Source organism: Hyperoodon ampullatus (assembly GCF_949752795.1).
Source record: "Hyperoodon ampullatus genome assembly, chromosome: 2".
Taxonomy (NCBI): domain Eukaryota; kingdom Metazoa; phylum Chordata; class Mammalia; order Artiodactyla; family Ziphiidae; genus Hyperoodon; species Hyperoodon ampullatus.
This window is the reverse complement of record NC_136915.1, coordinates 142794947-142939125: the sequence shown is the minus strand read 5'-3', so window position 1 is coordinate 142939125 and position 144179 is coordinate 142794947. Positions and strand designations below refer to the sequence as shown.

General features: G+C 39.3%; 1 protein-coding gene across 8 annotated transcripts; it reads left to right on the top strand.

Moving 5' to 3' along the window:
* Positions 1-54087: 54087 nt before the first annotated feature.
* RCOR3 (REST corepressor 3) lies at positions 54088-102486 on the top strand (the record flags this gene model as incomplete). 8 transcript variants are annotated; one of them, XM_079697050.1, is made up of 12 exons in its annotated part: positions 54088-54253; positions 54655-54711; positions 63212-63289; positions 65906-65958; positions 67608-67769; positions 68718-68842; positions 69606-69684; positions 79193-79411; positions 84835-84912; positions 92855-92912; positions 101441-101682; positions 102142-102486. In XM_079697050.1, the coding sequence occupies 12 exons, from the start codon at positions 54088-54090 to the stop codon at positions 102484-102486; spliced, it is 1662 nt and encodes a 553-aa protein (XP_079553176.1). The 8 variants fall into 8 exon arrangements, with proteins under 8 accessions (XP_079553176.1, XP_079553178.1, XP_079553177.1 ...); XM_079697052.1 differs by having other exon boundaries at positions 54088-54256; positions 102157-102486; XM_079697051.1 differs by having other exon boundaries at positions 54088-54256.
* Positions 102487-144179: the final 41693 nt, after the last annotated feature.

Genomic DNA, 144179 nt, shown 5'->3' with positions numbered 1-144179 from the left:
GGGTAGAGAAGAAAACAGGTGAGTGCTGTGGGAAAATAGAGCATTATGAGATAAGAGCCTCTATCAATAAAAATAGACGCAAACAGAATGAGCATTTACTGAAACTGTTTTCTAATAAGAGTGATTTAAAAACTAAGGCTATCAGTTCAAAGATGAAAAAATGTTAAAGAAGGAAACTGATCTTCAGACCTCCCACTTTATTCTGATGCTATAGCCTCTTTAGAATATCTTAAATAACGACTCTGCTACTTTGGATAATTTTTTCCCCACAAGAGTTAACAAAGATAAATAATTTACCTAAATATTTGGGATCAAAATCTAAGTGCTTTCCCTTAGGTTTTCAAGTTTCTAGAACTTTAATAAGTTAATGAGAAAATTGCATTTGGTAAGGCAATAAATTAATTATGTTTGGAAAAAATCAGGTTTCATGGGCTTCCGCTAGTATTAAAACTCTACAAAGTACTTTGCTTTTGATTTTTAAAATTTTACTTTTTGATTTTCATTTACTCATTCAACAAACTTTTTTGAGTACTAATACTATGGTATTAGTACATAGTACTAATAATATGGTATACCATAGTATTCATTAATATGAAGATGAGATCCCCATATAAGCAAAGGTGGAAGGGTTGGGGAGCAGTTGGTGTGGGAGAGAGAAAAATTAACATTTTAATGAGCACTTAGTGCCAGTCTCATTTACATACTGTATTCTATTTAACACAACAATCTTATGACCTAATTTGATCACTGAGAACAGAAACTAACACACTTCCTAAAGCTATGTTAAACATTCCTGGAAATGGACATACCTTCCTATCCCATGTTAGTCAGTGCTGAAAATAAGCAAAAATGACCTAACTACTCGCTCCAGGAAAATAAGAGTATGAGCCAACTAAAATAGGTTAATTCTAAGATTAACAACATACTTGTCCCACTGGGCCCAACAATTCAAAGCTATTATGTCATCATTTCTGCCCAATCTCAACTAGTTCTCCACCTTAAAAAACTTGCAGCCTAACTCTAAATCCTATAAATATCCTCCCTGGGCCTCTCTCTTCTGAGATATCCCTAAGTCTGTCAAGGTGATGTTCAACCTTACCACAGTAAATCCAATACACTTAGATTTGTTTGATCAATAGTTGTTTGCTTTTTCTGGTGGTCTTTTGGGGAGTCACAGTCAATATCACTGTTCTTTGATGAAGACATTTGCTCAAATTAATGCAGCTATTATGAGCTACATTCTTGAAGAACCAGGTGGTAAACACAGCTGTGACTGACTCTGAAGTTCATATTCTGTCCACAGGTGTATACATTTAGCCATAAGTGCTAGATGAGATAAAGGACACAGATTTTTACTGTAGATTCTCAGATGTTTACAAGCAAGCAACTTCAAAAGAGAAGGCAGCATTAAATATGGCAATCCATAAATGCAAGGGAAGTTCAAGTCCTTAAATCAAGTCAAAATGTACTTACAGCCATCTGCTCTTCACAGTGACACAGCAATAGATGCATAAATAAGTGACTCACAGACCTTAAAAGAATTGCCTGAATGAGTCCCATAAACAGAAGCAAACAAACAAGAACTGAAATCTAACTATTGATTGGTAACAATAATTAAAGCTCAGAATTTTGCACATGATCCTAAGAAAATGACATAAGCCCTCCTCTGTCAGTGTTCCAGGGGCTCATAATCTTAGACTTTTTGAGGCCTAAGTTTTTGAATGGTTATTGGAAATATAAAACAGCAAATAAAAATGCAAAAGTATTTAAGTTTCAAATGCATTGAACACACTGTGTTGACTTCAAAATGGAATATGGTGAGCCAACAAGTATGAGCCAACTAAGAAGACTGATTTCTGATTTGAGAAGACTCAAATCAACAGAATCAGAAATGAAAAACAAGAAGTAACAACCGACACTGCAGAAATACAAAGGATCATGAGAGATTACTACAAGCAACTCTATGCCAATAAAATGGACAACCTGGAAGAAATGGACAAATTCTTAGAAAAGCACAACCTGCCAAGACTGAATCAGGAAGAAATAGAAAATATAAAGAGACCAATCACAAGTACTGAAATTGAGACTGTGATTAAAAATCTTCCAAAAAACAAAAGCCCAGGACCACATGGCTTCAGGCGAATTCTATTAAACATTTACAGAAGAGCTAACACATATACTTCTCAAACACTTCCAAAATATAGCAGAGGGAGGAACAGAACACTCCCAAACTCATTCTATGAGGCCACCATCACCCTGATACCAAAACCAGACAAGGATGTCACAAAGAAAGAAAACTACAGGCCAATATCACTAATGAACATAGATGCAAAAATCCTCAACAAAATACCAGCAAACAGAATCCAACAGCACCTTAAAAGGATCATACACCATGATCGATTGATTTGATCCCAGGTATGCAAGGATTCTTCAATATATGCAAATCAATCAATGTGATACACCATATTAACAAATTGAAGGAGAAAAACCTATGATCATCTCAATAGATACAGAAAAAACTTTCGACAAAATTCAGCACCAATTCATGATAAAAACCCTCCAGAAAGTAGGCCTAGAGGGAACTTACCTCAACATAATAAAGGCCATATATGACAAACACACAGCCAACATCGTCCTCAATGGTGAAAAACTGAAACCATTTCCACTAAGATCAGGAACAGGACAAGGCTGCCCACTCTCACCACAATTATTCAGCATAGTTTTGGAAGTTTTAGCCACAGCAGCCAGAGAAGAAAAAGAAATAAAAGGCATCCAAACCAGAGAAGAAGAAGTAAAGCTGTCACTGTTTGCAGATGACATGATACTATATATAGAGAATCCTAAAGACTCTACCAGCAAACTACTAGAGCTAATCAATGAATTTGGTAAAGTAGCAGGATACAAAATTAATGCACAGAAATCTCTTGCATTACTATACACTAATGATGAAAAATCTAAGAGAAAAATTAAGGAAACACTCCCATTTACCATTGCAACAAAAAGAATAAAGTACTTGGGAAAAAACCTACCTAAGGAGACAAAAGACCTGTATGCAGAAAATTATAAGACACTGATGAAACAAATTAAAGATGATACAAACAGATGGAGAGATATACCATGTTCTTGAATTGGAAGAATCAACATTGTGAAAATGACTCTACTACCCAAAGCAATCTACAGATTCAATGCAATCCCTATCAAACTACCAATGGCATTTTTCACAGAACTAGAACAAAAAATTTTACAATTTGTATGGAAACACAAAAGATCCAGAATAGCCAAAGCAATCTTGAGAAAGAAAAAAGGAGTTGGAGGAATCAGGCTCCCTGACTTCAGACTATACTACAAAGCTACAGTAATCAAGACAGTATGGTACTGGCACAAAAACAGAAATATAGATCAATGGAACAGGATAGAAAGCCCAGAGGTAAACCCACGCACATATGGTTACCTTATTTTTGATAGAGGAGGCAAGAATATACAATGGAGAAAAGGCAGCCTCTTCAATAAGTGGTGCTGGGAAAACTGGACAGCTACATGTAAAAGAATGAAATTGGAACACTCCCTAACACCATACACAAAAATAAACTCAAAATGGATTAGAGACCAAATGTAAGTCCAGAAACTATAAAACTCTTACAGGAAAACATAAGCAGAACACTCTTTGACATAAATCACAGCAAAATCTTTTTTGACCCACTCCCTACAGTAATGAAAATAAAAAACAAAAATAAACAAATGGGACCTAATTAAACTTAAAAGCTTTTGCTCAGTAAAGGAAACCATGAACAAGATGAAAAGACAACCCTCATAATGAGAGAAAATATTTGCAAGTGAAGCAACTGACAAAGGATTAATCTCTAAAATATACAAACAGCCCATGCAGCTCAACATCAAAAAAACAAACAACCCAATCCAAAAATGGGCAGAAGACCTTAATAGACATTTCTCCAAAGAAGATATACAGATTGTCAACAAACACATGAAAGGATGCTCAACATCATTAATCATTAGAGAAATGCAAATCAAAACTGCAATGAGGTATCACCTTACACAGGTCAGCATGGCCATCATCAAAAAGTCTGCAAACAATAAAAGTGGAGAGGGTGTAGAGAAAAGGGAACCCTCTTGTACTGTTGGTGAGAATGTAAACTGATACTGCCACTATGGAGAACAGTATGGAGGTTCCTTAAAAAACTAAAAATAGAACTACCATACGACCCAGCAATCCCGCTACTGGGCATATACCTTGAGAAAACCATAATTCAAAAAGTGTCATGTATCACAATGTTCATTGCAGCTCTATTTACAATAGCCAGGGGGTGGAAGCAAGCGAAGTGTCCATTGACAGATGAATGGATAAAGAAGATGTGGCACATATATACAATGGAATATTACTCAGCCATAAAAAGAAATGAAATTGAGTTATTTGTCATGAGGTGGATGGACCTAGAGACTGTCATACAGAGTGAAGTAAGTCAGAAAGAGAAAAATAAATACCATATGCTAACACATATATATGGAATCTAAAATAATAAGGTTATGAAGAACCTAGGGGCCAGAGAGGAATAAATACGCAGACGTAGAGAATGGACTTGAGGACATGGGGAGTGGGAAGGGTAAGCTGGGACAAAGTGAGAGAGTGGCATGGACTTATATATATTAGCAAATGTAAAATAGATAGCTAGTGGGAAGCAGCTGAATAGCACAGGGAGATCATCTCAGTGCTTTGTGACCACCTAGAGGGGTGGGGTAGGGAGGGTTGGAGGGAGACACAAGAGGGAGGAGCTATGGGGATATATGTATATGTATAGCTGATTCACTTTGTTATAAAGCAGAAACTAACACACAATTGTAAAGCAATTATACTCCAATAAAGATGTTAAAAAAATAATTAATTAAAATAAATAAATAAAAGAAGGTAAAGAAGAGCCCAACATCTTAAAAGCAGAGTCTAATGAAGGAAAACAATTAACAATTTGCCAGAAAATAAAAGATATGTCCTGGATATGCTGGCTAAGGACTCCGAGCTCAGCCATTGGGATTCTAGGATCAGGATGAAAAGCTGGGGTCAAGCCATGTTGGGTACTGACATTCTGCCATTAAGGAGGGACCAAAGGGACACAGGCTGGGGGATGGGATAAGCAATTTCCACAGCAGGGAAAGTTTCTCTCAACTCCTCGTAAGGAGAAGCACCATGAAGTCAGTGTTATTAATATTGAAGAATGCAAACTGTATTTTTGACGAATGAGTTAATAACAATAACAACAACAATAGCTAATACTTTTATGTCACACTTGTTTTGTACCGGGCAGTGTTCTAAGCATTGTACACATACTAATTCGTTTAAGGTTCATTCTGTGAGTGCCTACGAGATAGGCACTATTATACTTATTTTACCTATGAGGAAACTGAGGCACAGAGAGTTTAAGTGATTCGTCCAGATCTTAATCTAGTAAATGGCAGAGCCAGGATGAATCAATCAATCAATTAATTAACAGTGAAGCCACTTGTGATACTCTGTCTTAGCAGACAGACACACATGCTATTTTCTACTCTAATAATGTAGAAATATGCTCTACACTCAGCTGTCCACTTTAGCCCCCGGTACTGAGTACTCAGTGTTCCTACGGAATGTAGGTATCTCTCCTTGCTCTTCAGTATTTTGTGATTATTTATCTCTTAGAAGGCACACAGTTTCTTGCATTTTTATCTCCCATTTCATTAGAATAACCTGAGCAGTCCTACTTAAACTGTGCTCTGAAAATGTCATTAGGTTAGTTGGCTAAAATTGATTTGTTATATTCTATTCACTTTCTGAATTATATTAGCCAACTTGAAGGATTATTTTTATTTTTTATATTTAGTATAAATTTTCTGTCTTGGAACAATCTCAAGCTTACAGAAAAGTTGTAAGCAGAATTCAAAGGCCTTTTCTTCCTGAACCATTTGAGAATAAGTTGACAACCTGATGCCACATCACCCCCCAAATATTTCAGTGTGTATTTCCTACAAACAAGAACAGCCTCCTACAGATCCACAATACAACCATCACAGAAAGTTAACAGACACTACACTCCCATTTAATCTCCAGACCCCAACTGTCCCATTAATGTCCTTTATAGGTATAGTTCACAGTCACGTACTGCATTTAGCTCTCCCTTCTCTAGTCTTCTTCAGCCTAGAACAATGCTTCAGTCTTTCCTTGACTTTCATGGTCTTGACACATTTGAAGATTACAGGGCAGTTATTTTACAGAATGTCTCCCAATGTCTGGTGTTTTCTCATGATTAAATTCAGCTGATGCATGCTTGGCAGCAATATTATGAAACAATGCTGTGATCTTCTGATTGCATTCTATCAGGGGTGCAGGATTTTGATTTATTACTTTACTGAGAAAGTCAGCCTTAATCATTTGATTAAGGTGATGTCTGCCAACTTCTCCACTGTAAATGTACTCTTCTCTTTCTAATAAATAAATAGTTCCTGTAGAGGCACTTTTTTTTCAAACATTATCAAAAGTTTTTATTTAATTAAATCCATTTTTTAAAAATTAAGCAGAAATTTTATTTCTAAACTCTTCAAAGATTATAACAAACACAAATAAAGTATCCTTTTAGAAGTGTCCCAAATTAAATCAAAGGTACATCATCAAAGTAAAACACTTGTGACATTAAGAATTCATTTAGGTTATAATATTTTCACATTACTTAAAAAAAATCATTTGCAGGGCTTCCCTGGTGGTGCAGTGGTTGAGAATCTGCCTGCTAATGCAGGGGACACGGGTTCGAGCCCTGGTCTGGGAAGATCCCACATGCCACGGAGCAACTAGGCCCATGAGCCACAACTACTGAGCTTGTGCTCCGTAACAAGAGAGGCCACAATAGTAAGAGGACCGCGCACGTGATGAAGAGTGGCCCCCACTTGCCACAACTAGAGAAAGCCCTCGCACAGAAACGAAGACCCAACACAGCCAAAAATAAATAAATAAACAAATGTGGGGTTAAAAAAAAAATCGTTTGCAATGTTCTATAGATCACATTTAAACATTGTTTTAAAGACGTGAAATTATTTAGTATTTAAAAATATTTTTACTTTATATTGGAGTATAGTTTAAAATGTTGTTTTAGTTTCAGGTGTACAGCAGAGTGATTCAGTTATACACATAAATCTATCTATTCTTTTTCAAATTCTTTTCCCATTAAGGTTATTGCAGAGTATTGAGCAGAGTTCCCTGTGCTGTACAGTAGGTCCTTGTTGGTTATCTATTTTAAATCTAAAATTTTAAGTATAGCAGTGCATACATGTGAATTCCAAACTCCCGATCTGTCCCTCCCACCTACTCTTCCCCCCTGGTAACTGTAAGTTCATTCTCTAAGTCTGTGAGTCTGTTTCTGTTTTGTAAATAAGTTTGTTTGTATCATTCTTTTAGATTCCCCATATAAGCGATATCATATGATATTTGTCTTTGTCTGACTTACTTCACTGAGTATGATAATCTCCAGGTCCATCCATGTTGCTGTAAATGGCATTATTTTGTTCTTTTTAATGGCTGAGTAATATTCCATCGTATATATGTACCACATCTTCTTTAACCATTCATCTGTCGATGGACATTTGCAAATATCCCATTCTTCATCAGACTTTCCATTTAGGAATTTACATTAGCATGGACTCATGACTTCCTCTTATATTCAAGGGGTTACCACCACTTAGATAACAGATGTCATTATCTTTCTGATGCTCAAATTAATCAGTGGGATCTCCTTTGAGCTGGCTTCTGTGCACCTTGGACATGATCCTATCATTCCCAGAACACTTGTACTCTCTGGCTCAATAAGATGTCCCAAAAGTTTTGACAGAGCCCTGAAATCATTCATCTCCAAGAAGCTCTGATTCTTTTGAGTAGAAAAGGATACTTAGAAACCTGGGTGAAAAGGGTGTTCATTGCTATTGGGGAGGGAGGGAGCAGGTGCTACTGCAAGGCGATGGCACACACACACACCTTCACATCTATATTTAATTCTATATTTATTTAATTAATTTAATTTATTATTTGTATTGAAATCCATGAGTTCACAAATATACAACCACAGTGTTCTTTTTAGTTTTCTTCCTTTCCACTAAACAATGAAAATTCTGACTCCTATTTTTTCTGGATATCTTTACTTTTTTGATCAATCCCCCTGTTTGTAATCCATCTCCCATTAGCATTGCCACGTCTCCCCTGCCTAACGCCCTCTTTATTCTGTTCAGGCTCTGGAACCTCTTGCCAGGCTTCCCTACGCTGGCACCCTTCTCACCCTGCTTGGCTCCAACACTCCCCTCTGGGATGCCCTTCACGTGAATGTCCTCCTCACCCAGATCAGCTGTAAAACCCACACTGTGCTGCCTCCAGACATAAAGGGCCCCCTCCCACTGGGGCTCTTCAATCTTCACACTGGATGGGAATGGGATCAAGTCCAGCTGGATGCTCTTTGCTGCTGCGTGGCCTTTGGTTCTACCCTCCCACCCCCCGCCCCAGGTCAGGCCCACTTTGCTCTGCATCTCATGACTTTACATCCCAACTCTTCAGAGAGCAGAAGGGAAACAAATTGATACATTTTCTAATGTTATTTAAATACATGGAAGTTGTTCAGAAGAAAAGGAACTCACTGGAGATGTTGGTTTAAAACTGTTTGAAAAAAGATATTCAACAATTCAAAGCAAGATTTGTGTTTTTTTTTTAATGAAAACAGTTATAACCATGAAGAAAATGTTTATTTCCCATGAAGATCTTATGTCAACCAATAAACAAAAATGTATTCATCATATATGACTTTGTAGAACTTTCCCTAATATTTGCACAGCCCCTGGCAAGAGTACTAATGGAGACTCACATACCAATAGAGAAAGTACTTGAAAGTTATACAACACATGAATAAGGTTTCAACTAAAATATGTTCTATCCTCTTACCTTGACAAATTACCTTTCATAACAACAAAAAAATTTTAATAACTAAAACTATGTTTCCATATGACCAAAAGTCAGCTAAATATCAAAAGCAACTGAAGTTAATTACTACTGGACGTGTCTGGGTGTTGTTCTTTTGATGAGCCAGTGATTACCAATGAAACAGAACAAAGGCATACACAATTCATTAATTACATTTTTTGTATGAAATTTACATTTCTAGTTTTCATTCTAGCAAAATCACTAATTACGTGGTCATAATCAAGATTTTCACATAATTTGCTTTTACTCTAAGTTATCCCAAATTAGATGACCTTTCTTGAACAAAAGAAGTTCTTATATAAGTTTTGGATTTTTTGTTTGTTTTTTTTTTTTTTACTAATTTCAATTTAGAGAAACTTTGCTGAGGTAACAGCACCTGAGGTAAAATCTCTAAAGCATTACTTAGATTCAGAAATAAATCATGAACTTTATGTATCATGTTCAAACATGATAAATTTGTTAACATAAATATAAATAAAATATAAATAAACTTATTGTAATAAATGTATGACAAATTATTGTAATTGTTAAATATTACAAAGTACTTTAATTTCATCACATAAATTATTATCATATAAAAATATTTTACCATCTCTTAAATCAATATTTATATCCAAGCTTTTACGTAAAGGATCAGTATCACATTTCACCCATGTTATATCTAGACCTACATATATATCAATCTAAGAGTAACGTGAATCATTTAATATTACAAAGTGTTTCTCAGATGCCATGTTCAATTGTTGTGAGCAAGAAAGCGGATGCTGAGTAATATTCCATTTTATTTATGTACCACATCTTCTTTATCCATTCCTCTGTTGATGGACATTTAGGTTGTTTCCATGACCTGGCTATTGTAAACAGTGCTGCAATGAACACTGGGGTGCATGTATCTTTTTTTTTTTTTTTTTTGCGGTACGCGGGTCTCTCACTGCTGTGGCCTCTCCTGTTGCGGAGCACAGGCTCCGGACGCGCAGGCTCAGCGGCCATGGCTCACGGGCCCAGCCGCTCCACGGCATGTGGGATCTTCCCGGACCGGGGCACGAACCCGTGTCCCCTGCATCGGCAGGTGGACTCTCAACCACTGCGCCACCAGGGAAGTCCTATATGTTTGAATTATGGTTTTCTCAGGGTATATGCCCAGTAGTGGGATTGCTGGGTCATGGGATAGCTCTATTTTTAGTTTTTTTTAAGGAACCTCCATACTGTTCTCCATAGTGGCTGTATCAGTTTACAGTCAAAAAGGAAATTGTGCCATTTGCAGAGACGTGGATGGACCTAGAGACTGTCATACAGAGTGAAATAAGTCAGAAAGAGAAAAACAAATATTGTATAATATCGCTATATTATTATTCCTATAATCTGAGAGTTAATTTGTTTTCTTTCTCTTACTTAGGAAATTTTACTGCTCAAATCCTTCCCTCAGAAATGCTGTTTGATTCTAATATTGGCAGTGGCACAACCTGTCACCTTCACTGCACTCAGATATGGTCAACTTTTATTTTGAGGGCATTGAGCAAGTTAGTCTTGAGGGAGGCTGTTTAGGATTACAGGTTCTGCTCTGCCACAGCTCAACAAATCACAAGTGACATACTGCCCATGGGTTACTTAACACATTTATATTTTGTGTGTATGATAAACGGAGCCCTCTGAGGCATATGGTCCAAGGCAAAGTCCCCTTTGTTGGAGTCTAAGGACAATAATGCTATACTGCCTACAGTGCCTTAAGTGCTGTGTAAAATATAAGATGAAATTATAAGACATGGCATGTTTCTTCATAAGAGTGTGAAATCTAACTGTGGAGGGGGAGAGTACTAGGATCTATATGTGAACAAACATAGTAAGACAGAAGTTGCACAAATGTCCAGAAAGATGACGCACTTTGTACCTATACACCTGCAGTATCCCCATGAGTCCCAGGCTACCTCAAGGGCAGGGGCTGTCGCAATAGTCATGGAGCCTTGCGGAACACCTGGTACAAAATCAATACACAGGAAACCCTGAGGATGAAAGAAAGGAGCATACAGCTCCTGAAATAATGAGATCAGTTTTCTGATGCCTTAAAAATAAGTCCTTCTCACCCCAATTTTTCCTCCATTTCTTTCTCTTTCTCTCATCTGCCCTCTTAATTCATCTTGCCCTCCACAAAGGCATATTCTTAGAAGTTAAACTTATCCACTCTCAAGTTTGACTCCAATGCATATTTGACATTTCCCCCCATTTGATGTTCTTTTAATTAATATTTACCATGAGCATGTTGTATATACTTGTATACATATTAAACTATTTCATTGACATTAGGGAATTTTTTCCTCTGCGTCCTGTGTGATTTCTATTTGTGATTTCATTTCTGTTCATGAAGTTTCTGACAAGGAAGTGAGTCATAGTAATCTTTAACTTTGTTAAACATTTTTACAACAAAGTAACATTCTTGAGATGACTTTGTAGTCTCACTGAAAACCGGAAGTGTTAATCATGCCTGGTATGGATGAGAAAACAAATAGCTAATGTGAAATGAAACCAAATCGTTGTTCATCTGTTTTGGAACAAAGAGCTATATGTGCACAAACACTCATATAACCACTTGCAGCTATGCTCTAATTCGCTCTCTTAAATGCCTGATATTTGACCCTATCTTGGTTTAGCTCTGCTTGCTTTAATTATGATCAAAAGCTGAGAGTCAAGAAATAATCCAGATATTTGTCAAGCACCCACAAATTTCATGGTACCATATGAGGTCCTCGGAACATGGCATACAGAAAGGGCAGTCCTTTTCTTAAAGACCTTATAATCTAGGAAGAAAGGAAATAAGAATATACAATTATAGTAACTACAAAATGAATAGGTCAAAGATTGCATTTGCAAGTTACAGAATGGGTTGAATAAATTCAAGTCTTACCTAAACCTGGGTTTGCACAAAAGTATACACAGAAGAAAAGAAAGAAGCCAACTAAGAGCATGATATACTCAATTTAATTTTTTTAACTTAAGGTACCACTTACAGTGAAATGCATAGGTCTTACGTGTACAATTTAATGAGTTTTAACAAATGTACACACCATGTAACAAAATAACAATTATGATATATAATATTTCCATCACCCCAGATAACATTGTAGAATCTATATAGTGATATTCCCTCTTTCATTCCTGATTTTAGAAATTTGTGTTTTCTCCTTTTCTTTTTGTCAGTCAATTTTATTACTTCTTTCAAAAAACTAACTTTCAACTGTTAATTATTCTCTATTGCTTTCTATTTTATTGATTTCTATTCTTTATTGTATTTTTTTCTTGTACTTTATTTGGTTTTAATTTGCTCCTGATTTTCTAGCTTCCTAAGGTAGAAACTGAGATCATTGACTTGAGAACTTTGCCATTTTCTATCAAAAGCATTAAAAAAATAAATTACTCTCTAAACATTTTTCATAACTTTAATGTTTTATTTTTTATTATCATTCAGTTTGAAATATTTTCTAGTTCCCTCTATGATTTTTTATGGTTTAGAGAAAAAAATGTGTTAACTTCCAAATATCTGGAGTTTCTGCAGATATTTTATTTGTAATTAATTTTTAATTTAATTCCATCATGTTCTGACAATATACTCTGTAAGATTTCAACCCTTTGAAATATACTGAGAATTATTTTATGACCCAGCATATGATCCAGCTTAGCAACCATTCCATATTCACTTTGAAAGAATTCATATTCTGCAGTTGTTGGGTGAAATAGTCTATAAATTTTAAACAAGTCAAGTTGGTTGATCTGTCTTCTATGTCCTTATAGATTCTTGTCTGCTTATTTTATCCACTTAATTACCGAGAGAGGGATGTTAAAAATTGTGGGGACTTCCCTGGCGGTCCAGTGGTTAAGACTCCACACTTCCAATGTAGGGGGCATGGGTTCGACTCCTGGTTGGGGAACTAAGATCCCATGTGCTACGTGGTGTGGTCAAAAAAAAATGTGGGTTCATTTATTTCTCCCTTTTGTTCTGCCAGTTTTGCTTCTCATATTTTGAAGTTCTGTTATTAGGTTTATAGATACTTAGGATTGTTATGTCTTACTAATGAATTAATCCTTTTATCATTATAAAACGTTCCTCCTTTACCATATGATCCAGCGATCCCACTCCTGGGCATATATCCGGAAAAGAAGAAAACTCTAATTCAAAAAACATATGTACCCCAATGTTCATAGCAGCACTATTTACAATAGCCAAGACATAGAAGAAACCTAAGCGTCCATCGACAGATAAGGATAAAGAAGATGTGGTATATATATACAAAGGAATATTACTCAGCCATAAAAAAGAATGAAATAATGCCATTTGCAGAAACATGGATGGACCTAGAGACTATCATACTTAGTGAAGTGAGTCAGAAAAAAAACAAATATCATATGATATCACTTATATGTGTTATCTAAAAAAATGATACAAATGAAATTTCTGTTTATAAAACAGAAATAGACTCACAGACATAAAAAACAAAGGGGAAGGGGAGGAAAGACAAATTAGGAGCTTGGGATTAACATACACACTTCTATATATAAAATAGATAAATGACAAGGATTTACTGTACAGCACAGGGAACTATATTCAATATCTTGCATTATAATAACCTATAATGGAAAAGAATCTGAAAAAGTTATATATATATAAAACTGAATCACTTTGTTGTACATCAAAAACTAATACAATGTTGTAAATGAACTATACTTCAATTTTAAAAAATGTTCCTCTTTATCTTTGGTGATATTTCTTTAAGTCTACTTTGATATCAATATAATCACATCTCTTTTCTTATGCTTATTATTTCATGGTGTATTTTTTCTCATCCTTTTACTTTGAACTTATCTGTGTATTTATATTCAAAGTACATTCTCTTGTAGACAGTTGGGTTTTTTTTTTAATCCATTGTGACAATCTTTTCCTTTTAATTGAAGTATTTAATCCAATTACAGTGAATCTAATCATTGATATAATAGTTGGAATTGAGTTTACCATCTTGCTTTTAGTTTTCTGTGTGCCACATCTATTATTTCATGTCTTCATCCTTTCCCTTTTGGCTTACTCAAATATTTTTAATATTACATTTCAATTCTTCCTTTGTTTTTGTTTGTTTGTTTTTGAGTTATTTTCAGTGGTTGTTCTAGGAATTACACTGTACATCTTTAACTTACTATGGCCTAGTTAAGGTTAATATTATACGATGTAAGAAGAGTATACAGTATGATTCCTTTCCTATCCCTCCATATTTTGTGCCATTTTGTGATGTATTTTATTTCTATATAAATCCCAGTATGCAATGTTACTATTTTTGCTTTAAATAATATTCTTTTTAAAATATAGTAAGCAGTCTAGTGTGTGTACTTGGAATCCCAGAAGGAAAGAGGACAGTGAATGAAGCAGAAAATACATTTGAAGGAATAATGGCTAAAATGTCCACAAATTTTGTGAAAAATGATGTATTTAGACACATATTTATCTAAGAAGCTTAGTGAACCCCAAGCTAGACAAATTCAAAAAACACACACACACACACATACCCCAAGCCGGAGAAAAAAAGATACATTACATACAGGGGAACAATGATAAGAAACATCAAATCAGCTAAATTGTCGCTAGACACAGTGGAGGCCAGAAGTCAGTGAACAGATCTTAAAGTGCTGAAAAAAAAACAAGAAAATGCTGTCAGAAGAGAGTTCTAAATGCAGTAAAAATACTTTTCAAAAATAAGAGAGAAAGTCTGGTTTCCCATATTTGTGGGGTGACGTGTTCAAGCAAATCCTTCCACATATCGTAATTATGAAATCTGGATGAAATATTTTAAAAAATCTATTATTTAAAGGCTTTCAGAAGAAACCAGATGAGAATTTATGCTTGAAAATCCACAAGTGAAATGAGTAAGAATATGAGTTTCTGGTGTTTGTGTCTTAAAATATTCCCCTAAACTCCATGTTTCCAGAAGCAGAAAACTTAGTCATTCAATGTGACAGAGGACAGAGTTCAAGGATGAAAGAATAGCTAGAAGTTTAGAAACACAATTCTAGAAGTGCAAAAGTGTCAAAATATGAACATAAATCTGCCCATATTACTGCTCAATGACTAACTTATGAGTGCCTGGGAGATACCAATGGGACAATAACTGTTTTAGCTCTGTCAAGTTAACTGCCTATTAAAATAAAAACCCAACAATCCTTAGAAAACTGTAAGAGTATCCAGCATGGCTACAATGTATTATCTACAATATTCAGTTTTCAACCAAACATTACTAGCTGTACAAAAAAACAGGAAAGCATGACCCACTCAGGAGGAAAACAAGTCAATAGGCAATGATCCCAAATGGGCCCAGATGTTATATATAGAAATCAAAGATATCAAAGCAAATTTTGTAAAGACTTAAATTGTGTTCAGAAGACCTTCAAGATGGCGGAGGAGTAAGACGTGGAGATCACCTTCCTCTCCACAAATACATCAAAAATACATCTACACGTGGAACAACTCCTAAAGAACACCTACTGAACGCTGGCAGAAGACCTCAGACTTCCCAAAAGGCAAGAAACTCCCCATGTACCTGGGTAGGGCAAAAGAAAAAAGAAAACACAGAGACAAAAGAATAGGGATGGGATCAGCACCTCAGGGAGGGAGCTGTGAAGGAGGAAAGGTTTCCACACACTAGGAAGCCCCTTCACTGGTGTAGACAGGGGGTAGATGGGGGGGAAGCTTAGGAGCCACGGAGGAGAGCGCAGCAATAGGGGTGCAGAGGGCAAAGCGGAGAGATTCCCACACAGAAGATGGGTGCCGACCAGCACTCACCAGCCCAAGAGGCTTCTCTGCTCACCCGCTGGGGGGGGTGCGGGCTGGGAGCTGAGGCTCGGGCTTCGGAGGTCGGATCCCAGGGAGAGGACTGGGGTTGGATGCGTGAACAAAGCCTGAAAGGGGCTAGTGCACCACAGCTAGCCAGGACGGAGTCCAGGAAAAAGTCTGGACATGCCTAAGAGGCAAGAGAACATTGTTTTGGGGTGCACAACGACAGGATATTCAGAGCACCACCTAAGGGAGCTCCAGAGACGGGCACGAGCCACGGCTATCAGTGTGGACACCAGAGATGGGCATGAAACGCTAAGGCTGCTACTGCAGCCAACAAGAAGCCTGTGTGCAAACACAGGTCACTATCCACACCTCCCCTCCCGGGAGCCTGTGCAGCCCACCACTGCCAGGGTCCTGTGATGCAAGGACAACTTCCCCAGGAGAACACACGGTTCGCCTCAGGCTGTTGCAATGTCATGCCGGCCACTGCCGCCACAGGCTCGCCCAGCATCCGTACCCCTCCCTCCCCACAGCCTGAGTGAGCCAGAGCCCCTAATCAGCCACTCCATTAACCCCCTCCTCTCTGGGCGAAGAACAGATGCCAGAGGGCGACCTACACGCAGAGGTGGGGCCAAATCCAAAGCTGAACGCCAGGAGCAGTGGATTAAATCTCCACAGTCAATTTGATGTACACTGCGTCTGTGGAATACCTGAATAGACAACGAATCATCCCCAAATTGAGGAAGTAGACTTTGGGAGCAACTGTAGACTTGGGGTTTGCTGTATGCGACTGACTACTTTCTGAGTTATATGTTTATCTTAGTTTAGTTTGTAGCACTCATTATCATTGGTGGATTTGTTTATTAGTTTGGCTGCTCTCCTCTTTTTTTATTACTTTTTAAAAATATATTTTTTTATTTTAATAAGTTTATTTTATTTTATTTTTCTTTCTTTCTTTTGTCCCTTTTCTTCTGAACCATGTGGCTTTGGTGCTCTGACCGGGTGTCAGGCCTGAGTCTCTGAGATGGGAGAACTGAGTTCAAGAGATTGGTCCACCAGAGACCTCCTGGCCCCACGTAATACCAATTGGCGAGAGCCCTCCCAGAGATCTCCATCTCAATGCTAAGACCCAGCTTCACTCAACGACCAGCAAGCTCCAGTGCTGAACACCCCATGCCAAACAACTAACAAGACATGAACACAACCCCATGCATTAGCAGAGAGGCTGCACAAAATCATAATAAGTTCACAGACACCCCAAAACACACGACCAGATGTGGTCCTGCCACCCAGAAAGACAAGATCCAGTCTCATCCACCAGAAAACAGGCACTAGTCCCCTCCACCAGGAAGCCTACACAACCCACTGAACCAACCTCACCCACTGGGGGTGGACACCAAAAACAGCAGGAGCTACGAACGAGCACCCTGTGAAAAGGAGACCCCAAACACAGTAAGTTAAGCAAAATGAGAAGACAGAGAAATACGCAGCAGATGAAGGAGCAAGGTAATAAGTCACCAGACCAAACAAATGAAGAGTAAATAGGAGAGAGGGGGAAGATGGCGGGAAGAGTAAGATGCGGAGATCACCTTCCTCCCCACAGATACATCAGAAATACATCTACACGTGGAACAACTCCTACAGAACACCTACTGAACGCTGGCAGAAGACCTCAGACCTCCCAAAAGGCAAGAAACTCCCCACATACCTGGGTAGGGCAAAAGAAAAAAGAAAAAACAGAGACAAAAGAATAGATACAGGACCTGCACCAGTGGGAGGGAGCTGTGAAGGAGGAAAGGTTTCCACACACTAGAAGCCCCTTTGCGGGCGGAGACTGCGGGTGGCGGAGGGGGGAAGCTTCGGAGCCACGGAGGAGAGCTCAGCAACAGGGTTGCGGAGGGCAAAGCAGAGAGATTCCCGCACAGAGGATCAGTGCCGACTGGCACTCACCAACCCGAGAGGCTTGTCTGCTCACCTGCCGGGGCGGGCGGGGGCAGGGAGCTGAGGCTCGGGCTTCCGTGGGATCACAGGGAGAGGACTGGTGGCGTGAACACAGCCTGAAGGGGCTAGCGCGCCACAGCTAGCCGGGAGGGAGTCCGGGAAAAAGTCTGGAGCTGCCGAAGAGGCAAGAGACTTTTTCTTCCCTCTTTGTTCCTGGTGCGCGAGGAGAGGGGATTAAGAGCGCTGCTTAAAGGAGCTCCAGAGACGGGCATGAGGCGCTAAGAACGCTGCTGCCACCACCACCAACCCTGTGTGTGAGCACAGCTGACTCTCCACACCTCCCTTCCGGGGAGCCTGTGCAGCCCGCCACTGCCAGGGTCCCGGGATCCAGGGACAACTTCCCGGAGAACGCACGGCACGCCTCAGGCTGTTGCAACGACACGCTGGCCTCTGCCGCCGCGGGCTCGCCCCACACACCGTGCCCCTCCCTCCCCCCGGCCTGAGTGAGCCAGAGTCCCCGAAGCGGCTGCTCCTTTAACCCTGTCTTGTCTGAGCGAAGAACAGACGCCCTCCGGCGACCTACACGCAGAGGTGGGGCCAAATCCAAAGCTGAGCCCCAGGAGCTGTGCGAACAAAGAAGAGAAAGGGAAATTTCTACCAGCAGCCTCAGGAGCAGCGGATTAAATCTCCACAATCAACTTGATGTACCCTGCATTGGGTGGAATACCTGAATAGACAACGAATCATCCCAAATTGAGGAGGTGGACGTGGAGAGCAAGATTTATTATTTTTTCCCCTTTTCCTCTTTTTGTGAGTGTGTATGTATATGCTTCTGTGTGAGATTTTGTCTGTATAGTTTTGCTTTCACCATTTATCCTAGCGTTCTGTCTGTCCGTTTTTGGTTTTTTTTTTTGTTGTTGTTGTTGTTGTTTTTGCTTTTCTTTTTACTTAAAAATTTTTTTCTTAATAATTACTTTTTATTTTAATAACTTTATTTTATTTTCTCTTACTTTATTTTATTTTATTTTATCTTCTTTCTTTCTTCCTTTCTACTTTTTCTCCCTTTTATTCTCAGCCGTATGGATGAAAGGCTCTTGGTGCTGCAGCCAGGAGTCAGTGCTGTGCCTCTGAGGTGGGAGAGCCAACTTCAGGACACTAGTCCACAAGAGACCTCCCAGCTCCACGTAATATCAAGTGGCAAAAATCTCCCACAGATCTCCATCTCAACACCAACACCCAGCTTCACTCAACGACCAGCAAGCTACAGTGCAGGACACCCTATGCCAAACAACTAGCAGGACAGGAACACAACCCCACCCATTAGCAGAGAGGCTGCCTAAAATCATAATAAGGCCACAGACACCCCAAAACACACAACCAGACGTGGATCTGCCCACCAGAAAGACAAGATCCAGCCTCATCCAAGAGAACACAGGCACTAGTCCCCTCCACCAGGAAACCTACACAACCCACTGAACCAACTTTAGCCACTGGGGACAGACACCAAAAATAACAGGAACTACAAACCTGCAGCCTGCAAAAAGAAGACCCCAAACACAGTAAGATAAGCAAAATGAGAAGACAGAAAAACACACAGCAGATGAAGGAGCAAGATAAAAACCCACCAGACCTAACAAATGAAGAGGAAATAGGCAGTCTACCTGAAAAAGAATTCAGAATAATGATAGTAAACATGATCCAAAATCTTGGGAAAAGAATAGAGAAAATGCAAGAAACATTTAACAAGGACCTAGAAGAACAAAAGAGGAAACAAGTAATGATGAACAAGACAATAAATGAAATTAAAAATACTCTAGAAGGGACCAATAGCAGAATAACTGAGGCAGAAGAATGGATAAGTGACCTGGAAAATAAAATAGTGGAAATAACTACTGCAGAGCAGAATAAAGAAAAAAGAATGAAAAGAACTGAGAACAGTCTCAGAGACCTCAGGGACAACATTAAACGCACCAACATTTGAATTATAGGGGTTCTAGAAGAGGAAGAGAAAAAGAAAGGGACTGAGAAAATATTTGAAGAGCTTATAGTTGAAAAATTCCTTAATATGGGAAAGGAAATAGTTAATCAAGTCCAGGAAGCACAGAGAGTCCCATACAGGATAAATCGAAGGAGAAAAACGCCAAGACACATATTAATCAAACTGTCAAAAATTAAATACAAAGAAAACATATTAAAAGCAGCAAGGGAAAAACATCAAATAACACACAAGAGAATCCCCATAAGGTTAACAGCAGATCTTTCAGCAGAAACTCTGCAAGCCAGAAGGGACTGGCAGGACATAATTAAAGTGATGAAGGAGAAAAACCTACAACAAAGATTACTCTACCCAGCAAGGATCTCATTCAGATTTGATGGAGAAATTAAAACGTTTACAGACAAGCAAAAGCTGAGAGAGTTCAGCACCACCAAACCAGCTTTACAACAAATGCTAAAGGAACTTCTCTAGGCAAGAAACACAAGAGAAGGAAAAGACATACAATAACAAACCCAAAACAATTAAGAAAATGGTAATAGGAACATACATATCGATAATTACCTTAAATGTAAATGGATTAAATGCTCCCACCAAAAGACACAGACTGGGTGAATGGATACAAAAACAAGATCCATATATATGCTGTCTACAAGAGATCCACTTCAGACCTAGGGACACATACAGACTGAAAGAGAGGGGATGGAAAAAGATATTCCATGCAAATGGAAACCAAAAGAAAGCTGGAGGAGCAATTCTCATATAAGACAAAACAGACTTTAAAATAAAGACTACTACAAGAGACAAAGAAGAACACTATATAATGATCAAGGGATCATTCCTAGAAGAAGATATAACAATAGTAAATATTTATGCACCCAACATAGGAGCACCTCAATACATAAGGCAAATACTAACAGCCATAAAATGGGAAGTCGACAATAACACATTCATATTAGGGGACTTTAACACCCCATTTTCACGAATGGACAGATCATCCAAAATGAAAATACATAAGGAAACACAAGCTTTAAATGATACATTAAACAAGATGGATGTAATTGATATTTATAGGACATTCCATTCAAAAACAACAGAATACACATTTTTCTCAACTGCTCATGGAACATTCTCCAGGATAGATCATATCTTGGGTCACAAATCAAGCCTTGGTAAATTTAAGAAAATTGAAATTGTATCAAGTATCTTTTCCAACTACAACACTATGAGACTACATATCAATTACAGGAAAAGATCTCTAAGAAATACAAACACATGGAGGCTAAACAATACACTACTTAATAACGAAGTGATCACTGAAGAAATCAAAGAGGAACTCAAAAAATACCTAGAAACAAATGACAATGGAGACACGACAACCCCAAACTTATGGGATGCAGCAAAAACCGTTCTAAGAGGGAACATTATAGCTATACAATCCTACCTTAAGAAACAGGAAACATCTCGAATAAACAACCTAACCTTGCACCTTAAGCAATTAGAGGAAGAAGAACAAAAAAACCCCAAAGTTAGCAGAAGGAAAGAAATCATAAAGATCAGATCAGAAAGAAATGAAGGAAATGATAGCAAAGATCAATAAAAGTAAAAGCTGGTTCTTTGAGAAGATAAACAAAATTGAAAAAACCATTAGCCAGACTCATCAAGAAAAAAAGGGAGAAGACTCAAATCAATAGAATTAGAAATGAAAAAGGAGAAGTAACAACTGACACTGCAGAAATACAAAAGATCATGAGAGATAACTACAAGCAACTCTATGCCAATAAAATGGACAACCTGGAAGAAATGGACAAATTCTTAGAAATGCACAACCTGCCAAGACTGAATCAGGAAGAAACAGAAAATATGAACAGACCAATCACAAGCACTGAAATTGAAACTGTGATTAAAAATCTTCCAACAAACAAAAGCCCAGGACCAGATGGCTTCACAGGCGAATTCTATCAAACATTTAGAGAAGAGCTAACACCCATCCTTCTCAAACTCTTCCAAACAATATCAGAGGAAGGAACACTCCCAAACTCATTCTACGAGGCCACCATCACCCTGATACCAAAACCAGACAAAGATGTCACAAAGAAAGAAAACTACAGGCCAATATCACTGATGAACATAGATGCAAAAATTCTCAACAAAATACTAGGAAACAGAATCCAACAGCACATTAAAAGGATCATACAGCATGATCAAGTGGGGTTTAATCCAGGAATGCAAGGATTCTTCAATATACGCAAATCAATCAATGTGATACACCACATTAACAAACTGAAGGAGAAAAACCATATGATCATCTCAGTAGATGCAGAGAAAGCTTTTGACAAAATTCAGCACCCATTTATGATAAAAACCCTGCAGAATGTAGGCATAGAGGGAACTTTCCTCAACATAATAAAGGCCATATATGACAAACCCACAGTCAACATTGTCCTCAATGGTGAAAAACTGAAAGAATTTCACTAAGATCAGGAAGAAGACAAGGTTGCCCACTCTCACCACTCTTATTCAACATAGTTTTGGAAGTTTTAGCCACAGCAATCAGAGAAGAAAAGGAAATAAAAGGAATCCAAATCAGAAAAGAAGAAGTAAAGCTGTCACTGTTTGCAGATGACATGATACTATACATAGAAAATCCTAAAGATGCTACCAGAAAACTACTAGAGCTAATCAATGAATTTGGTAACGTAGCAGGATACAAAATTAATGCACAGAAACCTCTGGCATTCATATACACTAATGATGAAAAATCTGAAAGTGAAATTATGAAAACACTCCCATTTACCATTGCAACAAAAGGAATAAAATATCTAGGAATAAACCTACTAAGGAGACAAAAGACCTGTATGCAGAAAATTATAAGACACTGATGAAAGAAATTAAACATGATACAAATAGATGAAGAGATATACCATGTTCTTGGATTGGAAGAATCCACATTGTGAAAATGACTCTACTACCCAAAGCAATCTACAGATTCAATGCAATCCCTATCAAACTACCACTGGCATTTTTCACAGAATTAGAACAAAAAATTTCACAATTTGTACTGAACCACAAAAGACCCCGAATGGCCAAAGCAATCTTGAGAACGAAAAACTGAACTGGAGGAAATCAGACTCCCTGACTTCAGACTATACTACAAAGCTACAGTAATCAAGACAGTGTGGTACTGGCATAAAAACAGAAATATAGATCAATGGAACAGGATAGAAAGCCCAGAGCTAAACCCACGCACATATGGTCCCCTTATCTTTGATAAAGGAGGCAGGAATGTACAGTGGAGAAAGGACAGCCTCTTCAATAAGTGGTGCTGGGAAAACTGGACAGGCACATGTAAAAGTATGAGATTAGAACACTCCCTAACACCATACACAAAAATAAGCTCAAAATGGATTAAAGACCTAAACGTAAGGCCAGAAACTATCAAACTCTTAGAGGAAAACATAGGCAGAACACTCTATGACTTAAATCAAAGCAAGATCCTTTTTGACCCACCTCCTAGAGAAATGGAAGTAAAACCAAAAATAAACAAATGGGACCTAATGAAACTTAAAAGCTTTTGCACAGCAAAGGAAACCATAAACAAGATGAAAAGACAACCCTCAGAATGAGTGAAAATATTTGTAAGTGAAGCAACTGACAAAGGATTAATCTCCAAAATTTACAAGCAGCTCATGCAGCTCAATAACAAAAAACAAACAACCCTACCCAAAAATGGGCAGAAGAGCTAATTAAACATTTCTCCAAATTAGATATACACATTGCCAACAAACACATGAAAGAATGCTCAACATCATTACTCATTAGAGAAATGCAAATCAAAACTACAATGAGAAATCATCTCATACCAGTCAGAGTGGCCATCATCAAAAAATCTAGAAACAATAAATGCTGGAGAGGCTATGGAGAAAAGGGAACACTCTTACACTATTGGTGGGAATGTGAATTGGTACAGCCACTACAGAGAACAGTATGGATGTTCAATAAAAAACTACAAATAGAACTACCATATGACCCAGCAATCCCACTCCTGGGCATATACCCTGAGAAAACCATAATTCAAAAAACTTCATGTACCAAAATGTTCATTGCAGCTCTATTTACAATAGCCAGGAGGTGGAATCAACCTAAGTGTCCATTGACAATGAAGGGATAAAGGAGATGTGGCACATATATACTATGCAATATTTCTTAGCCATAAAAAGAAATGAAGTTTTTTGAGTTATTTGTCGTGAGGTGGGTGGACCTAGAGTTTGCCATACAGAGTGAAGTAAGTCAGAAAGAGAAAAACAAATACTGTGGAATTAAAAAATAAAGTTCTGAAGAACCTAGGGGCAGGACAAGAATAAAGACGCAGACATAGAGAATGGACTTGAGGACATGAGGAGTGGGAAGCGTAAGCTGGGATGAAGTGAGAGTGTGGCATGGACATATATACACTACCAAATGTAAAACAGATAGCTAGTAGGAAGCAGCCGCATAGCATAGGGAGATAAGCTCGGTGCTTTGTGACCACCTAGAGTGGTGGGATAGGGAAGGTGGGAGGGAGTTGCAAGAGGGAGGAGATACGGAGATATATGTATACATATAGCTGATTCACTTTGTTATACAGCAGAAACTAACACACCATTGTAAAGCAATTATACTGCAATAAAGATGTTTTAAAAAATGTGTTCAAAAATTAAAGGAAAACATGGTCTTGATATGTGAACAGATAGAAAATCTCAACAGACATGTGGAAATTTTTTTTTTAAGAACAAATAGAAATAAAGAGTAGAATGTTAGAAATGGAAAGTTTACTAGATGGACTCAACATCACATTTGAAATGGCTATAGAAAGAATCAGGGAACTCTAAAAAGATCAAAAGAAATTATCCAATATGAAGAACAAAGAGAAAAAAGAATGAACCATTTCAAAACCCTATGGGACAATGTAATTGGAGTCCCAGAGTAAGAGAAGAGAGAGGATGGGATAGGAAAAATATTTGATGAATAATAGCCGAAAAATTCCCAAATTTGGTGGAACATGTTAACTAGCAGATCCAGTAAGCTCAACAAATCCCAAGCAGGATAAATACAACGAAAACCACAGCTAGTTAGCATATCAGAGTCAAACTGCCGAAAACCAAAAATAAAGAAAAATCTTGAAAACATATGTTTTGTCTGGTTTTCTTATTGTAGGTAGGATAGGAAATTCAAGACCAATTACTTCAGTAATGGTTGGAAGTAGAAGTCCTATATAGCCCTTTTAAGTCTGGCTTTCACAAGACCAGCTGATTAACTTGTACCTATTCTACATTTATTTCTGTTATGCTCGGGCTACATGTCCCATCACTTACTTTTAAGATTGTCCTGTACATCCCATGACTACTACTCTCTTTAACCTATCTGTATTAATCAGCTCAGGCTGTTATAACAAAATACCATAGACTTGGTGACTTAAACAACAGACATTTGTTTCTCAGAGTTCTGGAGGCTGCAAGTCCAAGATCAAGGTGCGGGCAGATTCAATTTCTGGTGAGGACTCTCTTCCTGCTTGTAATGGCTATCTTCTTGCTCTTATGGGGGAGAGAAAAAGAACTCTCCCTCTTCTTATAAAGATACTAATCCCACCATGCAGGTCCCTCTCGCATGATCTCATGTAAACCCAATTACTTCTCAAAGACACCACCTCCAAATACCATCACATTAAATATTTTGGAGAGACAGACATTCAGTCCCTAACACTATCATTGGTCCCCTTAAAACAATGAAAACAATCTGAATTGCTTTGCTATTTTGGTTGAAGTTTTGGTTAAGTTCTTAGCATTAAAAAAAATAAACTCCTAGGACTTCCTTTAAGGCAAAATAAACTCTGTTTTTTTGAGCAACAAGATGCATTCGAGGACTTGAATTTAGGAAGAGCAATGGGAGGAATGCTGCCATCTGACCCAGTTTTCAAATATTCCAAAATTGTTCTTTGGCTGAATCTTTCTTTTCCTTCTTTTATCTCTTTCTGGGTCACTATCTTGGAAATTGGAATAAGAGTATGGCTTAACATATTGTTAGAATAATCACCTAAAGCATTCTGCTTCCTTTCCCCACCCCCATTTCAAAGCATCAGATGATAAGCTGTATTAACAACTTTTTAACTCATAAACATCATTGACATGGCACTTCCCAACCTGCTCTCCCTTTATCAGAAGGAAAAATCTTTTCTCTCAGTGAGACCAAATATAACACAAAAATATTTATTTAACTGGACTTATCCTTTTATTTCTGACTGTTTTAATTGTGGCAGCCTAGCCTGACACTAGGACAAAACTGAAACAATTAAAATCTGAAAACAAATTGCACACATTTACTGAATTGGAGCACTATATTTAACTGCACTTCAAATAAACTTAAAGGATTTTAAAAGCAGTTTGCTAGTTCAAATTGGAAGTGAGTGTGTAGCTGTTTTCATAAAATTACTAAGTAAATTTGGTCTACAAAAAATATTCTCCAAAACAACCTAAAGGGAAGTGATATTCATGTGGTTAAGTTTCTGCCCCTTGAGAAGGGAAGGCAGTGTTTTTAACCTTGAGTATTTTATGGAATATGTCTAGGAGAACTGGAAGTTTTGTTTTGCTTTTGTTTTTATGAAGACATCACCACGTTTAATATAGTGGTGAATGGCAGACGTTAGGGAAGAATAATGGATGGAAAAGTTGAGGGAGAGAAGGGGCCATGTTTGAACTCCTTGGGTCTAGCCACAGTAGAGTGGCATTTCCCCCAGACCAGAGTCAGCACATTTCAGTAGAACCAGACCCTAGTCTGAGTTTCATGACTTGTGTTTTCTTTTGTAATTCTAATCACATTTTTATTTGTTCTTCACTCTTTTCTTGGCCCTCTTAATTATTGACACAAGGGACAAATTGGTCAAATTTGTGGCTAAAAATTGGGATCTTTGTATCTGACAGGACTTTGTGTTTATCTTTTATAGCCTGGAGTATAAGACTCCATCCAAAAGTGAACAAGTGAGATGTTTAAGATGTAATGGGTAGAAATGGAATTTTTCAGCCCTTAAGAAGGGCAAGAGGACAAGAAATATGTATTCTGTACTTTTAGTCTAGGTTTACTTTTCTCAGCATATTTTACCCATGTGAAATACGAGGAGGAAATTACTTTACCTTGGATGGCTGTAAATTTCAAATTCCTTTGGCTGTAATACAAAGAACTTTTGAAAACTGGTCCAGATTGTTAAGTGTCTGTCAGTTTGGTTTTGCTTCTCCACATTGAGACAAACTTGACAAGCTTGTCAGAGGAGCTGCATCTTCCTTGGTTTTCCTCCACTTTCTCTCTCATGGAGTTCCCTTCCTGCATATCCAAGCATTCTCAACATTTCCATCTCCCCTATCCCCCCAAATTATGGTCATTAGTTTCTTCCTTGCTTTTTTCATCCGTGTGGAAGAGTGTGTGCAGGAAAAACTCTACAAAATTAGCTTTATCAAGGGTTTCCAAATGTGGGTAATCATAAAAATTATCTGGGAGCTGGGCAAAAATGCTGATTTCTAAGCCTTATGTAATGGACTTGAGTGAGCAATAAGCCTCTGAAATTTATTTAATTTGAAAATCTCCCTGAGGGATTAGAGATCAGTTAGGTTCTGGGGATCCACTGCTTTAGTGTATTTTCTTATAGAGTATAAAGTAATTATTAAATTAAGTTAGGATGATAATATACCAAGTTATAGTTGAGTATCTACATGACTCAACTCAGTGGTTTTGCATGATGACAGAAAATATTTTGCTTAAGTTATTTATAGATTCATGGCTGTGTGTCAAGCTGGGCTGAATCTGGAGGGCTTTCTCTGCTTACGCTGCTCTTCCCTCTCCCCAATATACCCTCATCTGAAAAAAATTACTTTTATCTCCCAATAAAATATCTTTATTGTTATGGTAAGATTATACAAAAGTGTATGGATGGCAAAAATTTAAACAACACATAAGTAAAAAAACCAAAAGTAGGAGATTTCCCTTGTGGTGCAGTGGTTAAGAATCCACCTGCCAGTGCAGGGGACATGGGTTCGAGCCCTGGTCTGGGAAGATCCCACATGCTGTGGAGCATCTAAGCCCACGAGCCACAACTACTGAGCCCATGTGCCACAACTACTGAAGCCCATATGCCTAGAGCCCATGCTGTGCAACAAGAGAAGCCACAGCAATGAGAAGCCTGCACACCACAACAAAGAGTAGCCCCTGCTCGCCGCAACTAGAGAAAGCCCGTGCTCAACAACAAAGACCCAACACAGCCATAAATAAATAAATAAATAAATAAATAAATAAATAAATAAATTTAAAAGTAAAAACGATTTCAAAATCTACCATGTTCACAAAACTCCTATTAATTTGAGGTCTAGCCTTTCATAAAACTCTTTATGTACACATAGAAATGCATAACTCTAAATATATATTTATAATTACATTTGTAGATTAGATCAGAATTATTAACTCCCTCTCCTATCCCCAAGTCTAGGCTTAGAGTACACTTCCTCATACCTTGACTTTGTCACTCTCTTTGGCCAATAAGTGACAATGTGCCAGTGTCAAGCTGAGGCCCAAAGATGCCTCTCACATCTCCTCTTGGCCTCTTGAGCTTCTGCCATTCCATGAGAAGAGCCTGTCCCAGCCTTCCTGCTGATCCCAGGAAGAGGGTGAGAACCACATTGAGTGATGTCTTCCCTGCCAGCCCAGCTAAGCCACAGATATAGAAGATAAAGAAATGTTTATTCCAATGTCACTTAGAGTTTGCAATTCTTTGTCCATACAACAATAGATAGGCAATGAAAAAAAATTTTTTTAATAATAAATTGTGTAATATTATCCATGCATACATGGACATCATATTTTTTCAGGTCTTGTTGTTGATTTAGGGGGTTTTTTTGTTTGCTTGCTTACTATATCTCTCCCACTCTTCTTACTGGACCCTCCTCTCTAGTCCCCATGTAACCAATGTTACCAGTCTACATTATATCTTTCTATACCTTTCTCCATTTTCATATTATTACACACAAATATACAAACTTTATATAAAGGAGAATATCATGGTTTGTTTTACAAAAATGAGATAATATTACAATTATGATATGTCATAAAGGAGAAGTGTAGGAACATTTATGTATGTGTGTGTGTGTGTGTGTATAAAACAAAGGGATGCGAACTTCTTTCAGAGTCAGAAAGTGTTTCCCTGAGGAAGTGATATTTAAGCTGAGCCATAAAGGATGGTGTTATGGGATGGTGTTATGGGCTGAACTGTGTCTCTTCCCCAAAATTCACATGTTGAAGTCCTAACCTTCAGTACCTCAGAATGTAACTGACCATATTTGGATATAGGGTCTTTATTAAAGGGGTAATTTAGTTAAAATGAGGTCATTGGAGTGGGCCCTAATCCAATATGACTGGTATCCTTATATAAAGAGGAAATCTGGATATAAACACACAGAGTAGAGACCATGTGAAAACATATGAGGAAGACAGCCATCCACGAGCCAAGGAGGGAGGCCTCAGAAGCCAATCATGTCGGAGACCTTGATCTCAGACTTCTAGCCTTCAGAAATGTAAGAAAATAAATGTCAGTTGTTAAGCCATCTGGTCTCTGTGGCCTTGTTATGGCAGCCCTAGAAAACTAAAACAGATGGATAGGAGTAATTTGTTACAGGGACGTAGGAAAAAGGGTACTTATACACTGTTGTGGGAATGTGAATTATAACATTTCCATTATACTCTTTTTGGAGAGTAATTTGCCCATAGCTATTAAAAATTTGTTTCTATGGACAAATTCTCAAGAGTGGAATTTCTGACACCAGATCATTTTAAAAAATGCTTTCCTTGTGGGTTCCCCAGAGTCCTATTTTTCCTGCGATTACACTATAAAACTACTGCTCTCAAAATATTTCATTTTCAAAAACTCAAGCAGCATACTAAGTATGAAAACCAGTTAGGAAACTCAATATCAACAAAATAAAAGGTATCAAAATTCTGTAACAATGTAGATTGTATTAATTTTCTATTGCTGCCTAACAGATTACCACAAACTGAGTGCCTTAAAGTAACATACATTATTATTTCACAGTTTCTGTGGGTCAGGAGTCTAGGAATGGCTTATCTGGGTCCTCTGCAAGGCAGCAATCAAGGTGTTAGCTGGGCTGTGTTCTCATCTGGAAGCTCAACTGGTGGAAAATCTGCTTTAAAGCTCATTTGAACTGTTGGCAGAATTCAGTGTGTTGTGGCTATAAGAGCCCAGATTCTTACTGGCTGGAGGCTGGAGGCCACCTGTAGCTTCTTGCCAAGTAGGTTTCCCCAACATTGCCATTTACTTCATCAAGCCAGCAAAAAGAGCTTGTAAGTGAATCTGCTAGCAACACGGAGTCTTACATAACCTACCATAGTCACAGGAATGGCATCCCATGACCTTTGTCATATTTTATTGGTTAGAAGTAAGTCATAAATCTTGTCTACACTCAAGGGGAAGGGATTACACAAAGGTGTGAACACCAGGAGACAGAGGTCATGGAGTGACCTTACAGTCTGTCTGCCACACAAATTTAAAACCTTCCTTGTCTGTGAGTTAAGACATACACTCCTTTTTTGTATTCCACTAATCAAACTTATTAGTGTGCCTGAGTTCTCAAAACTAGTCAATAATGTTACCTTTTGTTTCCTGTTTCCTTCCTGGGCTTTCTATGGCTTGATGTTGCTTTCACTTGCTTTGTTACAATTAAATTCAAATCAGCAAACATTTGTTGAATATCTTCTAAGCAGCAGTCTTTCCAGAGGTTGTGGGAGGTCTGAGGACTTCCATCTTTTGAGGTTGCTATTATACTAAAAAATTAGGAAGAATGCCTAATAAGGGTTATAACATTGTAGCATATTTTGAATGGGAATCTTAGAACTGAAAAATATAATATCTGCAATTAAAAAACTCACTGGGTGGACTTAATAGCAGAACAAAGATGAGAATAGAAAGAGTCGGTTAATTTCAAGTTAGATCACTAGAAAATATCCAATCTGAAAACAGAGGGAAAATTATCAGAAAATTAACAGAGCCTTAGGAATCTGAGGGATAAAAGCAAAAAGTCTGACATACAGGCAACTGGAATTTCAAAAAGAGAGAAGAGAGAGAATGGGATAGGAAAAACTGTGAAGAAATGATGACAACAAACTTCTCAAATTTGGTGAAAGACATACATTTACAGATTCAAGAAGCTTAGCAAATCCCAGTCAGGATAAACACAAAGAAAATCATGTCTAGACATATCATAGCCTAACTGCTTGTGGGAGTTTCTGACATGGTTCCCAATGACCCCAACCTCCTTGTATTTATTCCTTTGTGTAATCCCTCCCCATGAGTATGAGCTGAATCTTGTGACTTGCTTTTGATGAATAGAATACAGAAAAGCTATGGGATGCTGCTTCCATGATTAGGTAACAAAAATAACTCTTGGTAGCACTCTCTGTAGTGTCTCTCTGTCTCTGTCTTTCACTCTCTCTCTCTCTCTCTCTCTCTCTTGCTTGCTTGCTTTCATGAGACAAGCTGTCATGTTGTGAGGTGCTCTATGGAGAGGACCATGTGGCAAAGAACTGAGGGAAGCCTCTGGACAGTAGTTCATGAGAAACTGAGTCATCTGGCCAACAGCCCATAAAGAACTGAATGTTGGCAACAATCACATGAGTGAACTATGTGCAGGTTCCTCACAGTCAAACCTGAGAAGACTGAAATGTGTGAGAGACTCAGAAAGTTGTGCCCAAATTCTGGATTCCTGACCCATAGAAACTGTGAAATAATAAGTGTGTATTGTTTTAGCTGGTAAGTTTTGAAATAATTTGCTACACAGCAATAGGTAACCAATGCACTGCTGAAGCCAAAGATAAAGAGGAAATTCTGAAAACAGCCAGGAAAAAAAACCAAAAAAACCCCAATATATTACACATAAGAGGAAAAGTATTCAATGATTTTGGACTTTTCCAGAAAATATGGGGGCCAGAAAACAGTGAGCAATATTTTTCAAGTGCTTAAAGAATGAAACTATCGATTTACCATGCTGTATCTAACAAAAATCTCCTATGAGAATTAAAGAAAACTAAACAAATTTCCAAGTAAAGTTAAACTAAGAGATTTCACTACTGCCAGATGTGCACTAAAGAAGAAATGCTAAAGGGATTTCATCAGACTGAAGAGAAATGACACCAAAGGAAAGCTTAGATCTTCAGGAATGAATTAGGACTATCAGGAATGGTAAATACCTGATAAATATATACATCTATTTTTCCTATACTTTATTTTAAATAAACATGATTGTTTAAAGCAAAAATTATAGCATTGTCTTTCGGGGTTTATAACATGTATGGATGTAATACACATGACAACCAGAGCGTAAAGGAATGGCAGATAGAGGGTTCAATGGAACTATATAAATGGAAATTTATACATTTTTGTGTGTGTGTGACATGATACATTAAATCCAAACAGACTGTGAAAAGCTAATGCTATGTATTATAACCTCTGGAGTGAACAGCTAGAAATTAATGCAAAAAATATAGTTAAAAAGCTAGTAGATAAATAAAGGTAGAATTCAAAAAATTATTCAAATAATTCAAAGAGGGTTGAAAGTGAGGAAATAGCAAAACAAACAAACAAAACAGAGGAGACAAATAGAAAATAAATAATAAAACACCATACTTAGACCATATCAATCATTACATTAAATGTTAATGCACTAAACACTTCAAAAATGGGGAAGGGGAGAGGAATTATCAGAGTAGATAAAAAATTAAGGCCCAACTCAGAAATGTATTTAAAACCATGCTTGTGAGCTGTTATCCAGTACTTCTAGATGTTTTTAGCAGAAAGGTTTTCAGGCCTACTATTTTTCAGGGACCAGAAAACTTATTGTCCTCTTCTATAAAAGATTATTAGGAAAAAGAAGTAGAATGACAAACAATACGTACCAACTCACTCCCTGAATTCTATCCATGGTTGGTGATATCCTTAAACAATAGGCGAGGAAGTTACAGAAAAATGATGTCCTAGGCATATGGACAAGTTAGTGACTCTCAAAAAGGAACATGTTGTACAATATGTCCCCTGTGGGCTTTAGACTTTAAATTATCTTTTTTCCTTCTGGTTCCCACTTGACAAATATTTTTTGACCACCTTTCTGCCAGCCACTGTGCTATGAATTTGAAATATGGAAAGGAACAAAACAGACATAGTCCCTGCCCTTAAGAAGCAGCCCAGTTGGATAAATAAACATTCTAAAATTACTCAAATAATTATTTAATAACACATTATGACAAGTGCTAAGTATAAATTACTGTGAAAGTCAGAACTGCAGCTGACTTTAACTGAGTTTCCAAGCCTCATCCATTTGGAGCACTCCATTATCTTCAAGAACCAAAAAAGAAAGCTCAGTGGGTTGTAACAAACCTCATTCACCATGCTGTCATCAGTTTTCTGTGTTGAGCTGAATTTATTTTGAGAAATTTCCATGCTTAAGAAATCAGTGATTATATACTACCTTGTTCCTGTCTGATAAGGAAAGCTTTATGTAACTGTATATGTTCCTCACCTGGAATCCAGGAAGTATGGAGCCCCATTGATATGAATATTGGCCATCTTCTATATACCTTTAGTGTGCCATAAACCTATGGTACTTTTTATGGAAGAAAAAAGATGGCACATATGCATGAGTCAGGGTCCAATTCAAAAGAGAGAAACTATACAAATTATTCAACAGAGAGAATTTAACTTAAATAGTTGTTAGTCATTTGTAGGAAACTGAAAAGGCAAACATGGAAGCTAAGTTTTCACAAAGATAATCATTAAGGGAAGCAAGTACTGCTCTTAGGGCTGTCACTTTTAAGGTGAAGAATCACTGCTTGGTGACAATAATCGTAAACAGGAAGGAGGAAGTTTCTTTTTCCTCCAGACTTATAGCTTTCCTCTAGCAACACCTATTATGAAAGCCTAAGGTGGAGTGGGTCAGCTGGTAAAGCAAAAACTGTAGTTTACAGGGTCCAAGAACACAAAGCAGAGAATAGAATGGTGGGTTTGGAGAAGAAACTGAAGATAACTGTCACAAAGTGAAAGAGCAGATCAAAACTACAGAATTAAGGTCAGTGGAAATTTAGGAAGCTGAAAGTGGACTGATCAGCTCATTGAAGAGAAAAGTTGAACAGGATGAAATTTGCTGACTTTATCCAGTGAGTGGCCTTTCTTTCCCACTAGTTCTTTACCACTTGGGAACTAAAAGCAGAAGCTGCCAAGAATGAGTTAAAAAATTACCCTTAGGTCTGTCCTTATTCATTCATATTATAGTATTTTTTTCAATTAGGACCATCTAAAATATGCCATAGTGCTTAGCTTCCCCCCCAATCTCCCCAACTACATTGTCTGGACTTTCTCTTCATACATATCACCCTATTTATCTGGTACTTAGACTCCCAGGAACCTCCACTCTGGAACAGCTCGACAAAAGGCTTAAAGTAAATGCAGAAAGTGCCTGAAGCTAGTTTGAAATAGATGTCATAAAAGTCATGCACTTTATCTCTATCCAGACACAGAATATTTAAATTAATATTACACTTAATACTTACTTATCTGGTTTCCATTGGCAACCATGCAGAAGTGGCTGAACAAAAAAGAAAAGAAAAAAAGTTACATCATTCTGGCAGCTTCAAGAAGTTACCATGGAGAAGAGAGATGCAACAAGAAAGAAAAAAAAACATTATCACCACCAAAAAGAGAATGACAGTATGCAGTGTGGAAACAGCCCTACAAACCTCACAGTTTCAAAAGCTAAAGTGATGGAGAAAACAGATCAACTATAACTCAAGACAGTGCAACAGCATGGCAGTATTCAAGAAAAAGAGTGGTTAAGTTCTACCTGTCTCAGACCCCTGAGACATGTCATTTTTATCACAGAGTAGAAAAGCCATGTGTCTATTCACTATTTGTATGCTCAGTGCCTGAAACAAGACAGGCATTCATTTGAGGAATCGTGGATAACCATATGGATGCCAAATCACAAAAAGAGTTTAAAATTATGATGAATATAGTCTAGTGGCAAATGCAAAGATGTATCAATTGCCTTTTGGAAAGTCACTACTATGATAAGCTACTACCTGAGGGCTATAGGAAGTAGGACCAGAGAAAGTTATTTCAAGAACAAAAATGCACTACTATAGGCCACTACCCTGATTCTAAATGGGAAAAAGGCAAGGATTTGATTCATCATGATTTACTTAAGAAAGAACTGTATTTCTCCCTCTCAGCTAACGTATTTGGCCCCTTTTGTTTTGTTGCTATTCAAAGACTCTTCTGTTGGGATAGATGTAATAGAAGAGATAGATAGATACATAATGAACAGTTATATGATTATCTCACAAGGAGAGAACAACTTTGAAAGCCATCTGCTATTTGGTGTAACAGAAGATACTAAAAATCTAAAAGAGTCTAATAAGTAGTAACTGGAAATGGTATGGCTCTTTTAACATTAAAAGGCTGCATAGGCTTTAGACTTCCAGTTTTTAAGTCTAAAGTTAAGCTTTTTAAGAGAAGCTCTTCTCAAATTAACACTCCCATCAAGAACAACTATAAACGTAGATAAAACACAAAAATAAGTCAGTTATTTGAAGACATTGAAGAGCAACCAAGGTAGCCAGGCCCAAGAAATCAAGATCATAGAGGAAAGGGAAACAAACTGGAATAAACGACATCCTCCACCAGTTTTTCCTCTGAAGGCCTCTTCCATTTTATAGCTAGGAGATAAAGGCACAGCAAAGAGCAGTGGCCAAGAGCTTTTAACAATCAAATGGGGATGGAAAGACCAAAGTTGGAATTCAGACAAGTGGAGTAGCTAAGACTTGAACAGCCAGGATCCCATAGAGAATGTAATCATAGAGAAATGAGTATAACATTCTGCAAGGATTTTGCCTCAAGGAATATTCTGAATCCTAAGTCTCTAGATAATGGGGGAAGGAAGAGGAACAGTTGCAGTAAAAAGAAAAATAAAAAACACCTCACAGTTGTTAAGGTGTTTAAAAGGTAAATAGAGATTTGGGCAGTCTCTTGAAGCTCAACATACAAAAAGAGGAGTTCAGAGCCTGAAATAGAGAAGGAATCCTAGACAATATGACAGTTTTCAAGCCAAGATCTCTGAATGACTATTCCCTAGGTTAAAGACTACAACAATAATATATCATTCCTCACAAAGGTTTAAACCCAGACTCCAACTATCTCAAAGCCTAATGAGAATTAATGTAAACTGTGCTAGTTAAATGAGGGCAAAAAGAAAATATAATCCTCTTTGGAGGAAGATAACATCATCCAGTGCCTCTAAATGGTTTCATACACAATGTCTATCATTCAATCAAAAGTGTACTGGGCTGAATGACTGGAAAACAAAACAAAAACAGAAAGTAGAAATAGATACTCAGAAGACCCAAATTTCACAGTTATTAGAAATATAATTTAAAATAACTCAATTAATATGTCCAAGACTATAAAGGAACTGATGCAGAGAATAGATGGAAATATGGAGACTTTCATTAGAGATCTGAGATATATAAAAGTAAATCAAGTAGCAATTTTAGAAATTAAGAATAAAATTTCAGAAATAAATACTCAATATATAGGATTAACAACAAATTAGGCACAACTGTAGAGATCACTAATGAACTGAAAAATAGGACAGAAGAAACTATACAGATTAAAAAAGAGATAAAAAGATTGGAAAACAAAGAAAATTATAAAACAGACTTGTAAGACATGATAAAAAACCAACATATGTAGTCCCAAAGTGAGAGGAGAAAGAGAAGGAGCAAAAATCATGTTTGAAGAGATACTGTCTGAGAATTTTCCCAAATTGGTGAAAGACAATAAGCCACAGATTTGAAAAGCTCTAAAATCCTCAAGAGAAGCAAATATAAAGAAAATCATAACTAGACACATCATAGTAAAACTGTTAAAAGTTAAAGAAAAAAGAAAAAGTCTTAAAAGCAGCAGCAGAAGAGAGGGAGATGCATAATTTTAAAGGTGTAAAAACAAAACTGATGGCTGACTCTTAAAAGAAAATATGGAAGCCAGAAAACAATGGAATAAAATCTGAAGGAGAATAACTGCTAAGCTAGAAAGTTATATCCAGTTAAAATATCCTTTTAAAAATGAGGGCAAAACAAGGACATTTTCAGACACACAAAAACTTGTGGGAATTTAATGTCAGTTGACCTACACCAGAAGAAATACCAAAAAATGTTTCCAGGCAAAGGAAAATCATCCCTGGTTGAAGCTCAGTAACACAAGATATAAAAACAGATGAAGGACTTCCCTGGTGGCTCAGTGGTTATGAATCTGCCTGCCAATGCAGGGGACATGGGTTCGATCCCTGGTCTGGGAAGATCCCACATGCCGTGGAACAACTAAGCCTGTGCACCACAACTACTGAGCCTGAGCACCACAACTACTGAAGCCCATGTGCCACAACTACTGAAACCTGCATACTCTAGAGCCTTTGCTCTGCAAAAAGAGAAGCGACCACAATGAGAAACCTATGCACCTCAACGAAGTGTAGCCCCTGCTCACCACAACTAGAGAAAGCCTGCACACAACAATGAAGACCCATTGCAGCCAAAAATAAATAAATAAAACTTTAAAAAAGTAAAAAAAAAAAAAAAGATGAAAGGGTAGATATATGGTTAAAAGTAAATGACTATTGACTGTTTAAACAATGGTAATATCTTGTTGAGGTTAAAATATATGTAAAATACATGTAGAGTTAAAATACATGGTATTGATGACAAAAATAGATGTGAAGGAGAAACAGAGTTTACCACACTATTTTTCAAGAAAAAGTGTAAAATGAAAGCATTTTCAGTCATAAAAGGATTATGAAAGTACAGTAGTAATAAGTTCTTTGTGAAAAAACAACTAAAGGATCTTCTTTGTAAAATGAAAATGAGCCCAGAAAGAAATAGTGGAAGCAAATATATTAATAAATATTTTTTTATACATGAGAACTTCCCACAATCCCCTCTTTGGCTTTGATTAATTTATTAGAGCAACTCATAGAACTCAGAGAAACATTTCAGATTACCAGTTTATTATAAAAGGATATAACTCAGTAACAGCCAGATGAAAGAGATGCATAAGGCAAAGTATGTGGAAAGGGGCACAGAGCTTCCATGCTCTCTTGGCACACCACTCTCCCCCCATCTCCAAATGTTTACCAGCCCAGAAGTTCATCAACTCTTATTGTTGAAGAGTTTTATAGAGCTTAATGTACAGTTGCCCTTCTCTTCCTCTTCCCAGAGGTCAGTGGGTGGGTTTAAAAGTTCCAACCCTCTAATCATTTAGTGTTTCTGGTGACCAGCCCTATCTCAAGGCTCTCTAGGGACCCCACCCTAAGTCATCTCATTAGCATAAACTCAGGCACACTCAAAAGAGACAGCTAATGAATGACAAAAGATATTTCTATCACTCAGGAAATTTCAAATGTTTTTATTGGGGACAAAGACCACATATATTTCTTACTATACTACTCTAGTCAATGCAGCTACCTCTTTTCTATCAGATGAGGCTGTTCCTTTAACAGTGAAGACCTTGTCTCAATGTCCTTCATGCCTTTCTCATATACATATCTCATTGCTCCAGTTTCATAACTAGAGCTGAAACTCAGCTAGTATCACCAGTGAAGCTATACTGGTTGCTCATAACTGGAATCTATTTTGATTAGCTTAGCATCTCCTCTGATTGAATGGTGACCATACTTAAATAGCTGTCAATAACTAGAGTCAGACCATAGTCTATCAGTCTATAGTCAGGAAACAGAAACCTCTCTAGGCATTTCAGGCAGGAGGGTATTTAGTGAAAGGAATTAGGTGTTTACAAAATTTTTGAAAGCACCAAAGAGGGCAATAGACAGGGAAAGTCATCAGTTATCTTTGGAAATCAGAAAACTGCAGGAAACTACCAATAATGATCTCAATAGCCTATTGCACCAAAGCAGATGGTGCTCAGTAGAAAGCCCAGAAGTCATTGCAAAATCTCACATTTAATGTCTGCTGAAGACCACATGCCTGCTTGTTGAGGCTGAGCAATAATGATTTCCATTGTCTTCTAAAATCTAGCATGAATAACTCTTATTGGAAGAATCAAAACCATAACTCTGCTGGCAAGAGATTCTGGGAAACATAGTTTTCAGATTCTGAAATATAAGGGAACTCTTAGAAGGGCAGGGATGATGCTGAATTAGCATCAGACAATATCTGGCAATGCCAGAAATCCCCTGAGAGATGATTACAATTTTTCTTATTAAAATATAGTTAATTTACAATGTATTGATTTCTGCTGTACAGCAAAGTGATTCATATACATGAATACATATATATGTATTTTATACATGAATATATATATTTAAATATTCTTTTCCATTATGCTTTATCTCAAGGTATTGAGTATAGTTCCCTGTGCTATACAGTAGGACTTTGTTGTTTGATAATTACAAATTTAAAACAAGAAGAGAAGGATTACAGTTCTCAATAACCACAAGATTTTGCTAATTTATGCTGGCAAAAGTCTGGAGAGTAAACGTGAAAATGAATTGTGAAGGTGGTAGAACAAGAGAGGAAGAATATAATCTTAGATGCTCACTGAATTTACTTGTCAACCTAAATAAAGAGGTAAACTGAGGTAAGCTCAAAGAGATGAATTTATTCGGGAATAGCAGAGAAACTGCCATTCAGGACACACAAACTATAGCAAGCTACAGATGAGTCTGCTGAGGGTTTGGGGTAGGCTGTATTTATGGGAAGGGAATGTAAGGGGAAATTTCTGTTGGAGTCTGTTAAAATCAAAACAAAGAGAGACCAGCTTTGAAAATTCAAGCAGACAAAACCAGTCCAGTCATACAAACAAAGCTCACTTCAGCTCCCTTGGCAAGACCAACTCAACCTGGGTCATTTCCCATTCATAACTCTGGAAACCATAAGCAAAAACTTTCCAAAGTTGATATGACATAACCCCTGATTAACTCCCTATCATTTAAGAAAATTCCAATATTTTCAGTTTTCAGTATATCAGGAAATCCGTTTTTCATTCCTTAAGTTTTGTTTTTCTGAAGGCACATGAGTGAGACTTTCCATTTTATATCCTCTGGCTCCATTTTAGATTGAAATTCTTTCTATATCGATATTGGTATTGAAATAGACATGATACAAACAAATGCTGGAGAGGGTGTGGAGAAAAGAGAACCCTCCTACACTCTTGGTGGGAATGTAAATTGGTGTAACCACTATGGAAAGCAGTATGGAGGTTCCTCAGAAAACTAAATAGAGTTGCCATATGGTCCAGCAATCCCTCTCCCAGGCATATGTCCAGACAAAACTATAATTCAAAAAGATACAAGCACCCCTATGTTCATAGCAGTGCTATTCACAATAGCCAAGACATGGAAGCAACCTAAATGTCCATCAACAGATAAATGGATAAAGAAGATGTGGTACATATATACAGTAGAATACTACTCAGTCATAAAAAAGAATGAAACAGTGCCATTTGCAGCAACATGGATGGACATATGTAGTAGGGAAGAACCTTTTGTATTTTATTACAAGTTAATCACTAAAGGAATGTTGCCTATAAGCTTAAATTATACACAATGGCCCATCTCTGGGAATCCTGCTTCCCAGGTAATGAACTTTAAGCTAAAATACCTTTGTTTAGCTCACAGGAAATAACCTGAACAGGCCCACGAATGACTGCAGGGAAGAAGAAATTAACACATCCCCTCCAGAGCCTGATGGGAACCAGGAAGTGTTTGACTTTACTCCCTCCTCTTTTAGTATAAAAGAGCCTGAATTCTAACTCAGGCAAGATGGTTCTTTGGGGCATGAGCCCACCATCTTCTCTATTTGCTGGCTTTCCAAATAAAGTTGTTATTCTTTGCCCCAACAACTCGTCTCTTGATTATTGGCCTGTTGTGCAGTGAGCAGTACAAGCTTAGGCTCGGTAACACCTAGAGATTATCATACTAAGTGAAGTAAGTCAGAAAGAGAAAGACAAATACCATATGATATCACTTATATGTGGAATCTAAAGTATGACACAAATGAACTTATCTACAAAACAGACTCACAGACATAGAGAATGGACTTGCGGTTGCCAAGGGGAAGGTGGTTAGGAGAAGGATGGATTGGGAGTTTGGGGTTAGCGATGCAAACCATTATATCAATATATAGAATGGATAAACAACAGGGTCCTACTGTATAGCATAGGGAACTATATTCAATATCTGGTGATAAACCATAATGGAAAAGAACATAAAAAAGAATGTATACATATGTATAACTGAATCACTTTGCTGTACAGCAGAAGTTAACATAGCATTGTAAATCAACTATACATGAATAAAATAAATTTTAAAAAAAAGAAATATACAGGATAGGCTGGTTTATGCTCCACAACAAGAGAAGCTACTGCAATGGGAAGCCCGTGCACCGCAACAAAGGGTAGCCCCTGCTCACCACAACTGGAGAAAGCCTACTTGCAGCAACAAAGACCCAATGCAGCCAAAAAAATAAAAAAATAAATAAATTAATTAATTAAAAAAAAAACTTTATAAGAAAAAATGTTTAAAAAAATAAAATAATTTTGAAGCTAACTTTGTTGGTGCTTTCAAAGAAAAGTTACAGAGAAAGGTTTCATGCTTGAGCCTAATGCTACAGTGAAGGAAATGTAAATGAGCAAAGAATGTTCTACCTCTCTAAAAACGAGAATCCTAAGTCAGGCGTAGGGGAGCCTGAGGCAGGCCTAGGAATTGTGTCTGGCCTGGTATGAGGAAAAGTTTGATCTAAAGGATCAGTGTAGGGCTATATTTCTGCCTGTAATTTAATGGGGTTTCAAAAACCAGTATCAAGAGTTTGTGTGGTTGGAAATGAAAATCTATTAAGAAAAATTAACAGATTTAGGATGATTCCCTCTGGGGCAGAGAAGAGGATGTTTCCTGTCTTTAACCATGGCTGTTAGAATCTTTTGTGCAGCATTTTACAATTTACATGTTGCTTCCGTATACATTATCTTATTTTGATCATGACTAAGCTATTTACCAAACAGGTTAGATAATAAGAAAATAATCAAAATGAGTTTTTCCTTTTCAAATGAAATTTAAACACATTTTAAAATTATTTTCATAAGTATAGACTTCGAATATATTAAGTTTCAAAATTATCATTATGGCATAAAGACTATAACTTTTTATTACATAGCACAGATGGTCCTCCTCAGTTTTAGACATGGTTGAAGTTAAGGGAAAATAAGGCAGAGCTAGCTGACTGGCTGTACCTTTGGGAAGCCTAGTCTGTCCCAGGGAATGTCCACAACTCAATTTCGTTGTAATATCCAGAGCTGGTGTAGCTTTCAGGTCCTTCCCCATACTAAACAAACACTCAACAAGCCTGAAAAGAGTATTTCCCCATTGTAATTAAGAAAATTACTTCCTGTTTTATAAATATTCAAGGATTTTGTGACACAATAGAGGGAAACAGATAAATACATCATTTCAATGAAGTATTATGATTATTATCAACGGATCTGCACAATCTACTCAGGGGAGTAAAACCCATAGTTTCCCTGGGGTGGAATCAGAGATGATCTTATGAGAGAACTTCATCTTTAAAAAAATCATTGCAATACCAGAGAACATGAATAATAGCAGAATTGGGATACTTGATTCAAATAATAACCAACATACTAGTATTTCTGTTTTGAAGCTTTTTAATTCATAAAATTAAAATGTAATACTAGGTATTTAATGCAGTTTAAATTTTAAAATCATACATTAAGTAAAATGAAAAATTACAAAAATTTAAACATTAAATATAAATCATTACCAGTATCAGTTGTTGGCAGGTAAAATAAAGTGTTACAAACTAATGTACACACTACATGAAATAAAGAAAATGTAATTAATCATGAAAAATATAAGATGAAATATGATATCTTTTTTAAAGAAAGATGTTTCTTTAAGTGTCAATTGGTTTTTATTAGACAGTGAACTTATTTTTGTGCACATTTTTCCAGTTGCTGAGAAAGCTCTTTATAATTCTACACTAGTTGGAAGAGGACATATTGGTTATTAGCTAACTCCATATATTTTCTTTTTACTCCATCTCCAAATGATCTCTGTCTCTGTCTCTCTCTTGTTGACTTTGATGACATATTTTTAATAGCTATCTTTGCCATGGGTTGTGATCTTTTTGTTGACAGCAAGCTGTTGTTCTAATTCTTTCAAAAGAGATATTATAGTTCTCTTTTGGCTTCTTTAGTTTCATGGTGGGATTCCATGCAGAGAGTTTCTTGCATTAGTTTCAATACTGGCATTTTCATATTCTATTTGTTCAGAAGTTCCTGGAACACAAATAAGTATTATTCTTCCAATAGGAGATTTTCCTTTCAATTGTCATTAATTTTTCCTCTTAAGAGCTATGGAGACAGTGAAGAATTTTATCTAAACAAGTGAAACAGTTTGATTAGAAATTGTAATCCAGTTTAATATGTAAATGATTCAAATTTCAGACATTTTTAGAATAATGGTTTTATTCCAACAAAAAATACTGATCTTCTGGTACCTTAAAATATCATAGTATATGAAACACTAAAAAATTTTTTAAAAACCAATATTGCATTTACTAGCTTAAAAGTGAAATGTAATCCACATAATACAAGGCAGATGTGCGGTTCAGTCTAGCATTAAAAGAATCACAAATCCAGCAACCTGAAGTAATTAAAATAGAAATTCAAATCTTTACTATACCCTCTGAAGAAAATCCCCAAGGAGAAATACTTACTTAAAACTTCAACAAAATCCCCTTTCTTTATCACAATTGCCTGGAACACATCTGGAAAGTTATTCAAAAGTCTTTCTTCTTTGTTCATTACCAAAGTTCTCAGAACTTTCATTTGAACACATACAGGGTGAATTTTTGTCTTCCCATTATCCTTCACCTTCCAGAATTACCATTTGTTCTTTTACTTGTAACCCTCCCCTCTTTCCCTTTGACCCTTAATTCATAGACAAGAATGATACCTTCAGGCATGAAATACCCCAAATGTCCAGCACCCTCTCTTATAGACTTACCTACAAGTATCTCCTTTTTTAGCTTTCTCTAGTCTCAGAGGATGAGGTGTACTGCCTCTTGGTCAAGACCAATCCAACCACCTTGTCCTTGTCGCTCCTTCATTTTTCAAAGTCTTGCTCCATCAGTTAATCTCTCTCTGCTCTTGTTTCTTCAGCTCCTTTTTCATTACTGGTTTCTTCCCCTACAATATTTATGAAATGCTTAAGAATGTACTTTTCCAAAACATCCCTTCTTTGTCTCAGATACACAAGATAACTATTTCATGGAGATTCCTATTTAGAAGATTCTGGGTCTTCCTTGAGTAATGCTGGTCTGTGAACTGTTTGTTATTGATCAGAGATTGAGATAAGGAATTTTCATCAAAGTGTAAAGCAACTACACCAATAAGCAGGCAGTTTCATTCAGCTGACTTTTTTTTTTTTAAGTAAGACTTTCTCAATGAAATAAACAGTGTGTTCGTTTGTATTCTGGAACCTTACCTCACTATGGTTACGGTCTAGTAATGAACAGTTTGTGGACTGGCACCCATCAGTGGACTAGCTTGTTTGTGGACTACACATCGAGTAATACTGATTGGAGTGACAATAATGCAAATCTCACTATATCCCCACACCAACATCCTACCCCAGTCAAGTGAGGCTGGAGAGAGAATTGTCAGAATTAACTCAGTTTGGTGTTCAGATTACACTTCTAAGACATAGATCACGTATATTTGAATCAACATCCCTCTAGAAAACTGTTTTTCAAACTACAGATCTTGACCCAAACTACTTGCTAAGAATTGTTTCATGGAACTTTTGATTCAGTTATATTTATATATTTTTGATAGGTTATTGTTTAAAAATATTCATTCCCCTTATCTCCGTGAGTATACTTTTCTGTCCTTGACTTAGGGCTTGCCATTGACTTGCTCTAGCCAGTGGAATGTTAGATGTGACATGATCAAAGGTTTGAAGAATATTTGTGCAGCTGGGCTTACTATTTTGCACCTCCGCCATTTCCATAAGAAAAATATGCTCAGGCTAGTCTACGAGTATCAATAATAGGATGAGAGACACATGGGGCAGAACCACCCAAGCTAGACCCCACCAGCCAGGATCAGTTTATATCAGCTAACCACCCAACCCACAGACCCATGAGCAAGCCCTGCCAAGATCAGCCGTGACACCCAGCTGAGTCCAGCATAGATCAGCTGACCCTAACCAACACACAACTGAGTGAAAGAAATGCTTGCTCTTGTATATCCCTAAGATTTCTGGCTGTTTTATTACAAACAAATAGCTGATTGATACACATTTATATGTCTGTATTGGGCTGACAATATAATGTGTATTGCAGTGGGTAACAAAAGGTTTGAAAGCCACTGGTCTAGAAAAATACCATGTTTCTCCTGCATTCCTTGCTATTTAATGAGCTTAAAGAAAGTTCCTGTCTGGGAGTGGCTGCTTGCAGTAATAAAGAATGAAGGTAAACAGAGAGAGAATAGACCTGAGAGATGAGAAATGAGGGGTGTGTGTGTGGGGAGGCAGAAAAAGACAGAGACTTCATAGCAACAAGCCTTTATTTTATATGCTGAGGTCCCTAAAATTTACTGTTTCCTGTTGCTTCTTCGTTGAGAAGCTTTTCTCAAGTTCGAATACAATAGTATTTATTAATAGTATTAAGTCCTGGTTTTCACACTGGCATATATTCATTCTATTTATAATCCATCTCCTTGCAGTATTCTTAGCTTAAATCATATATAAATTTAAATGTTGGAAACAAAGGTAGGATTTTTCTTCACAATTTAATTCATCCTACCCATTATCATTACATCTCAAACTATAAAATGTTGGATGCTTCACAGAGGCTTAAATATCTTATAATTAAAACACTTTAGTTTCAAAATGCAGTTCATGGCTCAGAAATAAAGAGAAGTAATAATTTCTAATAACTGTCTCAATTAATAACTCCCATTATTATAAAATTTATATTTACCATGTTTTCAGTACTCCATTTAAGAGGGCTGCCCACCAGGTGAGGGTTACAGCAGTAAGACCTGTAGGGTGAGTCACCCACAGTAAGGGCTGAGGGACAGTGGAGGAGGTAAAGGCCTTTTTTGGGGGGGAGGGGGATTTATTTTATTTTTGAATTTTATTTAGTTTTTATACAGCAGGTTATTAGTTATCTATTTTATACATATTAGTGTATATATGTCAATCCCAATCTCCCAGTTCATCACAACCCCGCCCCCAGCCCCCTACCCTGGTAAAGGCCTTTTGAAGACCAACAAAAACACCCCCATAACTTGGAACTGCCATAACCAGCGAGTGTTAGAGAAGCAGCAGTAATGACAGAGTGAAGCTTACCACCCTAAGAATAGTGAAGTAGGACGACAATCTACCTCCATTCTTCTTCTTCCCTGGACCCACTTCAAAGGGCTGGGGTATGACGGGGGGGAGGGTCCCATACCCACTGCAAACCCCACAAGTTTGGCCTATGTTAAATAGAACCGCATTACTCTGATAACCAAAAGTAATGGAATTAGATCAAGATGTAGCTAAGAAACCCTGTATCCAGAGGGAAAGGGGGACTTTTTAACAGTTACTTTTTTTTTTTTTTTTTTTTGCGGTACGCGGGCCTCTCACTGTTGTGGCCTCTCCCGTTGCGGAGCACAGGCTCCGGACGCGCAGGCTCAGCGGCCATGGCTCACGGGCCCAGCCGCTCCGCGGCATGTGGGATCTTCCCGGACCGGGGCACAAACCCGTGTCCCCTGCATCGGCAGGCGGACTCTCAACCACTGCGCCACCAGGGAAGCCCTTAACAGTTACTTTTTAAAAATCCTGTTTATATCCTAATAAATTGAGATTCTTTAGGGAACCTCTTTCTTTGTATTGTTATCTCTAGGAATATTTCTATCCAAATAAGGGACCATTGTATATATTTGGGGTGCCATCTCCTTGGTCAGTTCTGGAGCTTTGATTTTACTTCTAATCTCTATATTTAATAATAATAATAATAATAAACATCTGAATATTTACTATGTGCCAATGACCGTGTTTTTGTCAATGTCTAAGTGCCAAATTTATAGGTTATTCTATACATTATATTTAGATTACTATCTCCAATCTCCCAGAATTTATTTTAGGAGCCCCTAATCTCATGAGCAGCATGTTTCTGAAACATTTTCAAGTTACTTTCACAAGTCAATTTAATGTTAGTTTGTATCCGTTTCAGAGGTTGACACATCTAATCTTATCCCTGGATCTTCAGATTACCTCACAATTTGGATTCTATAGTTCCCTATAGACTGATTTTAATGAATTTTTTTTTTTTTTTTGGCTGCTTTGGGTCTTCATTGCTGTGCGTGGGCTTTCTCTAGTTGTGGCAAGCAGGGGCTACTCTTCACTGCAGTAGCTTCTCTTGTTGCAGAGCATGGGCTGTAGGCGCGTGGGCTTTCATAGTTGTGGCACATGGGCTCAGTAGTTGTGGCTTGCATGCTTAGTTGCTTCGCGGCATGTGGGATCTTCCCAGACCAGGGCTAGAACCCACGTCCCCTGCATTGGCAGGCAGATTCTTAACCACTGCGCCACCAGGGAAGTCCCTAATGAATATTCTTGCAAACACCTTTTTTAAGCAAGAAAAATTGATTTGTGAATTCTCTTTTATGATTTGTGAAACCAAGGGAAAGAAATGAATGAGTTGGTATATTCTGTATCAGGGGCAGAATTAAAATATAAACTTTAAACTTTTCACTGTCTAGTCTTTTTCGTTCTTTTTTAAAAAAAATTTAGCCAAACAAATCGTTATAAAATCATATTTGTATGATTTAGAAGTTTAGCAAAACTGTTTTAATCACCTGCCTACTTTTAAAAGACTGTATACACATTTAAATATAATTCTCCCAGATAAAAATCTATATTATTTTTAAAGATAGGGAGATTTCATAGTCTCCTTTCACAAACAATTCCAGAACTTAAAAAAAAATTCTTCCAGAAAATGCTCTTTATGTCTAACTGCGTAATTCATTCCTTAAACAAACATCTACTATGCATAGGCATTGTACCCAATGCTGAGAATGTAAATTAAGACATTGTTCCTGACCTTAAAGATAAATTTCATTTATCACAGGTAGAAATGCCCACAGCCAAGTGATTTAGTATCTTGGGTAAGAAAGTCAGAATTCAAAAAGTTCTCAAAAGTTTCAGGTAAGCTAAAACAAGCCAGGTGAAATTAAATGGCAATACATTTAAACTCATTTACTGAGGAGGGAGGGGAGTGGGGGGCGAAATAAAAAATCTACTGGAGTCTAAGTGGGGAGAGACCAGGCAAAACACTAACAAATGTAAAAGCCTGGAGGATGCAGTTGATTCCAGATTTAGTAACCATGTGCAGTTGTTGCCAATAAAGCTAATTTTAGGATGGATTAATAAAAATATGGTGCAAAGAAAAGGGGTCAAAATATTTCCAATTGATTTTGTACCAATTAGATCTCACACTGTCGTGGGGGGTGTCTTATTCTAAGTATTCAACACAAACTAGAGCATGTTAATAGGACAGTTGAAGAGGTGAAGGGTCTGAAAACAGTATCACTGTCGATTTGTCAGAGAATGATGATGTTTACCCTAAAAGAGAAGCTGAAGTGGGACATGATGGCTGTTTTCAAATATTTAAAGGACCCATGTGACAGAGCTTGCTAGCTGCCTTTCAGTACTCATTTTTCCCTTCATCCTTAGCCACAGAGCCTTGATTCTTAGCAGAGCACTTTGACATTTCCCAGCTTCCTTTGAGGTTAGTGGGCCATGTGACTAAGTTCTGAAAATTGATATATCAGCATAAATGGTATATGGTACTTCCAGAAAACCTCCTTAAAGAGAAGGGGTGTGCCCTCCTGCATTTCTTCCTCTATCCTGCTGTGAGGAGTGTGATAGTGATGACTGCCCTCTAGCAGCCACTTTGGATCATAAGGGCAAAAGTGACACTCCAGGAATGGAGGAGGGGTAGGAGAGAAGGAGCCTGGGTGCCTGACACCTTCATGGCAGTTGTCATTTCAGCCAAGAAGTTTCAACTCCTGGATCCCTTTTACATGAAAAGAAATAAATTTTCATTTTGCTTAAGACACTATTATTTGGGGTTTCTCTTATATGTCGTTGAACTTTGAGTGCCAAAAAAAAAAAAGGTATTTTCTAAGACCTAGACATCTTTAAAAAAATGAAATGATCTACTTTGTGATGCAGTTACCTATCTCTATATCTGTTTATTTTTATTTATTTATTTTTTTTGCGGTATGCGGGCCTCTCACTGTTGTGGTCTCTCCCGTTGTGGAGCACAGGCTCCGGACGCGCAGGCTCAGCGGCCATGGCTCACGGGCCCAGCCGCTCCGCGGCATGTGGGATCTTCCTGGACCGGGGCACGAACCCGTGTCCCTGCATCGGCAGGCGGACTCTCAACCACTGCGCCACCAGGGAAGCCCTCTATATCTGTTTAAATGGAGGCTGTAAGACTAGCTTCAGAAATGGTAAATATTCCAGGGGGTGAAGAGAAAGGGGGTTACCAGAACTCTGAAGTTTCTTTCAGCTCTTAAGGTATGATTTCCCCCCACCCCACCCCACCTGGGGATCAGGGGCCCTAAAAACCAAAACAAAAACACACAGCTCCTTCTTCCTGTTGAAAACATGTGTGGACTGTCCCCACCAGACCTGGTCCAACATAAGTGGCTTAGTGGTACGTAGTCTCCTGGCCATGCTGCCTGACTCTGTCTTGGAGTTAAACTTATTCCAAGACAGGCACTTCTAAAGTAAAAATAAAGGAGAACCAAAGAGCAAATCAATAAACTCTTCAGCAAAAGTGGTGTCATAAAGACACTCACTATGAACCTGGAAATGAATAAAACAGGACCTCTGTGGAGGTCCTTCCTGTGTGCCTATTGTAGTTGGCGAACCAAGGTGTAGCCCACAATCATCACCATACTTAAATTTTTTTCCTTTTGTAAAATGAGGATAAAACCCCTATCGTCTTTCCATCTTTCCTCTTCCATTCTACTTCCCAGTTTCTAATAACTGTAACATTACTTTGTTTACTTCGCTACATTGTCTTAATATTGTTTTTTTAACTATATTTACCTGTGTTTTGTCTATTAAGTGATTCTTTAAACATTTATTTCCTCGGAACAGTAATACATACACATGGCAAAAGAGTCAAACAGTGAACAGAATACACGAGATAAAGTCTCCCTTTCATCTCAGAGTCTGACACCCCATCCTCTAAGCATGTATATAGGCTTCTATATATATTCGTAAGTATTTTCTAGAGGCACTATTATTTTATCTTTTACATTTAGGTCCACAATCTATTTAGAACTTTTGCATAAGTAAAATGTTCACATAAGCATCTGTTTGGGAGCCCTATTCAGGTCCATTGGTCTACTTTCTAACATCTGGTAGTATAAATCCCCTAACTTTGTTCTTCCAGATTGTCTTGGCTGTTCTTGATCTTCTGACTTTCCATATACATTTTAGGGTCAGCTTGTCAATTTACACAGACACACACAGACACACACACAAAATCTGCTGGGATTCTAGTAGGGATTAGACTGAACCTATAGATCATTTGGGAGAACTGACATTTTTACAATATTAAGTCTTCTGATCCATGAGCATTGACTATCTGTCCAGCTACTTGGGTCTTCTCTAATTTCTCTCAATAACACAATTTTCAGTACAGAGTTCTTGTACCTCTTTCATTAAAATTTATTCCTAGGTGCAGTGGGTGGGGTGGTGCCCCAAAGACATTAGGTCTTAATCCCCAGAAACTGTAAAATGTTTTATTTGGAAAAAGCAACGTTACACATATGATTAAGGATCTTGAGACAGGAGATAATCCTGGGCTATCCAGATGGGCTGTAAATGCCAGTAGTGTCTTTAAATAATAAAGAAAAAGGGAAATTCAAGACACACACAGAGGAGAAGGAAATGCGAAGATGGAGGCAGAGGTTGGAGTGATTGTGGCCTCAAGCCAAGGAAGGCCAGCAGACATCAGAAACTGGAAAAGGCAAGGAGCAGATTCTCCCCTAAAGCCTCTGGAGGGAGCGTGGCCCTGCTGACACCTTGATTTCAGACTTTTGGTTTCTAGAACTGTGAGAGGATGGATTCATTTTAAGCTACTGAGTTTGTGGTAATTTGCTACAGCTGCCACAGGAAACGAATACACTAGGTATTCAATATTTTTGGTGCATTTGTACATGGTATCACTTTTTAAAAAATTCATTTTCTAATTGTTTAGTGCTGGTACATAAAATATAACTGATCTTTATATACAGACTGTATCAACTTGCTAAATTCATTATTAATACTAAATGGTTTATAAATTATTATAATTTTATATAGAGACTATCACCCTTTCTCCAAATAACAGGTTTATGTATTTCTTTCTAATCCTTATATATTTTTACCTTGCCTTTTTACAGTCGCTGGGAGGTCTAGCACAATAGTGAATTATAAATTCTTATACATTTTGATTTTGTAACTATGAAAATGTACTGTTCCAAACTTAAAATATAATGAAAATAATATTAAAAAATTTTAATACAGTAAAAAAGCAGCCAAACAAAATAATCAACATCCTTCTAGTTAACAAATCCAAAGGTCTTTTCTTAAACCCCTCTCATGACTCTGCATCCTTAGACATTGTTTATTAACCCTTTTTAATGCTTGCTTCTTCCTTGTCCAGATTCTTTTCTTCCTCTAACCCCTTACAGACATCCCCCAAATTTTCTTAGAACTTTTCTCTTTCTATACTGTCCTTGTTCACGTTGGGATACCATTTTGAGGCCTATTATTATTCTTCAGAACCCTTTTCTTCAGGGGCAAAACAGAAACTTGCTTCCCTTCCTTTTTTTTAAAATGCCATACCCTAAGACCCCTTCTTCATCCGAGTAGAATGCAGTCTGGCCTGCTCTGCCTTCTTTGCTGTACTCAAGAAAATCGTGAAATCTTCTCACTTTAAGGGTTTTACTAATAAATAGAAGTTACAGAAGCCCCCAAACTTTCACAATGTTTTGGTCCTGATCTATATACAAAAATTCCTTTCTGTAGAAAAGTGGCTGGAAGGTGTTGCAAAGTTGGGGTGTCAGAAAGCTGGCTGGCCAAGCAGCCTCAGAGTGACATTTATCTTTGTGAATTCACTCAGTTCTGGGTCTGGCCTTTGTGTTACATGACCAGAGATGCTGAATCATGATCATTAGAACTTGTGTATGAAAACCAAAATACCAATGTGTTAATTCACAATGAAAAATGTAACTGCCAAGGGAAACGACTATTCATTTCATTCGGCGAAGACATTCTCTCCTTGTAGAAAAATTATATGGGAAAGAATAATATTCAGAACTGTATTTGGTAAGAAAAGGAATAAAAGGTTTAGTTTTATGATTCAAATATTTAATGGCATCATATCAGATTTTGATAGAGACGAAATTACCTCCACTACCAGAACCAGATAGGTCTTGTACCTGCTCAGGAGACCTTCCCCTTTAGACTGAGACGCTGTCAAATACTTATTTCCCAGGCTTTTCTTGGCTCAATTCCTGATTTAGACATTCCTGCTTTAGGGATGTTGTTTCTTTCAGTGAACTATTTTCTGGCCAGAAAGGCTTATTTTTGGTTTGATCTATTCTGCATTGACCTACTATAGAAATCTTCCAGAACAATCTTTATTTTTAAGTGTTTGAAGAAGACCTTACTGTGGGCCCCAAATACCACTCTGCATACATCTGCATACTAGATGTTCACAACAAGTCCTCACTTCTACTTACTGGTGAGCAAAATTAAAAAAAAATAAAAACCCAAAAAATAAAAAAAGAAGAAAATCCTAAGTAGCCCCCAATGCCAGGCAGCCTGGCGCAGAGCAGACGTCCTCAAATCTGGTGAACGAAAAATGCAGTTCCTACTCCTGCCTAATGAAATTCAGGAAAGCATTACAGAGCGCATCGCATGCCAGGCTGGAAACCCTGCCAGACTGCAGCTCTGGCCTCACCTCCACTCCGGGCCTCCGCCCTCTTCAGAGTTCTGCTCCAAGGCTCGACCGCAGGTCATCGCACTGAGAAAGCGCCAACTGGGCAAGGACGCTGTCCTAATTTTATTTCACAACCGACAGCACCCACTCCCCTAATGAAATAGCAAAGACAAAAAAAAAAAAAAAAAAAAAAAGTAAGAGAAGGAAAACGGAGGAGAAAGGTTACCAAAAAAACCCAACAAAAACAACCACCTTTAGCAATATACAGCTGTATTGCTCGGCACTGGAAACTCATCTCGGAAGCCTCTGTCTCTCCAGGGAATCAGGCCCCAGTTCTGAGGATCAGAAACAAAACTGCAGCGTCTGGATTGTTGGGATCGAGCCTACTTCTCCGGCCACCTGGGCCTCGCGACCCGAAGACCGCCCTGTTACTCCGCCCGACTCCACCGCGGGCAAGCCCACGACCCTAGCTGGACGCTGTTGGAGAAGCCCTGAAACTGGGCAGCCTGTCCTCCGCAGCATCTCAAGAGGGCCGCGCTCCCGCCGAGGCCTGCCCTGACATCGCGCCGCGTAACCCCCCCAGAAAAAATGGGGGCCGCTCCCATAACTCAAGCGCCTAGGGTCTCACCCGGGCCTTTCTCAGGCCGGCCGCGTTCCTTCCGCCCAGAGAGGGCAAAGAGTCCGGATGCCTCGCGTGCGCCTCCGCCCGCGCTCCGGAGCGCCCCCTAGAAAGGAAGCCCGAGAGGCGGCCGCGCCTCTGCGGCGATTTTATTAGCGCTCGGTTGGGGTTGCCCGGTTTGTCGGCGAGCGGGGGTTCCCCTCCCCTCCCCCTCTTCCCCGGCGCCCCTCCTGCCCTCCCCCGCCCGGCGGCCGGAACCTCCCTGCGGGGCGGAGTGATACCGGCGGCGCCATAGAGCTCGGCGCGGCCGAGAGGGGCGCCGGGGACTGCGCGGGGCGGCCGGCGGGTGGAGGAGGAGGGGAGAGAGGCGGGGCCGGGGCGGGTTGTTGTGAGGCGACTGCGCTACTGCCGGACCGGGGCGGTTATGGCGGCTCCATATTAACACCCTCCTCCTCCTCCGCCGCCACCGCCGTCTCCTCCTCCTTCTCCTTTCCCTCCCGCCCGCGCTCGTAAGCCATCTCCCCCTTCACCCTGACGCCTACCTCTTCTCCTCACCTTTCCCCCTCCCCTCTTCTACCATGCCCGGCATGATGGAGAAAGGGCCCGAGTTACTGGGGAAGAACCGATCGGCCAGCGGCAGCGCCAAGAGCCCGGCGGGCGGCGGTGGCAGCGGCGCCTCGTCCACCAACGGCGGGCTGCACTTCTCGGAGCCCGAGAGCGGCTGCAGCAGCGACGACGAGCACGGTGGTAGCCTCGAACTCCTCCCAGCCAGCCCGCCTGCCCCCCTCCCTCCTCCCCTCCCCCAGCCCCCTCCCCTCGCCGCGCTCCCGCCCTCTCTCCCCTCGGAGCCCGGGCGCTGCGGTAGCCTCGAACTCCCGGTGCAGTGCAGCAGCACCCGCCGCGACCCCCGTCCCTCCGCCCTCGCCCAATCCTCCGCCCTCGCCCCCCCCCCCCCCAGCTCCCCGCCCCCATCCGCTGCCATCTCCCGGAGTGCCCGGAGTTAATATCTTCCCATCCACCCGCCGCTTCTTTCCTCCCTTCAGCAATTTTCATATTTTATTAAGTGTCTCTTCCTTTTTCTTTTTTCTTTCTTTTTTCTCCCCCCACGCCTTTTTCTTTTTTTCTTTTTTGACCTTGCTTTGCAGATGTTGGGATGAGAGTCGGAGCTGAATACCAAGCTCGGATCCCTGAATTTGATCCAGGTAGATCTGTTTGCTTAAGCAAAATCCTGTCTCCCCTTTTCTGGGATTGGTTTAGGGTGGAAGGGGTAGAGGGCGGGCGGGTGGGGTTGGGGTCCGGGTGTGCGGTTGGGAGGAGATGCGGGGCTGGGATGGGCAGGCATCTTTGGCGGGGAGGCTGTCACGCTTGGCAGGGCTGTGACACAGGGCGTGTGGGCAGATGTGTCCATTGCAAGGTTAACATGGTTCCTTTGGAGGCCACTTGCCCGCTGGTGGCATCACCTTTCTACCGCTTGAGCCCGGGTTGAACGGAGGAAGACGGCCCCTCGGCGGATTCGGGGGTCGGAGGCCGGGGGTGGAGCGGCTGCGGGGCCGAGAGCTGGAGGAGAGGGTGTGCGGGCTGTGTGTGGAAGAACCATGCAAATGTCAGTTGCCACACCACCGGCCCCCGGGAGCGGAGGCCCGCGCTCTGCCAGGGCGGCGATCCTCGGGCTGCTGTCACCGGCCGAAGCCGAGGGCGAGCCCTGCCCGACCCGCGCACACACGGGATTTTCTTTTTTCTTTCTTTTTGGCTAGGTGGTGTAGCTTTGGTGGCGACAGCTTTGCGGAGTGTAGGAGCCGCGGAGCGAATGGGATTGGGGGAAGAGGGTGGGGAGAAGCCAGAGGCACACCTCGCTCCAGAGCCAGCCCTGGGAAGTCAGACCACAGGACAGTGACTGCAGCTGCCAAGGAGACATTTTCTCCCCTAGCAGCCAGGTTCCAGCGTCCTCTGCCAACCCAGCTTGCGGGCTCCCTGTCTACTTTTCTCCAAACAGGCTCTCTGGCGGTCACGGGATTTCAGCCTGGACGGGGATTGGGCGAGAGTTTCGCATATGGAGGCGCCCTTGTTGGAGCCTCTCGGAGTGGAAGCGTGTTTCCTTCTCCCCCCAGCCTACCACAGACCCTCTTCAGTTCAGGCTTTGGGCAGACTTTGAAGGGGCTTCCCCACCCCCCCGCTTCTTGTACTTAGTTTTTGCCCATTGCCCGCGTATAGTAATGTGTCTCTGTCAGACTCTTGAATTCTATATTAGAGATTAATAGGGCTTACTTGTATTTCTTGGGGGGGAAATAGCATGTTTATTTGATTATAGGGTCTCGGTGGGTATTTTCATTCCTCTCCTGCCCATTACTGCAATGCAAAGTGATATTTACCAAACATTTAAACATTTTTAGGGTTTAGACAGCTTTTCTTGTCCCAAGGGAGAGGGTAAAATAATGTGTGTTAAAAGGATTCTCAGTGCAGGCTATTTTTCAACAGGTAAAAACAATGATACCAGAGTGCTCACTAGATCAGAGTTGCCTTCTAAATGACATGGCTTTGATACATTTTATTCAAAAGCTATCTGTGTGTGCTGGAGGGCTTCAAATAATTTGAAACATTGTGAAACTAATTTTCTTTATTAATGTAGCTAGTAGTGAATGGCACTTTCACATTACAGTGCTGCCTCGGGTTTTAACTTGACATTTGGAAAGTGCTTGCTCTGGCTTAAGACAGACTGAATTAATCACTCATCTCTTATTTTTGTGCCCTGAGCAAGTCACTGGCCCTCCCTAAACCTCAGTTTCTCTAGCTGTAAACTGGAAATAAAAATACTTCGAGGAATTCTTGCCAAGGTTGTGTGAGTGAATAAATGGCAGTTACTCAGTGAAGATTAAATTTCATAATTGTGAAGAATGGTTCTGCATACATTTATTCCTTTCTGATTTGGGGCTTTCATTGGTATCCTGCTTTTTCTGGAATAAACATTTCCAAATTAGAACTCAGCAGCGTAATAAGCATACCTATCTTTTTGCCCCATTAGATAGGTTTATATTTCATAGACAACTATACACAAGTTGATTAAGGATCTTGTATTTAAGACCCAGACTTCATGCTAGGCCAAATTTATGCATGCCATGGCCTGATCACTGTAGCAACTTTTGGAAAAAATTTCAAGCAAACAAATACTAGAACAAATTTCAAAGTTTGAAAAATAATTCATTGAAAGTACAGAATACTTTTTATGTGGTTTCACATGGCCACTATTTGTATTATGCAATTTACGTTATTATCATATTTTGTCTAAGTAGAATATTTGAGGGAAAAGTCACAAATATTACAATTTTTAAAGTTATATACTCAATTTACTCAGACTATAGTTGATACTTTTTATTAGAATAAGGACAAATATGATATTCTTTAATTTCATCTACAGGTATGCCTCAGAGATAATTGCAGGTTTGGTTCTAGACCATTGCAATAAAGCAAATGTCACAATAAAGCAAGTTACATGAATTATAGTTTTCCCAGTGCATATAAAAGTGTTCAATAGCATTAGGTCTAAAAATGCAATGTACACACCTTAATTAAAAAGTACTTTATTGCTAAAAAAATTCTAACCATTTACTGCAATAGTAACATCCAAGATTGCAGATCACCATAACAATGTAATAATAATGAAAAAGTTTGAAATATTGCAAGAATTACCAAAATGTGACACAGACATGAAATGAGCAAATGCTATTAGAAAAATGGTGCTGATAGACTTGATCGACATATCTGTGAAGCACAATAAGACGAGGTATGCCTGTATTCATTTTCTCCTTAATAATCTGCAGAATATTGAACCCAAGGACACAACTAAAACCAGTTATCATTTAAACTTAGGTGGGCTTTTCTATAGTTATAGGCAAATCTTGTCAAGCAAATGTAGATTATCAATTATTAGACACCTTTTACAAGGAAATTTTGAGCCTGCATGTCATTCAACATAGTACCACTGCTCTATCTTATTCTAAGTGTTGTGGTGGTGTGTGAAGTTTTTACTCCACGTCAATCAATATCATTGGGTGAGAACTTAACATATTTCTTTGGAAGAGATAAAGAGGAAAAGATGTTTATTAATTAATGATCGAAATTGAGAAATGGTCGGCTCCTCTCCTTTTCTCTTCTTCGTACTATTATCTTTAGTCTCATAAACCACTCAATCTATCTTCATGAAGATTGCCCACCCATAGCCATCCAAGTCATTTGGAAGAAAAATTCCTGAGGTATCAAGATGATGATTATCAAAATGTAGGAAAATTAAAAGAGGATTTTTTTGTGGAGGATATTTTTATTGGAGGAGATGATAGAAATTAAGCACAGAAAGAATGAATTATTAAAATGAGTATTGTAGAAAATATGAGAAGAACTGAGATTTAAATTGGAATTACTGAAGTTAGGAGATTAGGAACAGTTTATGTTAATTGATGAACCATTGCTAAGAATGCCGTTATAAAAATTTACTAAGCGGATTTTTGATTCTTTTTTAGGTGACTCTTCTCCTTTTGATTCTTTGCTAGGCCTTCCCCAACTTTTATTTAGTGCCTACTGACTATGCTCTTAACATCATGAGGAGCAGTTTTGTGTGGTGATTAAGAGTCTTACCTCTTATCATATGCGTTTTAGCCACTATGGTGCAGTGACCTTGGATGAACTGGGTACCTGATGTGTCCAAGCCTTAGTTTTCTCATTTGTAAAAGGGAGATACCACTAGCTATATGACAAGATGAAGTAAAACTATATGACAAGATTAAGTAAAAATTCATGTATATAAAGCAGTGGCATTCAAAATATTTTGCCTGCATACTTGTAGAAGAAATTTGAAAAAACAGATTCACATATTTTTAAGTTGACATCTATTATTTGTCACTGAGTTTATTAGTTGAAAAATGTAATCTCCAGTGTACTGAAAATGTTAACACTTTGAAATAAAATTGTTATATACTTATTTTAAATGCATCCAATTAAATGTAAATACGATAGTAATGTGGTAGTATCTATTTTATAAAATATATGAACAGGCTCCTAACATTGTTCCTTTTGTTTTTGAAATCATTTCCATGCATTTTCCTCACAGAATTTTATAATACATTTTTGTGCTTGAAAGTGCTTTATTGATCACCTATACAATTTCTCTACCATCATAGTATGTATTCTTGTGAACATAAGGTTCTAAGTGTTAAATTTCTTCTGGCTTGAGTTATTATAATTAATGTGTAATTAATTAAAACTGTAATAGTCATGGTGCCTTGAGTAAAAGAGAGCTTTGCTGATGTTCGTTTGGCATCATAGAGGTTTTTAAATTTTAGGCAGTGTACTTTTATAAGATTTGGGATGGGTGAAAGACCTGCCTTTTTTTTTTTTTTTAAAGTGAGGGAAGGGTGTTTGTGAAGAAGGAGGTCAGAAGTAGAATAAGTGTACAGCTTAGACTGCAGGTGAGTTCTCAGGCAGATTGTCTTGGGAAAGAAAACATAGGGAAGTTTGGAGTTCTGAAAATTGATTCCCAGAAAACATTCATGCTTGTGTACCGCTTGGAATGTCTTTGTTTACCTCAGTTTGAAATTGGTGAATTAAGTATATTTAAAAAAATATTTGGAGTGTCTTACTGATCTCAATATTCAAGTTCTTTTTTTTTTTTTTTTTTTTTTTTTTTTGCGGTACGCGGGCCTCTCACTGTTGTTGCCTCTCCCGTTGCGGAGCACAGGCTCTGGACACGCAGGCTCAGTGGCCATGGCTCACAGGCCCAGCTGCTCCGTGGCATGTGAGATCTTCCCGGACCGGGGCACGAACCCTTGTCCCCTGCATCAGCAGGCAGACTCTCAACCACTGCGCCACCAGGGAAGCCCTAAGTTCTTTATATAGAATATTTGTTCCATGATTTCCATCAAAATCCTTATTTGGAATGTCTTAAAGGAAATCTTAAATAGAAGATTTATATTTTTGTACTTACTTTGAAACTTGCTATTGTATAGAAATCCCAATCAAAATTATACTTTTGTTTTGTTGTTGGTTTTCCCCAAATTGGTCTCATAAATGTATTTTACCAACTGCAGTTAAGGAGATCTAAAAGTTTTCAGAAGGCTTGAACTTTTGTTTCATTTAATACTTGAAAAAACTGATTGCTCAATAATTTTATTTTCATAGCTGTTGAGCTACTATAGTCTTTTAAAATTGTGGTTGCTTGCTAAGTTTTGGTTTGTTTATTTTTGATCCATTCAGAAGATAGGCTACTTCTAAGGCCTTGGTTATTTTGTTGCTGAGTCAAATTGGATTCTCGGTATTATTTCTGAATATCAGACAGTTTTGAGGTATAATCTTAAACATTGTTATAGATAAAAGCAGAATAAAAATTGTGTTTTTATGTCCTTTAAATATTTTGGTTTACTTCAACTTTTATGATGGAAAGGGTAGAGCTCTACTGAATGCAAATCATCCTGAGGTAAATTGTTTTTAATAATGCAAGTTACTTTCTCCTATTCTTTTATAGGAGAGGAATCAGTAAAACAAAAAGTCATTTCAGCTATTCAGTTTCATTTTCAAAGGGTTGGTAAGAGAGGTCATCAGCCGTTTGAATTAGAGCCCCATGAGATTTTATACATTTATATTTTTATTTGATTGATAGGTAAGAAGAAGCCTTTCCAGAGTACAGAAAGAAGGGAACTTAAAGAACTGTCTTGAGTAAGCATATAGTAGTAATCATAAGTTTTAGGTAGTGCTTACCACATGCCAGGTACTTTACATATATGAATTCACTTATTTTTGAACAACTCTGTGAAGAAGGTGCTCTCATTATCCCTATTTTTAAAGATGGGTTAAACTGACGCACAGACAGATTAAGTAAATTTGCTCAAGGTGACAAAGCTAGGAAGTGGCAGAGCTGGGATGCAAACCTGGAGTCTGGCTCTATAAGTGGTTACACTCTTAACCATTATACTAAGATATCTCTCATTTCCTATAAACATCAGTCATCTTTTGGTCCTAGTGGGACACATATATGATTGAAAATGGTGGAGTCCGATTCAAGAGTAGTCAGGGAAAGAACATTGTGAAATGCCTAATGAGGCATTCTCTATACTCCAGACATATACACCCATATTAGAAGAGCTGTTTGTCCCCACAGTTTGGATGCCAGTTTCTGTCAGAAGATCGGGCCCTTAATTACAGTGCTAAGAATTTTTGGGGAAAGTTAACTGTTGTTCTTCATGGGCAAGAATACAAAAAAAAAAATAAATAAATAAAAGTTTATATCTGTTTAAGAAGAGATAATTAATGAAAATATTTTAATTCAGATTTTCTGTAATACAAGAATCAGGTGCAAGGAAGTATGTCTAAATATTAAGCATGTATGCTATCAAGACTTGAGACTTAATGGAAGCCTTTTCTTTGTTGCATTCCATGTTCTTTTAAGTAGTATTTAAATTATCTTATTGTCACAGTCCATAGTGAAAAAGAATCAGTCCCATATTAAAGGATTGAAGTTTAGGATACTCCCTAGAAATAGCAATAGATTTTATTAATTAAATAAATTTAATTAATTAATTAAATAAATTAATTAAATAAATAAAAAACTTAGATGTCTGTTTTATTTCCACTGAGTGGTTTAGCTATTTTGCTTTTGTGTTTTTATTTTATGTAATTAAAAATTAAATATATATCTTAATATTTTTTAAAGAAGTTTTTTAAAGACAGCTTAAAATTTATTTTTATTGAATATAAATTTTAGATAATGTACTTCTAACTTGCCTTTTCTTAAATTCTCAGCTCCTATTTTTATCCTCTTATTAAAGATAGTTATGACAAAATACAATATGTTTTGCTTTTAGGTTTATTTTGTAATTATGCTTTTTCTAATACTTTTATAGTATTCTCACAATTCTTTTTTCTCCATACCTAATTTTTCCTTATAGTAAAACATACATAACTTAACAATTTTAGCTTCATATTGCACTGTGTGTCATTCTCTAACTAAAATTTGTTTATTGAATATACAGTAGTGATGTGTTATGATTCTCCAAAAATAAAGAATGGCTGAATGACATTAAATTATTGCTTGATAGATAAAGTCTGTAGTTGGGAGTATAATAGTAGTTAATTTTACCCCTGGAAATGAATATTCTTTATTCTGAATATCTTATAACTTTATAAATGATTACAGTTTAACCTCAGAATTATATTAATGTTTTCTGTGAGTAATTTTGGAATTCTAGTCATTAGTTGCTGGTGGCTATCAACAGCTCATAGTTTTTTTTTTGTTTTTTTGTGGTTTTTTTTGCGATATGAGGGCCTCTCACTGTTGTGGCCCCTCCCACCGCGGAGCACAGGCTCCGGACGCGCAGGCCCCGCGGCCATGGCTCACGGGCCCAGCCGCTCCGCGGCATGTGGGACCCTCCCGAACCAGGGCACGAACCCGCGTCCCCTGCACCGGCAGGCGGACTCTCAACCACTGCGCCACCAGGGAAGCCCACCTCATAGTTTTAATTAACATGAATGAACCTAAGAATTAGGAAGAAGCCAGAAAAGGACCATCGAGTATTTAAAGACAGAACCTACTGGCATGGACTTGGCTCTGGGATAGCTGTGTCAGGCCTTTCGTTCATTCTGTCTATTCTTTTTTTATATATATATAAATTAATTAATTTATTTATTTATTTTTGGCTGTGTTGGGTCTTTGTTTCTGTGCGAGGGCTTTCTCTAGTTGCGGCGAGCGGGGGCCACTCTTCATCGCGGTGCGGTGCGCCGGCCTCTCACTATCGCGGCCTCTCTTGTTGCGGAGCACAGGCTCCAGACGCGCAGGCTCAGTTGTTGTGGCTCACGGGCCCAGTTGCTCTGCGGCATGTGGGATCTTCCCAGACCAGGGCTCGAACCCGTGTCCCCTGCATTGGCAGGCAGATTCTCAACCACTGCGCCACCAGGGAAGCTCCAGGAAGCCCCCGGGAAGCCCCCGGGAAGCCCCCTCTGTCTATTCTTAATTTACATGCAGTTTCAATAGAGCTTGATTTTTCTGACTTTTTAGATTATAACAGATTAGAAATAAATTAGAAACAGCAATAGTATGCTTCTAGATTAGAGGTAGACTCAGATTACATTAAGGAGAAATAGCATTATTTACTTTTCCATGGTTTGACTTTGTTTTCCTCTTACACAGAATACAAACTTTTATAAATATAAAAAGTAATAAATGAAATTAACTCTAAAAAGGAATAACTGGCAGACCCCTAGCAAGGAGAACAAGATTAAATAAAAACCATAAAAAGCAGATACAGGTATTTAAAAATTATAATAATCTTGGCCCATTTAGATATGGGCAAAACAATTAACTCATCACCTGAGGTATTCACTCTAGTTTTAAAGCCAGAGTTTGTAATGACTCCTAAGTAATGTATAGAAGGTTAAATCAGATTTACTACCCGTTAAGAAGTAGGGATATAAAATGTACTTAGTAAAGTCTTTCTTTTTAATTTAAAGAGGGTAAGCTTCAGTGTTTGAAATTTCGTTGGTATCTATAAATGGTATATTTACTATATTTAGTGTATATCTGTTTTCCTTCCTTTGTTTTCCTGTACTTTGTTTCTTTGTCCTCTTTTGCAGGTACTGTACTAAAATAGAAATAAAACTTACTTTGTTTATACTTATTTTGAATGTAAAGTTCATCATATTCAAAATAATTAATTTTTTCCCCAGGTGCTACAAAGTACACCGATAAAGACAATGGAGGAATGCTTGTATGGTCTCCATATCACAGTATCCCAGATGCCAAATGTAAGTTTTCTGAAATTGAATGTTTATGTCAATAGGGAATCTATCAACCAATTCAAAATGCAACTTATATTTGTTTTTGGGTCTCTTAGATTCTCATAAGAAATCAGTTTGTCTTTGTTTTGTTTTGTTTTTTTGATGGAGCTTGTTATGTTAGAATGTTTTTCCTTTTGAAAGATAGTGGGTTGATCATTACAATTTGTGTCAGGCCCAGGAAGACTGAAAAAACCTAGGATCTGATGGCATTGCTGCTTAAATCCTCAAGCAGGGGAGGGAGTTACTATGTAGACATCTGCACAGGCTATTCCTCAGTATATGAAGCTGTAAAGAAATGCCTTCAAACTTCCAAGAGCCCACTATCATTACCATTTTAAAGAGGAAAGGGGAAAGAACTGACTTCAGCAGCCATCAATCAGGTCATCTTTGTGCTCTCCATTTCTGGACGGAGACCTTCTGGATCATTGACCATGCACTTCTTGAATCATGGTGTGGCTTTAGACTTCAATGTGATGTAGCGGACCTGATCCTTTGCGGCACATCAGATATAGGAAACGTGCAGGTAACAAAACTAAGATCCCCACCCCTCCATTCAGTTATCATTTGATTTATTAAAACAAACAAACAAAAACCACTGAAGAGCTATTCTAGTGGCTGTAAAATAAGCTTGTCTTTTAAAAATATTTACTAAATCTTAAAGATGTCCCATGATGGTTTATTTAGTTTCATGAAAATTAATGATGTCCTATATATCATGTGCATAGTAAGTCTAGTCATACTTATTGATGCAGTAAGAGAACTAAAAATTGAAAACGGGGTGTTACTTTGCATACCTGATAATTCCTCCTATTTAAGAGCTTCAGAATACCAGCAAAAAGTCTAGCTGGTAACGTAGGAATTATATGCCCTTGAGGTATTCTTAACAGAAAACACAAAATTGTACATTTTGTGTGCTGAGAAACCTGAAAGAGACGATCAGGTTTTTTGGTTCAATCTTCATTATAGGCAGAGGTTTTCAGTCACAAACTGAGCATTAGGGTGTCATTGGCGTTTGCTGTTTTAGCACTGTTTTATACAATGGTGCATTTCTTAGCAAAATGGAAAACAAAATTCAGAAAGCCAACATGTGCTGGTAGTGGTGTGTCCATGTGGAATATCCAACTGAAGGTACAGGGCAGTGACTTTCATCCCTGGCTGTGCTTTGGAATCACTTAGGGGAACTTTAAAACAAATTCTGTTGATGTCTGGCCTCTACCTCAAACTGATTAAATCAGAAATCTTTGGGGTGGAGCCAGGACTTACTTTTTTAAAGCTCCCCTACTGATTCTAATGCATAGCCATGGTTGAGAACCACAGGGTGATTGGTATTGTTCAGCCTTCTATTTATAGGACTATAAGACATTTTTGTTAATCAGCATGTATTTAGACCTGTCATGTGTTTAAGTACTATGGGTTCTAAATAGAATATAATATTTGGATTTTCTTCATCAAAAGCTTCCAGTCTCAGGGAGATATAATAACATCCGTAAAAATAGTTAATCTTAACAGCATTATTGTTATAATAGCATATTTATATATTAAACTGTACTATTAATAACAGCAAACTCTTAGAAAGTACTTAAAATGGGCCAGATGCTGTTTCAAACACTTTACATATATTAGCTCATTTAATCCTAGGAGGAATAGTACTAAATATAGTACTATTTTTATCACTATCTATAGTGAGGAAACTAAGGTACAAAAAGGTCAAGTTAATTGCCTAAAGTCCAAAAACAAGTGACAGGGCTGGGAACCAAGTCCAGGTAGACCAGCTGTTCTGGGATCAGAATTCTCAACCACTTCTTCTCAAAAATGTGCTTAAAGAACTTATATATATATATATATAATATAGGATCAAGAAGGACTTCACGTAAAACCGAGTCCTGCTGAATGTGAAGTGGCAGATTTCTTAGCAATGAAGCCTTGAAATAGCCAGTATATATATCATCATAGAAACTGTGCTTATTTAAACAACTCTACTGGCTTGATTACAATAATTGAGGATGAAGAAAAATGGAATATTCAAACATCTTTTATATAGCTAGCAGGAAGAGCTGAAGAAAATTTTAGGGATACTGAAGTATATATAAATTGTTATTATGTATAGCTGGCAAAACTATAGATAAACCATCCTTTATACAATAATCAGAAACGGGAAGGTAAAAGCTTTGGGAAAACTCTAAACATGAGATGGGGTCTTAAATAATTGTCTCTTCAAATAAAGACTGCAATAGAAGTTACCTAATATTTTATACTGTAATTAGGCTTTATTGGCTAACCACAGACTGGTCTTTTTTTTAATAAAAATATAATTACAGTAATGTCAGTGAATTTAATAAGTAGATGCTGTATGGTCACAGAGATAACTCATACTAAGTAAAATTTTAAACCAAGTGAACTTCTGATCCTGGTCATAGAAGTGAAAGTCTTTTTTATAGTATTTCATGGAAAATGACTTTGGCTATTTTTTTACCCCTAGAGTGTAATTGTTTTTAAATTTTGCTTTGTTAAAAAAAAAAAAAGTCAACCTGGGCAAATGAAGTAAATGAGAATAATTAATTATATAACATTGTTTCATTACAGTGGATGAATATATTGCAATTGCAAAGGAGAAACATGGCTACAATGTGGAACAGGTATGTAGAGAAGCATTTTAATATTAAGGTTTGCCTCAGTATTTTTCAAATCCAAAGAACATCTCATGATAGTTTCTGTCTTAAGAAAGTGCATAAGTTCAACCAACTTTATAGATACTACAAAAGTCCTAGCAAAGTCTGACCTTTCATCATCAAGGATTTTGCTTTTATAAACATTATTTATCTCAAGGGCTTGAACATTTTTCTCTCGATACCTCTGTTTCTTATCTGTTTTGAGTTCTTAAAGTATCTGAAAGCCTTCAGGATTACTCTAGCAGATGCTCAAGAAAAAGGGAAAATTTTTTTAAGTAGAGGTAATTCTCTTTGACTTTTTAACCTAAAAGTCCTAAAAGTTAAACTTTTTATTTAAAGAAATACTTAAGATTTTCAGATTTTGAAGGAAATCGTTCACAAAGGGCTTTAAGAAAAATTAGAAAACTTTAAAAGGAGATATATATGGCATATGGTTCATTATCCCTAGTAATAAGGGAATGGAGAACATGGAAAAATAAAAGTGAATAGAAATTCTTAAATTTCATTTCGACTAAGTAAAAAATCAACCTTTATCAGAATTAATATAAAGTAAGTGAATTTTCTGTAACCTGGATTATTAAGAGCTAACTTTATAGTTAGTAACATGATTAAATAATAGAGAGTCATTTCAGTGAAACTGAGATGTTTATCTAAATGTAGTTAACTGTTCTGTGGATTTTGAAGACCTTGATTACGTATTTTGTTTTTAAGCCTCAGCTTGCTTTTTAATATTTGTTTGAGAAGGTTAATCCTTCAAAATGTGACTATACATATTTTCATTTTCATGTTCATTTTCAAGGAGTATTACCAAAGTACAGAAATTAAAAACTCACTATTTAGAAAGTTGCTGTATCTCTTCTTAAAAAATAAATCTTTATCCCCTAAATGATACTCTGTACCTTATAGTAAAGATAAAGACCTACCTACCGCTTACTTACGATAGAAGGGAAAGTTGTTGAATTGTTAGAAATTATCCATTTCAGACTTTCCTATGATTTGGTAATAAGGTCATTGAAGTTATTAATATGCCTCATAATAATTCTTTGTGTATGTTATGATAATAAAGAACATTAAAAAATATATGTGGTAAAATATTGTTAAAGTTGCAGTTGAGGTACTCTTACTTCTTAAAAGTATTTAGCCCATGATACACTTCTAACAGGTTAAAACATAAATATTTCTCTACTGAGTCTTGACTGAGCACTTCTAGTTTTGTGTTATAATTGATAGTTTCATTTAAGTATTGACTTACAGGTTATTTTTCCTTTTAGCATATTTTTCTCTACACATTGACAAATGAATAAATGTGAGTGAAAGTCTTGATATGAGCCTACAAACCTGCTTTAGTAATTATAGCCACTCTCCTCAGCTCACTTTTTCTAGATTCTACAGCAAATATGGTATGTAAGAACATTTACTGTTCTGAGGCCCTGATTAAAAGAAATAAATAAATGAGGTCTGCTACCTGGGCACCCCTGATTAAAAGCCCCAAACTGTGAGTGTATCTTCAGTTGAAGTCATAGGCTTAAGATTTTAACCTAATTTGTGTTTAACTCTCTTAAGTGTGATGGAACATAAGTCCATTAAAACCAAAGGGGAATGATTTCTCTTCAAAGGCACTTGGCATGTTGTTCTGGCATAAACATAACATTGAGAAGTCCCTTGCTGATCTCCCTAATTTCACTCCCTTTCCGGATGAGTGGACAGTGGAAGATAAAGTCCTATTTGAACAAGCCTTTAGTTTTCATGGGAAGAGCTTTCACAGGATTCAGCAAATGGTATGGTAATTTTGCTCTTACTGTGATTCATACCTGAGTGATAACCTTATTCTATTGTTAAACACTTCCTAATTATTAAATACAAAAAAGTTTTCCAATCTAATTTTAATTTTTAAAAATATTTTGAAATAAGTATATTTTACATTGTCTTATTTTCTACTATTCTAATGCATGATCATTATGTGCCATTTCATTGTAATAAATTAACATTTATTATGACTTAAGTATATGTTTAATAGAGTTATTAAATACGTTTGTCATTTCAGGAAAAAAATCACAATTTCATTTTTATTTTTAAATGTTTCATTTTTCTAACATTAGGATTTTATTTTCAAATTTATATTCCTTTGGATATGAAAACCAATTTTTAGAAATTCTGTATTATTTCAACATTGTTCAGGTGCTGTTGCTTTTTTTTTATTTAAAGAAAAGCTATTTCTAGTTGTTAAATTTCTAGTATTGTGTCAAAATAATATAAATCTGAGAAGTTGCTACATTAAACTCTTTTAACTTGAATGAGTGGAAATTAAATAATGTTTGCAAATATATCTAAGTGTCTTCCATAATCAAAGAGAACATTTTTAATTGGAAGTGTGTGTCCTTGTTTGCCAGTATGAGAAAGCAGTGCATGATCATTAGTCATTTTAATACCCAAGACTTTATTTTGTAGCTTAAGTCTATTTGCATCATCTATCATTTTAATTTTATCTCTCCTTTCCCTGCTCAGAATAAATAAGAATATTTATTTAGAAATGTGAGTGACATAGATATGGTGGGGTGCTATGACTATAGCTGCATTTTTTAGCTCTATAATTCATAAAGGTACCTGGGAAAATATTTTTTGTCTATGCTTTTGTTTGCTAAGTATCATGATACTTATGATAGGTCACCTGTTAATCAGAGTTTATGAATAAACTTGCTTGATATTAACATGATTTTTTTTTCAAGCTTCCAGATAAGACAATTGCTAGCCTTGTGAAATATTACTATTCCTGGAAAAAAACTCGATCTAGGACAAGCTTGATGGATCGCCAGGCTCGTAAACTAGCCAATAGACATAATCAGGGTGACAGGTGGGTTGAATGCCTTTATGTAGTTACAGGTATTGCTTGTATTTCCTAAGGCAGAACAATTATCACAATACAGTATAAATGCTTCTTATCCTTACATTCATGTTTGTACTCTGACGAGAAGAACTGAGTGATCAGAAATCTTAATAGTAAGAACTCTCTTCAACTCTTGAACTGTTAATCATAGCCAGCAAACCTTGCAACTGAGTTATATGTGAGTAGTATTTAACTAATCACAAATGCTTCCTTTCAGTACTGATGTATTCAATACGTATATTTAGAATATGTTAAGAAATATATTCTCTGGAAGATGGTCTTTCCACAGTTATCTGAGTAACTGAGGTCCACATTATTGTAGCTGTATCTTTCTGGTAGTATAAAAGTTCATTTTTTCAGTTCTCCCCTTGGAACACATTTATTAATTTGATATAATAACTTATTATTTCAGTTCTCCAGTTGGAAAATAAGTATTATATCAAATTAATAAATGTGTTCTTTTTCCCAAATGATATTTCTTTCTAAATATCTTTCCTATTGGGTCTCTGTTTTTTAGCTAGAAATGTTTGCTTAAATGATTCTATATACCTAAAAGGGTAAATGTTTCTAAACACTACAGAAATCTAAACTATAAAAGCTCGTCTTCCCAAGAACAACTCTTGGGGAATATTTAGTAAAATTATTAGCCAGGTATATTGCAGTTTGATGAGAGCACTGGAATAGAATAAAAGGAAGTGAAGTAAGTTTATTAATCTTTGGTTTTTTTCAGTGATGATGATGTGGAAGAAACACACCCAGTGGATGGAAACGATAGTGATTATGATCCCAAAAAAGAAGCCAAGAAAGAGGTAATGATAATCATTAGGGTGCTTATAATTGTTCTACAAATCCACTCCAAAAAACGAATAGTACTTCATATTAAGAAAAACATTTTTACATAATGGGTTAAAAGGTAGTAAATTTCAAAGTTAATTGGAGGTTTTTGGAAAAACGGTAACATCTAGAACTCCAATTAGCCAGTGACTTAAGTAATTTTGGGGTTATCTCATCCACTCCGAAGTATAAAAGCCCTGCCACGATGCCTATTCTTTTTTTTTTTTTTAATAAATTTATTTATTTATTTATTTATGGCTGCATTGGGTCTTTGTTGCTGTGCGCAGGCTTTCTCTAGTTGCGGCGAGCAGGGGCTTCTCTTCGTTGCGGTGTGCGGGCTTCTCATCGCAGTGGTTTCTCTTGTTGCAGAGCATGGGCTCTAGGCTCATGGGCTTCAGTAGTTGTGGCTCGAGGGCTGTAGAGCACAGGCTCAGTAGTTGTGGTGTACGGGCTTAGTTGCTCCATGGTGTGTGGGATCTTCCCTGACCAGGGCTTGAACCCGTGTCCCCTGCATTGGCAGACGGATTCTTAACCACTGTGCCACCGGGGAAGTCCCTATGCCTATTCTTTTTTTTATTATTATTTTTTTTTATTTCTGGCTGCCCCAAGTAGCTTGTGGTATCTCACTTCCCGGACAAGGGATTGAACCCAGGCCACAGCAGTGAAAACCCGAAATCCTAACCACCAAGCCACCTGGGAACTCCCCACGATGCCTATTCTTTAATCCATAGAAAAGAAGTAGAACCACCCTCAGATAATACAATATTAGGTGTAGAATATTCTTGGAAAACATTTAGTTTATTCCATGTTATAACAAATTATTAATTAGTACCAGGTATACTGACAGCAGTGAAAATTGAAAGCTGCATCAAAGGAAGAGATGGAAGAATCCCCAACTAGAAGAGCACTCATATTCCTCAATTTAATGATAATAATGATGACTTAAAATCATTAAGGAGAAAAGTTTTGAATTGATATGCATGCTCATTTATTAAGGCAAGGAATTACATAATTGTAAAAAAATAGACCAAATGTTGATGGGTAAAGGCTTGTGATGTATTGGCAGCTGTGGAATAGTGAAAATAACATTGAAAATTGGAGAATGTGACTTCATCCAATATGACTCCCATTCCTCCTCTTAAAGAACTCAATGCCATGGCCCATTCTGGCCCTTGTCATCGTTCATCAATGAAATTTAATAAATCCTACTAGTAACTTGATATCTTACTGATTTTCTTACTACTGCTAAATGTTCTCAAATTCCTTGATTCCTTCATTTCTTTTCCAAGTCTCCTTGTTTCCCCAAACCATAGACCAAATGACCAATTACTTAAGTGGCTCCCTTCCCAGTATCTTTGACTCCCCATTTCTCTCACCCTTCTGCTATTCCTTCTCTAACCCTATAAACCCACAATGCTGGATCAGTTGCTATTCTTGGTCTGGTGTAGCAGGAGAAAATTGCATGACCATGTATATTGTTGCTACTTACAAAAAGTAGTTTCCAATCTCAGTGTAGCCCTTAGTACCTCTCAGTTTTTAACCTGTAATTTTCAGTTTTTTCCATTGGTAAAATTAAAAGGTTTGTATTGACAGTCAAAGAGGTAATATGTATAAAAGCACTTATTACAATACCCTGTACATAATAAATCTTGAATAAAATTTATTATGTAAGCAACTGTTTGAACATTCATCCTTTTCTACACATCACCTACCACCTCTCCACTCCCCTAAAAAAACTTAGCAGATAACTTCACTTTCTACTTCATGGAGAAAATATCAAGCAGGAACACCCTTAAATTCCAGCCCTTCCCCTAACCTCTGTGCTACCATACTACCCTTTTTATCTGAGTATATTTACACTTAGAATGTTACATTAAAATTATTGTATTTTGCCCACTAAGCTGTGAACTCTTTGAAGTCAGGGCCCCAGTAACACTGGAACATCTAGTATCCCCTAGCACTTTACATAGTACTCATTGTCCACTTCCTTGCTGGTACTTGATAGGATGAGATTTTTTTTTTTTTTTTTTTTTTTTTTTTTTTTTTTTTTTTTTTTTTTTGCGGTACGCGGGCCTCTCACTGTTGTGGCCTCTCCTGTTGCAGAGCACAGGCTCTGGATGCGCAGGCTCAGCGGCCATGGCTCACGGGCCCAGCCACTCCGCGGCATGTGGGAGCCTCCCGGACCGGGACACGACCCCGTGTCCCCTGCATCGGCAGGTGGACTCCCAACCACTGTGCCACAGGGAAGCCCAGGATCAGATTTTTTAAATGTCACAAATCCAGTAATATGAAATTACTGAATGATCAGTCTGAGCTGAATGCCTCTCTCTCAAGATAGGTCCCTCCCCTTGTTCTGTATAATTTCACTGCTTGTTTGACCTATCTTATCCCTTCATATTGCCTCTAGGACCTTCTGTTTGCCATACTTTCAACCTTTTCATTGCAGCCCAGAAGTAAGCTCCAGTCTTTCACTTAAAAGCATGACTATCTCTCAACCAGTCTAGAAAGAATTATCCTCCTTAGCATTACTTCACTCGAGTTTGCTTCAGTCAGACTTCTGTCCCTTTACTTCACTGAAACTGCTGATAGGTCAGCAGTGACCTCCTAACTGCCACATCCAAGGACTGCTTTCTCAGTGTACTCTCCTTGTGCTTCCTGTATTGTTTCAAGTTATTGACCCCTCCCTTCTTCTGAAAATCTCTTTTTGAGTTTTCTAACACCATTCTCTGATTCCTGTCTACCTTTTTAACCATTGTGTCTCAGTTTTAGTGACTTCTTTTTCTCAATTACTCTGTTCATTATGTCATTACCGTTTTTAATTCTCTCTCTCAAGTAACTAAATTTTGTTCTTTTCTCTTTGGTCTTCTAGGTGACTGCCTTATTTTTAGGTTTTCATCTCTTCTCTGAATTACTGACATTTTCTATCTTATCTTAATTTACCTTATCTCCATGCCTCCAGACTGCACCACACCTTCCAAGTCCATTCTTCACCCTGCTGCCAAAGCAATCTTTTTAAAACCAAATTTACTGTTTGCAACCCTTCCATGGCTTTGTCCATAGGATAAAACAGTCTTTCTAGTTAGGCATTCCCTGCCCCACCCCACTTATTTCATATTACTAAGAGAGTTTCAGGTAGGTGTTTTAGTTCCCCCAGCCTTTGTTCTTTGTTGGTCCATTTTTTTTCTAGAATTCCCTTTCTTCTCAAATCTGCCAGGCAAATTCCTCATAACTCTGCAACATATAGCTTGTCTATGAACTCTCCTGTGCCTTATGTTGAATTGACCACTGCCTTAATTTTCTTTAAATCCATTGCAGTACTCAGTGAGCTAAGTGGTACTTGTTTACATCTGGTTTCCCCTCACCTGCCTACCTATCCCTGGGTGGTAAGCTCTTAAAGAGCAAGAATTGTGTCTTAACTACAGGGCCTGGTAGATAGTAGGCTTTCAGTCAAATTTATTTTAACAGATGAGAATATATGTTATGAATTCTTAATTACTGTGCAAATATGAGAGATAAGGGATTTGGGTTTAGTTATGAAGGAAATGTATGTATGTGGAATACTGTTTTTTCCAACTATGCGAGATGGTACTTACACATTTGGTCTTTTGTTTGCCTGTGATCTCATCCTGTTAGCAAATATAGTGAGGGGAGTAAAAGTTAAAAAGTGTTAAAAACATACTGCAAGGTTGTGGTCCAAGGCTGGCACTGTTTGTCAGCAGCTTCATTCATTTCTCTGTTCTTTCACAGATGATACGGCCACCACTCAGGGAATGATACTACATCATTACCTTTAACACACATATTTATAGCTGCTTCTGCATGTTGTTGACACATTATATGGAAAGGTTTTTATTTTTAACTTTTAAAAATTATGAACTATACATACCATAGACTGTGTACAATTTAAAGAATAATAATAAAACAAACACCAGTGTGTCCATGACTGAGCTCAAGAAACAGAAGTCCTTTGTGTATGTTTTCTTTATTGCACCCCTCCCTTCTTTCCAGTGGGAACCTCTATCCTGAAATTTATCAATTATTCACTCCCTTTTTTATAGTTTTATCACAAAGTTATGTATCTCTGAGCAACTCACATTTAGTTTTGTACATTTCAGACTTGATTTAAATGGTATCATATTGTATGTGTTCAGCTATGCGCATTTTTTTGTTGCTGTCCAACATGTTTTTGCAGTTCATTTTCATTGCTGTATTACAGTGTTCTGTTGTATGCATATGCTACAACTTAACCACTCTCTAATTAATGGACATCATTTCTAGCTTTTTATTATTATGAACAATACTGATAAGAACATATCCTGGATACATATATATAAGAGTTCCTTTGGGACAGCGGTTCTCAGCTAGGTTTAGTATTACTCACAGAAAGGGCATTTAAAAATTATGGACGTGTTTTTGGTTGATGGGCACCACTGGCATATAATGGGAAAGGGATGCCAGCTCTCCTGAAATGCACAGCACAGATTGTTCCACCAAAATGCCAGCAGTGACTTAGTGAGTAATAATACCCTAGGATTGTTTGGAGTGGAATCACTCTATTTTAGGGTATAACCATGTTTAACTTTCCTAGGTAATGGCAAATCATTTTCTACATTTGATGCACTTCTGTTGGGCTATGAGAGTACTCATTATCCACTTCCTTGCCAATACTTTATGTGGTAAGACTTTCAAGATGTTAGAAATCTGATAACCTGAAATGGTATCTCATTGTGTTCTCAATTCATTCATGAGATTACTAATAAGGCTGATTATTTTTCCATCTGTTTGTTGTCTATTATTGTGTCCTTTTTTAATGCTTATTTGTGTTTGTTTTTTATCTATTGGTTTGTTTTTGTCCTTAAAGACAATGTATAAAATTTTTAAGTTTTAAAGTTTTGTTTTTTACACTTAAGTCCTTGATCTTTCAGTAATTAGGTTTTGTTTATGTTGTGAGATAGAGACCCATTTTTATTTATTTGTTTTCTAATATGGAAGTGAGTTCATTTCTTTCAACTGGTCTGCCATGTCAGCTTCATCATAGATGAGGTTTCTATATATGTATGGCTCTCTAGTCTGCTTCTCTTGTCAGTTATATATCCCTTGTCAGTCACACAATGTCTTAATTACTATAACTTTATAATAAGTCTTGATAGCTGCTAGGATGAGTCCCATTACTTGGTAGTGCTTCTAAAAGTGAAAGTCCTTGGCTATTTTTGGACTTTTGCTCTCAAACTTCAAAGTAGGAAAGTGCTACTTGATGTTCCGTTGAATCTACATATAAACTGGAGAGAAATGAAATCTTTAATTGTTTATAGATTAGTTTGCATTTCCTATATAGAGGTTTATATTATCTGAAAATAATAGCAGTTTTATTTCTTTTCAGTCCTTATAATACCTTTTATTTCTTCCCTTACTGAACTGGTTAGAATCACCAGTATAATGTTGAATGAAGTTATGATAGCAAATATTTTTATCTTATTCCTGACTTTAGAGGGAATGATTTTTGTGTTTCAACATCAAGTAGGATGTTATTAAAGGTTTTTGACTTGCTCACATGACTGGTAATTGATATACTAGCTGTTAGCTAGCATTCCTCTCTAGCCTGGTGGTCCCTTAGTAATTTGGTTTCTGACCATGGCTGGTTTCCTCCAAAGTAATCATCCCCAAATCTACTGCATTCTGTTGGTTATAAGTGAATTACTAAAGTTGGTCCAGAATCAAGGAGAATGGGAGAGAGTCCCACTTCTCAGTGGTTGGAATGTTGAGGAATTTGAGGATATGTTTTAAAACCTCCAAGTCTAGAATGTCGAATTTTCATAAATGTTTTTCCATGTGTGCTTGAGAGTAATACATACTCTAATTATTGGTTACAGGTTTTTTATGTGTCTTAATTGAAGCTTGTCAGTTATATGCTTGAAATCAATATTCTGTTACTGCTTGCCTACTTGCTAGGGTTGTTTCAGTTGGTGTTTATGTGCTTATCTGATGGATTATTGAGAAATAATACTTTTTATATTTTGAAGCTATTGTTATTAGGTATATAGAAATTGTTTTATCTTGTTGAATTGAACCTTTTATCAATATGTAACGATCCTTTCATCTCTTTCGATGTCTTCTACTTTTCAAGATTATTTTGTCTGATATAACTCTATCACCTTTCTTTTGTTAAGTGTTTGCCTGGTATATCTTTATTGCTTAATTTCAACATTTCTATGTCCTCACATTTTAAGTATGTGTCTTACAGGAGCATATAGGTTGGACTTTATATTTTATCTAGAGAGTTTAGCTCCTATATACCAGTCATGATCATTGATATTTGTATTTTTGTTCTTTCTTATTTTTACCTTCTATTTGACTTGCTTTTTCTGGTTTTCTTTCCCCTCCTTTATGGCCTTCTTTTTGGATTAAGAATCCATCTCTTGTTTGATTTTGTTTTTTTTTTAACTGTCTACTAGTTTGGAATGTTTCTATATTTCTATTCTTACTGTGTATTCTGGAAATTTTATCCTGCATATTTAACTTAAAGCCTAATATTGGTGTTTTTAATGGGATTTTGATTAATATAAGACCCTTAGGCTGCTTTGACTTCAACCACTATCCTCTTGATTTATATGCTATTTTTGCCAAGTTTTAGTTACATCTTATTTTTTAAAGTATCTCATATTAAACACATAGTCGGGGTTAGTTTAGATTTACCCACATGCTTAAAATTAATTTTGCTTATCATTCTTTCTTGAATCTTAGAACTTTCTTTGAAAATAATTTTTCTTTTTTCTTAAGTGTATCTTTTACAGGTTAATTTAATGAGAGTCTATTGATTATAAACACAGTCAGTTTTGGAATGTCCAAAATGTCCTTCCTTTTTCTTGAACACTTAGTTTTGCTGGGGTTAGACTTCTAGGTTGACGGATATTATTTGAAGATATTATTCTACTGCTTTCTGATTTCTGTCATTGCTTTAGAGAAGTCTGCTGTCAGGCTAGTTACCATTCCTTTGGAGGTAATTTAACTTTTCTCTTTGTCTGCTTTTATGATCTCTTCTTTGTCTTTAGTGTTCTGTAGCTTCATTTTAATGTATCTGGTTATGGATTTCTTTTTTTAAACTTGCTTCGGATTCATTTGTACTTTCTGAATCCTGTCTTAAGTTCTGTAAAATTCTCATTTGTTGTCTCTTTGAATATAGATTCTCCCTCATTCTCTCTATTCTTTCTTTTGGGAATTCTTTTTAGAAATGTAATGGACTTTTCACATGTCTCTTAACCACTCATATTTTCCATCCTTTTGTCTTTCCATACTTCTGTACTATGTTTCGGGCATTTTTCTCATATGTGCATTTGAAGTCACTAATTTTCTTTTGAGCTCTGTCTGATCGGCAAAGTAACCCATCCATTGAGTTTCTAATCTTATTTATAATAGTTTTTATTTCTAGATGTTCTATTTGGTTGGTCAGTTTTGATAGACTCATTTCTTATAAGAATATTCCATATTTTCAGTTCTTTTATTTCTTTATACACATATAACACATTTTTGTATTATCTTTACCTAGTAATTGTAATATTTGTCATCTTTGTGGATATAATTCTATTGTTTGCTTTCTGCTGTGTTTCACTCATGAGGCTTGTTTGGCAGTTTGTGGTTGTGAGCTCATTTTCCTTGGAACATATTTGTTGAAAGTTTTTGAGACCTGGTTTTACAGTGCATTCTTCTGAGGATAGTTTGCCTTTACTTCTGCTAACTGTCAGAAGGCCCTACCAACCTGAGACACTTCAAAGTAAATTTTCGATTTGGGGTTTTTCAGGCCAGACAGTTCCTGTAAATTTAGTCCCCAAACCTGCCTGAATATAGGCCTGTGGTTAGGGATTCTTAGTGAAGACTTTTTGGCTTCTTTCCTTTCCTTTCGGCCAAAGATGAAGTAGGCATGACTTTCTTTAATCATCTTCTCCCTCTGCAGGGCAGGGGCACTTTTCCTACTTTGCACAATGATAGAGTCCCCTTCCAGAGTTCTGGCTTTAACTCCTGTGCCCTGCACCTGTTGTCCATTGAAGCCTAGGCAAATGTCAGCTCCTGCCTCCTTGCTTATCCCTCTGTTTTCCTGCTTTCTCATCATTTCTGGTCTCTGAGGGATTTCCTCACCTCTCTGCCAGCTCAGAAATGAATTTAAAAGATTTAAAAAATATATTTGATCTAGGGACTTCCCTGGTGACACAGTGGTTAAATATCCACCTGCCAATGCAGGGGACACGGGTTCGAGCCCTGGTCCAGGAAGATCCCACATGCCACGGAGCAACTAAGCCCATACGCCACAACGGCTGAGCCTGTGCTCTAGAGCCCATGAGCCATAAGTACTGAGCCCGTGCACCACAACTACTGAAGCCCTCGTGCCTAGAGCCCGTGTTCCGTAACAAGAGAAGCCACCACAATGAGAAGCCCATGCACTGCAACAAAGAGTAGCCCCCGTTCACCGCAACTAGAGAAAGCCCTCACACAACGGTAACCCAATGCAGCCAAAAATAAATAAATTTATTTTTTAAAAAAATACTTGATCTAGCAATTTTAGAAGTGCTATACTGGGAGGCGTTTCCCTGAACATCAAATCTGTCATGTGTTGCTTTGAGTTGAATTTTAAGTAACAAAGTGGATTATACTTCACTATACAACTATTTTGTGACTTTTCTTGGAGTTTCTTTTTCTAAAGAATTGGATTATTAAGTCTATTCAGTGAAATAGCCTTCAGCCTAATGGACATAAGTTTCTAATGGATTCCTGTCTGAGAAGCACAGAATAACACTGTATTTTTACATCACACTTTAAGAATATTGCAAGTAATAATGAAATCCTCCTAAGAGTTCATGGTGATCATTGTTAGAACTTTTCTAACCTCTTCCAAAATGCAAATTTGAACTTTATTTTATTCACAGATAAATAGACTTGGAGTTTAGAAATGTTGTTAGGATTAAAATAATCCTGTGCCCTTTTTAATTTTTAGAAGGCATAGTTCTCTTTCAACAACTCTAAAGTGAGAATGAAATGTTATCTCTTTTTTACCAGTTGTCTAATTTGCCACTTGTCATGATTCCTAATTTGCCCCTTTTATTACTTTCTTTAAAACTTTGCACTTAATAAGTTATAGCTTCCCCCTCCCCTTTATTGCTGAGGGAAAATATATCCCATCTTGAAATCTTGAAGCAAACAGAAATAGTTTAGAGTCCACCTTATTTCTTTTCATTTGTTCATAGTCCTCTGGGCATAGAAACCAAACATTTTATTGAGTGGATTAATCAAAGATACGTTATGTTATATGCTTATTTCCTCCTAATTGATAAGTTGTTGTGTGTGTGTGAATTTGGACTCGTATGTAATATAATTGATTAGAAGTATTTTGTAGGTGTACTTAGTGTAACAGATACTTCTACTAGTAATAGACTGTTTTCAGTTTATACATTTGTAAAAACCAAATGACCTATTATTCTGTCTTTATTCTTCCAGGGTAATACTGACCAACCTGTCCAAACTAGCAAGATTGGACTTGGGAGGAGAGAATATCAAAGTTTACAACACCGCCATCATTCTCAGCGTTCTAAGTGCCGTCCACCTAAGGGCATGTATTTAACCCAGGAAGATGTGGTAGCTGTTTCCTGTAGCCCCAATGCAGCCAACACCATCCTGAGGCAACTGGACATGGAGTTGATCTCTTTAAAACGTCAGGTATTTTATAAAAATCATATTTTTGATGATTCTATTTTGCTTATATACTTTTATCTCAGTAAACAAGTTTTTTTGCAGATTTTCTCAGCCACCCATTTACATAAGTTTTGTTTTTTTATTTACCTTGTTTCCAAGTTATAAGATGCCTCTGTCTTTCTAGATTTGAATCCCAGCATTGCTACCTGTTAGCTTTGTGATGTTGGGAAATAATAAAGTCTCTATAAGCTTCAATTTTTTATTTATAAAATTGGGCATAATAATCATACTTCTCTCACAGGTTGTTGGGAATTATTTGAGATAATACATGTAGATTGTTCAGCAGTGTTTGGCACATTTTGAATGCTCAGTGAATAATGGCTGCCCTCTTCATTATTATCATTATCACAAGTAGTAGTAGCAGCAGTATTATTTAAAAGTATCATTATCATAATCAGGTAGTGGTTAAGTTAGGTTTTAGAGTCAGTGATCCTAAGTTCTAACCCTAGCTACACTGTCTACTTCCTGCACAACCATAGAGGAGCTTGTTTAACTTCTCTCAACTTCAGTTTTCCCATCTCAAAATGAGGATAATAATATTTTTGCTTGGGAGGAATCAAACAAGATAGTATATGGTAAGTGCTTAAAACATTACTACCTTGCACATAATATGTACCCAATTAATGGTTGTTATTAGGTCTCCGGTCTTTCTCAGTCATGTTTTCCTTTATTTATTTATTTGTTTGTTTCTCTTGTTGTTTTAGGTACTCTTCTAAGTCTGTACTTTCTTGCTCTAAATTAACCAGCCTTACACTATTTGCCAGTGACTTCTGAGTCTACTTCTCAAGCTGTGGCTTTTCTCCCAAGCTCTATAGCTACATCTCCAGCTATGAGCTAGACATCTCATCAGATTTCTTTCTGTGTTCCTTGTCTGTTGAAACATCTGAATCATCTTTGACTCATCCCTTGCCTTTATCACTCCCCCAACACACACAAACATAAGTGGTAAGTTATGTGAGTTTCATCTCTGAAGTTTCCTTTAAATCAATCCCCTTTTTTTTTTGTGATATGCGGGCCTCTCACTGTTGTTGCCTCTCCCGTTGCGGAGCACAGGCTCCGGACACGAAGGCTCAGTGGCCATGGCTCACGGGCCCAGCCGCTCCGCGGCATGTGGGATCTTCCCGGACCGGGGCAGGACCAGGGCATGAACCGGCGTCCCCTGCATCGGCAGGCGGACTCTCAACCACTGAGCCACCAGGGAAGCCCAATCCCCTTATTTTTAATCTCATCCCTACTACCCTTGCTCAGGCCCTTATCACCTCTTATCTGACAATCCCTGTCTTGTTGATTCTCCTTGCTGTCCATCTCTCTTCAGCTCTATGTTACACATTGTTATCAGTGTTATCCTTTTAAAATTCTGGTATAATCCAGATGACTCATCTTAAAGCTCTTCATTAATTTCTACTTGCCTTTAGCAGGTTACAGCAGAGCTAGACAGGAATTTATAGGAAGGTCATGTTAAGAAATTTAAAATTCATCATGAGTTAGGAAACCACTGAAGGATTTAAAAGAGGTATAACATGGTCATATTTACGTTTTTTCAGCTTTATCTCTTTGTATTTTTTTTCAGTAGTTGCTCTAGGGATTATAATATGCATCCTTAGCTTACAGTGTCATCCTTGCTTAGATATTACAATGTGCATCCTTAGAGTTAATATTATACCACTTCACATATAATGTAAGAACCTTGCAACAGGGTAGTATGGACCAAGATAGTTTTTCTCTATACCAAACATTCAGATTTCTCTATCCCTTGACCCTGGTTACGCACCCACACTGCTTTTATATTTCTCTTTTCTTCTCCAGCAAACTTCCTGAATAAATATCTATCACATTAGCTTACTCTGCTTTCTTACCATTTATTCTCAGAGGCTTCCCAATCTAATTTCTGCCCTACATCCCATCCCAATTCTGCCACTGAAAAAGCTATCCTAAGATTGTTTATGAACAAGTTGCCAGGTCTAATGCCCTCTTCTTGGTTCTTATCTCTTCTGACAACCACTTCTTCCTTCTTAGAATTCCTTTGTTTTGACCTATATGACCCTGGACTCTCAAGTATATATATAGTATATATTTGATTGAATGCTTTGCCTTTAGTCGAACCATACTTGTGTGCAAGACTTCCATCTTCGAACCCACAGCACTCCTTCTCTTTAGAGAACTTCTGAAACACTTTGCCTGTGATATTTTTAAAGTGCGCAGAATTTTTTTAAGTAATGAAGGAATAAAATGTACTCAGTCACCTGTAATCATACTTAATCCTCAACACTACTACTTCACTACTACCTCACTTAAGACTATTTTTTATTGGTTTTTTAAATTAATTTATTTTTTTAATTTATTATTTTTGGCTGTGTTGGGTCTTCGTTGCTGCATGCAGACTTTCTCTAGTTGTGACGAGCAGGGACTACTCTTCGTTGCGGTGCGTGGGCTTCTCACTGCAGTGGCTTCTCTTGTTATGGAGCACGGGCCCTAGAGCGCACGGGCTTCAGTAGATGCGGTGTGTGGGCTCAGTAGTTGTGGCTCGTGGGCTCTAGAGCACAGGCTCAATAGTTGTGGCACACGGGCTTAATTGCACCGCAGCATGTGGGATCTTCCCGGACCAGGGCTCGAACCCGTGTCCCCTGCATTGGCAGGCGGATTCTCAACCACTGTGCCACCAGGGAAGTGATTTTTACAAAGGAACTTTTTTAAAGCTTAAGTTCCTTTCTTGGATATTCGTTTGATGTGTAACATAGTAAAGATTTGCACTCTTGGATTTGCAAATTCTACCACTTTTATATCCCAGACACATCTCATAAGCAGTGTCCAGACTGAATTCTTCCGTGCCCACTAGGTATCTGTTCCTCTTTTTGCATTCCCTGTTTGGGCGAATAGCACCACATACACTCAGTTACTCAAACCAGTGACCAAAGAGTTATCCTTGATTCCTCCCCCTCCCTAATTCTCCACAATCAGTTGTTTACAAAGACGTCTTAATTTTGTTTCCAGGTTGTTCCTTAACCCATCTCTGTGCACCACAGCCACCGCCACCCCTTCATTTCTACTGTTTAAATCGAAGTCCTCAACGTTTCTCATTCGGATGTTACATTAACTTCTATCTTCTTCACCCCATTCTATTCTCCAGATTACTACTGGAATTATCGTTATAAAAGTGAAATATGGGGCCTCCCTGGTGGCGCAGTGGTTGAGAGTCCGCCTGCCGATGCAGGGGATACGGGTTCGTGCCCCGGTCTGGGAGGATCCCATATGCCGCGGAGCGGCTGGGCCCGTGAGCCATGGCTGCTGAGCCTGCGCATCCGGAGCCTGTGCTCCGCAACGGGAGAGGCCACAACAGTGAGAGGCCCGCGTACCACAAAAAAAAAAAAAAAAAAAAAAAAAAAAGTGAAATATGGTTATGTTGCTCCCTTGCTTAAGGTTTCCTTCAATCTTTAGGCAAGATTCAAATTCTTTGGTCTGGCCCCAGCCTAACTGCTTGCCGATGCTTTAGGGCTGTCGTGTCTTTCTAATGCTATTCTGCCTGGAAGACATTCCTTCCCCACAATCTTGTCTACCTGCTTCATTGTTATTAATCCATTAAAACTCAATTTAGGTGTCATCTCCTCTGGAAAACTTTCCCTAATCTTCCCCATGATCCACACCTGCTAACACATGCAAACACACTTACTCTCTTCTTTCTCTCTCCAAGACTACGTTAGGTGTTTTAGCACTTATCATACTTTTATATTTATTTATCTCCCCGCTAATCTATGAAATCCCTAAAAACTGAGACTTCACATTTTATCTCTTTATATCTATCTAACATGGCTGATCAATTAACTGCATTTGAACCAACATAGATTTAAACATTTTAGCTTTGTTTTTAAGATCTCAGGTGAAAAAAAATTTTGCACATCACTTTATAAATATCAGATTGTCCATACTGGAAAAACAAAAATAGAAAAAAAATAAACAAATGAACAAACAAAAAATCCTAACCCTTAATATTCTAGGTAGGGATTAACAAAATTGCTAGTGGAGTAGTAGTTTAAAACTTGGCATGGTTCGGGCCTCCCTGGTGGCGCAGTGGTTGAGAGTCCGCCTGCCAATGCAGGGGATACGGGTTCGTGCCCCGGTCCGGGAGGATCCCATATGCCGCGGAGCGGCTGGGCCCGTGAGCCATGGCCGCTGAGCCTGCGCGTCCGGAGCCTGTGCTCCGCAACGGGAGAGGCCACAACAGTGAGAGGCCCGCATACCACAAAAAAAAAAAAAAAAAAAAAAAAAAAAAAAAACTTGGCATGGTTCAAAATCAGGTTCTACCTCCTATTTCTATAGCCTTGGGAGTTTCTTAATTTCTCTGTACCTTACCTTCCTCATCATTAAATTGTTACAATAGAAATAGAGTCAGTTCTGCTATAATGCTTGTTTTGAAAACATGAATTTTTTTCCAATACAGTTGATATACTAGGGAACAGTTTGAACGTAATGTGACTTTTGCATTAGCTTACATGTGATTTTTGTTAGGGAAAAACTACATCTTGCTGAGTACATGCCCACACACTTCAGATGTATACCACCTACCTCAATTCACTGTGTGTTATGTGCCATCCACATCCACATCTGGTGTTAAAACTTTTTATCTGTTTTCAAATAACCCTTCTTCTACCACTTCCCAATGACTCACAAATTGCAGTTATTTTGACACCCACTTACGTAAGCAACCTTTTAAGGTAAAGTATCATCTTTATTGTAACACTTGTGAATTTCTTTACTATTTAGAATGTATAAAAACTATGCTATCATTTTTATTAGGTGTCTGTCTTACGTGTCACTGATGAAGTTTTTGAGTGTTGTGTCCCAAGCTCCTTTTCCCCATAAGCCCTGTGGTTTTTATTGTGCGGTTTTGCCTAGTACAGTGGCTTTTGAGAATGCATATGTCAGGTTATAACAGAACTGATTGTACTTACTTCACAGAGTAGTTATGAGAATTAAGTGATTTATTACATATGATGCACCGACAATGATGCTTAACATAATAAACAGCTATTAAATATTATCCACTGTCATCATTATTATTCTTATTAGAATAATTGTTATTTGATCAAAGCATTATGGTAATGAGAAATATTGGTGGAATTTAATCCCTATATATACCAGTTGTCTTGGATTATAAGAGACATTGTTACAGATATTCAAACACTATCATTTATGAGTCTGTTAGATATGTATATAGTTGATGTGTATATTACTTGAATGAGTGTTGTATCACACCCTAAGTGTGATAAGTGTCCTATCCTCACGAACTTCAATTTAAGAGGGTGTTGATATATATCCTTTTCACTTATTGAATTCTCAAAAATTCACCTAAGTAGATGATCTGATTCATATTTTGGGTTATTTTGTTGAAGGTTCAGAATGCTAAGCAAGTAAACAGTGCACTTAAACAGAAAATGGAAGGTGGAATTGAAGAATTCAAACCTCCTGAGGTATGTTATTGAAGAGTACATGTGCTAAGTACAGTGAAACCTTGTTCTTTGAGTTATCCAGTGTTCAACTACTATTTTGGTTACGTGTTAATACTTTGAAGGGTTTATAATATGGATAATTTATTATGTCTCTATTTTGCCATTTAGATAGTTAACTCTCTTGAGACTTGACTAATGATTTACATTAAATCATTTCGTTCCTGTCCTTAGCACTCCCTATCAAGCAAAGTAATTAGGGAAAATAGTGATACTAGTAGGCCCAGTGCATGTGAAACTAGAAGGTCATTAATGAACAAGCCAGGGCATTTTTAAGTCTAGAGCAGTGTTTGTTCAAAGCCCTTTCCTACCTGTGTAAATTGGTAACAGGAAGAAAAGATCACAAGAAAAGGAGCTCATTTTAACAGTTTTAACAAAATTTTACTTTAATTTTGTGTATTTGGATTTTGGCTCATGTTTCCAATTAGGATTTTAGTAGGTGGACTTACATTCTTGTACTCATATCCTGGAAAATATGAAATCCAAAAACAAGATGTAGATTGGCCATTTTCTCAAGTCTTGTACTTAAGCTAAAATTTAATATGTTTTTTATATTTGTGATGACTAAGGATGTACTTAAATGCTCATAAAATCCAATCAAATATTTTTACAGAAGCTTCTATTATAAAGTCTTTTCTCTTTTCTCTCTCTTTTTTAAGACTCCTGTGTTATGCTTCATATCCTGGACTTGCTTTTCTATGTATGTAATAATCAAATAATCCTACTTGGTCTTAAGGGATGTTTTTTTCCCCCAAATCACAGGTTGACTGAAATATCTACAAAGGAAATATGTATGAGGGGATGGGGGGAGGCAGAAGAGTAGTACTTCATATGCCATCTTACTCATTAGAATCTTTCAGAAAGGAAGAATCATTATGAAGGAAGTTGTTTTTGTTTGTTTTGAATAGTCTCTTTCAAGAAGGTCAGGCAATGGAAAAGAATGAGATATACGTAGACTAATATCTCATTCCAAACCCCCAGGTAAACTGACAAATATTCTAGTGATATTTAAATGAAGATAGTGTAATACAAAGAATACTGCTTTATTTTATGTTATATTATTGTGACAAAAAATTAAATTTTGTATTGGAATTAATTTAATATTTAATTATGCATTATAAAATGCATAAAAGCAAAAAACTTAAAATGCCTATGAGTTTATAATTTAAAAATTAAATTTAAAAATATAGCAGATATTGAAAACATTATGGGAATATCTTGAAGAACTTTATGCCAATAAGTTTGAAAATTTAAACAAAACTTAGAAATTCCTAGGAAAATATGTGTGTCTTAAAAAGAAGTGTCTTAAAAAGAAAGAAAAGTGAATAATTTATAACCATTAAATAATTGAAGGAACAATTAACATTTTTTCTCATAAGGAAACAGCAGGCCAAGACAACTTTACAGAAAAAGTCTACCAAATTTTCAAGGAAATAAAATTCTAATCTCAAATTTTCCAGAAAATTGCAGAATAGTCTCATTCATTAACATTATATAAAGTAAGATGTGAAAGTACAATAGCATTTATAACTTTCCTATATGCTGCTTCTTTTGATAATCACATAAGTCCAAAGAAGTAGATAAAGTAAATGCTGTTATTTTACATGAGGAAGTTGGGCCTCAGAGAGATTAACTGACTTGATCAAGATCACACATCTAGTAAATAGTGAAACTCTGGCTATATTTCAGATGCTTAGAGTCCAGTTTAATGCCATGCTGTCCTAGATTAATGCCATGCTGCCTCTTACTTTTGGAAGTTTTCATATAATAGTAAAAGTGTATATTAGATTCCCACATTTAAATGCAGTTATTGGGGGACTTCCCTGGCGGTCCAGTGGTTAAGACTTCACCTTCCAGTGCAGGGGGTGCAGGTTCGATCCCTGGTCGGGGCACTAAAATCCCACATGCCTCGTGGCCAAAAAACATAAAACAGAAGCAGTATTGTAACAAATTCAATAAAGACTTTACAAATGGTCCACATTAAAAAAAAAAATCTTAAAAAAAATTTAAAAAATAAATAAATGCAGTTACTGGTTTAGAAGTTATCATTTATTACATCTCTTGGTTTATTGTAAAAATAATGATCAAAATGAAACAATCAAAATCTTAACACACTACAATCCATACACTGAAGTTTGTATATTACTTTGAGGTTGATTTTGAACTCACACGACTTGAAAAATGTATATATGTTTTATCATCTAGAAAATGCCCAGGATATATTTATATTTATCATATTGTTCCTATTGCTTTACAGGGGGGAGCAACCTGAATAGATATATTTCAAAACACTAGATTAACAGTCATAGTAAAGAGCTTGAAAAATCATGTAATCTATCCCCTTACCTTTAGGTTAGCTGGTACCTAACCTAAAAAATTTCTCCCTAATACCTAATAAAAGAATTTTATTAACCTTTTAAACAATAGGCTACTAAATTATGTAACTCAACTGGAAGTAAACAGTTACTAAGATGCTTTACTTATTCATTTGGTTGTATTTGTTATTTTCACTCATTTAGGGAAAATATTGGTGAAGAAAGTCCATTCCCTTCCCTAAGTATTTATGATCACCTGTTTCATGTAAGGCACTACATTAGGCAGTGTGTGTTGGGGGAAGAAGCGAGACCTAAAAAGGAGGAAGGATAGATTTTTTCCATCTACTTCTTAAAAGAAGAATTTATAGGCTAGATATTATAAGACAAACTGATTAAAGTTATAGATTTATAAATAACGATCTTACGAAAACAAGTGGCTATTATTCATTCCAGCTAGGGTAATCAGGGAGGACTTCCTAGAAGGGGAAGTTTCAGCTGAAGTTTGAAGGATGAGTAGGAGTTTTGCACATACAAAAAGGGCAGGTGGAGGGAATAACGTGAACAATGGTTTAGTGTTGAGCAGTACATTCAAAATATAAATACAGTGGGGAAAAATAAAAGCACTGGATATTCCCTGAGCACTTCTTATGTGCTCATTATTGTGCTAATTACTATTGAGAATTCAGTGGAAGTATAAAACAATGTTTTCTCAAGAAGCATATTGTCTACTTGGGGAGGCAAACTTGGTTGCAGAGGATGAATGCACAGGGTGTATGAGAGATGTTAATAAGGTTGAGTTTAACAGGGACTTACTTGTTTGTGATAGAGGTCAATGGGCAAGACCACTGTGAAAACAAAGTCTTTGTGAAAGCTAGGAAGAGAAGTTTGCCTTTTAAATTAAGTCAAATGGAAAGGCCCTATAGCTTCTTCAATTTAGGAAGGATGTAATGCGAAATTTTTATTTTGGGAAAGGTATCCTGGCAGTGTTTTACAAGATACATTAGAAACTTTAGAGCTGCTAAAATACCAAGTATGTGAGTGATAAAGTAAGTGGCAAACAGGTACTGGGTAGTGTCAGGTATTAGTTGTAGGAATGGACAGCAAGTGATAAATCTAGAGAGCATTGCAAAGTAGAGGTTACTGTATCTCCTGGAAAGTATGTGAGAGTGTTGTGGGGAGCGGTGGTATGTTTGGTCATGCTTTGATTTGTTGTGGGAGGAGGTAAGTCGGGGGCAAGGAGATTAGTGAATCTAGGAAGGAAGAAACTGAAAAAGGAGTGCTTTTTGAAGCCAGAAATTTCCCAGTCTGTGGGTATTTTCATGCATAGGTGTGTGACATCCTTTCATTATGGATGTTGGATGGAATTTTCAACATTGAGTAGCGGTGACCTTTTCTAACTCTTCCAAGTCAGAGGTAGTATGAATCTACTACTGACAAAAATGGGAAAGATGTGAAGACAGTTTAGCAGGGGAAGGATGTAGTAAAGATGCTGAATTCACTAAGGATGTCATAGATTGTTCTAGAAGGCTCTTTGGGGCCTTCTACATTATTATCGTTACTATTATATACTGGATTGTTTTATATTAATATTTTATTATTTTTAAAACAACAGTGTTTCGGACTGGGGTTTGCTGCAAAAGAATATTCTCAGTGGTACCTCATAGCTCACCATAACTACCACACAGTTTTAGATTCCTAGATATAGTCTAGTTCTCCTTTCCTTAAGTTAAACAAATCTCTACCAAAGTTTCTTGGGTCTAAAATATAAAAATCAGTAACTTAAAGGAATCCTATGTATTTTTAAATGTTGATTCTCTTTCTACTATAGTGTTCCCTTTCTTCCAGTTTACATTTTGTAACACATAGACTTCCATACAGTTTCAACTCCCCCTCTGCATTTTTCCACTGAAGTATCTTCTTAAAGATTAATATTGGTGCTAATGACCAAATCCCACAGCTCTAACTCATTTCCCTTGCCTTTTTCTGAGCCCTTCACAGAGTGGTGACCTCCTTCTTCCTCTAACTTTTGAGAGGTTATGTTCTCTTTTATAACTATTATTTTCCCTTCTCAGCCGTAATTTTTCTTTCTCTACATAAATAAAGACATTCTCCAAATTTTTATCCTCAGAATGTATTTCTCTTCTGTTTGGAAATATACAGTCTCATCACTTTGCTATATTAAAGTCATATCATATCATACATTTAAATGACATAAATTCAACCATAGCTATCAGCCAAATAAAAAAGAGAGAGTATGTTTAGTAATAGCAAATGCAGTAGTACTGGCAATTCTGCCTAAACTCCATTTATTGAGTGTATACCCCAGAGTGAGCAGTTATGAGCTGGAAACTGTAAATCCACCATTCCTTTAGTCAGTTTTAGCTTCCATATGCCTCCTGAGCATTTCCTTGAACTGAACAATATTCTAGTATTTAAATAAGTATTTATATTTTTCATTCAGTACTATCCTAAATTCGAGCCACAGGCTTCATCTGGGATTTAACTGAGAAACTAGTGGCCCATTCCAATGCTGGAGGAATAATTGGCTAGGTGGACTTTTTGAGAGACTGTCCCTATCTCCGTGGCTACCTTTGTAAGAACATTTCAAGAGTAATTTTGGGAGGAAAAAAAAACACTTAAAAAAATTCACAGGCTGGTTTTAGTAAGATGACTCCATTGTTTTCCCTCATAAACATTTTCCAGACACTTAAAAAAAAGTGTTTGAATAGATGAATCTGTTTTAGCCTCCTGCCTAATACCTTTTTTCAGTGTATCCCAAGTTAAATTCCTCATCTTAGCCTTGCCTTCCCACATCTCCCAAATCCTAAATCCTTAACAGCATCACCCTTCTCCCAGCTTTCTAGGCTTAAAGTCTTATTCTGCTCATAATCCTACCCTTCTCCCCTTGCTCCTTACCCCCCACCCCCACCCCCCGCCCAGCACAATTGCTTATTAAATCTAGTATGAACTCATCAACCTTGGTTTTTATGGCACTTCCAAAAGTGGTCCTTACCGTATTTTGGTTTAATTAAATATCACCAACCTTCCAGGCTTATTTATCACTTCTTCCTGGCAAAAATCCTCTTGTTCCCTGTCATGGTATGCCTTCTCCTCATTTTTGCCTTTCAGAAACTTCTCCTATTCTTAAACCCATCTCAGACTCCAGTCCCTTCAACTTTCCTTTTTCCCTATTCTAATCATTTTGACTTTTCCCTCTCATCTTTGAATCCCCAGTATACTCTGTACTTTTTAATTTTAATAATAGTTATTCGTCTTCATCCCATCTCCTGATACGCTTGTAAACTGAAAATAAGTCTTCATTGTGCTTGTTATTTCTCTTTCACCTTTTGTTCCCTTTTCACTAATGACACCTTTTCCTCCAGTTTATGCCTTTCAGGTTTAACAAACATCGATTGATCAATTTCTGCTGCTAAGGCACTGTGCTAGATGTTCTACATATATCCTAACTTTAATCCTAAGAACAACTTGCAATGTAGTATTACAAGAGATCCTCAGTATCCAAATGTTCATTAATCTAAGGGATACATGGAGAAGCAAAAGTTGCCAAATAAAATATTCACTAATGAATTGAGCACCTATAAAATTAGGCTCTACTCACCAATTCTCCCTAATTAGCTCTAGCTGTTATCCTTCCCATCCATCACAGCAACATCCTTCTCTGTTACTCTCTTGCTAATACAATGCAAATACAAAATGAAATTGTAAGCCTTGCAAAAGATGTGAAACTTCATGAAGTCTATGAAAGTACATGAGAATGAGTTTAATCTCTTGCAAAATTGTTGACAAACAGGTACCTAGCAGAATTAACAATGGAAAAAAAGAGGATGGTGACTGAGACAAGCACTTTAAAAAAGAATAATTTGAGTAACAAAGAATTAAGAGGGGTTACGAAGAATTAAGAGAAATTTGTTGAAGTCTTCAAAACAAAAATGGCCTATATGCTATGCTCATGTTGTAAATTGCAAAGCTAGAGAATGTTATACCATTGTACAGTCAGAAGAGGTATGCCAAAAAATAAAATTAAAGCATGTAAGTGGAATCAGTGACTATTTTTTAATGAACTAATTTGCCTAAGTTTTAGTTTCATATTTCAGATCGAGTTACAATCAGCCCTTTATTTTTTAACCATTTACTCTGAAATATTTGGACCTGTTTTAAATAGGTTCCAGTACCAATTATCCTTGGGTACCAAGGGCCTCTTCTGTCTACCTGTCACAGCCACGGTAGCATCAGATTGCCTGGGTATTAACTCAAATGTTAGCTCCTACTTCATTCTTGTTACTCCTCTTGGGGGATTAATTGCTAGTTTTTCCTCTGTCATCTCCTTTTTCTTTTCACTTTTTTAGCCTTGGTTCACCCTTATTACTGCTTCTGTATGTCCTATTTCCCCTCTTTCTCTTTGCCTGTTTACTGTTATTCCTTTACCTTATCACCAGTATCCTAATCTGGAGGTTTATCCAGGCTTTGCCTGGCCTGCCTTGCTATCCCTTTATAATCTCATCATCTGGAATTCAGTGCTTTGTGTTTTAGGTTTTTTCCTCCTTTACTATAGGTGTTTTTTTTTTTACTTTTTTCTTTCTTCTCTCCTAATTTTTTTTTTGAATTTTTGTTTCATTCTTTCTTCCAAATGCTTGCTTATACCTCTTCACTCATGGTGAGAAAGTTGGTGTTACCCAGAACTGCTGTGTACTGTGGAAACTCTTATTGCTAAGACTACAAGTGAGATAAGACCTAAACACCCCTTCTCAGAGGAAGCCTTTGTTACTGTTTTGCCCAGCATGTGCGTGTATTACATTGGCCACTTTATCTGGACAGTTTCTACTGCAAACCTCTGTAGGCTGGTATACTTATTTCTGTCCCTCCATCTACTGCTGAAGGTTCTTGATTACTCAGCAGTGGGTATACACTAGTGAAATTTGGTTAGGTGTTTAATTGATATTGTAATGCTGCCATAGTAAAAATCTTAAACGTAGAAATTTGTTAAACAAAAATACTGGAAAGAATGTAGGAGGTCTTGGGGGGAAAATCTATTCTTATAGTGGGTCACTCTCTGCTTTAGAAATTTAAAGAAGTATTTTAGGGCATAGGCCTGATCTACAGTTTTATGGTAATTTATGCAACACTGTTTTTGATGGAGTAAGGATAGGTTTAATCTAAATATGAAGAGAAGAAATTTTAGAGAGAGTCACAGATCCTTCTCTGAAGAAAACAAAGTCTCTTAAATGTTTAAAACTAGGCTAAAATTAACATCTGCAACGTATGATAGGAACATTGTAGTTGGAAAATGGGCGATTAATAGATTTTCTCAGTTTTGATATCTCTGCCTAGAGTATAAGCGCAAATGTTGTTCATTCTCCCAAAATGGTACATTTCCCTTTCATTATCTTTTTTGAGTTGGTAAAAGGTAATTCAGAATATATTTTTTAATTCTTATAAAAATGAAATCCTCATAAATCAGAGTTTTAGTAATCTCTTGTCTGTGATTTGGTGAAAAGTTTAAAAAAAATAAGCACTTTGGAAAAATGTCTGTCTTCATATCCTCATTAGGAAACTTCTCTTTAATTTTGTAGTCAAATCAGAAAATTAATGCCCGTTGGACCACAGAGGAGCAGCTTCTAGCAGTGCAAGGTATATTAAAGATAAGCAGTTACTGTTGTTAATAATTATTTAACTTGTCATGAAAGGTGACTACCATAGTTCTTCCCTTCCTTTAGAAATGGATCAAGAAAAGGGTCTGTGTTCACCACAAAGTCCTGGTGACCATGAATTCTGTTTTGTACTTGTGGATGTGACATACTGAACCTGTGTGCATTTTGGGTCCTGAACAGCATGTAATGCATTCTCAGCACTAAGTAAATGATGGTGATGACAAGCTTGAACAAGTCATGGTCTCTCCATGCCTCTGCTTCAGTATTCCTGCAGTTGGGTTCATTCTTACTGTATCAGTCAATAACTCATTATTGAAAGCATAAACTAATTTATGTTTCTGGTTTCCCTGATTACTCTGTATTTGATAAATGTCAGGTACTAAAACTATTAATGATATGCTTTACTTTCAGTGTACCATAACTTACTTAAGAGATATGCCACTGAATGCTTCAAAACCTGACTTTAAATATATCTATTTATACAAAAGAGAGACTTAAGATATATGTATATACACATACAATTTTAAATGCACTATTTATAAGAATGCTTTGTTGAATTGTATGGCAGAAAACTTTTTGTAATATGAATACCCATGGGCAAATTGGAAGCACTATAAACTTGGATTTTCTTGTATTTGAATTACTTAAAGAAGGGCATATTGTATGTTTTAATTCAGTGTTGTAGATTTTTTTCCCTTTCAAGATGAACTACCTGCAGGACTGATTGTGTGATTTAAGTTTGGTTTACAATTTGTTTCTTCCTGGCTGAGCCCTCTGTATTGAGTACTGATAGCTTAAGAGAGTTGGGCCCCAGTGAAACATATATCTTTAAAAATAGTTCCAAGTATTCAAACATATAGAAAATATTTAACTCAAAAATGTTGTGCAAGTATCATTCGGCTATGAGAATAATGTAGTTAAAGATTGATTAATAGATGACTCTGCAGTTTGAATTAGAGTAAGAATTACTCACCCAGTGTGATTTGAAAATGTCACAGGAGGGTGCCAACAGGATAATGTCAGCCTTCCCTTTGGTATGCAGTCATTTCATAAATAGAAATACTTGATTCGATGGAGGCAGGGTGCTGGATGTGCATTGAGCACATCTGTAATTGTAGAATTAAGTTTCTGAGTGAGTCAGAACAAAGTTTAATTAGTTTATAATGTTCAATAATAGCTGTTTTAAAACTAAAAACTGACAATTTAAATTTTTGATTAAAAATTAGTATTTTCAATGGCTGTCTCATATTTATTTAGAATTATGTCTTATGGCTCTAACATAGTTATTTGAGTAGGCATTGGTTTCACTGATGTAAAGCCGGTTTCCCTTCATCAGAGTAGCCTATAGAATTTAACCCCGTCTTCCAGTATTTCATTGCTTAAAGGTTAGTATACTAATCCTGTACTCTTCATAAAAGAAATTATCCCAGTGAAATGGTTTTCTTAAGAGAATCGGCTAGGAAGTCTGGGTTAATCTTTCTCTATATGTACAGAATCAGGATTTGATATTGCTCTACAGTACTCCTTTAAGTGGTAGGATCCCTTGAATCTTATGGCTGGGTTGGATATTATGAAAAGCTGCATTCAAGAGAAGGACAATGGAAAGATTTACATATGGAGTTGAGCTATATATGTGGACATTATTTCAGCTTATAAATATTACAAGAATGGAGTATTTATAGAAATAATCAAGCATTTCCTTTCTCCTGAGGGACATTCAGTGTCATATTTTTATGCACGTTTAAAAAGTAATCCTTAAATAAATTATACTAATGGAGCAATTTGTATGGAAAGATTCATGTTCTTAGGATTTTGAAAGCACTCTCTTAGTATGTTAATGTCTTCGTTTTTATTTAAATATTTATTTTGACTCTGTGTGGGAAATTTTTATTTTCACTTTGAGTTTTTAGGTTTTTTTGGTTTCGTTTTGGGGTTTTTTGTTTTTGTTTTTGTTTTTGTTATATAAAATAAAACAAAGCTAAGCTATTTGTGTCCAAAATATTTTATTTTAGGGAGAATTAAAAAGTACCATCTTTGCTTCATGTGCCCATGTATTTATATAATACTCAAAAGTGTGTCTTATAAACAGTATAATCGTATAGTAATGTCATCTGTACCTGAGTCTCAGTGTGGTTAAGGTACATAATTGCACTTTTTATTTTAACATGTGTAATCCAGAAGTACTTATCTTAGCAGGTAATTGTTTTTGGTTTTTTCTTCTTTTTAATCTTTATTTATGATAAGCCTTTATATGATATTATTCTTCTGGCCACTTCAGTTTCAAATCATTTATGTTTTGATATTAACATGTTTTAATTTATATAGAACTTTCTATTCAAGACATTTTACATATAGATTCTGATTTGACATTCATTTGTTAAATGCTTTATTTTATCTTGCTCGTAGTTGACCATTACAGTGACCTAGAGAGAGAAATGTTGACTCTAGTGTCACTAGTGAGATTTATAACTCTACTATTAAATAAGCTTTTTGTTGTAATTCTGAAAACCAAATAAGTATATTAAGGTCATTTCCTAGGGCTTAAATATATATTTCCCACTTCCGTCTGCTCATATTGTTGTTAACTAAGTACTAGCCATTTAAATTGTAAATAAATATTATTTTAACAACAAATACTTAAATAAATAAATAAGCCATTTCCACTTCTTTCTCCCTTATTTGGAAGGGGGGGAAAATCATGCTCAGACCAGATAGGAATGTCTGCTTTTACTTGTGTAATCTATCACTTTATTATGTTGATTTTAGTTCTACTATGTTATAACTTCAGTAGCATTCTTCGAGAGTCCCCAAGTGGGATATTATAAATGCTGCTTTAATTTAATCCTCTTAAAATACTTACCAAGTATGGTATTTCTACAATTTCTGTAATCTGTTTCAGCTTTGAGTATCTAAATTTTCTATTATAACAAATTAGTTAACAGTAAGACCAGTTATAGTCTTCACATATTTGTGTTAATGGTGAAATACCCCTGTTTGTAGCTTATGTCATATATATAAATATTTTTTTCTAATCTATGGTGCTTTTAGAAATTATCCTAAAATCAGTCTTGATATTCATATGATAAACATTCCTTATTAAGCAAGAATAAAGAAAAGAATTAGATTCTAGGTGTATTTTTTTTCATGTTAAATGGAACAATTATTATCTGTTTTCAAAAAGTAACAATACATTTAAATGATAGTGCAAAACATCTGCTCTTTAAAGTGTATAGGAGCAGAAGCATGGTATACAATGTTTGACATTTTAATTTTATGTCTCCTCTTAAATGTATTCATTTCATAGTCATTAGTGGTAAAAAACTACAAAACAAAAACAAACAAAAAATATACATCCCAACTACAATATTTGTGCTATATTAGGATAAACAACAAAAAAATTTTCTAATTTTATCAAGGCATCAGCTTTAATTTTTAGTTTTTTTTTTTTTATATATTACTTGCCTTCTCATATAAAACAGGAAATGACAGAACTGTGTTCAAGTGAGTTATGCTTACAGTTAAATTTTACCTTGTCTCCCTATAGTTTATACATTCATTCCTTTTTAGGAGCAATGAAGTTGCAAGTCTAGAAACTGTCTTCTTTCTAATTTTATCTCCTACTTTAAAAAAAGCTAGAATGGTCCCTAAAGTAGGGGGGGAAAAGAGATTTGGCTATTGATTAAGGCATAAGGATTGTAACGATCCTTACATGATCCTCAGTACATGAATGATCAAAAGGAGGTGGAGATAGATTCATACTTTTCCATCTAAAAGTTATCTGTTTGCATTAGAGAGTTTCTTCTGTTATAACTGATATCACCAGAATGGAGGCCCAAAAGTATAACTATCAACCCTCTGATGCACTTGCTTCAGATAATTAATGATTCAAAATTCCCAGCATTTTTAGGATGGAATTTAACTTGTAGCAAGAAGACGGGAAGCTTCAGAAGAGAAAGGCTAGACACTGGGAAGAGAATATATGACTTTGACTTTTAGCCACTGCCCAGATGCACCAATCACTGTCCTACTGCTGTTGATATCTTTTTTACCTTCTTTACTAGGAATTCTTGACAAGATTTACAGGAGGTGAAAAGAAATGCATGTTCCTGAATGGTTTGAGTTTAAAATTAACCTCTTACTGATAGGAAAGAACCATATCCTTGGAGTTTCTAGATGTCACTGTGTTCTTACTTCAAAAATAGATTTTTGAAAAATTAATATTTCCCAATTATACTAAGTATCTGCTCACCTTAAGACATTTGTGCAAGAAGCAGGAAAAAAGTATCCCCCAAATTTTCATTACCTATATCTAGAAGTAGCTTGTCACGGTAATGTTGGCTTTGGTTTTTTTTTGGAGTCCAAAATAAGATTTTAACAATAGCTTTTTAAACGTACCAAAAGCAGATTTATGATATCCTTTCTGTCAAAGTAAAAAAACGTCTAAATACCATGTCCAGAGTTGGGAAACACCATATTACAAATGCTCCTGAACTTACTATTTTACTACCCGAAGCTCTAAAAATACGAATTGTTTTTTGGTTGGGTAATATAGAACACTGGTTGGAAAATAAAATAATGATAACACAATATCCTAATGAGTTATATTTTTATCTTAATTCCCAAACAAAACTTTAAAAGTATATATTATAAAGATTATACGGTTTCACCTGCCAGTGTAGAAGCCATGTTGTTTCACTGTAACTTTGAAATGAAATTTAGAAATTTTACTGAAAACAATTTTTTCCTCTCCCTGGGAAATATTTAATGTCCCTCTTCCAGGGTTCTCTCAAGTTTTTTCCCACTCACCTTTGAAAACTGACCTCTTGCCCTAAAGGTCACAAATTTAATTTAAAACAGTGGTTCAGATAGGACCTAAGCCTTTTATATCTTCAGGAGGAGTGAGAGAGATTTAATCTTTTTTTTGTTTTGTTTTGCTTTAGAGAGATTTAAAAAGTATTCTACATTTATTTGTTATTTTATAATGAGATAATGAGTGATTAGATGATTTAACTTGTTTACTTTTTGATACCTTTAGTGAATTGTCAGTCAAAAGTGATAGAGATAGTATTTCACATAAGGAAATAGAGTTACTAATTAGGAATAGTTGTGCTATCTTATTGTCTTACAGTATTACTTTATTGATTCAGCCTATGATATGGGATATAATTCAGACCATAAAAATCTGTTTATTGAAGAAATCCATGAGAAGTTGATCCTTCATTAGAATACAAATTTGGGTTTTCAAGGTCATTAATATTAGCATTCCCATTTTATGTGTTTTTTGTGCCTAGAATTTTTATCAAGGTGAACATATTTTAAAGCATAGCAAAATTCTCATACCTGCAGTATTTAATGATGAAAATGAAGGAGAAATTTCAAGTTTTGTAGTAAGAACTTCCTAAGTCATTCTAGCACCAATTCTTATGAGGGATATAATATGAGATATGATGGACCTCATTTTTTATAAACTGTGGAAAAAGAATGGACCACCCTTTCCCCAGGTACGAGTTGTAACAAAGTAGCTCTGATAGCATAGGTTGTTAAAGATGGTTGCTCAGCACCGCTACCTTTCTAGGCTGACCTCCAGAAGCCTAGCTGGGGATTCATCGGAAGAAGTCAGTCCCATTAAGTCTTCAGTTGGTGTTTCACTAGAGTTTGACTAGTTATCAGCCATAGTACAGAGCTTAAGAATTCCACCTTCTAGCCAAAATGTGCAACGTCACTGGGAATGTGAAAGTGATAAAGAAGTCAGCCATATGTGACTCCTGTAGCTTGGGAAGAATAATAGAATGAAGCCCTATGGAGAAGAAAAATCAGTCGTATTTCCTGAGCACTTCCTCTGTACTCTGCGTTGTAGTAATGCTGGTGGTACTTTGTATTCCATAGGGTAGTACTTTCCAACCTTTTTCACATCATGGCACACAGAGAAAATTATGAAAATTTTCATAACACACTGAGGCAGACAGATGAGGCTGTTGTTTGTCCAGAGGAGACTGCCAAGGAGCTCTAGCTCTTCCACACCCGGCCCAGCCATCCTGCAGGTTAAAGACATTAATATCTGGACCCACTTATTCTTAGGACATGATTGAGATCCTTAGCCAGACTACAGAAGTCTACAGTGTGGTCTGAGCCTTAAGACTTTGCAAAGTAGTTGATACGAGACTAGCATACACAAGTTAATGATAAACTTACCTAGGTGACTCAGAACCTAGGTGACCTGAAGAAAATCCAAAGTGTCTGGGTAAACTAAAGTTCCTATAGGAAGTAGTTTTGGTTTGGGGGCATGCAATTCTGGAAATGCAACAATATTAGTGACAAGGCAAAGTCTATTGAGCAAGAGAAAATAAAGTAGAAGACCAAAAAAAAAAAAAAAAAAAGAAGAGTCAGAAGAAGAGGGGACATTTATATAGTGGAGTTAGACTTGGGGACAGCTTAGTGGTAGGTTTTAGAGTATATTTTGCTAAACAAATGGGTGTTCGGAGGGTTGTAATATTGTCAGACTTGGAGTCAAGAGTTACTCTTAATGTGACTTCTCGCTAAGAATATAGAAGGTCTAATCCTAGATTTATTTAAGGTTTTCATTTCTAAACTCACGTATTCAGTAGCATTGGACATTTCTAGAATGTAAATTAAATATCCCTTATGAAAATTAGTACACTGGTAGAATACTGTGTGTGGTTTCCAATTAGTATATGTTTTTCAATGCAGTCATCTCAGGTTGAGTTGCTGTTTTCCAAAGTACAAGTAGTAGAGAAGTACTTGAGTATGCAGCAGTAATTCTTCATATGAAATGACTTGGGTTCTTATTGCCAGATAAACCCTTGGTGGAACCTAGTCACCATTAGAATTTATACTCAGTTATGAAGTTCAAACTGGAAATCAGCTCATGGATTTAAGAGAATATAAATCCATTTATATTGTAAATGAATATAAAATAAAATATTATAAGCAATGTTTAAGTATCATTATTACTTTGTTGTCATGCATATGTCTTTCCCTTTGAGAATAGAGCAAATGAGCATAGTTTATAAACCCAAAACTCTGTATTAACAATGGGATATGGTTATAGCTTAATAATGTCAGGTCTCCTACCCAAAATGCTCTAAGAGAAAGGAACTCCCCATAGAGTCAAGCCTAGCAAGTTGAATGTAACAAGAGATACTTACTCCCAAGTTTTCAATAAAAAATAAGCACGGAATTTAAGAGCAGGAGTTATATCATGCTGGTGCTTTAGGTAATAGGTGTATCACCCAAATAGCTATCAGTAAGAATATGTCTAGCATTTCTGCTGGGGTATTAATATGTCCTTATATTTATTCTCTTATGTGTGATTGTATACATGTTAAGTTTATCTAAATTCCTGTATTTCTGGCTGCTTAGATTAAACTACAGACTTTAATATCATAGACATCAATATTTTTTTTCTCCTTTCTCATCTCTAATTAATGAGTTACTGTTTTCTGGTATTTTAAAAAGCAGTTATCAAATTGTAAAATAAAAATTTTGACAGCTTTTATATTTTGAGCTAAGTGCATCTCTTTCTAGAATGAGTCAGTGAATATCTTTTAGAATTCCCTTAAGAGCAAATTATTGTCCATCTGAGTATATAAACTCACTTTAAACTCTGTAGCATAATTGACTATCTCAAGTTCATAAATCAAATATTATCCTTCATTTAATAAAATTTCCATAATTTTATGGAAGTTAGGTTTTTTAATAACTGAATGTACAATCCTTCTTAAATTTAAGGTAGTGATGATAAGCACAAGTATCTACAAGTAGTCACTATTATACCCTAATTCTTTAGGCTACAGAGCATATCTAGGAATCCTTCATATACAGTCCTTAGAACTGTTAGATGAGTTAAAATCCAACAAACTCTGAAAAATAGTTTCCCCTTTTTTTGGTCCATCAGATTGCGATGATTCTCCTGCTTTTTGTATTTAAATTCTTATCTCATTTCTCTTCATTGGTACCTGGTAAGGTAGGCAAGTGATTATGTTGAAGTTAGTGTTAAGACCAAAATTACAATGCTTTTCTTAATGGGGGAACCCTAAGACTACTCACTCAGTCCATTGAGGGGATAAAAGAGATGGTTCGTTCCCATCCAGTTTTGTTTACAAACGGTGTTGCTCAAATTTAGGTGACTGGCTACTAGGGAAATAAATGAATGTGGAATTGAGGATGGAACAAAGAATTCAATGCTTTACAATAAATGGACTGTATTTGAGAGTTCAAGAGAGGATTGGAGAAAATAACTGAGTATGTAAAAAATGGTAAGTTTCTGATTGTTCAGTTGAAGGCAAGTGGCTGGCTCGATGAAATGACATAATTGATAGTTTTCATCTGTGACCCTGATATCTTAGCCTCTATCTCAGAATTGAGAAATGCACAGAGTTTATCAGAAAGGATTTTCATTGCTGGTATCTTGTGTGTGTGCATGATGTATAGTACACACAGCTCTCCTTATTGATCCTTCACAGGTGTATTATTTACTTTGCCTTCCAGGTGTCCGCAAATATGGTAAAGATTTTCAAGCTATTGCAGATGTAATTGGCAACAAGACTGTTGGCCAAGTGAAGAACTTCTTTGTAAACTACAGGCGTCGGTTTAACTTAGAGGAGGTATTGCAGGAGTGGGAAGCAGAACAAGGAACCCAGGCTTCTAATGGTGATGCTTCTACTTTAGGGGAGGAGACAAAAAGTGCTTCTAATGTGCCATCAGGGAAGAGCACTGATGAAGAAGAGGAGGTGTGTTTGTGTATGGAATTTGAGCTAATATGAGTTGAGGAATCACCATTTTGTGTGGTGTTCTATAAGGTTAATTTGTCAGAGGACTAGCTAAATGAGCATGAAAGGTTGACAATACACTTACTCAGTGGTGCATCTCTCGTGACTCTTAAGTCATAATGACATGCTAAGTTCTGATCCTAGAAGAATGGAGAGTGTATTGTTCTTTCATAGTCGTATTTTTATTTCCAGTGTTAAGCTGTTTACTAATAAAGATGCCTGTTTGGTAGCTTCGTTGCTTTTTCGGTTTTTGGTTTTTTGTTTTGTTTTGTTTAAAATAAAAGAAGCTTGTGCTTCCAAAAAACACTGGTGTTATGTTTTTGTTTTGTTTTGTTTTTCCTGTGACAGCCCAAACTATATTGTATTAAGTTCATTAGGAACTGTCATCTCATACGTGTATTTTTGTTTCTTCACCTCTAGGCACAGACCCCACAGGCTCCTCGGACTCTGGGTCCATCACCTCCTGCCCCATCATCCACTCCAACACCAACAGCCCCCATTGCCACTCTGAACCAGCCTCCACCACTTCTTCGTCCAACACTGCCTGCTGCCCCTGCTCTTCACCGGCAGCCTCCTCCACTCCAGCAGCAGGCTCGGTTCATCCAGCCCCGGCCAACTTTAAATCAGCCTCCACCACCTCTCATTCGCCCTGCTAATTCTATGCCACCCCGTCTAAACCCAAGACCAGTGTTGTCCACAGTTGGTGGTCAGCAGCCACCATCACTTATCGGAATTCAGACAGATTCACAGTCCTCACTGCACTAAGATTAAATTGGACAGAGCTGCAGTAACTTTTCACCCCATCAATATACCAGTGCTCACCTGACTGATGCAAAAGAAGAAAGAATAATCCTTCCTAGACACTGAGGCTGCGAACTAGTTCTGTGGCAGTGGGCTAGCATAAGTAGATGCCTAAGAAATTTTTTAGTTCACGCAACTGAAATGTTATACAACAGAAAGCCTATAGTTAGCCTCCTTTCTAGAGTATACATTCAGTGACATAATCTCATTAAAGGAAAAGAGATTAAGTATTCTGTATACCGAGGGTTTTTGTTTTGTTTTTACTGTATTTATTTTATTGAGAATCTATATTCCTGCCTCTTCATAGTCAAAGCTCTTAGTACAGGAATATTGACTTAGGAATTGTGAAAACTCCTTAAGTTTCATAAGTTAAGGACGTTCGACTTCTTCTCTTTTTTCTTTAATTTAATTTTTAACATTTTCCTATGTTAGGAGTGCAAGAATAGATAGCCTGCATTTCAGATTTTGACATATGTTCATTTAATGCATATTTAAGAAATTATAGCTGCATATCCCTTTTTTCAAAAACTCTTGCTTTTTTTTCTAAAGGAATTTAAATATATTCCTTTAAAAGAAAGCAATTTAATCAATTGCAAAGCAATTATATGAACCCACAAAGAATGTACTGAACCTGCTAACTCTTTAACACACAGTTTAGGGTCCTAGTGCAAAGTCCTTGCTTAAAGGTCATTGACTCGCCATCTTGCAGTAATAAGAGGATCGGAATAATAATTTTACATATAAATGAGGATTTAATCTGTTAAAGTACAGTGTCTTTAAGTTCCTTGAAAATGGAGTTAATTTTGATTTTTTTTTTAATCTTTCTAAATGCTATCTGCTTTTAACTAGTAGTTGCCTACATTGGGGACTTTAGAAGAGAATTATATTTTGTCAGTTATGTGGAGATAGTGGTTATGGAAGCATTTATTTACAGTACCCTTTTTGTGTTTAGGTTCTGAACTTTAAATTGCCGTCAGACTTATTAATATGGTCTGTATTTAATATAAAGTATGTTTTCTTGATAAACTCTATTGTACTATTTGGATGCATTTGTGTATTCCTTGCAGCTGACCTGTACTTCTGGGTTTGGTTTAGGGTTAAATCATCAACATTATTTCATAAAATAAATTTAAGAATTTGTTCTGTGTTATCCAAAGATGTATCAGTATATTGTCACAATTGTGCTGTTAACTTAAAATGCTGAGACCCCTTTTATAAAGAAACAAAAAATTTCAAGTCTTCTTAGTTCAACACATAATCATTAAGCACCTACAAAGAATATTTTACAAGTGATAGTATTTCAACAATGTATTACTAATATTTTTGATACAATGATTTCATATTGGAATCATGACCTGTGCAAAGGGACAGATCTCTTAGATTGCTATACTAGTGGAACTTAAGCTAAATGTTTGCACATTCACATTCTCACATTTAGAACTGTTTCACGAAATGGTCAACATCAAAGGCCCTAGTTTATATTTCGAGATGTCGTATATTCCCCAAATATTGGGTAGTCCCTACCTTTGGCTCTAAAGTGTTAACGAGCTATTGACTTAAATCCATTGATTAGTTTTAATTTTGAAGTTTAGACCACTTCTTTCCATAAGGACCTTAAGTTCTGGCATAATCTAAAACTTTTTCCAGGATGTATTCTTTCTCTCTCCTTGGATCACCTTATGATTTAAAATTCCTAATATTCAAGAATTTATACTTGTTTTTACTTTAATAGCCATGGGGACAGTTATATATCTTAAAGGAAAATATCTAAAGCATTTTTAAAAGTATTTAGATTGTCTTGCATATGTGCATACTATACAGCTTCTATTGTCTTGTCTCTTGTCAGTAGACCTTCAGTATACAGTGTGTGGGATATGTGAGTCAAGTTGGTCAGCACCAGCATCTGTCCAGCTGTTAAGTATATTGTGATTCATTTAAAATCCATTCTATCCCAACCATGGGCAAAGGTGCTGTATCTGAGGGATGTGCTGTAATTTGATTTACGTACACTAGAGCACACAGTAGAAAAATCTTAGCTTCATTAGTAATATGACACATGTATATAGTGAGATGTCTTTATTGTGTGCTTTGCATATTTTGTAAATATTTTGCACGTCATTATTTTTCTTTTTTGTTTAAGCAGTGTTTGGCCTGGAAGAGTGATATGCTTGCTGCTTAATCAAAGGATTAAAGAGTTAAAGATGTGTATGTCTTCTATTTTTATATAATTTCATGTTGTATGAGAAATTTAAGACCTCTTCACTGTGAAATTCTAAATACTGATTTTTATATAAAAAAAAGCAAAAACCTGAAAATCTTTTAATGACCATTTCATTAATTTCAAGCTTATCAGTTAAAAAAAAAAATCTACACCCAAGTATTTTTTTTCATTACGTAACTAAAAATAAATCACGCTGTTGATACATCTGGTGATATTAATAAAAATTATTTTTCTATATGATTTAATTCCAGTGTAATACGATGGAGGTAAAAGTAGGTTATGATCAAACTTTTTCTTAATAATCTTATAATAAAGTGAGTAAAATATAATGTAAAATAAAGGTGAAAGAACGTCAAATTCTGTCTTAATATAGGCCTGCATTCTTTTTAGGAATAGATGTAGGGAATAAGCCAAAAAAACCTGGCAGTCATGATTTTCAACTATACTAAGAATGTTGCAAATACTTTGGTTAAAGTACCAAGTTTAGTTATTAAATATGTTGTATTCTTTTAATGTTTCTTCCTGCTATCAAAAGAATATTATCCATGGATATTAATAACTGCTGATCACTTAACACTGGGGTGTCAGGGTCTCCTCAAAAATAATAATCTGGGGCTTCCCAGGTGGCACAGTGGTTGAGAGTCCACCTGCTGATGCAGGGGACACGGGTTCATGCCCCTGTCCGGGAAGATCCCACATGCCGTAGAGCGGCTGGGCCCGTGAGCCATGGCCGCTGAGCCTGTGCGTCTGGAGCCTGTGCTCCGCAATGGGAGAGGCCACAACAGTGAGAGGCCCGCGTACCGCCAAAAAAAAAAAATAATAATAATAATAATAATAATAATCTGACTTAGAACTCAAAGGAGGATCTCTCTTTTTGTGTTTTCCTGAAATAAATGATGAATACATTCTGATAATAGGAAACAAGAAAATGTGTATTAGTTTTTTAATTTGGACATTCATTATAGATAAATCATTCATGGGATTACAGAGTAAATGAATACAGAAAGAATCCAAGAACCAAGTTTGAGAAACCATGCTATATTATAAAATGTCTACAAGAAAGTACCTCACTTTTTGATGCATTTGTGGGGGTACCTTAACTGCCCACTCTTAGGGGAAAAAATAGGTCACATGTAACTCCTCCCAACTTAAATCTTGACTAACTGCCTTAGTGAAGGAATGTTCTGCAACAATAAATTTTGGTAACAATGGAGTTTGGTAGTAAAACATTAAGAGGAATGTTCCTAAATGTGTGACTGTGTCTAAGAGGCCATGTGGCATTATCTTCCCTTCTTCTGTTATCAGAAGAACACACTTAGGGGAGAAACAATGAAGACCAGAAATTAGTGTTGGATTGAGATGTTTGCAAATTGTCTTTACCAGATTTAAAGTAGGCTGTTGATAAGGAACGGATCTTTCTTTGCATTGTGGTGACTTAAACTTTACAATCTTAAAGCTGGAATTGGGTGAGCAGTCTCAGAAAAAGATGCTGGGAAAGTGAAGTGGAGAGATCTAGGAGCAGTCTTCACACTGTAAATGGCATGAAGGTTAACTTCCAGAATGCTTTATAGAATTATCTTTTTTTCTGGATTATTTTAAGAAAGGTTTAATTTTTATTCTATTTAATTTAATTTAATTTAAATATATATAATGTACAATTACCGATAACTAAGAAGATCCTGAATAATACCACAACACAAGGTATCTATCTCTTGAGGTATCTACCTAGCTTACTGCCCAGAGCAGCTTTCATAATTGGCAGGATTTGGCTTCAAAAGGCCTTTATTCCCAAGACCATTTTTGTTCACATGCTGTGCCCTTTCCAAAAGAGAATTTGAAAACAATCAGAATTGTTGAGGGGCTTGTCACTTATATATAAAAAGTTCTCCCTGTACCATGGTGACTCTCCCAACTCCACTGAAGTTACTTCACCTCCCTGTGCCTCTGTTTATTTATTTTTCTTCCCACCCCAAAGTTTGGTGAAATGACAAGAAATACAAAAACGGAAATAATGCTTAACAGTGCTGGAAAGCCAGAGAAGGTGCCACCAGCAGATAGAGACAGATTTATGACAAAAACCTCATAGAATTGAAGAAGCTCCAACTCCGCAAAGGCAAAAGAGCAGGAAAACACTGACATTCTCAAAAGGATCCCATAATAACCTCAAATTCAAGGCAGATACGGAGCAGCCTCCAAGGATTCCTGCTTCCCGGTATTCATGCCATTGTGTGCGGGCTGGACTTAGGGACTTGCTTCTGACCAATAGAATACAGCAAAGGTGATGGAATGTCACTTCTGTGGTTAGGCTAAAAGACTGGGACTTCTGTCTTGTTAGTAGATTTCTCTGCTTGCGTGCTTTGTTGAAGAAAGCTGCCATGTTGGAGAGGCCCATGTGGCAAGGATCTGAGGCAAGCACCCTGCCAACAGCCAGCAGAAAAGTTAGGCCCTCAGAATAACAACCTGCCAGGACCTGAACCCTGCCAACAACCACGTATGCTTGGAAGTGGATCCTTCCCCAGTTGGGCCTTGAGGTGACTAGAGCTCAGCCAACACCTTGACTGCAGACTATGAGAGACCTTGAGACAGAGAACTCAGCTAAGCTGTGCCCAGATTTCTTAACACCACAGAAACTGTGAATTAAAGAGTGTTGTTTTGAGCTGCTAAATTTTGGAGTAATTTGTTATGCAGCAATAGAAACAAATACAATGAACAAATATATACCATCTTCACAATTAAAAGAAAGTTGGAGTGACAGTATTAATGTCAGACAAAGATTTCAAAGCAAGGAATATTGTCAAAGATAGAGATGTTCGCTGCATAATGATAAAGGTGTGAATTCATCAAGAGGATCCCTGATAGAACTGCAAGAAGAAATAGGCAAATCTGCCATTAAAGTCAGTGACTTAAATACCCATCTCTTAATAGTTGATAGAACATGAAAACCCAAAATGAGTAAGAATATAGAAGATCTGAACAACACAATCAACCACTTTTACCTAATTGAAATTTATAGATCATTCCACCCAACAACAGCAGAGTAAACATTCAGTTCATGTGCACATGAAATATTTCCAAGAATAGACCATATTCTGTGCCATAAGCAAGTTTTAATAAATGGAAAAGTGTTCAAGTTACCCAGAATATGTTCTCTAAGTACAATGGAACTAGAAATCAGCAACAGAAATACGGAAAATTCTCAAATATTAGGAAATTAAACAACTCATTTCTAAATAAGTTATGGGTCAGAAAATAAGTTACAAGAGAAATTAGAAAATATCTTGAACTGAATATAAGTAAAAACAGTATATAAAAATGTTGTGCCTAGAAGGAAGTTGATAGCTTTAAACGTTTATATTATATAGGAAGATAAAATCAATCATCTAAGCTTTCTTCTTTAAAAACTAGAAAGAGGGGCTTCCCTGGTGGCGCAGTGGTTGAGAATCTGCCTGCCAAAGCAGGGGACACGGGTTCGAGCCCTGGTCTGGGAAGATCCCACATGCCGCGGAGCAGCTGGGCCTGTGAGCCACAACTACTAGCCTGCGCGTCTGGAGCCTGTGCTCCGCAACAAGAGAGGCTGCGACGGTGAGCGGCCCGCGCACCGCGATGAAGAGTGGCCCCCGCTCACCGCAACTAGAGAAAGCCCTCGCACAGAAACGAAGACCCAACACAGCCAAAAATAAATAAATAAATAAATTTATTTAAAAAAAAAAAAAACTAGAAAGAAAAGAGTAAATATAACTTAAAGTAAACACAAGAGCGGAAATAAAATCATAATTAAAATAAACGAAATAGATACCAGGAAAACAATAGAGAAAAATCCCTGAAACCAGTAGCTGCTTCTTGAAAAGATCAACAAAATAGAAAATTCTTTAGTTAGAAAATTTGTTACATCAAGAAAAAAATTGTGCTAATTATCAAAATCTAGACTGGAAGATGGATCATCACTACATAACCTACAGAAATTAAAAGTATTTGTAAAGGAACCTTATGAACACTTTACGTCAACAAATTTGTAAATGTTTTTAAAATGGACAAATTCTTAACCACAGCTGTCTCAAAAAGAATAGAAAATCTGAATCAAGTAAAGAAATTGGATTTGTGATTAAAAGTCTTCACACATAGGGGCTTCCCTGGTGGTGCAGTGGTTAAGAATGCACCTGCCAATGCAGGGTACGTGGGTTCGAGCCCTCGTCCAGGAAGATCCCACGTGCTGCGGAGCAACCAAGCCCATGCGCCACAACTACTGAAGCCCGCTTGCCTAGAGCCCATGCTCCGCAACCAGAGAAGCAACTGCAATGAGAAGCCTGCACACTGCAACAAAGAGTAGCCCCTGCTCGCCACAACTAGAAAAAGCCTGCAATGAAGACCCAACACAGCCAAAAATAAATAAATTAATTAATTTAAAAAAAGTATTCACACATAAAAAAGTCTTGGCCCACATAGCTTTATTAGTGAATTCTATCAAACCCTTTAAGAAATAACGCCAAGGCTACATGAACTCAGAAAATACAGGAGGAAGGAACACTTCCCTATTCATTCTATAAGAGCATTATTACTCTGATTTGAAGCCAGATAAAGACAAAAAAAAAAAAAAAAGAAACTTCAGACTAATGAACAGAGATGCAAAAATCCTTAACAGATATTAGGAAATAAAATTCAGCAGTAAAAGGATTGCAGAACATAACCCAGTGGTGTTTATCACAGGAATGCAAGTTTGGTTTAACAAAAGAAATCAATTAATGTAATATACCAGAGTTTCACAACCTCAGCACTATTGCCATTTTCGGCTAAATAATTCTTTGTTGTGCACTGTAAGATGTATAGCAGAATCCTCAGCCTTTATCCACCAGATGCCAGTAGCATCCTCTCTGTCACCTCCAGTTTATCAAAAATATCTCCAGCCATTACCAAATGTCCCTCAGGGAGCAAACCCCTAAGTTGAGAATCATTGCAATACATCATATTAATAAAATAAAGGGAAAAGGAAAATGATCATAAAAATAGACACAGAAAAGACATTTGACAAAATCCAACATCTATTCCTGATAAAAACTCTCAAAAAACTAGAAATATAAGGGAACTTTCTCAACCTGATAAAAAACATCCACAAAAGCCTATAAGTAATATTACACTTAACTGAGTGCTTTCCCCTAGGATTGGAACCAAGCTAAGGATACCTGTTCTCATCACTTCTAGTCAACATTTTACTGGTGGTTCTAGCCAATTCAATATGGCAAGAAAAATAAAGGCTTACAGATGTGAAAGGCAGAACAAAAACTGTCTTTATTTGTAGATGACATGATCTTGCATGTAAAAAATACTAATAAACCTCCAAACACTTATAGAATAATGAGTTCAAGAAGGTCACAGGATACAAGATCAATATAAAATCAGTTGTATTTTTATATACTAGCAATTAATAGTCTGAAAATAGAATCAAGAGAACAATTTTACTCACAGTAGTATCAAAAAGAATAAAATATTTAACAATATATTTTAACAAAAATGTGAAAGAGCTGTTCACTGAAATACGTAAAATACTGCTGAGACAAATTAAAGAAGACCTAAATAAATGGGGGGACATACCACATTCATGAATTCGAAAACAATATTGTTAAGATGGTAATTCCCCTCAAATTGCTTTATATATCAAACCCAATCCCTATCAAAATCTTAGCCTTGTTTTGTACAAATTGACAAGCTAATTCCAAAATTTTTATGGTATTGCAAGGACCTAGGCCAGGAGCCAGGAAATTTTTTCTCTAAATGGCCAAGACGGTAAGTATTTTAGGCTCTTCAGTCTCCACAGTCCCTGTTGCAACTATTCATCTCTACCAATGTAGTTCAAAAACAGTCATAGAAAATACATAATGAACAGGCATGGCTATATGTCAATAAAACTTTATTTACAAAAACAAGTGCCAACCCGGAACTTAGATTAACCAAAACAATTTTGAAAAAGAAGAACAAAATTGAGTGACTTACACTAAGTGATTTCCATACTTGTTATAAAGTTGCAGTAATGAAGACAGTGTGATATTGGTGTAAGGATGGACACATAGATCAATGGAACAGAATAGAGTCCAGAAATACACTCACAAATATATGGTCAATTGATTTTCCATGACAGTTCCAGGGTAATTCAATGGCAGAAAGGATAGAATATCTGTATGGGAAAAAAAAAAAAAAGGATGATCTTTAATTCACACCCCCCACATGGACATATATACACTACCAAATGTAAAATAGATAGCTAGTGGGAAGCAGCCGCATAGCACAGGGAGATCAGCTCAGTGCTTTGTGACCACCTAGAGGGGTGGGATAGGGAGGATGGGAGGGAGACGCAAGAGGGAGGAGATGTGGGGATATATGTATATGTATAGCTGATTCACTTTGTTATAAAGCAGAAACTAATGCACCATTGTAAAGCAATTATACTCCAATAAAGATGTCAAAAAAAAAATTCACACCGCCCACAAAAATTAACTTGTAACGGATTATAGGCCAAGATGTATGATCTAAAACTATAAAGTTTTAGAAGAAAATATAGGAGAAACAATGTAACCAATAGCATGATCTACAATAGAAAAAAATTAATAAATTGGATTTCATCAAGATTTTAAAAGATCTTTTCAAAGCCAGAATGTATATGAACTCTTAGAACTAAATAATAATAACTCTTACAAGTCAATAAAAAGAGAACAACAACAAAAAATAAGCAGAAGATTTGAAGACATTTGTCAAAGAAGATATGCAAATGGCAAATGAGCACATGGAAAGATGTCACATCATTAATCATAAGGGAAATGCAAAGAAAAGCCACAACAAGGTGTGTATAACACCCACTAGAATGGTTAATATTAAAACGACTGACGATATCAACCGTTGTCAAGGATGTGAAGAAACTGGAACCCTCCCATACAGCCGGTAGAAATGTAATATGCTACAGTGATAAGCCACTTTGCAAAGCTGTTTGGCAATCTCCAACAGATTAAATGTACATGTACAACACAACCCAGTAATTTATTCCTAGGTCTACCTAAAGAGAAAGAAAATGTATGTCCACACAAAAACTTGTATTCAAATATTCACAGCAGCATTCTTTTTTTTCTTTTATTCATAGCAGCATTATTTATAATAGCCCAAAGCTGGAAATAATCCAAATATCTATCAGCTGGTGAATGGATAAACAAAATGTAGTGTATCTATACAACGGCATACTATGCAGCAATTAAAAGGAAGAAACTACTGATATATGCAAAAAAATGGTTGAACCTCAGAAACATTATGCCAATTGACACAAAGTGGTACATGTTTATTTACATAAATTTTCCAGAAAATGCAAAACTATAGAAACAGGAAGCAGATCTGCTCTTGCCTGAGTCCAGGGCTGGGAGTGGGGATTGACCGCAAAAGGACAAGGGGTGATGGATTTGTTCTAAAATTTCATTCTGGCTATGGTTGAAAAACTGTATACATTTACTAAAATTCATTGATTGGATGAATGGTATTGAAAGTATAACAGTAAAGTTGTTTAAAAAAGGGAAAAGTATGAAACAAAAGTATGTGCAATAGGGACTCCAGTGTTTCCGTAATGAGAGGCCCCTATTGTGCCCACAGAAGATCACATGGGATTTCTCAGGACAGAGGGGCAAGGTCATGGAATACTGAGGTGTGGTTGGAGTCAAAGACATTTGAACTTTATTTGTCAATTTTTCCCAGGTTAACCCCTTCCTGAGCTTCTGCCTTTCCTTCTTAATTCTTCTGTCTTGTTTTCTGTGAAACAAAAGATGTGGTTAACCAAGGTATAAGAGCATTGTTTAAAATCTCTTCATATAGAGTAGCCACCACTCTCAAAAAGAAGAAATACCAAAAGAAAAAAAAGAAAGGTCTTCCTTGTTATCAACTTATTACAAAGTCTAACAAAGCGAAATCATGCCAATCAAATCCTTGATCTTACTTCATGGTTCCTAAGGTTAAATATCAACCTTAAAATCTATAGTTTAATGTCTTACAGTGAATTAATGTGAGGCAGAATTAATGTTAAAATGTCTTTCCAAGCACTGATGGGAATTTGCATGTGTGAATCTTATTAAAGGAACTGTCAAAATGGACAGAATCCACATTTAGCCAAGCATACAATGAAGAGAGCAGGCCTAATTTTAAAATAATAAAAATCTCATTTCTCCTACAAAAATAGTGACTATCAGATAATCAGACCATGAACAGAGAACGGGATGGGTGAGTTGTGTGTATTGAGTGGGGGACCCCCTGAAATAAATACAGAAAATACAGGTACAGCATAAGTCTGTTTTCTTCAAATAAGCACTGAGCCTAGATGAGAATAGAGTGAATCAAGTAGAACAAAAGAAACATGGGTCTTTTTTGAGCTACTAAGCTAAAAGTGCAGCTGCCGGATGCATGTACATATGAGATGTGTGTTCATGCCAAAACCTGCACACAAATGTTTATAGTAGTTTTATTCATAATTGCCAAAACCTGGAAAAAACTAAGATGTCCTTCTGTAAGTGGATGAATAAGCAAACTGTGATACATCCAGACAATGGATGTACCTTTTGAAAAAGTCTTTGGAAAAGGAGGGTTTTTAAAAAAATAAATCTATTTATTTACTTTTGGCTGCATTGGGTCTTCTTTGCTGTGCACGGGCTTTCTCTGGTTGCGGCTAGCAGGGGCTACTCTTTGTTGCGGTGTGCGGGCTTCTCATTGCGGTGGCCTCTCTTGTTGTGGAGCACAGGCTCTAGGCACACAGGCTTCAGTAGTTGTGGCTCGCGGGCTCTAGAGCTCAGGCTCAGTAGTTTTGGCTCACGGGGCATGTGACGCATGCTCCGGGGCATGTGGGATCTTCCCAGACTAGGGACCAGGGCTCGAACCCGTGTCCCCTGCGTTGGCAGGTGGATTCTTAACCACTGCGCCACCAGGGAAGTCCGGAAAAGGAGTTTTTTTTAAAAAATTACATCGGTCCTGGGAGAAGCCCCCTTTCCCCCAGCACTCCCTGCCTCTCTTCCTGTGGTGGTCAGCACACTGACAAGCAGAGCTGGATAAAGGTTATTTGATGAAAGCAAAGGAGCCTCGTATCACTAGATTAAGAAGTTAAATACAGAAAATCCACAGGCATTCATTCATTTATTGTATCAAGGCAGGACCTACTTAATGAGCAAGTGCGCATTCTATGTGATCAGGAGCCTGAGGTTTCGCTTTTTGCCTGGGAGGGGTATGCTGCTGTTATCACACTTTCCATGTGTCGTTCCATTACAGGCAAGGACTTTTCATTTTAACTGGCAGCTGAAGTTAGAGGTGCAATGTAAGGCCCAAGGAGAGGATTTTCCCTCCTTATATGATCTCACTGATCTCTCCGTGATAGAAGATATGACCTTTTATCCTGCTCTAACTAACCCACGATATTGATCAGTCTTTGCACCAAAGGGCAGCCCAACGAAGATAATGCATCCATCTATTATTCCAGTAGGTGGCGTCCTCCCCACTCCATCAACACCATCATTCCATTGACAGCCAAGGCTGTCATCTTTTATTCTATCAATTTATCCAGCAAATTAAACAGGTGAAAGCCATGTCTGAAGTCTGGGGGTAATCTTAGGGTGTTTAGAAGAAAGAGTTTAGCCCTTTTCTTCTGTGCAAAAATTTAGTGTATAGTCCAACCTGCCCTTATTTTTCTAGAGGAATTTAGCTTGAAAACTGGATTGTTTATAACATTGCCAGTATTTCGAGAACACTAAAAATGCTAAAATTCATCTCCTTCTCAAAGTTGTTTTGTCTGAAGTTACACCCACCATTTCTTTGAAGGGCAAGGTGGCGTAGTGACTAAGAGCCTGCAAGAACCAGACTCCCCAGGTTCAAATCCCACCTCACCAAAACTAAGAATTTTGCAATTTGGGGCAAAGTGTTCAAGAGATGAATTTTCCAAACTATAAAATAGGGCTGATGATCAAATGGGTAAATATGGGTAAAGCACTGAGCACAATACCTGGTGTATAATAAAACTTAATGTTAGCTATCATCTGCAAGTATTTTAATGTTTGTTTACATTATTTAATGTATATTTATGTCCTGTCCTTCCCATCCATCTTCAAGGTCCTTGAGGAAAGAGATAATGTCTCCTTCATCAGACTGGGCTAGGTCCCAGGGTTTGTTTTCTCTATTCTCCCAGACACCCTGCAGAGGATTCTGTGACCAACAAGGGGAACTAGCAACATGTCCTTGAGTTCCAGCTATCACCCATCTAAAATTTCTCTGCCTTCCCACTTAGGCTCCTAGCCCTGGAGTTGTGCAGCCTCCTCTTCCCACTACTAAAAGATTCACTATCTATCCCAGCATCTGATTTCATCATATTTAAAGTTTGGATATCACTCTTGGGACAAACTGGCTGCTTTATTCAGTTGATCAGGAAGAGGGATGGGGAGAGACAATTGAAGCATAGTCAATGACAGTACCAGGGCCCCTGAGCATACCCGCATATATGCATACAAGACATTGTGTTTCTAGCCAGTGAGAGGAAACATAACTCTACAAAACATGCTGTTTAGTGTTGGGCTGTATTTGCAGCATGCTGGGCAGCGTGGGGATGGGGGGTAAATAATGAGAAAGGAGGTGAGTGCAGGCAACCATGCGAGAAGGTGCCCACGGGCCCCACATCTCCCCATGGGGTGGTTTGAATCTGGATTTGTGGCTCTCACTGAAAAATAAGAGACCAGATAAGGACAGACTGGCACGGAGCCTGGTTGCTGCTCTAGACCCCCACACATGGTTTTTAGTGTGCCAGTGTCCCTCCCCATCCCCGGGATGACAACTGTCACCTCTCTCCTGTGTGTTTCCTGCCTGGCTCCTGTGCCTATCTGAGTGGTGCCTGTTATTATTCTTCCCTTTTACGGATGAGTAATCGAAGCCCGGGCAGTTAAGTAACTTTCCCACGGTTGCCTAGCTGAAAGTGAAGGAGCTAGAATTGGAATTCTGGTCCCTTTCATTCTAAAGTCCATGATCCTTATGATCCATCCGTCTTCACAGAGGAGATTTATGTAGAATACAAATATCATTTAGAACAGATACCCATGGAGAGCAGTAGTGTAAGAAAGAGCCCTGTACTGGGGAGTAGGGAGACCGGGACTCAAGGTGAAGCTATGGCACTTGCTGGGTGTCATCACTTCATGTCACTTCTCTGGACCTCAGATGGCCCATCTGTAAAATGGGGATGACCAGGCCTACTTCACAAGGTTTTGAAGCTCGAAGGAGATGTCTGGGGAGCCCTTGGAACGGCAAGCTCTACAACTCTAAGGGATTGCTGGGCCAGCAGCAAGGAAGAGGGCCGGCAAATTTGTGCTGCTGTGAAGGAAGGTCGGGAGGGACCGACCTGAGCCAGATCTCAGACCTTGGCTAATGGGTCAAAATATGAAAGGACTGGCTGAGCCTGGTTATCCCTGACTGAAGGGTAAGATGTGTGCAGTTCAAACGCCCCTGAGGGAAACCAGAGATGATTTTTATTTGTAGGTACTCATGATTCTAGTGAGGGTAGGTTAGGTCTCTTACGGGCTGGGTAACTGCCTCTCACCGTCCTGCCCCACACTTTCCTGCGCGACCTCCCGACCCGGGGGCCTGCGCCCCTCACCGCACCCGCTCCCGTGACCCCGCCCCTGCAGGGCCCCAGGCCCACCCACCTTCCTCGGAGGTGGGGCTCCGCGCGCCGGGCTCCGGGGCTGAGAGCCGAGCCCCCGCCTCGCCGCCGCAGCCCTGGAGTCCTCGCACGCCTGCAGCCGGGAGCCGGCCGAACCCCCGCCCGCCGACCCCCACGTGAGTCCAGCCCGGTCGCCGCCCGGGGCGGCTGCGCCGCGGGGACTGAGCCCCACGCTGTAGGACTGGAGTGAGGGGACCGAGGAGCGCTTTTCGGCTCGTCCCATTTACTTTGAAACCGAAAGCGCCGCGGCGGCAGGAGCCCGCAGCCGGGCTGCAGGGACCCGGGCCTGGCTGCCCGTCCCACTCGAGCCCGGCGAGTCCCCGACGGCCGCCGGGAGGGCGCGGTGGGGTGGGCGGAAGGAGGCGACGGGGCTCGGCGGAGCAGATGGTCCTTGATGCGGGCGAGTGGGTGCGGCGTGGAGGGTACCTGGGTTCCGGAGCGGGTTTTCTTAGCAGAGGAGGGGTGTGGCGAGGACGGAGACTGGGAGTCCCGAGCCGGGGAGCGGCTCCAGGGCGTGAGTGTGAACTGGAGGGGCCAGGTTCAGGTCGGGGTGCGCAGGCGGGGAAGGACCTTAAGGCGTGCCCCGCGTACCCGCACTGAAAACCCCTGGTTCCCCCTCCGTGCCCTTGGGTTCCCCCTCTTTCCACGTTTGCGTGACTTTCCAGCCGAAGTATTCTAGAGTGAAACTTTAATGTTGGCATGAATGGAAACCTCCAAGAACTGTTCGATTGAGCGTGCTCATTTAGAACCACCCTCACCCCCAGCCAAGGGGAGCTCAGAGAGGTCTTGCAGGAAACCAAGACTCACAGAGGTTGAAATGAGTTACCCAGGGACACACAGAGAATTGGTGGAAACCAGACTGCCTCCCCCTCGTTACTGCTCTGCAGGGTTTTGGCAGTTCTGAGAATTTTCAGTGAATACTGGGGCCACGCTGTTGCCACTAACCCCACTGGGCGTCTCCTCCGACTCTCGGCTGGTTCTGCCCCCTCCTGCAGAGTTTCCATATTTGGCTATTTCAGATTTACTTTCATCACAACTCAGTTACCTCGCGGTGGCAGGCAGGGTTGCTCTAGGCTCGCGGTGGGGTTGGTGAAATGAGGCGTGGCTCCCGCCCGGACTGCCCCCTGCTTACCCCACCTTCCACGGCGCCGGGCCCTGACCCGAGTCCCTTGAGGACAGGCTTCTAATAACCAATGGGATTAAGTAAATATTTATTGGACACGGGTGCTGGGTGAGAACTGTGGTCGGGTCAGTGGAATGCATTCCTCCTTTCAGAGATATTTGCATTTTAAAAGGAAGACACAAAATACAAAGAAGTTGGTTGAAGTGCGTCTGGAAGTAGAGCAGTTCTGGGGGTGTGTGAGATAATTTTAGGCAGGGAAAGCCTGGGCTAGAACCTCTCAAATCCAGAGTGCAGCTGCCTGCTCTGCTTTACACACAGACAGCTGAAGACAGGGGCGTTAGCACAGTTGATGGTTTGGGTGAAAACCTTATCATCTAAACACTCCCACCTCCAACTCTAATTTGAACTTGGGAGACAGAAATTGCTGTAGAAAAGATGAATGTGAGGTGGAAGCAGAAAATGTCTAGCTTTATCAAGGTGCTTTTGTTTTGTTTTTGTTCTTGCTTTGAACTCAGTGGAATGGGTTGGTGCTCAGATGCTGGAACCTCTCTCCCTGGGTCCTGGACATAGGCGGGAGAAAGCGTCCCATCTGAGGCAAATTCTGGAAGCCCTGCCAGAGGGGCGGTGATGGAGGTCGTGACTTTCTCAGGTCCTCGGGGCAGAGGTCTGTGGCTGGGGTAAGGAGAAGGACGGGCAGTGTTTCCATCAGCCCGCAAGCATCACCTGAGTACCCACTGGCTGTGGGCGGCAGAGTAGCGGAAACAATATGGAAAGGAGATGGAGTCCCGTCCGCTGGAAGTACTAACTGTAGGGACTGAGATATTTCAGTGGAGATGACTGCAGAGTGAGGGAGCTGGGTGCCTCTGAGTCAGTGCCATTAGGCTAGCTATGGGAAAGGCTCGTCAGCATTTAGACAAACAGACCTCCTGTGATTATCTCAGCTTTACTGGAGAGGACCCTGAGGAAAAACGAACAGTGCCTTGTTTATAAAGCTCTTTCCTTTTCAAAGCATTTTGTCATTTTGTTCTCCACGATACCCTTGTGATTCAAGCCAAAGCAGGATTATTCTCCACATGGCCCAGTTGGTGTGGGTGAAGCACTGAGAAGTGAAATAACCCTTTGGGCTCCACTGCTGGGCCAGGCCTGGGTCTCCAAGGACTCTGGTTCCTCTGCTCCAGGCCCTTCACCCTGGTTTCTCAGAGAGCTACATCTGCCCAGCTCCCCCTCAAGAAGGGTTAACAAGGGGACCCAGACTCTAATAATGCATGTGTGGTCTGTTCCCGGCAACACAGAGCAAGTTCTCCTCCAGACTCTGACCTGGCCACGGCATGAACAGACACCCACTCTGTTAGTCCTACTTCGGTTAGTGAACTCAGGGCAAGACCTGTGTCTGGTCTTGTTTGTATTCTGGCATCTGGCACAGAGGAGGCCTAAACAAATGTTGGCCTTGAATTCATTTGAGCCGTGTCTCCCTTGGGCTCTGAGCTGCCAGGGCCTGATGGCTGGGGAACGTATGCTGGGTGAGGCTCTGGAGAGACAGGTTGAGCTGCCAGCAGGACTTGCTTAAACCCCCGAAGTCAGAATAGCACTGTCTGGTTGAGAGATAGCCTGTCTCACCTGATGAACTTCTCACTGCCTCCCTGAGAGCAGGGAGAGACAGGTGCTCTTCCTTCCACTTTACCTGGCTGAAAGCCGGACCTCAGAAGTGACTTGAAAGATCTCACAGCACGAAGGGACCGGCCAGGGCTCCAGCCCAAGTCTTCAGACTCCAATCTATGTGCTCTTCTCATAGTTTTTTAGCTAGAGGAAGCCAGGATTCTGGGCAGGAGGGTGAGGGAACCAGAAAGGCATGCATCAAAGGCTGCCTGACACCTTTGTCACTGATCTGGGGTCTTTAATAAGAGCTAACAGACCAGGGGAAGGTGATCAGTGGCCGACTCTGCCTCTGAACAGCTCTTCCTGTCCAGGTGATGGCTTTTTCTGACGTTCCTCTGGGGCAGGAGCTATCACCCCAGCAGAGTGTAGTAGGTGGATGGGTCTGTGTGTGTGTGTGTGTGTGTGTGTGTGTGTGTGTCAGGGTTAGAGGGGAGCAAGCTGCAGGGCAGAAGTCATCCCCAGGGCTGCTGAGGCCATGGTCGGACCCCAGTGAGTTTGTTGCTTTGTGCAGAGCAAAGCTTTTTGGAGGGTCACACAGCGGTTTTTTCCCCTAGAGTCCCCGGCAGGCCCTGTCTTGTGAGGAAGTGGGCTGGAGGGCCAGGGGAAAATAAAGTGAAAATACTCAGTGATCCTCGTAGAAAAATTCAAAGTCCATTTGCAGTGACAGTGATGAGCACTTTCTGCATTTTGTTACCTGGAGGCAAGCGGTGGTACAGGCTTAGACGGCGCTGTAGCAAGAGCAGTGTGCACCCAAGTGTCTGGGCAGGTTCTGTGGCCCTGGGGTTACTGATGGAGCCCAGTGAGCGCCCCTCCCCAGGGTTGGGGAGATAGGTGCTTGTGGGAGGAGGTACCCATCTCACTTCCAGCAGATCCTCATGCCTCATTTCTTGACACACACTCCATCAGCCTCCCTCCTTGCCAGTTCAGAACATCCCTGAAATTTCCCCTATAGCTTTTTTTTTTCTCTCAAGGAAAAGGTGCTCTCCTGACCAACGGGAGGGCACCTTCTCCACCTACACCCCTGATGCAGCTCTCTCCTCCCTCGGAGATGGAGATGGAGACGATTCCCTTCATAACTCCCTGGCTACTGACTCCTTCCCCTCCACCACATGCTCAGTCTCTTAAACTAGAAGACCTCACGTTTCCTCTCCCTTTCACTGACCAGCTCCTAGAAAGAGCAGCCAGCACTTGCCCTTGCACTTGGTGCTCTCTTCCTCACTCGGCACCGTGCACCTGCCCTGCTGCTTACATTGCCCTTTGCAAGGCTTCCAGGGCTTGGTAATCCTCAGTCGCCAGCCTGCTCTGCAGCTGTTGCTCAGCTCCTTGGAGGGGGCCACACCGTCCCCACTGATGTTTCCTTCCTTGACCTCGAGCTTCTCGTCCTCCTCCTGCCCTGTAAGTGCCAGAATGGGGCCAACACTGTGTCCTTGGGCTGGCTTGCCATTCCTACACTCCTCTCCCTGGAACCCTCCTCTGTACCCGTGGTTAACCAGCACTCTTAAGGAAAGGCTGATCAAGTCTCCACCTCTCACCCAGCTCTCTTCTTGGCCAGTTTGATTTGTGATGGATACACAAAATCCTCACTGTGATGTTTCAGGGGCCCCTTAGATACTCGTCCCAAGCTGCCTCTTCCTCGACGTTCTCCCTAACCCTTGCAGAGATCATTGCTGTCCCTTAGCCACCTCTGTCCTGTCTCTCCCCAGCGGGTCCTGATCTACTGTCTATTCGCAGGGCTGCTACCTGAGTTCCCGTCCGCCCCCCACTTTTTCCTGTACTACCTGAACTGTCCATTCACTCACTCTCCTTCCCTTCTGTTTTCTCTTCCACACTGTTGCAGAGGGGACTCCTTAATGCATAGTCTAATCAAGACCTACTACTTCCACTAATGACGTAGTGGGAATAGTATGGATTTCAGAATCTGGCAAGCTTGGGTTCAAAGCTGGATTTATGGCTTGCTGGTTGTAGTTGTATGATTTGGGCAAGTCGCCCGACTTCCATGAGCTTCTGTATTCCCGCCAGTAAACAGAGATAGTAGGGTCACCCACTTGGGGTTGCTGGAAGGATTAAATAAGGCAAAATATACACAGAGCCTAGTGTATGGCGGGTTCCATAAAGCTGGTTTTCTTCTTCCGCATGTTTGACAGCACAGGGAGTTGTGGGGTCTCTGGGGAGGTGGAAAATATGTGTCTAGCCTAAAGGCATTCAGATTTAAATTAAAAACAGACAAGCTCAAGAACTGCCACATACCAGGGTAAACCATCATTTAAACTAGCCTATTGCTGTCGCTTTGCAATCTCTAGGCCAGGCCAACCTCAGGGGCCAGAGTCCGTGAACTGGAATGGGGCAGGGCATGGTGGGGATAAGTTGGGCCGAGCCCTTGGCAGGCAGAGGGCAGAGAAGGGGACTGGCATCATGAAATAAAGGCGGCCCAGCCCCAGGGGGTGGGTTTCAGGGGCAGGTTTCCAGTCATTTAGAAGGACTTGTGGGCAGAGCAGTGCAGCCTTGGAAGAATCATAGTGCTGGGCAGGGAGGCAACACAGGGACCCCACAGAAGAAATAAAATGGATTTAGGAAGCAAAATACAGGCACTGGCTTGGTCACCAGGAGCAGAGCCATTACTTCAGTGGGATCCAGCTGTGAAGTCAGAGCAGAATGAGGAGTGAGGTTGACTTGAGGCAAAGCTGCCAGCCAGAGCCCTCTCTGTGCTCCCTTCCTAAGGGGGATGGCTTGGAACAGCCAGGCTATGTTCTGAGACTCCGTTAGAGGAGTCCTTGATGCTGGAGGGTGGAGGCAGGGGGTGGGGTTAAGCTGAGCCGGTCACAGGAGCCCCTCATCTGCCTTCAGGATGTTGGAATTCTGAGGAAGAGGCTGGGCAGATATCTGTGGTACAACCTAGGAAAATTTCCCATGCTTCCCTGGGTTCAAGGCAAACTAATGTACTATGAAGTGAAAGCTTGAGTGTTAAGTAGATGCAGAATAAATAAAACAAGTGATTAAGCAACTGGATGGGATCATTCCAGGAAGCCCTCCTGAGGAGTGAGGAAGGTGGACAGATGGGAGGGAGAGGAGGGAATGTTGAACCATGGGCAAAGGCATTTCTGAGGGATAAAGGAAGGAATGAATAGTTGTTCTTAATGTATGGGAAGTAGATTATTCTAGAGCAGAGTGATGTTGAGGTGGTTTATATGAAAAAAACCTAATAATTTGGGATGTTGCTTGAACCTCTCCATAGCACTCCCATAGACTTCCTCAAAAATGCCCGGTGCCATGTATTTGTTTTGGACGGGCAGACACTAAATTCTTTCAATCTTTCCGTGATGCTAACTATTCCATATATATGACTTCAGTGGTTCACTGACACTAGGTCTTTCTAACAAGTGTGACTTCAGTAACCCCTGTCTCTACCACCTCATAACTGTAATGCTGAATTTTCTCAGTGTCAGCTCTTTTTAGGCCATGTTGAACAGCGGCAGGGCCTTCTACACCTGACTTATCTATTCCTAACTTTCTTCACATCGTTTCTCCTTCCTGGAATGCCTCCTGTTTTAATCTACTAATCCATGCCCCTCTCACTCTTTTCAAAGAAAACTCAAAATTTGTTTCTCGTTAGGAAGGCTGGTCTCCAAGACCATGCCCAGGTTCAGTGATTTGCTAGGAGGACTCCCGGGATTCAGCATATAGTCATAGAGCTAAGATTTATCACAGTGAACGATACAAAGCAAAATCAGCAAAGGGAAAAGGCACATGGGACAAAGTCCAGAGGAAACCAGGCACCAGCTTCCAAGTGTCCTCCCCCAGTGAATTCACATAGGACGTGCTTAATTCGTCCACCACTGAACTGTGACGACACGTGTGAAATGTTGTCTGTCGGGGAAGCTCATTAGAGACTCAGTGCCGAGTATTTTTATTGAGGACTGGTCATGTAGGCACCCTCTGCCTAGCATACAACCAAAATCTCAGACTTCCAGAAAAAAACAAAACAAAACAAAACAGATGTTCAGCCTAAATCACATTGTTTGCACAGTTCAGGTACAATGATTGACTCAGGGTAGTGAGAGCCCACCCTGAATCTACCTTTCCAGACGTCAGCCAAGGCCCATCCTTGTAAGCAGACCTTTCTAGGGGTAGCAGGTGCAGGTCTGCTATGTTAACCCTTTTCTGCAAAGCTTCCCTACGTAATCCCACCTCAGTGAGAGAGAGAACCACCCTAGATAAGGGGCCAGAAGACCTGGGTTCCAGCCCAACATGTCCACCTACTGCTGGGTGACACTTTGGATCCCTCAAACTCTATTTTCCTCATTTGGAAAAGGAGAGTTGTAATTCTCGTTTGTAGAGTTCAAGGGTGACTGTGATGATCAAGTGAGATGGCGGAGTGGGTGTCCATTCCCCTTGATTGATCACCCACTGTGTCTAGGGCCATGCGTGAGCATGGGGAGTACGGAGGGAAGCATAATGAAGTGGCTTTGATAGGAGATAAGCCCGAGGTTGAATCCCAACCAAGCAATTTCCAGCTACGTCACCTTGAACACGCTCTTCAATCTCCCTGAGCTTCAGGACCCGACCTGTAAAATATGAACACGAGTAATGAAACTAGTACCCATCCCTCATTGGGTTGCTGTGCAGAGTGAGTGGAACAACCCATAGAAAGCATCTAGCCACAGTATCTAGCACACTGTAGGCACCCAAAGTGGCAGCTATTCATTTACTCAGATATTTGAGTGGTTGCTCTGTGCCAGCACCTTGAAAAAGACACAGTCCTGGCCCAGCTTTCTATTTGCTCATGCAGACTAATACTGAACAGATAATTACATTAAAAATGAATGTAATCGGGCTTCCCTGGTGGCGCAGTGGTTGTGAGTCTGCCTGCCGATGCAGGGGACACGGGTTCGTGCCCCGGTCCGGGAAGATCCCACATGCCGTGGAGCATCTGGGCCCGTGAGCCATGGCCACTGGGCCTGCGCGTCCGCAGCCTGTGCGTCCGGAGCCTGTGCTCTGCAGCGGGAGAGGCCACAACAGTGAGAGGCCCGTGTATTGCAAAAAAAAAAAGAATGTAATCATACGTGCTATGAAGGAGAAGTACAGAGTGATAATAGGGCGTGTACTGAGGAAGAAGGGGCTGATTAGCTGAATAGTGATGCTTAAGCTGGGCTTGGACGAGTTTAGTTCCATGAGAAGTGGGGGGGAGGGGGGAGAGGATGTTTGCAGCAGAGACAACAGCTTGAGCAAAGGGAGACCAGCCTTAGGGCGAAGGCTGGAAGGAAGGAAGGTTCTCCTCTCCTGTGAGGAATGGCAAAAAGGCCAGAGAGGCTGGAGAATAAGGGGTGGGGAGGGAGATAACCTGGAGAAGTGGGTGGGACCTTGGTAGCTCAGTTAAGGGTTTGGAACTGTGAGAGTAACGGGAGGCTGTGGAAAATCTGTGTGAGTGAGAACACCTTGGCTTTTTCAGAGGCTAATCAGGCTGCTGTGTGAGGGAGGCTTTCGGAGAGTGAGTGGGTGAGGGGAGACCAGCCACGGGAGGGGACGTGAGGGGAGACCAGCCACGGGAGGAGAGGTGAGGGGAGACCAGCCACGGGAGGAGAGGTGAGGGGAGACCAGCCACGGGAGGAGAGGTGAGGGGAGACCAGCCACGGGAGGAGAGGTGAGGGGAGACCAGCCACGGGAGGAGAGGTGAGGGGAGACCAGCCACGGGAGGGGACGTGAGTGGAGACCAGCCACAGGAGGGGACGTGAGGCGAGACCAGCCACAGGAGGGGAGGGGAGGGGAGACCAGCTATAGGAGGGGAGACAAATAATAGGAGGCTGGTGCAGAGGCCCAGGGGAGAGGGGATGTGGCTTGAATTGGGGGTTGGTTGTGAGGGAGGAGAGAGGGCACTACCAGCAATGATACCAGTTGTCTGGTGACAACAGCAAGATAAAAAGTGGCCCTTCACCAAGAGGGAGCACTGGAGAGAGGAAAAGTTGGTTCCATTTTGGGTGTGGTGGCTTTGGAGTGCCTGTGAGACATTGAAAAGGAAACACTAGGAAGGCAGTAATATATGTGGGTCTAGACACAGTGGAGAGAGACATTGGGGGTCGTTAGTTCGTACGTGGTCTTTGATGCCAGGACAGTGTGGTTTCAGGGAAGCTAAAGGGGAAAAAATATTTTAAAGTGTGTGTTTGGGTTTGGGATGGGGGTCGGGGTCCCTAACATCAGATGTTGCCGGGAAGCCACTTAAGATGAAGATGGAAGATTGACCATTGGCTTAAGTGACCCAGGAGTCCCTGGGTCCTGGGTGAGAGCAGTCTGGGGGGCTTGGTGGGGTGTGAGCCAGGCCCGAGTGGGCTGAGCATTGGATTGAAGAGAGGCCGGTGGAGATAGTTACTCCGCTGTGAGAGAGGGAGGATGAGTCAGGAGGTTTGGCTGTGAGAGGAAGCAGAGCTCGAACTTTAGAGAAATATGAGAGTGAGAATTTGGGGGGTTGCTTGCATCTCAGGAGACATTTGTGATTGTGTGTGTGCTGATGGAAGGAGCCAGCTGAAAGGGGGAGGCTGACGGAAAAGCAGCCTCTTCCCATCAGAAAGCCCCTGAGGAGGCAGGAGGCTGGGACAGGTGGAGAGCTTGGCCTGGTGCAGAGGCCACCTCTGCGGGGGCCCCGGCGGGGGGTGGGGGTGGGGGCGCGGAGGAAGGGCAGAGCAGGGGCCCCCTGCACAGGGGGCCGGATGTGCAGTCCTGGTGGCAGGAAGTGGAGGTATCTCTGGTCTGAAAACTTTTATTTTCTGTGCAATAGGAAGTGAGGTTTCCCGGGGAGACGGGGAGTATGGTCAAGGTCTGTGCAGAAGAGAACGGTGTGAAACAGATGTTGAAAACAAGAGAGTGAGCTGAAAGGGAAACTGGCCCAGAACTCTTACCTGATGACGTCTCTGGAAAAGAAATCCAGCAAATGTGATTTTAGATCTCTAGCACCTTGTGAGGCACCCCGCTGAGGGCCCCATACCTGTTTTTTGAATAAAAAGTCCTTCTCAAGAATGAGGGGCTCAAGATCTCTATTTTCTTTCTAATCAGACAAATACTTTGTGCTGCTCTGTCCCTTTGGTCTTTCCCCACATCTCTCCATGTTGATATTGTCTAGGATTTTAGTTCTATGATATTCTTTTTTATTGTCCTTAGTCCTTTAGACAATTGTTTAATGATTTTCATTTTCCATATCTCTTATCACATCTTCTTAGATTGAATTATTTGAACACTTCTTCCATGATTGTTTTCTAAGTAGAAGTTTTTGTGGCAAAAGAAGAAAAAAGCCCTTCTCAGCATTTTCCCTCTTTCTCAGGTACCTGGCTGCCCACTGGGACACCTCACCCAGGGGCTAGTTCACATTGGTGGGAGTAAGGAGCACTGTTCAGGCTCCACTCTTCCAGCCCCGGATAGCTAGACCCTCCCCCTCCTTACACTGACTACCCCCCTCCCCGCCAAGTCAGCCATCATTAGCCAGCTTTGCCTTCTCTAGCTGTGACCCGTAGAATTTCAGGACTCAGAATCGGTTGAGATGAAGTGTTGGGCCCTGGGAAGCATGCTCCGTGGGAGAGAGCCTGTCCTGCTTTCTGCAGAAACTGTAAGGCTGCTGTTCAGTCTTCCCATGAGTACTTACTGAGTGCCTGTCATATGCCCAGTTCTAAGTACTGCTACCTCAGGAAACAGAAGAAACATTCTTGCCCTCATGGAGCTTATATTCTGGCAGGAAGAGAGTAAAGAAACAAGCATATACCAAGCTACATGGTAATAAGCGCTTTGGAGAAAAATGCAGCAGGTGATGATGGGGCTGCCGGGGATGTTGCTATTCCACGTGGGTCGGTGAAGCCCTCACTTGTGAGGTAACACCCGAGCAGGTACCAGAAGTGAGGAATAAGCTATTCAGGTGTCAGGCAGAAGAGCATTCCAGGCAGGGCGGCAGCACGCAGAAGGCTCTTCTACTAGTCAAGAAGAAGCGAGGCTGGTGTCACTGGAGTGTGTGAACAGAGGAAAGCGCTGGGAAATGGGGACAGAGAATGGAGGCCAGATCACGGGACTCTGAGGACACTGGCTTTTACCCTGTGTGAGATGGGGCCCTTGGAGCAGAGGAGTGACATATCTGACTTCTGTCTTTAAAAGGATCCCTCTGACTGCTGGGTTGTGAATAGACTGTAAAGGGACTGGGGCAGAGGAGGAGACCAGCTAGGAGACAAGGGCTTTATCCAGTGGGGAGGTGATGGTGGCTTAGACTGGGATGGTTATGCTGACAGTAGGGAGAAGTAGGTAGATATGCTTGGAGGAAGAGCCAATAGGATTTGGCGTTGTGGGATGGAGAGTGAGAGGTGCCAAGGATGTCTCCAGAATTCTTGGTCCAAGCAACAGGGTGACTGGCGGTACTGGTTTACTGAGGTGGGGGAAGGCGGTATAGGAGGAGCAGGCTGGGTGGGGCTGGATGTCTTACGGTTGAGATGCTCAGTGAACAAACATGGAGCTATGGACTAGGCAGTCGGGATGACTCGAGTTCAGGATTGGGGTCCAGGCTGCAGATAGGAACCAGGGCATTGTCAGCCTTAGATGACATCCAAGGCAGGAGCCGAGATGGGCTCACCAAGAGCACAAGTGTAGATAGAAGAGAGCAGAGGTCCAGCACCAGTCTAGGTGCCCGAGAGGTGGGGCAGTGAGGAGTGGCCAGCAAGGAGAAAGTGACCTGGAAGCCGGCACGGTGGTCTAGCTCGGCACGTCTCACACTGTAATGGGCTGCAGAATCAAACGTGAGAGCTCATTTAAAAAGCAGACTTCTAGCTACCGCTGAGAGACCCTGATTCTGAAACATTTTTTTTTTTTTTTTTTTTTTTTTGCGGTACGGGCCTCTCACTGTTGTGGCCTCTCCCGCCGCGGAGCACAGGCTCCGGACGCGCAGGCTCAGCGGCCATGGCTCACGGGCCCAGCCGCTCCGCGGCATGTGGGATCCTCCCGGACCAGGGCACGAACCCGCGTCCCCTGCATCGGCAGGCAGACTCCCAACCACTGCGCCACCAGGGAAGCCCCTGAAACATATTAATTAGGCCACGCTAAACTATTGTAAAAAATAGTACCCCAAAGCAGAGGTCTGTTTATCTGGGGTATGGTATCCAAGCCAGCATTTTTATCATGCTCCAGGGCACATTCTTAGCAGAGCGTCCAGGGACCCAACCACTCTGGAAACTGTTGCTATTCTTTGTGCCTAGACATGCTCCCCACTGGACTGAAAACATCTTGGGAACAGGAACTTGGGGTCCTGTCCCACTGCACCCCTTCCCACAATAGAATGAGGTTCAGACCTCTGCATGCAGCAGGCACTGAATAAATGCTGACCAGGAGTGAAGAATGGACAAGCATGAGTATTAAGCACTTATTTTTGTGCCAGACACTGTGTGCTGGTAATTTATGTAGATTAATATGTTTAATATTAACTGAGCCTTAGAGGCAGGTGCTATTATTGTCCTATTTTCCAGATGAAGAAAGGTGACACAGGTAAGTGAATGGCAGAAAAGAATGAACCCCAGTGGTGTGGTTCCAGACCTGGTCTCTAACCAGCAGGTTATACTGCCTCTCATCAAGACCTCCCTTTTGGTACCAGATGGGTTGTGGTACCTTTTCTTCTGGACATGACATGGAGTAAAGAGTACTGGATTTGTAGTCAGAAAGCCTAGATTCAAGTTCCTGCTCCATCACATGTTAGCTGTGTAATGTGGGGCATAGGTACTTCACAACTTGGGGCCTCAAGTACTTCATCAGAAATATGACCATGATATTCCTATGGGGTTAGTGTGAGGACTGGGTGTGATGTTGTATGTGAAAGTACAAATTGCAAAGCACTAGTACGTATATTATTAACTTGAAAAAACCAGACTGTAGAACCCCTACAATTACCCAGAAGAGCTGCCAGAGGGGTGTAGATTGTAGGCAACCCAACAGGCCTTGCTTAACCAGACAGGTTCTCTGTACAATCCTTTATTTATTGATTTGGTTTTTCTTGAGATTTGGTTTGATAAGTTTCACTGTTTTTAAAAAAACTGTGAAACTTCTGGCTAGCTGATCCCTTAAGTCCTTCCACAGCTGACTGGCTCAGTTGTTGGGGGAAGCCACTCCTCAGATTCTGTCTGCTTCTCTTGGGTCCCCTTCCTGGACTCCCCACCTGCTTTCCCTCTTCTGTCGTCCTGATCAAGCCCATCAGTCCCAATAGCCTGACATCAACCGTTGAACTGCGGGGACTCTAGGCTGCCTGCCCATGTGTGGGCTGGCCGTCTGGGGTGTGAACTGAGGGGACTCTAGGCTGCCTGCCCATGTGTGGGCTGGCCGTCTGGGGTGTGCCTGGGGTAACGGACCTCGGGAAGCTTCTCCCCCCAGGGCTGGGGTGAGAGGGCCGCCTTTGTTCCCGTGTGCTTCCTCCCCAGGCCTGGGCCAGAGCTGGCCTCACCGCCGGTCAGCAGGGGATTGCCCATCTGCCTTTCCCAGGACATTGACTCATGCCCCAGCCACAGAGTCTTCCAGAGCTCTGGGGGCCTTTGGCAGTTGACAGTACTTCACACATCTGTGGTCAGCTTTGGAGATATGAACCTAACGCAATGGGAGGTGTGTGTGAGCCTTGTGGGAAGATGAGGCACAGCTCCAATGATGTTGGCCTTTGGTAGCTAAAAGTCACCAAAAGGTCAAGCCGAGGTTTCTGGATCCTCCTTAGCACGTCTGTTCTGTAGCCTGCCTAGGGTGGTCTCTGGTCTCTCCCCTTTCCTTAGAGCACCCTCAGGCCATGGAGGGTGGGGCCTGGCTCAGCCCCAGCTTCTGGGGCTTCACTAGTGGCGCAGTGGTTGAGAGTCCGCCTGCCGATGCAGGGGACACGGGTTCGTGCCCCAGTCTGGGAGGATCCCACATGCCGCGGAGCGGCTGGGCCCGTGAGCCATGACCGCTGAGCCTGCGCGTCAGGAGCCTGTGCTCCGCAACGGGAGAGGCCACAACAGTGAGAGGCCCGCATACCGCGCAAAAAAAAAAAAAAGAAAAAAAAATATGCTTCTGAGTGCCAAGCTAAATCTGAACTGTTGTCCGTTGGCTGTGTATCCCAGCTCCCATGTCACTCCGCTCGCAGGGTCGCTGGAATCTCCATCACTTTCTGAGAGCCTCTTTGTGGGAGGAAAAGGCCCATCAGGAAGGGAGACGGGAGGGAGAACGGAGTCTGAGATGGTAGCCCCATGCCTAGATGAAGCAGGGATGCTCACTCACACTGGGAAGTGCAGTCTGGCTGAGGGTGAGGGAGCCTTTCAAATGAGGGGGGTGGGAGCTGTGGCAAGAGAGCTGACCCAGCCTCAGGGGAGCCCTGTAGGGGGAGCCGCCTGGAGGTGTGGTCTGGGCCTCTGGAGAACCAAAAGGTACGTGCTCCCCCGGGGAGTTTTGAGAAGGAAGTGTCAAATGCCACGTAAAGGGCCAGAGAGCAACAGTTTAGGAGAGAGTAATTGTCAAATCTGATTATGTGGTTGCAGATTAGATCATCAAATGAATATAACTGTGCTTTTCCAAACTACCTTCATGGGGCCTCACCTTCTACCCCAGCACCCAGATGATTTGGGCCTCCAGCTTGTTCAAGGGCAGAGTACAGGTGAACTTGGGAGATGCTTCATTCAGAAACGGGGGATGATGATAATAATAATGTGTACATCATAGTGTTGCTGTCAGGATGAAAATGAGACAATGCATATAAACTCGCTGGCTCTGAGCCTGGACGTCGCCTCAGTAAGTGTAATCGCGACCCATATCCAGTTCCAGCCCTTAGGTTCCATTCACATCTTTTCATATCGCCCCCTTGCCATCCGTCTGCCTCATTCCAATTTGTTCTAGGTTGTTTTCATGGCCCTCCTTCCAACAGCCCTTTTCCACTGAGGCCTTACATTGATCCCAAATTTCCCTTCTTCTGTACCAAACGTTGATGGAGTGCTCTATGCCGGGCCTCGGCTGGCTCTGAAGGTCTGAAGACTAATGAGGACGGCCCCACCCTCGAGCAGCTTGCTGAGCCGAACCCGGACAGCGGTGGGGACTGTGATGAGCGTGGGGCTGAGGCGGAGGGTCAAAGCTTTGACTTGAGTCAGAGCTTCTTATAGAGGAAGCTCTTGCATGGGAAGATCAGCAGTCTTTATTATCTCCCTCTTGCTCTAACTTCTGAGAGCAAATCTCGGAGGTCTTCTGCACCATCACCTGGAGCCAGGCGGACTCTGGATGGTTCCAAGCAGGAGGGAGAGTTCCCTTCAAGGCTTCCCTGAGTGAGACTGATGTTAAAGCAGCAGCGGCCACAGAGTCAGGAGGGCCTCAGGAATGCCCTTCAGCCCCTGACCCCCACCTTCTCTCCACCAGCAGTGCTTTGCCGCACTCCCAGGAAAATGAGGAACCAGAGGTCTCCTGACAACTTGGAGAGAAATCACACTTCTCTTCAAAGGAATTAAAACCATACCCACATCATTCTCCATCCCGTGTCCAAGAAAACCCTCTTCTGCAAAAGTGTAAGGAAAAGAAAAAACACCCTCCTTCTGCCTCTGAGACACCAAAGCCAGCCATCGTGTGGATGGGACAGTTGGGTTTGGGGGGCTGTTGTCACATGTCATCTGGCTGTGGTGGGATCACCTGCTCCCTGCATGGTTTCCACATCACGTTAGACCTGATGGAAAATGACCTCGTTACACCTGCGTTTCTCCAAGGCCCTTCCTCTTTGTCTAACCTGCATGGTTAAGGGTTGATGAAAATAAAACCAGTCTGTCCTGGAGGTCACACAGTGGTTGTGTTGTTGTGTTAGGCTGTGGGAACAGCGGAGAGGAAGAGAAGATGAGCGGGGGCAGAGGCCAGCAGTTGTCTTGAGGGGTTTCACCTTCAGGAGCTTTCTGGGCCGTTGCAGACAGAGGCTTTGGTAACAACTTCGGGCCCATCTCTGTTCTCTGTGCCAATGGAGGCAACGTGCTAGGTAAAGCGCTTTTCTTTTTCTTCTTCCTCTTTTGCTGCCTCCTCCTCCTCCTCTTCTTCTTCTTCTTTTTGTTGTTGTTGTTGTTGTGGTTTTGTTTTTCATTTATCTGGTAGTAACCATTCTTCCTGGAAGAGCAGCATCTCAGAATTCAAGGACCAGATGTGACTTTGATAAAGGGAACTTCCTGTCTTTCAACAGGTGGGCCATACCAGCCAAGGCTGTTCTCTATTAGATCACTGCCCAGGGCACAGGTTCGGGCATCTCCCTGAGTCACCACATCTTGGGATTTCACATTTTAACTTTTCCTCATCACTAACCACCATCTCCCCTCCTTTAATTTAAGCCCAGGACCTGTCACTGGGTCTTGGGTGGGTTTGGGGAATAACATATTTGTACCTGTCCCCTGTTGCCAAATGTGAGCCTCGGGGAGTCGGCTTCTTAAGGTCCTGGCGAGGCCTGAGCAGAACTGAGAAATGGGTTGTTTGCCTTCTGGCAGCCCACCCTATAACTAGCAGCGTCATGGGCTGGTGTGTTGTTACCCATCTGTTGCCCTTGGCTCAAGGACCACCCTGGGGCACCTGGCCAGCCTTTGTGCCCCCATCTTATCACCCGGGCCCTGTAAGTCTCACCTCCCAAAGGAAGCAGTCTCTCTTGACTGTCAGTACCCTTTCTTGCAAAGGGGCCTCTGGAAGGGCTGCAGGCCTCTCCCACAGTCCTCAGACTCCCCCATCCAGGCACCGAGGTACATTTAACAACACCCCCTGGACCCTAAGAACTGCTGTCAAATCCAGTCATTAGCAGTAGGGTTCTCAGACCTAGTAGTGGGTGGAAGGTCACACAGGCTGAATGGGAGATACTTTGGGGGAAGCAGCACTGATTAAATCCCAAATAGGGAGAAACACGGGGCTGTGCTGTAGCAGTGGGTGTGATGGGGAAGGACCAGACAGCAGACCCCAGTACTAGCTTCCAGGAGTTCATGCACTGCTGGCTCTCTGGGATGTCTTATCCCTCCAGACCTTACGTTCCTGACATAGATCTAAACCTGTTATGTCAAATGTCATCACTAAAATGACAACTAAATTACTTGCAAAGTAAAAAATAAATAAATAAAAAAAATTAGCGCCTTGGGCAGTGTTAAAACAATTATTGAGGGCTTCCCTGGTGGCGCAGTGGTTGAGAGTCTGCCTGCCGATGCAGGGGACACGGGTTCGTGCCCCGGTCTGGGAAGATGCCACATGCCGCGGAGTGGCTGGGCCCGTGAGCCATGGCCGCTGAGCCTGCGCGTCAGGAGCCTGTGCTCCGCAACGGGAGAGGCCACAACAGTGAGAGGCCCGCGTACCGCAAAAAACAAACAAAGAAAACAATTATTGATACCATAAAGAAAATGTGGTCATTCCTCAGAATCATAATTTATTCTGGAAGAGATGTTAGATGTCGGCTGGTCTGAGTCACCCCCATTACTCTAAGACTGTCCCTAAGGCACCCCAACCTGGATATGTCTCAGCCCATCATCCTTCATTTTCTTCTCTCCTTCATCCTCTCCCATTGGTGCCATCATTTACTCAGCCCTCCAAACTGGAACCTGGGAGTCATCCTCCATGTCCTCTCACTCGGCCCTTCCATTAAATCCATTTCTGAATCTATGCATTTTCTCTCAAGAATGCCTCACGAACATAGCTTCTCTTTGCCCCTGCCTTAGATCAGGCCGTCGTCATCCTCCTTTGGTCTGTTTTAGTAGCTTCTTCCCCTCAGCTACCCGCCTGGGCCTGTCCTTTATGTCTGTCATCCCTAAAGAGGTGAAAACCATGGAGTGAAAACTGGACTTCCTGACCAGCATACACTCAGGGCTCTTCACAATGTGCTCTTTCCCCGCTTCCACACACACATCTCACAGAGACCTTTCTAGGTGTTCCCAGCTGGGAATTTAGTGGCACAGGGGATGGCAAAATGGGGAAGCCAAACAGGACACTCGGAATGAGGCAACTCCAAGATGACTCATAGCGGGAAGCTGCCCACCCCCTCTAGAGCGGAAGGGACGAAGAGAGGAGATGGTGTTTCCAGAGCTTGGGAGCCGGGGACCCGCCTGGTGGAGCTAGTTCACAGAGAGAGGGGCCATTGGTGGGGATTAGAGCCACGGAGGAGCCCAGTCACTGTTGAGATGCTGCCTGACACTGAGGGATGCAGGAGAAATGGTCTATTACTCCCTTCCTCCTACCCTGCAGTTTCCTGCCCGTGTCGCTCATTGGCTGAATGGAGCCAGAAGCCAGGGGACCCTGGAAACACAGTTTTTGGGGGGGCCAACCCCCTTGACGATACAGACCAGGGCAGAGGATGGATCTGAGAGCAAACAGACGGATGACTGGCATGTTCCCCTAATTCCACTTCAGCTACAGTTAATCATTAACTGTTGCTGAACTTTGTGATACCCTCTGGGAAATTGTTTTACCTCCTTCATTTAGAAAATGCTTCCTCCTTCTTCAAGACCAGTGGAGATGTTTTCTTCTCTCTGGAATCAGCACAGACACCTCAGAAAGCATTAGCTACCCCTCAGCTGGGCTCCAGCAGCTTGTTTAAATCTCTCTTGGGGGGACTAGCCACGAGGGTATTGCCATATAACATTCCCGGGTCTGATTTCCTCTGCTCCACTTGGAGACCCTCGAGGGCAGATGTGTTGTCACAGGTCTCCACAGTCTCAGGACCCAACCCAGGACAAGTACATGCTGAGTGTGTGCAGGGATGTACAAACAAGGGATCTGTGGGAGTGTCTTCCCACGGGGTCACAGCTGGTGAGTGGCAGGGCAGGAGCTGAGCCCAGGTCTCTGGCCCTGTACCCTTTTCACTCTGGGATTTGATCTTGAACTTTCAAGGATCAGAACTTGAAAACCCTGAAGACAGATCCTGAGCTTATGTGCTATGAAGTAAAATATAATACATAAAAGCATTCCTGAGTATTCCAAACCTTCATTAATCTATACAAGATGCTGGGGGACTGTGGAAGTAGTGTGGACAGACAGACAAGGACCTTCCTTTTTTTGTGTGTTAAAACTGAGAGTGAATTCTGCTAGACATATGTCCTTTTTATTGTAATGAAAAGCCAAACTCATGCTGCTTCAGAATGTTAGATTATGTATTATGTGTTCCCCAAAAATGAGTCAGAAGAAATATTTAAGTAAAGAGGAACAGTGGGGTCGGGTTGAGGGCCTAGATATACCAGATATTAAAGTACATGACAAAGCTTCTCAAAAAAAGGAAGAAAGGAGGGAAGGAAGGAAGGAAGGAGGAAAGGAAGGAAGGAGGGAAGGGAGGAAGGGAGGGAGAGAGGGAATATCTTAAATTGTGACATCCTAGCCTTTCTTTGGAATTTCTAGAAAATTCTCAGGGAAAAGATGTATCAATTTATGAAGCTTAAAAATGGCATTTAAAAGAAACTCAAGGGGCTTCCCTGGTGGCGCAGTGGTTAAGAATCTGCCTGCCAATGCGGGGAACACGGGTTCGAGCACTGGTCTGGGAAGGTCCCACATGCTGTGGAGCGGCTGGGCCCGTGAGCCACAACTACTGAGCCTGCGCGTCTGGAGCTTGTGCTCCGCAGCAAGACAGGCTGCGACGGTGAGAGGCCCGCGCACCGTGATGAGGAGTGGCCCCTGCTCGCCGCAACTGGAGAAAGCCCTTGCACAGAAACGAAGACCCAACACAGCCATAAATAAATAAATAAATAAAATTGGATCATATATTCACCTTTCTCTTAAAAAAAAATAAAAAAAATAAAAGAAACTCAATAAGAGTTCTTAGGTAGCAGATGGGATATGATTTTCTCTTGTCTTTCTTGGTTTGAGTTAATAACTCTTCAGCAGGAAGACCATTATAATTCCATCAATGGCAGGAATAGACACTTTACTGCCATAAGGAGATATACACGCTCTAATAGTAATTTTGAAGATTTTTTTTCTTATTTATAAGAACCGAAATCTTTTGCTGTTTCCTGTTACATAAGCTATTATACCCAGAGGGGAAAGATGTTAATAAAATGGAGCTCTTATTTCCACTAAATAGCAGCCTGGGAATGACAGAGTACCAGCTGGAAATGTTGAATTGGTTAGAGAAATATTTGTTAGACAAAGAAACGTCAACCTTTATAGTTCTATTATTGGGGCTCTCTAATGTCAGCCAGCACAGTGCATTGATTCCATTTTTGGAACTGAGTCACAGGCCTGAAGGAGCTTCAGAGGATGGAGACAGACCCTGCCCTGGGAGACTTCACTGCTCGGTTTCTGTATAAGAACATCGCCCTGAAACATCTCAAGTCCATATTGTAGAGCAAAACACAAGTGCTTATTTTTTTTATATCTAATGAGATAAAAACTCGATTGCATAAAAAACAAATATTGGAGAAGACAACACTGGAGAGTGAACAAGGTCAGCGGATGACTTAGGTCTCCTGATCAGGGCCGGGTAAGACACACAGTGGTAGGAAGAGTGTGGCCGGGGTGTCCTGTCCTCCACTGGCCATCCAGCGGGAGCAAGGAGACTATCTGTGAGGGTCACATGCTAGGCCTGCCAGTACAAAGACTGACAAGGAGCAGGCCACCGGGCAGCCTGATAGACCAATGGTCCCAAAACTGGGCTTCAGGGGCCCCGGGGTGCTGGAGCAGCTCTTACTGGGACATGGGTTTCCTACAGCTAGTCGGCTCTTGCATCATTCAGGTATGTTCAGGCACAGAATTGACAACTTTGACTTGGAATTTTTCCCCAAGGACAGCAGACTGTTAAGCATTTACCACCACACCACTGCCTGGGGCTCCCTGAGACCCTTTCAGGGATCTGCATGGGCAAAACTATCTGCATAATAATACTAAGATGTCGTTTTCCATCTTTACTCTCCTTAAATGAGTATACAGTGGTGTTTTCCAGAAGCTACATGACATGTGGTAATGCAACAGACTGAATGCACAGTAGATAAGAGAATCCAGCTATCTTCTCTTAAGCCCAGAGATGTGCAAAACTGTAAAAAAAAAAAAAAAAAAAAAAAAAAGCCACTCTTCTCACTAACCTTTTTTCTTTTGGAAAATGATTATTTTTCATAAAAATATTATTTATGTTAACATATAATTGGCTTATTATTATCTTAAAGTGAATTAATAAAGAAATATTTTCTTTAATTCCTCAATTTTACTCTCAAATATGGTAAATATTAATAAATATAACCGACATAAGCAAAAACTCTTTGGGAGTCCTCAAATTTTTTTTTTAACATTTTTATTGGAGTATAATTGCTTTACAATGTTCTGTTAGTTTCTGCTGTATAACAAAGTGAATCAGCCATATGCATATGTATATCCCCATATCCCCTCCCTCTTGCGTCTCCCTCCCTCCCTCCTTATCCCACCCCTCTAAGTGGTCGCAAAGAACCAAGCTGATCTCCCAGTGCTATGCAGCTGCTTCCTACTAGCTATCTATTTTACATTTGGTAGTGTATATATGTCAATGTTACTTTCTCACTTCGTCCCAGCTTACCCTTCCCCATCCCCTTGTTGACAAGTCCATTGTCTACGTCTGTGTCTTTTTTCCTGTCCTGCCCCTAGGTTCTCCAGACCGTTTTTTTTGTTGTTGTTTGTTTGTTTTTAGATTCCATATATATGTGTTAGCATACGGTATTTGTTTTTCTCTTTCTGACTTACTTCACTCTGTATGATAGACTCTAGGTCCATCCGCCTCACTACAAATAACTCAGTTTCGTTTCTTTTTATGGCTGAGCAAGATTCTGTTGTAGGGATGCCACATCTTCTTTATCCATTCATCTGTTGATGGACACTTAGGATGCTTCCAGGTCCTGGCTATTGTAAATAGTGCCACAATGAACATTGGGGTGCATGTCTCTTTTTGAATTATGGTTTTCTCTGGGTATATGCCCAGTAGTGGGACTGCTGGGTCATATGGTTGTTATGTTTTTAGATTTTTAAGGAACCTGCATACCATTCTCCATAGTGGCTGTATCAATTTACATTCCCACCAACAGTGCAGGAGGGTTCCCTTTTCTCCACACCCTCTCCAGCATTCATTGTTTGTATATTTTTTGATGATGGCCATTCTGACTGGTGTGAGGTGATACCTTATTGTAGTTTTGATTTGCATTTCTCCAATGATTCGTGAGGCTGAGCTTCCTTTCATGTGTTTGTTGGCAATCTGTATATCTTCTTTGGAGAAATGTCTATTTAGATCTTCTGCCCACTTTTGGATTGGGTTCTTTGTTGTTTTGATACTGAGCTGCATGAGCTGCTTGTACATTTTGGAGATTAATACTTTGTCAGTTGCTTCGTTTGCAAATATTTTCTCCCATTCTGAAGGTTGTCTTTTGGTCTTGTTTATGGTTTCCTTTGCTGTGCAAAAGCTTTTAAGTGTAATTAGCTCCCATTTGTTTATTTTTGTTTTTATTTCCATTTCTCTAGGAGGTGGGTCAAAAAGGATCTTGCTGTGATTTATGTCATAGAGTGTTCTGCCTATGTTTTCCTCTAAGAGTTTTATAGTGTCTGACCTTACATTTAGATCTTTAATCCACTTTGAGTTTATTTTTGTGTATGGTGTTAGGGAGTGTTCTAATTTCATTGTTTTACATATAGCTGTCCAGTTTTCCCAGCACCACTTATTGAAGAGGCTGTCTGTTCTCCATTGTATATTCTTGCCTCCTTTATCAAAAATAAGGTGACCATATGTGCATGGGTTTATCTCTGGGCTCTCTATCCTGTTCCATTGATCTATATTTCTGTTTTTGTGCCAGTACCATACTGCCTTGATTACTGTAGCTTTGTAGTATAGTCCGAAGTCAGGGAACCTGATTCCTCCAGCGCCATTTTTCTTTCTCAAGATTGCTTTGGCTATTCTGGGTCTTTTGTGTTTCCATACAAATTGTGAAATTTTTTGTTCTAGTTCTGTGAAAAATGCCATCGGTAGTTTGAGAGGGATTGCACTGAATCTGTAGATTGCTTTGGGTAGTATAGTCATTTTCACAATGTTGATTCTTCCAATCCAAGAACATGGTATATCTCTCCCTCTGTTTGTATCATCTTTAATTTCTTTCATCAGTGTCTTATAGTTTTCTGCATACAGGCATTTTGTCTTCTTAGGTAGGTTTATTACTAGGTATTTTATTCTTTTTGTTGCAGTGGTAAACGGGAGTGTTTCTTTAATTTCTCTTTCAGATTTTTCATCGTTAGTGTATAGGAATGCAACAGATTTCTGTGCATTAATTTTGTATCCTGCTACCTTACCAAACTCATTGATTAGCTCTAGTAATTTTCTGGTAGCACCTTTATGATACTCTATGTAGTGTATCATGTCATCTGCAAACAGTGACAGCTTTATTTCTTCTTTTCTGATTTGGATTCCTTTTATTTCTTTTTCTTCTCTGATTGCTGTGGCTAAGACTTCCAAAACTATGTTGAATTAGGGTGGTGAGAGTGGGCAACCTTGTCTTGTTCCTGATCTTAGAGCAAATGGTTTCAGTTTTCCACCATTGAGAATGATGCTGGCTGTGGGTTTGTCATATGTGGCCTTTATTATGTTGACATAGGTTCCCTCTGTGCCTACTTTCTGCAGAGTTTTTATCATAAATGGGTGTTGAATTTTGTCGAAAGCTTTTTCTGCATCTATTGAGATTATCATATGGTTTTTATCCTTCAGTTTGTTAATATGGTGTATCACATTGATTGATTTGCGTATATTGAAGAATCCTTGCATTCCTGTGATAAAACCCACTTGATCATGGTGTATGATCCTTTTGATGTGCTGTTGGATTCTGTTTGCTAGTATTTTGTTGAGGATTTTTGCATCTATGTTCATCAGTGATACTGGCCTGTAGCTTTCTTTTTTTGTGACATCTTTGTCTGGTTTTGTTATCTGGGTGATGGTGGCCTTGTAAAATGATTTTGGGAGTGTTCCTCCCTCTGCTATATTTTGGAAGAGTTTGAGAAGGATAGGTGTTAGCTCTTCTCTAAATGTTTGATAGAATTCACCCACGAAGCCTTATGGTCCTGGACTTTTGTTTGTTCGAAGATTTTTAATCACAGTTTCAATTTCAGAGCTTTTGATTGGTCTGTTTATATTTTCTATTTCTTCCTGGTTCAGCATTGGAAGGTTGTGCTTTTCTAAGAATTTGTCCATTTCTTCCAGGTTGTCCATTTTATTGGCACAGAGTTGCTTGTAGTAATCTCTCATGATCCTTTGTATTTCTGCAGTGTCAGTTTTTACTTCTCCTTTTTCATTTCTACTTCTGTTGGTTTGAGTCTTCTCCCTTTTTTTCTTGATGAGTCTGGCTAATGGTTTATCAATTTTGTTTATCTTCTCAAAGAACCAGCTTTTAGTTTTATTGGTCCTTGCTATTGTTTCCTTCCTTTCTTTTTCATTTGTTTCTGATCTGGTCTTTATGATTTCTTTCCTTCTGCTAACTTTGGGTTTTTTTGTTCTTCTTTCTTTAATTGCTTTAGGTGTAAGGTTAGGTTGTTTACTTGAGATTTTTCTTTTTTCTTGAGGTAGGATTGTATTGCTATAAACTTTCCTCTTAGAACTGCTTTTGCTGCCTTCCATAGGTTTTGTGCCGTTGTGTTTTCATTGTCATTTGTCTCTAGGTATTTTTTGATTTCCTCTTTGATTTCTTCAGTGATCTCTTGGTTATTTAGTAGTGTATTGTTTAGCCTCCATGTGTTTGTATTTTTTACAGTTTTTTTTCCTGTAATTGATGCCTAGTTTCATAGCATTGTGGTCAAAAATGATACTTGATATGATTTCAATTTTTAAAAATTTACCAAGGTTTGATTTGTGACCCAGGATATGGTCTATCCTGGGGAATGTTCCATGAGCACTTGAGAAGAAAGTGTATTCTGTTGTTTTTGGATAGAATGGCCTATAAATATCAATTAAGTCCACCTTGTTTAATGTGTCATTTAAACTTTGTGTTTCCTTATTTATTTTCATTTTGGATGATCTGTCCATTGGTGAAAGTGGGGTGTTAAAGTCCCCTACTATGATGTGTTACTGTCGATTTCCCTTTTATGGCTGTTAGCATTTGCCTTATGTATTGAGGTGTTCCTATGTTGGGTGCATAAATATTTACAATTGTTATATCTTCTACTTGGATTGATCCCTTGATCATTATGTATTGTCCTTCTTTGTCTCTTGTAAGAGTCTTTATTTTAAAGTCTAGTTTGTCTGATATGAGGAATGCTACTCCAGCTTTCTTTTGATTTTCTTTTGCGTGGAATATCTTTTTCCATCCCCTCACTTTTTGTCTGTATGTGTCCCTAGGTCTGAAGTGGGTTGCTTGTAGACAGCATATATATGGGTTTTGTTTTTGTATCCATTCAGCCAGTCTATGTCTTTTGGTTGGAGTGTTTAATCCATTTACATTTAAGGTGATTATAGATATGTATGTTCCTACTACCATTTTCTTAATTGTTTTGGGTTTGTTTTTGTAGGTCTTTTCCTTCTCTTGTGTTTCCTGCCTAGAGAACTTCCATTAGCATTTGTTGTAAAGCTGGTTTGGTGGTGCTAAATTCTCTTAACTTTTGCTTGTCTGTAAAGATTTTAATTTCTCCATCGAATCTGAATGAGGTCCTTGCTAGGTAGCGTAATCTTGGTTGTAGGTTTTTCCCTTTCATCACTTCAAATATGTCCTGCCACCCGCTTCTGGCTTTCAGAGTTTCTGCTGAACAATCAGCTGTTAACCTTATGGGGATTCCCTTGTATGTTATTTGTTGCTTTTCCCTTGCTGCTTTTAATAGTTTTCTTTGTATTTAATTTTTGATAGCTTGGTTAATGTGTCTCGGCATGTTTCTCTTTGGGTTTATCCTTTATGGTACCCTCTGTGCTTCCTGGACTTGATTGACTCTTTCCTTTTACATCTTAGGGAAGTTTTCAACTATAATCTCTTCAAATATTTCTGTAGACCCTTTCTTTTTCTCTTCTTCTTCTGGTACCCCTATAATTCAAATGTTGGTGCATTTAATGTTGTTCCAGAGGTCTCTGAGACTGTACTCAATTCTTTTCATTCTTTTTTCTTTATTCTGCTCCCTGGCAGTTATTTCCACCATTTTATCTTCCAGCTCACTTATCCGTTTTTCTGTTTCAGTTATTCTGCTACTGATTCCTTCTAGAGTATTTTTAATTTTGGATCATCTTTACTATCATTACCCTGAATTCGTTTTCAGGTAGGTTGCCTATTTCATCTTCATTTATTTGGTCTTGTAGGTTTTCACCTTGCTCCTTTGTCTGTAACATATTTTTTTGTCATTTCTTTTTTTTTTTTGATGGGGTGCTGTATTCCTGTCTTACTAGTTGTTTGGCTTGAGACGTCCAGCACTGGAGTTTACAGGCAGTTGGATAGAGTCGGGTCTTGTTGCTGAGATGAGGACCTCCGGGAGGCCTCACTCTGATTAATATTCCCTGGGGTCTGAGGTTCTCTGTTAGTCCAGCAGTTTGGACTCGGAGCTCCCACCACAGGAGCTCAGGCCTGACCTCTGGCCTGGGAGCCAAGATCCCACAGGCTTTGTGGTGTGGTTAAAAAAAAAAAGAAAAAGAAAAAGAAAGAAACAAAAGGAGCAGTACAATATCAAACAATGAAGAACCAAGTAAAATAAGAGAGATTAAAAATATCTTAGGAAAAATAAAACTATAATTGTAACAACTGGTTGCTGGGGGTTCCTCCTGTGCCCTTAGGTGTCTGTGGTCCCTCACCAGTGCCTAGTAGGTGCCCTAGTTGTCCTCACATTTTTTGAGATTTTATTTTGTAGAGTGATTTTTGGTTCACAGCAAAATTCAGTGGAAGGTAGAGAAAGACAGACAGAGACACAGATGAGCACATTAAATTCTTGTGCTAGGAAAGAGGATAGAATGTAGTGGAGGGGAACCCAAACTGAGTTTTGTACATCCTACTCCTTTGTTCTGGGGGCTCAACAGACCTGCTGCTTTAGGGTATATCTCTGAGGGTCCAAATTTAGATGCTCTGTGACATAGACACGAGTGTGATCTTGAGAGAGAATCCTACAGGGGCATAGGATGTGAATTGTTCTCCTCCCTTGGGACTAGAGGACACAGGACAGATTAGGGCAGTTTGGAATAGGTTCTCCTCCTTCTCTGAGAGAAAGGTGCATCTTGGTTATTAGGTTGTGTGTGTACATCAAGTGCTGTGCCTCTTCATCATCATAATTAAAACTTTTTTGTTAAATCTCAAGAATAAGCAACGTTAAAGGGGGAACAATCACGTCTTGTTCTGCTCACCTACCACCCTTGAAATTCTGCAGGAAACATGCAGGGAGGAAAACGTGGGGCTTTGGTCTCAAACCCCAGGATAAAGAAAAAAAAACCCTGGTCTGCTGGGCTTCTCCAGAGAGCAAGCTTTATTTGCTGAAAGAGGCCAGTTGCTTCCTCTGCTCCATTCATCCAGGCCACAGCCCGGACTCAGCAGCTGACCTGGGCAGAGCTTAGGGTTGAATGGGGCAGCCCATCTCTTGCCTATGTGGTCAGGCCACACAGCTGCTCCCAGGTCCAGCTGAACTTGTCAGCTCCAGGAGAATCATGAGAGATCCCAAGAACAAGCCAAAGCAAGCAGTCTTGAAGGCCAAGACTTCCTGTACCACAGCCACATAGCCGGATGTCACCCCCAAGGACCACCCATCCTTTCACTGTTTGCAGACACTGAAACCACGACTGCTGGCACTGTGTCAAAAGTAACAGCATGCCTGCAGGGGACACAGACTGTTGTTAACCTGGGGACCACTGGTGGGGGTCCCAAGGGTCCTTAAGGGTACACATGTAAGGTGTGTGTGCTATTTTATAGGGAGAAGGTCTAGAGTTTTCATCAAATTTTCAAAGCCAGGGGAAGTCCTTGCTCAGAAAAGGTTAAGAATCACTATGTTATGACTCATTTATTTTGTAACTGGAAGTTTGCACCTCTTAATTTTCCTCACCTATTAGAAAAAAAAAAAGAATCACTATGTTAGAG